Raw genomic sequence first — 144179 nt, 5'->3', positions numbered from 1 at the left:
TCTGTGTCCCCCCCCCCTCTCTCTCTCTCTCTCTCTCTCTCTCCTCTTAACACTGGTTTGGCTCTGTGTCCCCCCCACCCTCTCTCTCTCTCTCTCTCCTCTTAACACTGGTTTGGCTCTGTGTCCCCCCCCCCCGCCCTCTCTCTCTCTCTCTCTCCTCTTAACATTGGTTTGACTCTGTGTTCCCCCCCCCCCCCGCCATCTCTCTCTCTCTCTCTCTCTCTCCTCTTAACACTGGTTGGCTCTGTGTCCCCCCCCCCCCCCCGCCCTCTCTCTCTCTCTCTCTCTCTCTCTCTCTCTCTCTCTCTCCTCTTAACACTGGTTTGGCTCTGTGTCCCCCCCCCCCCCGCCCTCTCTCTCTCTCTCTCTCTCTCTCTCTCTCTCTCTCTCTCTCTCTCTCTCCTCTTAACACTGGTTTGGCTCTGTGTCCCCCCCCCCGCCCTCTCACTCTCTCTCTCTCTCTCTCTCTCTCTCCTCTTAACACTGGTTTGGCTCTGTGTCCCCCCCCCCCCGCCCTCTCTCTCTCTCTCTCTCTCTCTCCTCTTAACACTGGTTTGGCTCTGTGTTCCCCCCCCCCCTCTCTCTCTCTCTCTCTCTCTCTCTCTCTCCTCTTAACACTGGTTTGGCTCTGTGTTCCCCCCCCCCCCCCCTCTCTCTCTCTCTCTCTCTCTCTCTCTCTCTCTCTCTCTCTCTCTCTCTCTCTCTCTCCTCTTAACACTGGTTTGGCTCTGTGTTCCCCCCCCCCCCCCTCTCTCTCTCTCTCTCTCTCTCTCTCTCCTCTAAACACTGGTTTGGCTCTGTTGTCTATTTTGCTGTGTTCCCACTTCTATCCTTCTATCCTTCCCCTTTCTGTTCCTCTTTCCCACCCTTCTCCCTCCCATCTCTCTCTCTCTCTCTCTCCTTCCTCCTCTCCCTCTATACCCCTACACTCCCCCTCTCTGTCTATAAAGAAGGTGTGTTAGTAAGATAAGTGCAGGCGATGGCTGGGGAGTTTTCCACTAGCGTTCCACTAACGTTCCCTCCACAGCCCACCAGTCGTCTGTTAATCGTCCGTTAATTAACCTTTGTTTGTTTGTTGTTGTTTTCAGATTTTTAATTGCCTCTCGGTTGATTAAATATGGAAATGGACAGATGCTGACAGACCGTTGCCACCCTCGATATGTGGCTGACTGAATATTTCATTAAAAAAAGACAACTAAAGTGGGAGAGAGAGAGAGAGGACTGATAAATGATTGCTACATTAGGCCTTTGTGTAGCTCTGTGGCTTTGATCCAAGGACCTGTCTGCAGTAAAATCCATTCTTCTGTAATTCTATTCAGCCATGAGGGACGTTAAAGTTTAAAATAGGGGGTTGATTTTGAACACATATCGCATGTACTTTACTTTGATATGATAGGCTTATCATACACTGGCACTCATCCTTGTCTATAACACACACACACACACACACACACACAAAACACACACACAGAAAGACACACACTCATGCACAGATCATGTCTGGTTAATAATAATTTTTAAAACTTGACACGTGCATTGTTTTGTCTTCTGTCCGTGCACATGTGTCTGTGTGTGTGTGTGTGTTTTAAAGGTGATTGCTGACACCAACATCAGTGCTATAGCCAGTCAGGTGGAGAGTATGTCGACTAGCAGCTGCTCCGAGACACAGCCAGGGGAACCAGAGTAAGTTGGACTGAGTATCTCTTAGATACTGATCTGAGGTCCGTTTTTTCTCTTCTCCCCTAAAGGTTAAAGGACCAATCCGGGAGTCGAAAAAACAAAACAGCAGTCACCCAGCCTCTTGTTTGGTAAACAGCTGAGGGCTAGGGGAAATGTAACCACTCCCAAATTCATAAACCGAGCAATGGATGCATGAGATCAAAATAATTGTTTCCCCCTCCCTGTTTTGAAGCTATACAGTGCTTGTTTTATAATGTGATGCTCTCTGCAGAGCCCCCAAACCCAAGAGTATCTGCCTGGAGAAGGGTTCTGACGGCCTGGGCTTCAGCATCGTAGGAGGCTTCGGTAGCCCTCATGGAGACCTGCCAATCTACATCAAGACTGTCTTCAGCAAGGTAAACATCTCTAACTCTGCACCATCACACACATGTCCTGATTTCCCCTCTGGGACATTAGATGGCAGCAAAATTCCCTTCCCCACACACACACACACACACACACAGAAACACACACACAAACAGATCAGTGATTACTTGAAAGAAGGCAGGAAGGATCATAAGGTTGCATTTAAAAAATACTGTAACAAGGCCAATTTTTGTATTTCCACCATTTTGTGTGTGTGTGTGCATGCATGCGTGTGTTCCCCTGTTGTCGCTGCAGGGGGCAGCAGCGGTGGACGGGCGTCTGAAGAGGGGTGACCAGATCTTGTCTGTGAACGGAGAGAGTCTGGAAGGGACCACACACGAGCTGGCTGTGGCCATACTGAAGAGACAGAAAGGGGCCGTCACCCTGGATGTGCTGTCCTAGCTCACACACACTCTACCCCTTGAACTGGTTTGAACTCCCCAACATGTTGGAAGGAGTTGACCAACAACTGATGCCCGTCTCCAGCCCATTAAACAGCCCGTTAACGTGAAGGGGACATTGGTTCTGGAAGGATTCAGTCAATAGTTAACACAAGTGGTTGAACCATGGGAAATAAGAGGACTGTATAAGGGGGGTTGCAGGAAGTAGGGACACCTCATTTCCTGTGTGCCATCTTATGAGCTTCACTGTGAGGGCGGTTCAACCTCTGTACTGACTGGATACACGACTCAAAATGGTGAATGTTTGGATGAAGCGAGGAAGCGAAGTGGGAAGCTTTATATGTGAACGATGTGAATATCGGATCTCTTTGTGTCATTTCAACTTTGTGTGATCACACATCATAGAACACTGATAGGGCAATATGAATGGTTCAGTTGGTTAAGGAGGTCTCTTCACCGTTAGCCTAGCGTTAGCTTAGCATCTCCCTTATGGGGAGATACTGGTTAGCCGTTAGCGATGTTAACTGCAGGTACTGCTAATGTGAAAACTGTGAGGAGGAATGGTCTCGGCAGGACGCACTAAACTGGAACAGATACTACACACACACACTTGCACAATAGGCTAGTTAGTCACTGTCAGGTTGACACATTCTCATTCATCACAGACACTTGTCCATTTGCCTCATATCATGTCATACTTGTTGCAAACAGACAATTTAAACTCCTGGCTCTTACACAACACTACTCAGTTCAACAGTGATTAGGCTAGACATGGCCAAAGGAAGAAGAAATGCATTCTATAGTAACTGGTAAACAGCCGTGCACTTCTAATACACTTCATAGCATGCTCGTAAGAATGACATAGCTCCCTCGGTAGACAGTTATAAAGGCCACCCGACCACCGGCTGGTGTCACTATACAGTACCTTGTGTATTCCTGCAGGAAGTTGCTGTAGGAAGCTTCTTTATTCATTTTTTAACTTATTTTTCTTCCCAATTTTGTGGTATCCAATTGGTAGTTACAGTCTTGTCTCATCGCTGCGACTCCCGTACGGACTCGGGAGAGGCGAAGGTCGAGAGCAGTGCGTCCTCCGAAACACATAACCCTACCAAGCCGCACTGCTTCTTGACACAATGCCCTCTTAACCCGGAAGCCAGCCGCACCAATGTGTCGGAGGAAACACCGTACACCTGGCGACCGTGTCAGCGTGCACTGTGCCCTGGCCCGCCACAGGAGTAGTCGCTAGGTCACGATGGGACAAGGACATCCCTGCCGGTCAAACCCTCCCCTAACCCGGACGACGCTAGGCCAATTGTGCACCGCCCCATGTGTCTCAGGGTCGCGGCCGGCAGCGACAGAGCCTGGACTCAAACCCAGAATCTCTAATGGCCCAGCTAGCACTGTGTGGCAGTGCCTTGGACCACTGTGCCACTCGGGAGGCCCTACAGGGAAGCTTTTATTTAAAGTTGTGCGACAGATTATACCAGGTGCTAATACTTGTAGTTTGACCTGCCTTTATATTATGTGGATGGTACTACCTGTATGTTACTGCAAGCTTATTCTTTAGCTTTTCACAGTAAAACAATTTATTATTTTTTACATCATTTTTGGGAAATATGAGAATCAACAATGATCCATTATTTTCTTGTTATGAGACATGTTAATCATCATATAGCAGGGCTCTATTCATTAGGCACCAAATGGAAGAAAATGGTCTGAAACAGGAAGGGACAAACTGAACTTGTCCAGTAAGATACGCTTGTTTTTCGTTTTTGCGAAGAAAAACATTTTGCTACGGTGTGCATTAATGAATACGACCCATGTGTGTCTGTGGCTTCACACTGTCCTGTCCAGTGGTGAGAAGCTTGCCACATCCAACAATGACAGGATATCCTGTTTCTCTCTGAGCCCTTCGTCTGTCTCCCGTAAACCCCTCCACACTCACAGGAAGTGACAACATGTTCCTCCAAAACACTTTGAGACTCCCCAGGGGTCATGTTCCTTAGGCACCAAACTAGGAAAAATGGTCTGAAACAAGGAGGGAGTACCTGAACTGAATGAAAAAACATTTTGCTACGCCGTGCCCTAATGAATACGACCCTGGTCGACACTGTATATTAACCCTGCATATTAACTCTCAAACCATGCCCGTCTCAGTTAAAGGGTGGCAGGTAGCCTAGTGGTTAGAGCGTTGGACTAGTAACTGAAAGGTTGCAAGATCAAATCCCTGAGCTGAGAAAGTACAAATCTGTCATTCTGCCCCTGAACAAGGCAGTTAACCCAATAAGACTTTGTTCTTAACTGACTTAGTTATAAAAAGGTTTTTAAAAAGTAGAAGTGCAATCTGGTGGCAATATCTAATTGTAGGCTGTGTCTTAAATGTGCGCCTTGAATACTCAGAAGTGGTCCTAGGATTTAGAGGAAGTGTACAATTAGTGCCATGTGGTGCCTCTTAAGGGAACTACTGCTGTGCCATAAGTCTCTGATGTGCTAGAGTAGACAGTGGCTATTTATCATAGTCTTAGTTCTGTGAGAGCCTAGCGCTGTCAAGTCTTAATGCTCAATCCCTTTAAATGCACATATCCGGCCACTCACTGCTCTCTCTCCCCCTCCCTCTCCTCCTGTGATCTCTCCATCTACTGTTGAATTTGAACTTTTGTCTGGCCTTGTCCTAAGCGTGTCAATCAGCCATAGGCTGTGTGTGTGTGTGTGTGTGTGTGTACACATACGTGTGTGTGTTCATCAGAAGTTGTACTGATGATGATCCTGTAACTCCCAATATTTCCGTCTTATGATGCCACTGATGAACTGACTGCTCGACCTTAGCGCCACAGAAAACATCTTAATTCACCTCATTGATCGTTGGGTCGCATTTTCAAATCCAAAGAAACGATCCACCTTTCATATGTCCACATGTGACAAGTTATGCTGTAAAACGTGCATAAAGAGTATATACAGTGCCTTCAGAAAGTATTCAGGCCCCTTGACCTTTTCCACATTTTCTTACGTTTACAGCCTTATTCTAAAATGTATTAAATATTTTTTTTCCCTCATCTATCAACACACACAAAAAAAACATTTTTGTATTTAATCCATTATAGAATAAGGCTGTAACGTAACAAGATGTGGATGAAGTCCAGGGGTCTGAATACATTCCGAATGCACGGAAGGTCTATAGAAGAACTTGTGTGGAAAATATATAGTCTATGGTCACAATTGCAAGTCGTATCTTTAAATGTGTGTACTGAGTGTGTTCCTACATTGATGCTCTTTATGAATTCTGATTCATTGTTTGATGATGAGGTTTTATTAAATACAAGGGGACCACAACCATTTCCACCATGTCCTCCCTCTGATCTTCAAGTGTGGCTGTTCAGCCCTTACAGTAAATGTATTTTAATAAGAGGTCATTCTACCATGTCTCATTGATACACTGTTAAGGAATATCTCAATAGCTTCCATTGTATTGAGGATTGTTCCTTTTATGTTTCATGTCTGTATATTATTAATACTGCAGTGGGCTAAATCAGGGTCATGCAGAGTGGTTATTGGGAGTCTTAAACACATCTACTTTGAAACAAAAGTATACACCTCACACACATGGTTAGGAGCTTATAAAAAAAGAAGACACCTGTATCATACCAGATCTAGAGTTGTAATGTATTACATTTTGAGTTTGCACCACAATATTACACTTTATATACATCACAGAACACTGAAATACAGTATAACAAAATTAATATAATGATGTATTATTATACAGTATAATTAAAATGATTATTTTTAAATGGTTTATGAAATTATGAAAAATATGAATAACATTCCACCCATGAGGCCACTAGATGGCGATTTGGTCATTTGACTGCAGGAATGGGTTTTAAGAGGTCTACCACACATTAGGCCCATATGTACTGTAGCTTTTTAAACAAATCAGAAAGTTGTTGGACAAGATTCTACACTCTAAGATTCACTTTAATGGATATCTACTGATCATTAAACTTTTTGCGACTTGCTTGGAGTGCTCTTGGTAAATTGCTTTTGCATGTCTCTGAAACTACGTGTGTGTGTGTATGTGTGTGTGTGTGTGTGTGTGTGTGTGTGTGTGTGTGTGCGCGTCCACGACAAACCACAGATTGGTGGCTTCTATTGGATCTCATTGGTCACATGACAGTGACTTTGTCTTCAATACCTTCGAGGTCCATGTTCTCATATGCACCCTCGTGATCTCTGCTCCTGTTGGTCTCACACACACACACACACACACACACACACACACACACACACACACACACACACACACACACACACACACACACACACACACACACTTATTAGAACACAGGCCCTACTGTAATTGCACACACACCAACAATATTTCTCTGTGGGTCACTAGTACGGGAGTTGTAGCGATGAGACAAGATAGTAGCTACTAAAACAATTGGATACCACGAAATTGGGGAGAAAAAGGGGTAAAATTCAAAACCAAAAAAAAGTAGACCACAAAACAAGAGCGATTAAGTGGCATCTTACCTGAACATGTCCAGGCTGGTATCATAGCGGTCTCCATTGGTGTTGGCATACCCAGGGGTCTTCCCACACTCACATTCTTTGGTGTCAGGCCTTCATGTAATCAATAACAGATGGTAAACAGACAGTAACGCTCCCTTACATTCAGATTCAGAAGCAATTATAACCTTTTGTCAATCTCATGCCGTTGGGTGCAGACAGCTACTACAGTAGCTGTGGGGACTGTGAAGATGGTCAGGTGACATGGTGTCTTGGCTCACCTCGAGTCCTGACACCAGGCCTTGTTGACCAGAAACGCCACGAAGATGAGGAAGAGAAACACGGCCACAGCTATGATGCCTGTCAGCCACTGTGGCAGTGCCCGCTCCACCTTATCTTAAAGAGTCAGGACATAGGGGGGAAGTCATCATGGATACCGGTGTGTAGGTGCAATATGCAGAAATCTCTCCGTCGTTTCCTGGTTGCTAAAATTCTAATAGTTTGTCTAATTTCAGTTTATGTGACAAAACAAGAGAATCATTGTACCATCTTAACTAAAATCTAATATTCTCAGCTGTTTGAGGCTAAAAGTAAAAGACGCAAAAACAAAACTTAAGAACGGGAAGCATAGAAATAGATACATGTGATCATATTACTCCAGTGCTAGCCTCTCTACACTGGCTTCCTGTCAAAGCAAGGGCTGATTTCAAGGTTTTACTGCTAACCTACAAAGCATTACATGGGCTTGCTCCTACCTATCTCTCTGATTTGGTCCTGCCGTACATACCTACACGTACGCTACGGTCACAAGACGCAGGCCTCCTAATTGTCCCTAGAATTTCTAAGCAAACAGCTGGAGGCAGGGCTTTCTCCTATAGAGCTCAATTTTTATGGAACGGTCTGCCTACCCATGTCAGAGACGCAAACTCGGTCTCAACCTTTAAGTCTTTACTGAAGACTCATCTCTTCAGTGGGTCAGATGATTGAGTGTAGTCTGGCCCAGGAGTGGGAAGGTGAACGGAAAGGCTCTGGAGCAACGAACCGCCCTTGCTGTCTCTGCCTGGCCGGTTCCCCTCTTTCCACTGGGATTCTCTGCCTCTAACCCTATTACAGGGGCTGAGTCACTGGCTTGCTGGGGCTCTCTCATGCCGTCCCTGGAGGGGGTGCGTCACCTGAGTGGGTTGATTCACTGTTGTGGTCATCCTGTCTGGGTTGGCGCCCCCCCCCTTGGGTTGTGCCGTGGCGGAGATCTTTGTGGGCTATACTCAGCCTTGTCTCAGGATGGTAAGTTGGTGGTTGAAGATATCCCTCTAGTGGTGTGGGGGCTGTGCTTTGGCAAAGTGGGTGGGGTTATATCCTTCCTGTTTGGCCCTGTCCGGGGGTGTCCTCGGATGGGGCCACAGTGTCTCCTGACCCCTCCTGTCTCAGCCTCCAGTATTTATGCTGCAGTAGTTTATGTGTCGGGGGGCTGGGGTCAGTTTGTTATATCTGGAGTACTTCTCCTGTCCTATTCGGTGTCCTGTGTGAATCTAAGTGTGCGTTCTCTAATTCTCTCCTTCTCTCTTTCTTTCTCTCTCTCGGAGGACCTGAGCCCTAGGACCATGCCCCAGGACTACCTGACATGATGACTCCTTGCTGTCCCCAGTCCACCTGGCCATGCTGCTGCTCCAGTTTCAACTTCCACCTGACTGTGCTGCTGCTCTAGTTTCAACTGTTCTGCCTTATTATTATTCGACCATGCTGGTCATTTATGAACATTTGAACATCTTGGCCATGTTCTGTTATAATCTCCACCCGGCACAGCCAGAAGAGGACTGGCCACCCCACATAGCCTGGTTCCTCTCTAGGTTTCTTCCTAGGTATTGGCCTTTCTAGGGAGTTTTTCCTAGCCACCGTGCTTCTACACCTGCATTGCTTGCTGTTTGGGGTTTTAGGCTGGGTTTCTGTACAGCACTTTGAGATATCAGCTGATGTACGAAGGGCTATATAAATAAATTTGATTTGATTTGATTTGACATAGAACAGATCTACAGCTTCTTATACTTGCTTTCAATGACAGTGACAGATCTATAACTACTATTTCTATGTGAATTTGGTCATGTTACCCAAAAATGTTAATTTTGCAGCTTTAACGGTGCTCAATTAAGCAATCATTTTGATTCCTCATGTTGTTACAGGTGCAATTGTTGCATAGAGCACTTGTTTAAAATATATTTTTCATGATATCCAATTGGTAGTTATAGTCTTGTCCCATCGCTGCAACTCCCCTACGGACTCGGGAGAAGCGGAGGTCGAAAGCCATGTGTCCTCTGAAACACAACCCTGCCAAGCCGCACTGCTTCTTGACACACTGCTCGCTTAACCCGGAAGCTAGCAGCACCAATGTGTCAGAGGAAACACCATCCAGCTGGTGACCGAAATCAGCTTGCAGGTGCCCGGCCCGCCACAAGGAGTCGCTAGTGTGCGATGTGACAAGGAAATCCTGGCCGGCAAAACCCCTCCCTTAAACCAGACGACGCTGGGCCAATTGTGCTTCACCTCATGGGTCTCCCGGTCATGTAAGTTACAGGTTGCACCTTTAAATGTTTAATTTAGAATGTATGTCTGTCACTTGTCATTCTAATGTTCTGTAATGTGATTTTTATTCTCTTGAGTTATCGTCCCAGTTGATGGGATTATTAACATGGCAGTCAAGATAAACTCTCGAGTGACAATATTAATTTCTCCTCTGGCTGAAGGGTCTTAACTGATGGGAATCAAGAAACCCCAGGCAATGTGTCATTCATTTCTCAAAACTAAACGCATAGCTGCAGGAAGTAGGTGTGCTAACGATGCTGCAGCACCCCCTGATAAATATAACTAAATAAAAAATACATTGTAGAATAGTAGTGAAGACATGAAAACTATTAAATAATGTAGTTAAAATCAACATTTATTTAATATTTGAGATTCTTCAAAGTAGCCACCCTTTGCCTTGATGACAGCTTTTCACACTCTTGGCATTCTCTCAACCAGCTTCACCTGGAATGCTTTTCCAACAGTCTTGAAAGAGTTCTCACATATGCTGAGCACTTGTTGGGTGATTTTCCTTCACTCTGCGGTCCAACTCATCCCAAACCATCTCAATTGAGTTGAGGTCGGGTGATTGTGGAGACCAGGTCATCTGATGCAGCACTCCATCACTCTCCTTCTTGGTCAAATAGCCCTTATACAGCCTGGAGGTGTGTTGGGTCATTGTCCTGTTGAAAACAAATGATAGTCCCATGCGCAAACCAGATGGGATGGCGTATTGCTGCAGAATGCTGTGGTAGCCATGTTGGTTAAGTGTGCCTTGAATTCTAAATAAATCACAGAGCGTGTCACCAGCAAAACACCCCCACACCATCACACCCCCTCCTTCATGCTTCACGGTGGGAACCACACATGCGGAGATCATCCATTCACCTACACTGCGTCTGACAAAGACGCGGCGGTTGGAACCAAAAATCTCAAATTTGGACTCATTAGACCAAAGGACAGATTTCCATCGGTCTAATGTCCATTACTCATGTTTCTTGGCCCAAGTAAATCTCTTATTATTATTGGTGTCCTTTAGTAGTGGTTTCTTTGCAGAAATTCAACCATGAGGCCTGATTCACCGCAGTCTTCTCTGAACAGTTGATGTTGAGATGGGTCTGTTACAGTGGTACTTAAGTAAAAAATACTTTTCAGTACTACTTAATTCGTTTTTGGGGGCATCTGTACTTTACTTAACTTAACTACTTTACTATATTTTTACAACTTTGACTTTTACTTCACTACATTCCTAAAGAAAAGATTGCACTTTTTACTCCTTACATTTTTCCTGACAACCAAAAGCACTTATACTTAAATATATTTAAAACCAAATACTTTTAGACTTTTACTCAAGTAGAATTTTACCGGATGACTTTCACTTTTACTTGAGTAACTTTCTAATAAGGTATCCATACTTCCACTCAAGTATGAAAATTGGGTACTTTTTCCACCACTGGTCTGTTGCTTGAACTCTGTGAAGCATTTATTTAGGCTGCAATTTCTGAGGATAGTAAACTCTAATGAACTTATCCTCTGCAGCAGAGGTAACTCTGGGTCTTCCTTTCCTGTGACGGTCCTCATGAGAGACAGTTTCATCATAGAGCTTGATGGTTTTTGCGACTGCACTTGAAGAAACTTTCAAAGTTCTTGAAATGTTCCAGATTGACTGACCTTCATGTCTTAAAATAATGATGGACTGTCATTTCTCTTTGCTTATTTTAGCTGTTCTTGCCATAATATGGACTTGGTCTTTTACCAGACAGAGATATCTTCTGTATACCACTCTACCTTGTCACAACACAAATTCACTTTTAACGAGGCACACCAATTAATTGAAATGCATTCCCGGTGACTACCTCATGTAAGCTGGTTGAGAGAATGTGTGCAAAGCTTTCATCAAGGCAAAGGGTGGCTACTTTGAAGAATCTCAAAGAAAAAATATATTTTTGATTTGTTTAACACTTTGGTTACTACATGATTCCATATGTGTTATTTCATAGTTTTGATATCTTCACTATTATCCTACAATGTAGAAAATAGTAAAAGTAAAGAAAAACTCTTGAATGAGTAGGTGTTCTAAAGTTTTGGACCGGTAGTGTATATATATTATATTTTATGCTCCCCACTCTTATCAACAGTGAGTTGGAACAGCATACAGTCACATAAGGCAGCTATTTCTTTATGTAGGCTACTATAAACTTCAAATGTAACCATAAGTTTCAGTTCTTACCTATTTGAGCTGTGACTACTCCCAAAGTCAGCATCAGCCATATAACCACAGTAGGATCTCTCCCCATTGTTGACTCTGAAAATCCACAAAATGTTGTTTTTAGATCCCAAAATGACCTCGTGAGCAACTCTTCGGAATAGGTTTGTTCTATGTAGCTCAGTTGTGTTTTTTGGCATGTAAAGAACACACATCCTGGCACAGTATTCGGTTAATGATTAACCCATGCCTGCTTAGACAAACAACTGGTGATGATTCGGTAATAATCGCTATAACCTCGTGTTTTATTTGCTGATTTCGTTCAGAGATTGACATTTGTAGGCCATCCATCTATTAACAGAAAATATGCAAATATTTGTATTATTTCAGATGTGCAAATGAATCTCTCTGTCCTACAAATGTACACATAATTAGAGAACATTTTACTTATTAGGTCCACTTCAATACATAACACTTGGTACAGGGGATTTTCCACTATAGTGACCAGGAAGTAGACTATATAAACACACTCCAATAGCAGCTCAGTGGAAACACACAAAAACCTAAAGAATAAATATTAATCTCTGAAAAAGGACTTTGGCTTGGTTAGTGTCTCATGACCACACTTCTAATATGTCACTGGAGGTTCTAGTTTAAAAGAACCGTGGAACTCAGTTTTTGCCCACTAAGGAGTTACCACTTGACAAAATCCATTTTTTTATAGTAAACTATATTAGCCTGAGTTAAACAGCCCTCTCCTGCTTAATTTATAATTGTAACATGATTTAGAGTTGTATACTAGGATGATTTGTTATCAGAAAACTATAGTTTACTATATCTCATTGAAAAGGTGAACTTAACAATGTGCCAGAATGACTGACATAATGCAACAAGGGAGCTGACTTTGCAGTCAAAGTTGACGTTTAGCAGAGTCATACTTTTGTACTTTCAGTAGTTACTGTAGCCTGCATGGGTATAGTTGGTGCAGTGGGCTTCACATGGGTGCATGTTGTTATTTCAGGCATGATGGGGAAATGTAAAAGGCTGGATTAGTAGAGCAGAAAGGGGGATGTGCTGGAAGGTTAGGGGACACCCCCCCTCTGGACTCCAGGGACACATGATGAGCGTGTGTGTGTCTGTCCATCCGCCTGTCTGTCTGTCAGTTTATACAGTCCATCAGTACTAGGCTTTGTCCTAACCTTAGCACCAGCCAAATTAGCAGGTCCCTTTCAGCCAACCCCGCCCTCTCATTAACACCACCCCTCCCCCCCTCTCTCTTTCTCTCTCTCCCTCACACACACCTCAGGGGAGTAGGTTGGCAATGATGTCAGATAGCGACCCTGAGAGCCAGTAGTAGCGTCTCTCCCCACTGTCCCGTTACCTGCTGAGAACCAGCCCTCAGTTCTGTTCTCTGGAGAGAACACAACTCCCATATGGCCCATCCCATCCATCCCATCAACCACACACAGAGGCAGGGAGGGATGGGAGGGAGGGAGGGGGCCTTTAATTGATTTCTCCCCCTGTCTATCTAGTTATCTCCAGCCATAAAGAGGTTTTATTTTGTTATCTGTCTGTAACACTGGTTTTTGTTTGAAAAGCCCAAATGGTAACCTATTCAGTGCACTACTATTGACACAGGCCCATAGGGCTCTGGTCAAAAGTGGTGCACTATGTAGGGAATAGGGGGCCATTTGGGACGCATACCCAGATTGGCTCCTGGCTACTCTGACTGCTCTCTCACTGTCTTCTTATGGGAGAAGGGTTCTAAGAGTTAAAAAGAGGCAAGAATCCGCTGTGATTTTGCTGAGTTAAAGTGTCTCGATTTAATCCATTATTTCAATGGAGGGAACTCGCTCTCATACTCAATACGCTTGAGTGGACATAATGCCATGAATGTGAAATGAACATATTTAATCTATAGGTGGATATACACCAGAGTGGTTTTTATGGATGGGGCTGATATTTTGTTAAAATCTGGAAGGCCTTATTCTGAGTGTTACCCTGAAAGCAATACATAATTGGTAGATAAGTGTGGCACAGACCTGTAATTCATATTTTTGGATCGCTGTTGCAAGTATAAAGATATGACATTCGGTGTGTGTGCGTGTGTGTACGTACAGTGCCTATACCATTTCCATTGCACACCAGCCTAAATTCATTTCTATACATACAGTGCATTTGGAAAGTATTCAGACCCTTTGACTTTTTCCACATGTTGTTACATTTACAGCCTTATTCTAAAATGGATCAAATAAAATAAAAATGCTCATCAATCTATACACAATACCCCATAATGACAAAGCAAAAAGGATTTTTAAGAAATGTTAGCAAATTTATTACAAAGTAATACAGGCACTTTGCTATGAGACTAAGGTCCCACAGTTGACAGTGCACGTCAGAGCAAAAACTAAGCCGTGAGTTCGAAGGAATTGTCCGTAGAGCTCCGAGACAGGATTATTTCGAGGCACAGATCTGGGGAAGGGTACCAAAACATTTCTGCAGCATTGAAGGTCCCCAAGAACAGTGGCCTCCATCATTCTTAAATGGAAGAAGTTTGGAACCACCAAGACTCTTCCTAGAGCTGGCAGCCCAGCCAAACTGAGCAATCGTGAGAGAAGGGCCTTTGGTCAGGGAGGTGACCAAGAACCCGATGGTCACTCTGACAGACCTCCAGAGTTCCCCTGTGGAGATGGGAGAACCTTCCAGAAGGACAACCATCTCTGCAGCACTCCACCAATCAGGCCTTTATATTTATGGTAGAGTGGCCAGACGGAAGCCACTCCTCAGCAAAAGGCAAATGACAGCTCGCTTGGAGTTTGCCAAAAGGCACCTAAAGGGCTCATGGTGGTGGCATATGTGGGGATGTTTTTCAGCAACAGGGCCTGGGAGACTAGTCAGAATCGAGGGAAAGATGAACGGAGCAAAGTACAGAGAGGTCCTTGATGAAAACCTGCTCCAGAGAGCTCAGGACCTCAGACTGGCATGAAGGTTCACCTTCCAACAGGACAATGACAATGGCACACAGCCAAGACAACGCATGAGTGGCTTCGGGACAAGTCTCTGAATGTCCCAGCCAGAGCGCGGACTTGAACTCGATCAAACATCTCTGGAGAGACCTGAAAATAGCTGTGCAGTGACGCTCCCCATCCAACTGAAAGAGCTTGAGAGGATCTGCAGAGAAGAATAGGAGAAACTCCCTAAATACAGATGTGCCAAGCTTGTAGCGTCATATCCAAGAAGACTCGAAGCTGTAATCACTGCCAAAGGAGCTTCAACAAAGTACTGAGTAAAGGGTCTGAATTCTTATGTAAATTTAATATTTCATTTTTTTTATCCACTTGCAAACATTTCTAAAACCCTGTTTTTGCTTTGTCATTATGAAGTATTGTGTGTAGATTGATGAGGGAAAAAACATTTGAATCAATTTTAGAATAAGACTGTAATGTGGAAAAAGTCAAGGAGTTAGAATACTTTCTGAATGCACTGTAGCTACAGAACATAATCCACATCTTTTATGTGAAGGCCTCTGAAATATACACCTGTGTTTGTTTAATCGCTGTGTTTGCCTGTGTCATTATAGTGGGGGTGAGACAAGTGCACAGTTGCTGTGTAAATACTGGGGTGATGTAGCACCTCACTCATTGTGTATTTGTGTCATTACTTCCTTAAGGGCCAGTTCCCTGGACATACAAATTAAACCTAGTCCTGGACTAAAAATGAATCTCAATGGAAAATCTCTATTGAAAGTGCCTTTGAATTGTGGACTAGTCTTAATCTGGGTCCTTTATGTGCAGTATGAGATCAATGTAGTCCATCTTAACGAAGAATATATACCCACATATACACCCATAATATATACACACATATACACACATAATATATACCCACATATACACACATAATATATACCTACATATACACACAATATATACCCACATATACACACATAATATATACCTACATATACACACAATATATACCCACATATACACCCATAATATATACACACATATACACACAATATATACACACATAATATATACCCACATAATATATACCCACATATACACCCATAATATATACACACATATACACACAATATATACACACATAATATATACCCACATTATATATACCCACATATACACACATAATACTGTATATACATCCATAATATATACCCACATATACACACATAATATATACCCACATATACACACATAATATATACCCACATATATACACATAATATATACCCACATATACACACAATATATACCCACATATACACACATAATATATACCTACATATACACACATAATATACACCCACATATACACACATAATATATACCCACATATACATACATAATATATTCCTGCTTATGAACTGAATGGTTCGAGCCCTGAATGCTGATTGGCTGAAAGCCATGGTATATCAGACCGTATACCATGGGTTTGACAAAACACTTATTTTTACTGCTCTAATTTCATTGGTAACCAGGTTATAATAGCAATAACGCACCACGGGGGTTTGTGATATATGTCTATTAAACCACGGCTAAGGGCTGTCTCCTAGCACTCCTCGTTGCGTCGTACATAACAACAGCCATTGGCCATATACCACACTCCCTCTGGCCTTATTGCTTAAATATACACATATAATATTTACCCACATATACACATATCATATTTACCCACATGCTCATATTTTGTGTGATATACTAGTTTACTTACAATCAGAGCCATTTATAAAGAGACGGTATATCTCTGCTTCTAACCATTAGGCTCTTTTCCCATGTTCTCCTGAAATTAAAATTATGCCTGTAGACCGCGATGGGAACTGGTGATGCGTCAGTATTTCACACACACCCCTTCATTCCCTACGGGACCAGTACCCTAACCTCTCCGTCTCTGATGGCTTTTTCATTGGCTGTGATTCTTATCAGTCATCTGCACCATCGCTCCACTCATCATAGAGCTGTAATCAGGACATACTGCTACCCAGTGCCCCCTTAAATACCTTCTAGCTCCACTCTATCACAATCCTATTAGTGGATAATAACAATAGTGGTCAATTCATATGGTGGGAACACGAAGGTTACATTTGACCCATTGCATCTCATCTGAAGAGGCATCTATCCTGATTGTGGGGTCTGTCTGTGGATTGATTATTCAATGATGATAGGCCATGGTCATATTTAGGGATTGGAATTTCAAATGATGGGAACTGCCCTAAAAATGGGTTGAAATTCAATTGGCATTTTTAATGGATAGTTTTGGGGGTTGGGGTCAACATAAAAAATTATTATAATAAATAAATAAAATTCCTTCCTCATACCAATTCCTTCCATGTACTGTATCTCTATTTGAAAACCAATTTGGAGTAGGCATAAATTATACTACTGCCATTGATTGAATTCCAGTATATTTCAAACTCATGCACCGAACAATGTTTACACCATGTCTTTGTTTGCAAACTACTGCCCATGCAGATTGCAGACAGGCCTCTAATTCACAAAATGGGAAGCATCTTCCTGTGAGGGGTCTACCCACATATCCTATAATTCACTATGGTTCTATACGTAGTTCTATGGGTCCACCTGGTTGATTTTAATACTTGTGTTTCTGAAATGTTTCAAGTAAAATAGACTTATCTAATAGATGATGGACAAATATAACATGAATTGGAAACGATTAGCACAACAGCACATGATTGTCAAGTTATTTTTCTCCATTTTTTTTATTTTGTGGTTTCATACAACATAACACTGCATGTATTTATAGATGGAAAGGTTTTATCCTACAAAATAACAACTTTATATTTAATACATCATAGAATTAAAAGGTACCAATTCTGGTTACTCAATAGTATGCTGAAATAGCATGTACATTGTGTTAAATACAGTGGTAAAACACTTCCTTTATGAATGTTATCAATAAAAGATAAATGAAAGAAGGTGTAAAAACAGGATAAACTCAATGTACCGTGGTTACAGGGAAAGAAGCAGTTGAAAAATGTTTCCATTGTCCGTTTTATGTACACTTAGAGTGGAATGCTTGTACCTGTCTTTAAATATCTTTAGATACAGAGATATTATAATGTTGTTTTATTGTTCTGTTATTGGACAGGAATAATTTTCTCCTTTGTTTTGGCTCTCAGTTAACATGAATGGTGTGTGTGTGAACTTCGAATGGTATGTGTGAACTTCAAATGGTGTGTGTGTGTGTGTGTGTGTGTGTGTGTGTGTGTGTGTGTGTGTGTGCGTGTGTGTGTGTGTGTGTGTGTGTGTGTGTGTGTGTGTGTGTGTGTGTGTGTGTGTGTGTGTGTGTGTGTGTGTGTGTGCACCTATAATCTCAATTACATTTTGTATGGTAAATATTGCAACCATGTGGTTTATGTGAATATCACATTAACAAGTAGACTTTTAAACATTTTGTTCTTCTCCCGTCATTGACAGCCACACCGAGATCTCACACTTTTTTTTGTCTTGACCGATTATCGGTTATTATCAGTTATCTCACTGAATAACTATTTGTGCTGGGGATTAACTGTGCCATCCAACAACTAATGAGGTGATCTTCAAGAAAACCATTTCTGGATTTCAGGTCTGGACATTATTATTTGATAAACCCCAAATGTTAGGTTCTAAAGGAACTCAAATGAACTTTAGCGGACCCTAAAATGAAGACAAGTCACTTACATTTAGTAGTCTGTAGTACTTAAGAACACAGTTCTCATTTTTGTTTAGAGTCAAGCAGTGTACCTAAACAAACTTTCACCTTAGACAAGAAAAGGTATCATTTTGCAATTTCATGCCTTTTTCCAGAAACACCTTCACTGTTTTTAAATATTTTCTTCATTTTCAACTTAGTTTGTACTTTCATGACTTCCAAATCCATCACCTGCTTACAACAGCAGCTGGGACATGTTCCACCAGAGAACACACCCTCCTCTGGATTGGCCAATAACAGACAGAGCCATTGAGCGAAACAGGAAGAAGAGAAAGAGCAAATCTGTACACAACACAAATGCATCAACATTCAACACACCCTATTGACCCCTCTCTACCCAGGTGGAAAAATGCTCCAAATCGCCAAGCTCCTGCTTCTCACATTGTCTCTTTTCTTCTCCACATAGGGAAAATGCTGAGTCATCTGTGGTTGTGTTCGTCCATATGGAGTCCAGAGTGAGGATGGAGAACCCTGGAGGTTTGCGTTCGAGACTCGACAGACGAGTCTTGGTCCTCGGTGTAGCTGTCGGGACTCCCATCCCCTCCCAGAAGACTCCCGCAGCTGGAGTTGCTGGATGACAGCATGCCCTGGAGGAGCTCCTCCCGGACCAGGCTCTCCTCATGGCCCTCGGGAGCCCAGGCCCCCTCAGCACCACTGCCGCCCCCCACCACACCTTCCTGGTCGTCCAGTAGCTTGGCCAGGAAGTTGATGTACTTCATGGCCAGTCGGAGGATCTCGTTTTTGGAGAGCTTCTTATCGGGCGGGTGGGTAGGGATGAGCTGGCGGAGGTCAGCGAACGCGCCGTTCACGTTCTGCTGGCGCCAACGCTCACGGCTGTTGGTGAAGATCCGCCGCACAATTTTAGGCTGTGAGCCTGAGAGGGGGAGGAGGAGAGGGTGTTAAATACTGTAGGTATTCTGATATGTTTGATAATACACTGTCTGCATACACCAGCAGTATGTACAGTATAGTTGAATCAGATGTGTTAGAGCTGGGCTGGAACAAAAGCTTGCACTGTGGCCTTCCAGAACCTGAGTTTGTCATCCCCATTCCCTACATGCCCTTTCCTTCTGTCTAAAGACCACCAACCCAGATGTCAGCTCTCTGTGTTAAACCACACTTTAATGGTATGACAGATAGACTTGATGCAGCACTTTACAAGTTGTCAGTCTCTCTGTATTCCTGTTGCAGCTTTTCTCTTTAAAATGACTATTGTCCAGAAACTCCCTTCGCCCCTTTGCACCCTGACAGTTTGATGCAATATCCAGAGCAAAGTGTGGATAGACATAATTCTTCAAATCTAAAATACTCTTACCATTATCATCGTTGATTTCAATCTCATAAGGCGCGGGTCGTCGTTTGATCCGATGGCTGGGGTACATGCCATACTGTTCTGTCTCGCCACCATAGCCACTAGAGAAAGTCATTAGAATTAGAAGTGGAATTAGACCACACATTAATATATCTATAGACTTTTATACTGGTGATTTTGTTGGACATAACTATGACAGTTAATATAGGCCTACGCATTTCCATTTGCAAAGTAAGAAATGAAAAACGCAAAGCATTTATAATAACACAAATCATTATTATTATTACTATTATTTAATAGCCAATAATAATAATGAACACAATTTAAACCGGAATGCACATTTCAGGCCTAAACTTGGGATAGACCTAGGCTACATAAATCCAATACATATCCAACAATAATTGCGCTGACCCACAGCATAAACATCTCAAGACCACGCACATAATTTGGACATAAAAACATTTCCAAACGGTTAGTATGCCTTACCTGTTCATGGTGGCGAGTGGTTGAGCAAAGTTACTGTACAGCATCGCTCGTGCAGGGAGAGGGAAGGCGAGCGGGCTCAACTGCACCATTCGAGTTTCGCTCAACAACGGGTCCCGGGAATCCAGTGGCAGGGGTATCTGCGGTCTGCACAGCTCCGTGGTCTGTACCTTGTGGTTAATGTCTGCCGTCTGCTCCCTAGCTTTTATATCCACCGGTCCTCCTCCCCTGGCCAATTCGATAACCGGTACTAACTTTTTTAGCTCGCTGTGGTACGCCGTTTCCTTGGAAACGCCATTAATGAAGATAGTCCCGTTGCAGTGCTCCCTGGGGACGCGCTTCCTCTCAGCTGAGTCCCCCGACGCCGCAGTCGTGTTTTCCTGTGTCTCGCTAACAGCTTCGCCCCCCTCCCCACTGACACGACCTGTTATGGAAGTAGTCAGGCTGTCGTGCTGTGGGGACTTGCACCCATTGACAATAGGACTGAGATGCCTAAATTCTGGTTTCCGTTTTTCCATCATTTCAACGGCTATTCGATAGATTCGACCGTGCGTAAAAATGCATGAAATAGCCTAGTAAAAACGCAAAGGCTTAATGGTAGGCTTATCCGAGATTGACTGAGTTTGAGCATCGAAAAGACCCCACTCATCTGGCGATATTAATCCTTGATGTCACCTGCAAAAACAAGATAGCTTTTATGCTTATGCTTTATTGTTATGAATATACTCATATAGACTCATTTTTCTAATTAGTATACAAAAATGCAGACTCCTGCGGTCGCGACACTGTGGGTCCAGTACTGTCAATCCAGCGCACCCCACCTCATCAACCAATTCAGCAGGCAGATAGCTGCATCCATTCATTTGCTCTTGGTCTAGAGGTGGGTGCATAGGCCTATACTATCAACGTGTTTAACTGTTTGAGCACACTGTTGCATTACTGCTGCTCTTGTCAATTACAGTTTTGTAACCAATTAACAATTTTGAATGCACTATTGTAGTCCATCAGATCGGAATTATCATATCACATGACATGGCTTCTACTTTAGAGAATAGTATTGTTTTTAAAACAATTGTTGTTCTATTTGGCCTGTACATAAAAGATAAATAAAGAATGTAACATAGCTGGCTTTGTTCAACTGGTACTCCACGTTCACGTGACCCTGACCTTATAAGCTGCTATTAACTGGCAGGGTGGATAACAATTCTGATAACGCACAGGTTTTAACAGGGAGGGGTCCTAATCATTCTTCCACATTGTTGCATTTGCCCAACAATCGTCGCGCCGTTAAACGGAAGCGATATCTCTGCGTGGACATTTAAAAAAATATATAATCATTTATTTGGGATTTTTAAACAATTGTCTAAATAAAAAAATTAAAATGTATTTTTTAAAATGTTCACGCAGAGATAACGCTTCCTTTTAATGTCTATTACAGACAATAAACTTAGACAAAATACAATAGACAACATTTCACATACATGGATCCCCTAAATTTAAAATCTATATAATTAGCCTTTGTCTTTCGCTGGATCATTATCGTTATAATATAGCAGCCTATACCACACTCATATTCATTAAGTTGCAATGATAACCGCTGTCACTCTTGAGCACATCTTTTTCAATTGAGCTCATAATTCTTCGTTCATTGTCTTTTTCTTTTGAATGTATTTTATTTGATATATTCTTACTTTGTTGCTTGAGCATAACTTAGTTTCAAATTAAATGTATTTCTTCTATGTTGCAAAATGTTATTTCTTCCCATGCTGCTAAATGTTATTTCTTCCCATGCTGCAAAATGTTATTTCTTCCCATGCTGCTAAATGTTATTTCTTCCCATGCTGCTAAATGTTATTTCTTCCCATGCTGCTAAATGTTATTTCTTCCCATGCTGCTAAATGTTATTTCTTCCCATGCTGCTAAATGTTATCTCTTCCCATGCTGCTAAATGTTATTTCTTCCCATGCTGCTAAATGTTATTTCTTCCCATGCTGCAAAATGTTATCTCTTCCCATGCTGCTAAATGTTATTTCTTCCCATGCTGCTAAATGTTATTTCTTCCCATGCTGCTAAATGTTATTTCTTCCCATGCTGCTAAATGTTATTTCTTCCCATGCTGCTAAATGTTATTTCTTCCCATGCTGCTAAATGTTATTTCTTCCCATGCTGCTAAATGTTATCTCTTCCCATGCTGCTAAATGTTATTTCTTCCCATGCTGCTAAATGTTATTTCTTCCCATGCTGCTAAATGTTATTTCTTCCCATGCTGCTAAATGTTATTTCTTCCCATGCTGCTAAAGGAATAAGTGTAGTGTTTTTCACAACCAATATTGTTTTGGTTATGGCTCGTGCGCTTAAAAGGTAATGACAATAACAGGGTATAGAGTACGTTTTTGCCTCGTTTATTTTAGGCTATCATTCATTATTAACTTATGGTTTTTAACGTTTGAACCGAATTAAAATCAGGTTTTAGAGTGCACAAAATGAGAGGCGAAAACCTTTTCATTCCATAGACAAACTGTGTAGATAGACCTTGGCTTCACACATTTTTACAGAAACAGAGTGGTCATTTTCTGTTTCACAATAGCCTATAAAGATGTAGAGATTAATAACGTATTTAGACTGGGCCTACATAACGAATATATTAGGCTATTGCTCCGTAACCTATATCAGAATGAAATGATCATCCACAAATTATTCTTAGCCTATAGCCTTGCCAAAGTATGTGGATAGTGGAAATTGACTGAGGATATGTTGCTAAACGAATAAAAAAGGAAAATATCGAAGCCTATTATATTGGTAGATAAAGTGAACGCCAAATCGATAGGCAAACTGCTGTATTTCCCTTGACCGAGAAACAAATTGGCCTGCATTTTCAATCAGAAATAGGAACGAACAATGATAAACAATTTTCTATATTTCCATTACAGATAACATATCCACAAATCTACATAATAATAATAATGCCTATTTGGGTGTGCTGTCCTTACCATAGCCGGAGTGTTGTTGATAGAGTGTTGTTGATAGAGTATGTGTGGAGCCATTTTGTCGAGGTTCGTCCATGTCTGAGGTTTTAGATTCACTGACGTACTGTGTGGAAACTGGAAGTGATGTTTTATATAATTCCACATCATGTCCAGTGTGGCGCTTAGTGTGGGGAACGAGCTGAACACCGGTGCAATGTGGTGACGAGAGATAAGGGCGCGCAGTTGCGCCCCCTTAACCATTATTTATACAATTATTCATTATTATTTGACGTTTTATCGAGGACATTTTTGTTGTTGTCTTATAGGCCTATTGAGAATGGATATGCACTGAAATATAGGCTAAGCGGGAAATTTGAAAGGAAAACATCCCATGTGCCTTGTAAAATGCTCCAAGGCTTAGTCCAAAATTACTTATAGAGCAATGGGGCGTATTTAAAATCATATCCGTGAAGATGTTGACTTGAGAAAAATACTATTAGGCCGTGTTTGTTTTGACTAATATCTTAACCTTTTATGACGGAGAATAACTAAACAGTGCGTTCTAAAATCATTAATGAATTTGAATAAATTAATGCGACATGTACAATTAATAGCATTGGTCTTCTGAATGTATTTCTGATAATATTATATTGTGCAACAATGATAATTAATGAATTCTCTGTCATTTGGATCAAACTCTTAAGTTAATGCATTTGACAACACCCAGAACACTGTCAATCAATTATCTCTAACAAGTGTCTCTTGGGCCAGATATTCAATATTCACACGAGAGGTTTGCATGAAAAACCTCAATTGAAACAGCATAGCTTACACCTGGTAACCTACCTTGCCAATTATGGTTATCATTATTATTTAGCTGGCTCTACAATGATGTAGTCTATTCTTATAGCTAAATAGTCTATATGAAATAAACATATAGATCTACAGAAGGAAAATAGTAGGCTAAATCAGCTAAATTATCAGAAGCCTTTATCTTGCTTTGTTCATTTTGCAGGGGTTGCAGTCATTACCGAGGTAAACAGATTCAGGTTGGATATGCATTCGCCTGTAGTTTTTCTTGCGCCCACCAACAGCAGCTAGGGACCGTCAACATAGTGACAATTCAAATGTTCAAATTTCAATAGCTCTTTAACCATTACTCTTACAACATTCAAAACTGGTTCTAGCTAACCCGATGGCATAGACACACACATACCTTTTTGGTTGTGACCTACTGACTTCAAACAAGGTTCAGAATGTACACTCAGCGGGCCTACACATTGCACCCCCTTTAGTTTGTCCATTTTCATCTCATGCAATTTTACATGAATTTTCTATGTTTTTTAATGTATCTAATTTCAATAGCTACTTGGTCATGTGACCTACGGACCCCTGCTTGGACTCGGAGTTTCCCCCCCGCCTTGATGGAGGTGTCCATGGACAAACTAAAGGGTGTGCAATATAGAAGGGTGGTCAGTGGACATTATGAACCTTGTTTGAAGTCAGTAGGTCACATGACCAAGGAGCTATTGAAATTCAAATGTCAAAAAAAGTTTGTACTTTGTTTACGCTCTCTAACTAATTCAACTAGGAATACAAAATGTCTTTACCTCAGTGCAGTCTTTACAGGATCCCGGATGCCTTTGGAAACTTGGCAGAATTAGGTGTAAAACTCACAGGACCACCTCGCCGACGGAGATTTGGTGGTATCAGTGCGCCAGCAACCTGCAGGGTCATCCATCAAAGCAGGAGGCGAGACACTCGATGTGGGTATGGTGCGGTACAGTATACTGTATGCTCAGAGATGCAAGCTTAGGTCCAACATTAGGTGTATTTTAGGCCTACATGTCTCCTTTGTCCTTAGGCCTACCATTTTCGATCCCATATTTCAAAGTAGTGTTTGGGGGGTAAATCTCAAAGACATATACCGACATTAAATGAATGTTCAATAATCAGTAGGCCTAGTGAACAGAACAAGTATCTAAATATATATGCGTGAGTCTATTTGAAATATATATATTTTCTAGCAGATTGGCTAATTAGCCTATGTCAGCCATTCAAAAGATGTCTGACATTTAGGCCTGGAAAAAAAGAAAAAATGCTGAAATATTTCCTTCTGTTCTTTGTCAACGCAGCTCCCTCTGTCACGACCATAGACAAACAGTGCGGTCACGGCTCATGACCACCAACATCCATCCTGTCAGTATCCAAGTCCAAGCGTCACACAATGTAAACGACCGTAGCAGGCGAAAAAACACAGAGGTGCAACATCGTGAGACTTCCGGGAACGCTTGTGAAACAGACCATACAGGCCAGGTTTGGGGTTTGAGAAGTCAATGAGAGAAGTGAAAAATTAATAATTAGTTTATTGTGCCTTTATATTCTCGAAATATAAAGGCACAACCTAGATAAGAGCCAATGTCTTAAGTAGTTTACTTACTCCAACCTCGTGAAAGTGATAAACTTACATTTTTATTTTCGTCAAAAACAACTTTATATTAACTTGTTTCAGCGCATGAGTTTAGTTAGCTAACGTCGCCATGACATCGCCTACACGTGTGATCGTGGATTTCTATTGGATATGCACTTTCTACCTATCGTCATACTGTATTGCCTTTGGTAAAAAATATATATATAAAAAAGAGACGCCTGAGCGGAGTAACCACATCAGTTTTTCATGGAGTATTTCAGAAGCCTATGAATGTGAATTCCTATGTTATGCTTTAACGTCCTCTGCTGGTCATTGGCTGGCATCACAAGAAAATGTATCTTGGAGCCCTAACTGTCAATACCCGCTCTCGCTGTCTCTCTCACACACGCTTGTAGAGTGGAAAAGCACCCCAAAAAGTTCATACGTTGCCACAGTTTTTAGTAGGCTACATCTCTCTCACATTCTTTCCTACTTCTTGTTTTTCTCTCTCCCCTCTCAAAATTCGGTTCAACAGAATGCACACATAAATGTCCAGAGGAGATAACCCCCTATCTGATATATTTACTGCAGTGTCATCCTACACATACAACACCCTTTCTGCCAGTCACATTCTGTAAAAGGTCCCCAAGGCACACACACATCCCTGGGTCCGCTAGTCTTTTCAGTTCGCTGCAGCTAGCGACTGGAACGAGCTGCAACAAACACTCAAACTGGACAGTTTTATCTGAATCGCTTAATTCAAAGACTCGATCATGGACACTCTTACTGACCGTTGTGGCTGCTTTGTTGTCTATACCTTCTTGCCCTTTGTGCTGCTGTCTTTGCCCAATAATGTTTGTACCCTGCAGGTAGCCTATTTTTTATATATTCTTTTTTATTTAACTGGGCAAGAACACATTCTTATTTACAATGACAGCCTAGGAACAGTGGGTTAACTGCCTTGTTCAGGGGCAGAACAACAGATTTTTACCTTGTCAGCTCAGGGATTTGATCTACCAACCTTTTGGTTACTGACCCAATGCTCTAATCACACCTGCCGCCCCAAGTGGTTAGAGCGTTGGGCCAGTAACCAAAAGGGTACTGGATCGAATCGCCGAGCTGACAAGGTAAAAATCTGTCATTCTGCCCCTGAACAAGGCAGTTAACACACTGTTCCCCGGTAAGACTTCATTGTTAATAAGAATTTGCTCTTAACTGACTTGTCTAGTTAAATAAAGGTTAAATAAAACATTTTTTCTCCCTTATTATGCTTATGTCCATATCACCCTTCAACACACGCAGGGGCATCATTTCAGCTAAACCTGCCAGGGCAGCGTTTCCCAAACGTTTTGGTTTTTTTCTTCACACATCGCACCGACAGAAACAAACATCTCTCTGGTAAGAAGAAGGACGGGGGTGTATGCCTTATGATTAACGAGACGTGGTGTGATCATAACAACATACAGGAACTCAAGTCCTTTTGTTCACCTGACCTGGAATTCCTCACAATCAAATGCCGACCGCATTATCTACCAAGAGAATTCTCTTCGATGATAATCACAGTCGTGTATATTCCGTCCCAATCAGACACATCGACGGCCCTGAAAGAACTTCATTGGACTCTATGTAAACTGGAAACCACATATCCTGAGGCTGCATTTATTGTAGCCGGGGATTTTAACAAGGCTAATCTGAAAACAAGGCTCCCCAAATTCTATCAGCTTATCGATTGTGCTACCAGGGCTGGAAAAACCCTAGACCACTGTTATTCTAACTTCCGTAACACATGGGGCAGCAGGGTAGCCTAGTGGTTAGAGCGTTGGACTAGTAACTGGAAGGTTGCAAGTTCAAACCCCCGAGCTGCCAAGGTACAAATCTGTTGTTCTACCCCTGAACAGGCTGTTAACCCACTGTTCTTAGGCCATCATTGAAAATAAGAATTTGTTCTTAACTGACTTGCCTAGTTAAATAAAGGAAAAGCTGACCATGACTCTATTTTGTTGCTCACTGCCTATAGACAGAAACTAAAACAGGTAGCGCCCTTGCTCAGGTCTGTTCAACGCTGGTCCGACCAATCGGATTCCACACTTCAAGATTGCTTCGATCACGTGGACTGGGATATGTTCTGCATTGCGGCGAACAACAACATTGACGAATACGCTGATTCGGTGTGCGAGTTTATTAACAAGTGCATTGGTGATGTTGTACCCACAGCATCTATTAAAACATTCCCCAACCAGAAACCGTGGATTGATGGCAGCATTCGCACCGAACCACTGCTTTTAATCAGGGCAAGGTGACCGGAAACATGACTGGAAACATGACCGAATACACACAGTGTAGCTATTCCCTCGCATAGCAATCAAACAAGCTAAGCGTCAGTACAGAGACAACGTGGAGTCGCAATTCAACGGCTCAGACATGAGAGGTATGTGGCAGGGTCTATCAATCACGGACTACAAAAGAAAAACCATCCCTGTCGCGGATCACGATACCTTGCTCCCAGAAAGACTAAACTTTTTTGCTTGCTTTGAGGACAATACAGTGCCACTGACACGGCCCGCTACCAAAACCTGCGGGTTCTCCTTCACTGTAGCCAACATGAGTAAAACATTTAAATGTGTTAACCCTCGCAAGGCTGCAGGCCCAGACGGCATCCCCGGCCGCGTCCTCAGAGCATGCGCAGACCAGCTGGCTGGTGTGTTTACAGACATATTCAATCAATCCCTATCCCAGTCTGCTGTCCCCGCATTCTTCAAGAGGGCCACCCTTGTCACTTTTCCCAAGAAAGCTAAGGTAACTGAGCTAAACGACTACCGCCCTGTAGCACTCACTTCCGTCATCATGAAGTGCTTTGAGAGACTAGTCAAGGACCAAATCACCTCCACCCTACCTGACGCTCTAGACCCACTCCAATTTGCTTACCGCCCCAATAGGTCCACAGACGACGCAATCGCTATCACACTGCACACTGCCCTAACCCATCTGGACAAGAGGAATACCTATGTAAGAATGCTGTTCATCGATTACAGCTCAGCCTTTAACACCATAGTACCCTCCAAACTCGTCATTAAGCTCGAGACCCTGGGTCCCGACCCCGCCCTGTGCAACTGGGTCCTGGACTTCCTGGCGGGCCGCCCCCAGGTGTTGAGGGTAGGTAACAACATCTCCACCCCGCTGATCCTCAACACTGGGTCCCCACAAAGGTGCGTTCTCAGCCCTCTCCTGTATTCCCTGTTCACCCATGACTGCGTGGCCATGAACGCCTCCAACTCAATCATCAAGTTTGCAGATGACACTACAGTGGTTGGCTTGATTACCAACAACGACGAGACGGCCTCAGGGAGGAGGTGAGGGCCCTGGAGTGTGGTGTCAGGAAAATAACCTCACACTCAATGTCAACAAAACAAAGGAGATAATCGTGGACTTCAGGAAATAGCAGAGGGAGCAGCCCCCTATCTACATTGATGGGACAGTAGTGGAGAGGATGGAGAGTATTAAGTTCCTCGGCGTACACATCACGGACAAACTGAATTGGTCCACCCTTACAGACAGCGTGGTGAAGAAGGAGCAGCAGCACCTCTTCAACCTCACCAAAAACACTCAAACTTTTACAGATGCACAATCGAGAGCATCATGTCGGGCTGTATGGTACGGCAGCTGCTCCGCCCACAACCGTAAGGCTCTCCAGAGGGTAGTGAGGTCTGCACTAAGCATCACCGGGGGCAAACTACCTGCCCTCCAGGACACCTACACCACCCGATGTCACAGGAAGGCCAAAAAGATCATCAAGGACAACAACCACCCGAGCCACTCCCTGTTCACCCCGCTATCATCCAGAAGGCGAGGTCAGTACAGGTGCATCAAAGCGGGGACCGAGAGACTGAAAAACAGCTTCTATCTCAAGGCCATCAGACTGTTAAACAGCCAACAGTGGCTGCTGCCAACATACAGACTCAACTCCAGCCACTTTAATAATGGAATAATTTATGTAATCAATTTATCACTTGCCACTTTATATTAAATCATGTTTACATACCCTACATTTCTCATCTCATATGTATTTACTGTACTCTATACCATCTACTGCATCTTGCCATCTTGATGTAATGTATCACTGTTACAGGAATTATATTCCTATATGTTTTAATACCCAATTAAAATTAAACACTCTGTCAATCCCTAAGAATTTGTAAGACTCTTATTTGCATAAAATGGACAGAGACCAGTCTCAAAAATCAACCAGCAGCGTTTATTCTCGAGAGTACTGAACATGATACAGTTTACCAGGTTATAAACTGAAAATGACGTCATTAGTTTTCGAACTGTCCCGTCTCTTCTTCACCCTGGTACAAAGGCTGTATAGTTCTCAAGCCTTCCCACATCGTCTCACCTAATTTAGATAATTTATGACCCGAGCCAAGGTCTGCCTGTGTAGATAAGCATTCTAGCCAGTCTGGCGATAAGTTCATTCATTTCTACCAAGGAACAGACAGTCATTGTTCTACTTCTTGATTATAATTACACACATTATATTCAGTACTAGGATAAAAAGAAAATTCATACATATACCGTAACATAATAGTATTCTGATTAGTCAGTCCTGATTGAAATGTATACATAATTAGTCATTATTGATAAAAAATCCCTTAACAATCACTAGCCACTTTAAACAATGCCACTTTATATAATGTTCTCATACCCTACATTACTCATCTCATATGTATATACTGTACTCTATACCATCTACTGCATCTTGCCATCTTGATGTAATGTATCACTAGCCACTTAAATGATATATTGTTTACATACCCTACATTACTCATCTCATATGTATATACTGTACGCTATACCATCTACTGCATCTTGCCATCTTGATGTAATGTATCACTAGCTACTTTAAACAATGCCGCTTTATATGTTTTCATACCCTACATTACTCATCTCATATGTATAAACTGTACACTTTACCATCTACTGCATCTTGTCTATGCCGTTCGGGCATCACTCATTCATATATTTTTATGTACATATTCGTATTCATTCCTTTACACTTGTGTATAAGGCAGTTGTTGTGAAATTGTTAGGTTATATTACTTGTTAGATATTACTGCATGTTCGGAACTAGAAGCACAAGCATTTTGCTACACTTGCATTAACACCTGCTAACCATGTGTATGTGACAAATAAAATTTGATTAGATTTTTTAACATATTCTAGTCTGTGCTAGCAAAACAGTCCTGTAGCATACATATGCGCCATTTGACCACTTCCGTATTGAGCGAGTCGCTGGTGCTTCCTGATTTAGTTTTTGCCTGTAAGCAGGAATCAGGAGGATAGAATTATGATCAGATTTGCCAAATGGAGGGTGAGGGAGAGCTTTGTACACGTCTCTGTGTGTGGAGTAAAGGTGGTCTAGTTTTTTCGCCCTCTAGTTGCATGTGACAGGCTGGTAGAGATTAGGTCAATTGGATTTAAGTTTTCCTGCAATAATGTCATCGGCTACTGTGCAAATCAGTTTAATTCATACACTGGCTCCTCTGGCTGGCATATTTTTGTTTTGAGCTTCCCTCCCCGTGTCTTGTCTTGTACGCTATTAGTCCTATTATGATTATGTTCCACTTCTTCCACCACATGCCATAGCTCAGTAACACAGCAGTATACTTGTGGTTGAATACGATGCAGTACACAGATAGTTGAATAATGTTGAACTCACAAATACCAAAGGGATTTACAACAATTAATTAATTAAATGAACACCCAGTGGGAAAAAAACAACTTGGCAATATTTAAGATTGAAATATGAAAAAGTCATTTTTGTGTGGAACAGCTGGGTCATGTTGTTGAACTTGTTGATTTGAGTTAATATACCCACATGACAGTTATAGATTGAAATACATGAGTATAGGCTAACATCAACACATCAACAATACAATAGTAAGAAGTAAGAATGACAATGAAAGTCTGTGCCTGTTTTGCTACGCTTTTACCACGTCGGAGGGTACATCCGTGGTCAGTGGGCGGTTCTGAAAATAAATGAGTTGTTTGCATCACCGAGCGGTGGTCAGGAAATAATTCAATCCAATTGTTAGATGCTACCACCCCCTTCAAATCAAAACCGATGTCAATGTTCACGAGCACACGCTCCATTCTACTTCCTGTCTGCGGCAACATGTAAATAAGTCACATGGTTGGCTAGTGTTATACTGCTAGACTGAGATCTTGGTCTAGAAGCTTGGCTAAGTAATATTCAGCTGTCAGAGCAGCTCACAGCTGTCAGAGCAGATCACTGCACCTGTACATAGCCCATCTGTAAATAGCCCATCCAACTACCTCATCCCCATACTATATTTATTTATTTATCTTGCTCCTTTGCACCCCAGTATCTCTACTTGCACATTCATCTTCTGCACATCTACCATTCCAGTGTTTAATTGCAATATTGTAATTATTTCGGCACCATGGTGTCACGCCCTGACCTTAGAGAGCCTTTTTATTTCTCTATTTGGTTAGGTCGGGGTGTGATTTGGGTGGGCATTCTAGTTTTTCTATTTCTTTGTTGGCCAGGTATGGTTCCCAATCAGAGGCAGCTGTCTATCGTTGTCTCTGATTGGGGATCATACTTAGGCAGACTTTTTTCCACCTTTAGTTTGTGGGATCTTGTTTGTGTGTAGTTGCTTTCTGCACTGCATGTAGCGTTATGTTCGGTTTGTATTTTTTTTGGTGTCATTTAAAGATAGACATTGTTTTCATGCACATTCTTTCACTTGAGAAATACTACACCAAAGATCTTAGATGTAAAATTGTGCGACTAAGATCTCCTCTGAAAAAATGTCAAAATTAATGACCGATTTCTTGAGTTATTTTAGATTAATTCAGACTATTTTGAGGAAGAGTATATTGGGTACATCGTCTCAAAATGGCCAAATAGTACAATTGCCAAGCGAAGGGAGCATTTTAAGGGAGTATGCTAGCCGAGTTAGGCTAGATGCCAGCCAAACTGAAGCATGCTGACACCTTAACCCACCGTGTGTGTGTGTGGGTGTGTGTGTAAGCAGGGTCAGGCTTGGGTTCTACTTGGATGACAGACCGCCTGGGAAAACCAGGGTAAATAATCATGAAGCGTCTCAGAGTCGGATCTAGTTTTTCCATTTGCATCATAATTAATAAGATTAAGATGGACAGAGGGGACCTGATCCTACTCTGATAAGCATTAAAAGGGGTCTGGTTATGTAAACCTTTCCTCTTTTTTTCTCTCTTTCCCCAGCAGAGGGCAGTGGAACCCTAGTTGAAGTTTCTTAAAATTATATATTTTTAAAGCATCACACAGTCCAAAAATGTGGACAGAGAATTCTTTGGAGGAACAGCAGGCGGACAGAGCTTGTCAAACTACAGGAGTGTGTGAAGCTGTCTCCAGAACTCACGCTCATCCTTGACTTCTATCCTTGCTTTTAACAGGGATGGTCAGGGATGAGCACACTGACATCACCCGGTTCTAACCTATACCCTAAAACCACTTGGTCTATATCCCGATATTTAAATCTCTCATTAGTGATTTTTTAAATGTCTGTCCTCTTCTGTATCTGCCCTAGAATCCATTGCATTGTAGTAGCCTTTGTACAGTAAGTGTTTCAGATCTGTTTAGATACCAAAACTAACTTAATTTGAAATGTGATTTTTATACATTGCAGTTGTTATTAAAATACAACCGATTGAAAAGAACAAGATACAATTTAAGAACACTATTTACAATAATAAAAAGTGGATGCTACCATGGTTACGGATAATCCTGAATGAATCGTGAATAATGATGAGTGAGAAAGTTACAGACACACAAATATCATACCCCCAAGACATGCTAACTTCTCACCATTTGTGTGTCTAACTTTCTCACTCATCATTATTCACAATTCATTCAGGATTATCCATAATCATGGTAGCATCCACATTCATGTAAAAGTGTTAAAAAACATATTCCGGGCCTAAAATTAGCTTTTTGTTCCACCAGCCACTGTGACAGGTAGATTTAAATATTTACCAGTCACTCAGATTTTTTACCAGCCAAAACTATTTTTCCCAGCTATAATTACACCAACAAAACACAAAAAAAAATATGATCATGATTTGTAATCTTTCTAAAACAATAAATGTATTACTAGTAAGAAGTAATGTGGTATATTGTTTAATTTCATATTTGTGACCTGAGTTTTTTAACCAGAATATCATGGATGAGACAAACATTTTCACCTGCCCCTTTAAGGGCAGGAGGTTACCGTGGTTACGCAACTCCAGTCATGTTTGTGCTGGGGTCGAGTGTGGGAAAATACTGCATTTTTTACAATGTATCGAAATAATGTATTGTAATAGCATTGTGCAATTTCCCGCAAGACATAGTTTCACACACTACAAAGGGTAAAGAGTGCGAGACAGGCAGGGAGACAGGCAGGGAGACAGGCAGGGAGACAGGCAGGGAGACAGGCAGGGAGACAGGCAGGGAGACAGGCAGGGAGACAGACAGGGAGACAGACAGGTTCTTGGTGCTGTGTAGAAACAGTAGGCCCAGGGAGGAGGAACACAAGAATGAAGACAGGAGTGAAGGCACACAGCAAACCTTTTTGTTTCATTTTTACTTGTTTTCACCTACACACACACTTTTCCACAGTGGACCCGAACACCACACATGTAACATGTGTACAGTGTGCACTCAAGGAAAATGTGTTATTTTACATGTTCTTCACAGAAAATGAGCCAAGGCCAATGAGTTAAAATTATTAATTGTATAATTTTTATTTGAATAAACATTGAAAATGGGTCCCACAGACCCGAACACCACACAAGGGTTAAAGTAAATTAGACCAACTTTTATGCCTGTGCGCAGCGTTTCTAAAAATGAATCTTTCACTCAGATCTTCATATGCCCACAGCCCCCAGCCAAGCAGTGTTGCAGCGCGAGGTGGCATAGGCTATATTGGATAGGTAGTTCTTTGACTTTGTGCGATTTAATTTACCAGGTATAAAACAAACTGGCAGAACTACGTTGAAACAGCTACTGCTGTTTTTGTTATCATACTTGACTATTTTTATTCACAAATGCGAGTGAAATGGTCACACTGTGGAGCCCTGCCCACCCGCCAATGTGGCTAGTGAAATAGACATCTTATCCGCCAATGCCAGAAATCTACCTGCATTTGGCAGGTATTTATTTTAGGCCCTGAACAAATTCTATTCTTATTTACAATAAAAGTGACCTCAAAATGACCCCAAAAGGGTCATATTAGATTGTGTAGACAGTGGAAGCTCCTCAGTGGAGGAAGGGGAGGACCATCCTTCTCAGTGAATTTCATAAAAATAAAAATGTTCAGACATTGAAAAAGTTATTCTTTTTAGATAAAATTATACTAAATATAATCACGTCACCAAATAATTGATTAAAACACACTGTTTTGCAATGAAGGTCTATAGTAGCCTCAACAGCACTCTGTAAGGTAGCAACATGGTGTAGCCGGAGGACAGCTAGCTTCGGTCCTCCTCTTGGTACATTGACTTCAATACAAAACCTAGGAGGCTCTTAGTTCTCACCCCATTCCATAGATTTACATAGTAATTATGACAAATCCTGGAGGACTTCCTCCAACCTATCAGAGCTCTTGCAGCATGAACTGATATGTTGTCCACCCAATCAAAGGATCATGGAATTAATCTAGTACTGAAAGCATAAGCTACAGCTAGCTAGCGCTGCATGCATAAAATATGGTAACTGGTTGACTCTAAGAGAGAGAGAGACAATAGATGAACAGTTTTCAACAAATTAATTTCTTCAAATATAAAGGAGAAGTAAGGTTACATTTTTTTGTTCAGTTTCAGTTTCACTTACTTAGCTAGCAAATGCAGCTGGCTAGTTTAGTTACTCAAACACCCTGCTCAAACAGAGGGATGCTATGTTAGCTAGCTGGCTATAACAGAGGGATGCTATGTTAGCTAGCTGGCTATGAGTATCCAACACAACACTGGAACTCTTCCACCACCATGGGACAAGGATATCCCTTCCGACCAAACACACCCCTCCCCTAACCCTGACGCTGGGCCAATTGTGCGCCACCCCATGGGTCTCCCGGTCTCAGCCGGCTGCGACAGAGCCTGGACTCTAACCCAGAATCTCTAGTGGCACAGCTAGCAATGCGATGCAGTGCCTTAGGGGGCCACCCGAGTGGCGCAGTGGTCTAACTGCTTTCTGACTATATACACTGTAACATTACTGCATGATTGTAGCAGGTTTACTAACACATTAGTTCTATTAGCTATGTTGACTAGGACGTTACTTTAACTAATATGGGGACAACGATGTAGGCTGTGTGTAATGGTTATGACATGGTTTGACTTGGAAAGGTTTTTTCGCCTGGTCACATACAGCTGATGTGTTGTTCATTGAAGTCCACAAACAAAGGGAAAAGGTGACAGGAGGAGAGTGCATAGAGGATAGAATGCATACAACGTGGCTGCTATGAAACTTAAGTGAACTGTGTTAATGCTTGATCAGGGGTGTATTCATTCTGCCGATTCTGTTGAAAAATGTTTCTTAAACAGAAGCAAACAAAATGGGGATGAAAATACCTGAACTTGTCCAATAGAAACTCTCGTTTGCAATTGTTGGACTAATGATTACACACTAGATAAGATAGATGCAGGCAAGAGTTGTGCAAGGCGGTAATGAATGTGTCACTGTCTGTCCATGTGTCACTGTCATCTCAAATTTTTCTCTCGACCTGTGTGCACCTACATTGTAAAAGTTCATTCATAGGCTATGTTGTAGCAACCTCATGATGGGTATAGGGAAAATTATGTTGTAGTCTAAACCTATCGATGTTACAATGAACTGGGTGAATAGAATTTGAATGCGAGTCATCCAACACGCTGTAATAGAAATAAGACCATGGTCATGAAAAAAAAAATCCTCCCTCATCACTTACCGCCACTGGTGTAGAAATGCACTAAATTAGTTTCAGATGCCCCAAAAATTCTCACCAGGTTATGTCCCCCCCAGTGGCGGTCAGTGTCTTTTGTGATGAGGGAGGACACTTTTGTTTTTCATGAGCATGGCCTTATTTCTGTTATAGCATGTAGCAACATGGTGTAGCCGGAGGACAGCTAGCTTCCGTCCTCCTCTTGGTATATTGACTTCTGTTGAGGCTACTGTAGACCTTCATTGCAAAACAGTGTACTTTAATCAATTATTTGGTGAAATGTGAATATTTATGTAGTATAGTTTTATCTAAAAAGGATAACTTTTTCAATGCTTTCCATTTTTATTTTTATGAAATTCACTAAGAGGATGGTCCTCCCCTTCCTCCTCTGAGGAGCCTCCACTGGTCCCCCCCATTTATAAACCCAAAGCTGCGCCCTTACAAAACCTGATGATATGAGTGGGCAGTCACAAACTTTTACAGATGCACAATTGAGAGCATCCTGTCGGGCTGTATCACAGCCTGGTACGGCAACTGCACCGCCCACAACCGCAAAGCTCTCCAGAGGGTGGTGCGGTCTGCCCAACGCATTACCGGGGGCAAACTTCCCGCCCTCCTAAACAACTAAAGCACACGATGCCCTAACAATGCCAAAAAGATCATCAAGGACATCAACAACCCGAGCCACTGCCTGTTCTTCCTGCAATCATCCAGAAGGCGAGGTCAGTATAGGTGCATCAAAGCTTGGACCGAGAGGCTGAAAAACAGCTTCTATCTCAAGGCCATCAGACTGTTAAACAGCCCCCACAAGCACATCAGCACTTCCTATAGACATAGATTAGGAATCACTGGCCACTTTTAGAAATGGATCACTAGCCACTTGAATACTTGGGGCGGCAGGGTAGCCTAGTGGTTGGAGCGTTGGACTAGTAACCGGAAGGTTGCAAGTTCAAATCCCCGAGCTGACAAGGTACAAATCTGTCATTCTGCCCTTGAACAGGCAGTTAACCCACTGTTCCTAGGCCATCATTGAAAATAAGAATTTGTTCTTAACTGACTTGCCTAGTTAAATAAAGATTTAAAAAAATAAAATAATAATGTTTCCGTATCTAGCATTACTCATCTCATATGTATAAACTGCACTCCACACTATTCTATGGTATCTTAGTCACTTTTAAATTGGATTTACATATTGTGTCACACATTTCATATGTATATACTGTATATATACTACACCACTAACTGTTAAACAGCCATCTCCAGCACATCAGAGGCTGCTGCCTATAGACATAGATTAAGAATCGCTGGCCACTTTAAGGAAATGAAACACTATGCACTTTAATAATATCTCTGTATCTTACATTACTCATATGTATAAGTCCCTTAGTCACTTTAATTGTGTGTAAATATTGTATTACCCATCTCATATGTATATACTGTCCTCTATACTATTCTACGATATCTTAGTCACTTTAATTGTGTGTAAATATTGCATTACTCATCTCATATGTATAAACTGTACTCTATACTATTCTACGATATCTTAGTCCAATGCCACTCTGGCATATATTTATATTCTTAATCCATTCCTTACTTAGATTTATGTGTATTTTGGGTATATGTTGTGAAACTGATAGATATTACTTGTTAGATATTAGTGCACTGTCGGAGCTAGAAGCACAAGCATTTCACTACACCCGCAATAACATCTTCTAAACACGTGTATGTGACCAATAAATTAGATTTTGATTTGTGACTTCTTTTAATTTTTTTTGCTAACATATGATGGGGTCCCTGGGTCGCCGGTTTGCCTGGCGTGGGTCCCTGGGCAAGAAAAGATTGAAGACCCCTGTGCTAGTACATTGATCCCATCGAGTAAATGTTAGGTAATCTAATTTGTTGTGTATCCATGGTGCTTTGGCGATGGCAAAGCTTCGGCAAGATCACCTTCAAGTGATTTCTGAACTTAATCCCAACAAATGCGTAGAAGACAGGGTTGAGACAGCAGTGGGAGAAAGCAATCAATCGACACACATAGAACCCATAGTCAAGCCATGTGCTGACCTCACAAGCATTGAAAGGTGCTACGGAGTAGTCAGTCAACAACCTCAGAAATATCACCACGTTGTAAGGCGCCCAGCCAATGAAAAATACTGCCACGATACTGAAGATCAGCTTCACGGTTCGATTCCTCATGTGTGACCTTGACTTGAAGATTGTCCTCAATATCCTCACGTAGCAGAACCCGATCACTGCAAAAGCAGCCAAGAAGAAGATGTTCTGTTGGTAGCTGCCCACTCTCTTCCACAGTGGATCCCAGTATTCACAGTAAAAATGGTTGTCTTCTTCATGGGGGTTCTTTTGGACAGAGCTGAAAATCAAAGCAGGGACGGCCGCCACAAAACTAACAACCCAGATGACGAGAGAGACTGTGACCCCGTAGCAGCCCCTTTGGGAACCATGGTCGGACAGAGGATGCACCACGGCAAGGTAGCGGTGGATAGTCATGATGGTCAGGAACAAAACGCTGCTGTAGAAGCCAGCGTAGAAGACAAAGGTAACGGTCTTGCAGAGGATCAGGCCAAAGGTCCAGCCCCAGATGTGGTAGGCTGCCCAGAAGGGCAGACCAAAGGTAAAAACCAGGTCAGATAGTGCCAAGTTGAGGATGAAGATGTTGGTGAGAGACTTGAGGTTCTCGTACTTGGCCAGGATGGCCAGGACCAGGATGTTGCCCGCTAGACTCAGGATAGTCACCACAGAGAAGAAGGCAGGGGTGGCGATGGAGCCAAACTTGACAACGCCGTTCTTGTTACAGACCTCGTCTGTATAATTCTCATTATATTCGTAATCGGCGCCGTTGGTTTCAATATCCCCCATGGCATGGCTGAAATCTTGAAAAGTGAATAGTTCAGATTAAATCAATTACATCACATCTTCGTTCACAATACACTGTTTTTAAAGCAGCAATTCAAATAATTCAGATGATTTAGTAACACACCTACGACTACAATTACAGAAATATAAAAAGGCATAAAAAAGAGAACACCTGAAACTGCAACAATTAAAATGTAAAAAATGTATATTGTTTTTGCTCTTTTTTTCGGGTTTAACTCTAGAATGAAGTTTGAAAAATGTGGCTTACTATATCATTAACCAAATCAAACATACCTGTCGTACCCGTCATAATGGTTTAGCGTGATGGCCTCACTGTCCCTGCTAGGCTACACAATGATATGAGGACAGGGGAGTTGTGATGAAGGTAAGGTACTGCATCTCTGTTATAAACACCCCACATAACGTGGGAAAAAAAAGTGTTATTTTTGGGCCAATATATGCGGCACTTTGGTTGTAATGAACTGTCCGTTCTCCGTTTATAATGCACTGTCGGCTTTCTCAAATTGATGCGCAAGAGACCAAACCACCACAGATCAAGCGCTCAGATCATGTTCGAGTCTTGGATTGGACAGTGAAACGCACACCCTCGCACCTGCAGCCGACGTGCAGATGTTTAATTTCTCCCTCATGCAGTCATCGCTGAACCCAGCGCAAATTCCTACTGTTGTTGTGTCCAGATTAAACCTGGGACGTCCCTCATTATAAACAAACAGTCGGTTAAATTAACGGTTATTGGTTAATGCATATTTTTTATTTTATTAGAAGCGATTATTGGATGAAACAACAATGTCATTGAACCAATGGACTGGCCAGAGATCAGGGCATTAATCAGCAAAGACGCAGAGCTAGCTGATTAGTATTTTGGACAACAAAATTGAAGTCAAAATGATTGATGAAATCTAAGTGTGTCAGCTGCAGTGGCGATTTTAGCCTGTAAATCTTGGCGGGGCAAAAAAAAAATGGTGTGATGCATGCCAGCAAAGCCACAACACAACATTAAACAATACATTAATTGCGCTATAACGGTGACAAACGGTGCCCACAAACTGTTAGGGCCTAAATAAAGCTTTCCCAACAGCAGAGTCCCAACAGAAGACCAATGGACCTTATCAATGCTACACCTGGCTATCAGCAGAGCCTTGTCTTGCAGCAAAACAGGTCATTCAGCCTCATTTACTGCCATTAAAAAAACATAGCTAATATGGGTGACTTGCTTAAGCAAATGTGGTTTCTACTGACAATTGAGATGTACAAACTATGGCATAATGGGATGACAAGAGGATAAGAGGCAATCCGTAATTTCGATTAAGACATTCAGGAGTGAGCTAGGACGGATGTAGTCAATAACTATTTGTTCAGCACTTTTGAAATGTACAGAGACAGAATTCAGAACATTGGCCATTCTTACAGTGTTCTCCCTGTACACCAAGTAAGAATCGTAGGATAAATAAAGGGTGCATGCATATAAGCAGTCAATGAAAGCTCTTACAATATTTGATGATTACATTTCTCAAAAACAGGTAATAGGCTACATGTGCACACCAAGTCAGAAGAGTAGGCAAAATTAAGAGGTGAATATAGATCAAATGATTAGGGTGAAGCACATGGGCTACTAACAGCTTACTACACAACATACACTTATTATTATTTTATTAGCTATAGCATGCATATCTCCCTGGCATATTACATCATTTATGCAGTAGCATACAAGACAGTTTTGGACACCTTGTTGTGCTGTGTTTACTTGGACAGGAAGGTGATGTGGCGATCCTTCGTGGGCAAATTTTCTAATCAAACTTTGTCATCAAAGTCCGACATTCTCTGGATTTATGGGGCTTTCAAGACAACTGGGAACTCGAGAAAAAAAAGGTTAAGTCATGATGACGTCAGTGATCTTCAGGTCGTAGCTCTAGAAAGAGGCCCGAGTTCCGAATGTACAATTCCGAGTTGGATGAATGTTCAAAACGTATTTTCCCAGTTCCCATATGCTGCGAAAGTGAACAGCTACTTCCTGAGAGAAATGTATCAGTTTCTAACTGATGACAAAGAGGTCAGCAACCAATGATGAACAGGGCCTACTTGATGAGATAGTATCCGTATTCCTCCTTGATGGTGATGACCCAGACCTGATCATGGATTTAAGTTTAGGTTTAGTTTAGGTCAAAGATCAGACATGGGGAGTACTTGTACTTACCTCTTGCTATATCAGTTGAGGACTTGCGTGACACAGTGGAAAAGCGGCTTCCACCAGAAACTAAAATCCCATCAATACAGTGGCTAAGGAATCACTGGCCACTTTAAGGAAATGAAACACGAGCCACTTTAATAATGTCTCTGTATCTTGTATTACCCATCTCATATGTATAAACTGTCCTCTATACTATTCTACAATATCTTAGTCCCTTTAATTGTGTGCAAATATTGCGTCACCCTTCTCATATGTATATACTGTCCTCTATACTATTCTACGATATCTTAGTCACTTTAATTGTTTGTAAATATTGTATTACCCATCTCATATGTGTATATACTGTCCTCTATACTATTCTACGATATCTTAGTTGCTTTAATTGTGTGTAAATATTGTATTACTAATCTCATATGTATAAACTGTCCTCTATACTATTCTACGATATCTTAGTCACTTTAATTGTGTGTAAATATTGCATCCCCCATCTGATATGTATAAACTGTACTCTATACTATTCTACGATATCTTAGTCCAATGCCACTCTGACATATGTATTTATATTCTTAATCCATTCCTTACTTAGATTTATGTGTATTTTGGGTATATGTTGTGAAACTGTTAGATATTACTTGTTAGATATTAGTGCACTGTCGGAGCTAGAAGCACAAGCATTTCACTACACCCGCAATAACATCTGCTAAATACGTATACAGTATGTGACCAATAACATTTGATTTCATTTTTAGATGGCAGTTTACACCCAACAATCATGGTCCATGTCTGCTCTCTAGTACACAGGAAGGTTTGACCTCAAGGTCATGGTCCAGTCTCGGATGATAAAAAAGGGACGTCAAGACTCATAGTTTGTTGCAGTACAGTGGAACTACATTAAACAGTTTTCCTGCATGTGGCAGAAGGACTGTGAAATGTTGTGTGTGGATGATAAGGCAATCATCCCTGTTGGAGAACCTGGCCAGCCTATAGGGACCTGTAACAGAGGCAGACATCCAAGCATTGCTCCTGTGAGTGGGCCAGTTCTAGCAGCTGCCGACCATGATTCAAATCAAATCAAAGTTTATTTGTCACGTGCGTCGAATACAACAGGTGTAGACCTTACAGTGAAATGCTTACTTACAGGCTTTAACCAATAGTGCAAAAAGGTATTAGGTGAACAATAGGTAGGTAAAGAAATAAAACAACAGTAAAAAAACTGACTATATACAGTAGCGAGGCTATAAAAGTAATGAGGCTACATACAGACACCGGTTAGTCAGGCTGATTGAGGTAGTATGTACATGTAGATATGGTTAAAGTGACTATGCATATATGATAAATATTGAGTAGCAGTAGCGTAAAAAGAGGGGTTGGCGGGTGGTGGGTGGGACACAAGGCAGATAGCCCGGATTGCCACTGTGTGGGAGCACTGGTTGCTCGGCCCAATTGAGGTAGTATGTACATGAATGTATAGTTAAAGTGACTATGCATATAAGATATACAGAGAGTAGCAGCAGCGTAAAAAGAGGGTTTGGGGGGGAACACAATGCAAATAGTTTGGGTAGCCATTTGATTACCTGTTCAGGAGTCTTATGGCTTGGGGGTAAAAACTGTTGAGAAGCCTTTTTGTCCTAGACTTGACACTCCGGTACTGCTTGCCATGCGGTAGTAGAGAGAACAGTCTATGACTGGGGTGGCTGGGGACTCTGGCAATTTTTAGGGCCTTCCTCTGACACTGTCTGGTGTAGAGGTCCTGGATGGTCCTGGATGATTACAACAACAGTGGACTTGTACCGTTTGTCATGTTGATCTCAGACATCTCAGACATCCCAGCATCTCCATCTAGTTCATTATATGATGAGAAAGTTCATGTCACTGTGAAGGACAAGGTTTTCCAGCCATCCAGCTAGCTCCCTTCGACACACAGTTGAAAATCTCAGCATCCTTAGAGGAGAGAACTACGGTGAAGAAGATGTCTCTCTCAACAAGTCAATCTGGGCCAGACCACAGAACCATGTATGCCTCTGTTGAAGCATGCCACACACTCCTGTTTGTTCAACTGGATCTTGACATGCTTATCGCCTGTAGAACAGCACCAGCTGACAGCTGGGCCAACCCTGCCGAGAGAGTTAATTCCCTTCTAAACTTGGGGCTTCAGGGAACAGCCCTGGCTACCCTGACCCTAGGGAGAAGATGGAAGAATCAAATGAGAAGCGTGTGAAGAAGTGAGGCACAATGACACGCCCACGTGAAACAGCCACCAAACAACCAGAGGCTTTTGAAAAGAGTGTGCATCCTGTTGCAGCTCTTGTGATTGGCCGGTTTGAGCGCCTGGCAAGGAACACATGTAGGAGTACATCAGCCCGCAACACAGGAAGAAATTGCCAATATTACATAACAATTAAACATCATTGATACAGAAGTTGACATGATACATGACCTCAGCATAAAAGACCTTGACAAGGAACAGTACAAGCAATTCCAGGACACACATTTCAAGATGTCACAATACATGGTACAGATCAAGAAATGTGAGGGAGAAAATCCATGCTGGTTCTTCTTGCCAGAAGAACAATTTAAGAAATGAAGCTTTGTGCCTGATCCAATATTGACAGCAGACAGACGTGAGCATCAGACATTTGATGACCTGTACAGCCTGGACACCACTGACAAGGATAATCCTTCTCTGACACCAAATATAGAACATGTAAAGAGGTGTGCTGCCATGGTCAGTGGAAAGGGGAGGGCGACCATCAACTGTGTTGAATGTGAGAAATCAAGGTGAATGTATGCCAAAAGCTGCCTATAGAAGAACAGAAGATAGTCCAACGCATTCGGGATGAGAACAATTTTAACATGTGGTTCAGGCCTTTTCCAAGAAGACAATCCATATCACAAGCAGATAGATGGTTTCAAGGGGCTAACCTGTGGAATGCAAATGGTGACGCAGTATTACTCAGCAATCACAGTGTCATTCCCAGATGTGTATTTCCATTGTGGATGTCCAGATGTTCTTGAGGGGGAAGAGGTAGTGAGGCTCAAACAGCAATATTAACATGTCCGGCCAATGTGCCCAGTGTGTAAGCAAGAAGGAAAGCAGTTCATTACGAGAACTCCAAGAAATCTTAAAAAGAAATGGAACACACTATAGAGATGGAACACCATATAGAGATGGAACACCCTATAGAGATGGAACACCCTATAGAGATGGAACACCCTATAGAGATGGAACACCCTATAGAGATGGAACACCCTATAGAGATGGAACACCCTATAGAGATGGAACACCCTATAGAGATGGAACACCCTATAGAGATGGAACACCCTATAGAGATGGAACACCATATAGAGATGGAACACCATATAGAGATGGAACACCCTATAGAGATGGAACACCCTATAGAGATGGAACACCCTATAGAGATGGAACACCCTATAGAGATGGAACACCCTATAGAGACCAGAATAATCAACAAATAAAGGACAAAACAGACCGTGCTGTTGAACAGTAAAAAGCAGCAGGTGATTGTGCTATTGCCTCTGACCACAGAACATTGGCCGCCGTTTTCATTTCCAGATGATTCTACGAGTTGAATCGCCATTGTTTGTATTGTATTGTTTGTTTTCAACCTGTAGGCAATCTACTGCATCCGGCCAACCTTTGTTATGTTTTGGTGTCTTGTGAAGCTGTTCTTGATTTTTTCTTTTTCTGTGTTTAATTTCTCATGGTTATAACGACATTGAAACATCTGCATTCTTTTCAAGAAAAATGTTGTAGGTTTTCACATGGAATGTGAATTAGGCCTAGAGCCTGCGGAAAAAATAGTGACATAAATTAACCAGAACCACACAAACCATATGTACAGCCATATATAATATATATATAAGAATTCATGATTCAGTAATTATATGCAGAGCCACTACCCCATGGTAGGCTACCGCGGTAAATCCCCCCCCCCTCCATGGTAGGCAACCGTGGTAACCCCCCTCCCCCATTCACTGACCTTCATGTCTTAAAGTAATGATGGACTGTCGTTTCTCTTTGCTTATTTGAACTGTTCTTGTTTTGAGCACGCTCCCTCCAAACTTGAGACATCTGTTGCATTGTGTTGTGTGACAAAACGACTCATTTTAGAATTAGATTTTTTTGGAACTATTGGATGTAAATAAGAGCAATGTCAACTCCCCAACATTACGACCAGGAATACGACTTTCCCGAAGCGGATCCTCTGTTTGGTCCACCACCCAGGACAATGGATCGGATCCCAGCCGACGACCCAAAACAACGGCGCTGCAGAAGGGGCAGACGGATTTGTCTTCTGGTCAGGCTCTGTAGAAGGGCACATCGTCCACCGCTCCCGAGTATACTACTAGCCAATGTCCAGTCTCTTGACAACAAGGTAGATGAAATCCGAGTAAGGGTTGCCTTCCAGAGAGACATCAGAGATTGTAACGTTCTTTGTTTCACGGAAACATGGCTCACTCGGGATATGACATCAGAGTCGGTACAGCCACCCGGCTTCTTCACGCATCGCGCCGACAGAAACAAAGATCTCTCTGGTAAGAAGAAGGGCGGGGGTGTATGCCTTATGATTAACGAGACGTGGTGTGTGTAACGGCGTTCTTCGTTTGTTGAAAGAGAGTCGGACCGAAATGCAGCGTGGTGGTTACTCATGTTTTTAATGAAAAAAAGTGACGGTACATGAAATAACGATAAATACAAAAAAAACAACAAACGGAACGTGAAACCTAATTACAGCCTATCTGGTGAACACTACACAGAGACAGGAACAATCACCCACCAAATACAAAGTGAAACTCAGGCTACCTAAATACGGTTCCCAATCAGAGGCAACGAGAATCACCTGACTGCTGATTGAGAACCGCCTCAGGCAGCCAAGCCTATACAACACCCCTAATCAGCCGCGATCCCAAATACTACAAACCCCAATACGAATTACAACAACATAAACCCCTGTCACACCCTGGCCTGACCAAATATATAACGAAAACACAAAACACTAAGACCAAGGCGTGACAGTGTGATCATAAGATCATACAGGAACTCAAGTCCCTTTGTTCACCTGATCTAGAATTCCTTACAATCAAATGCCGACCGCATTATCTACCAAGAGAATTCTCTTCGATCATAATCACAGTCGTGTATATTCTGTCCCAATCAGACACATCAACGGCCCTGAAAGAACTTCATTTGACTCTATGAAAACTGGAAACCACATATCCTGAGGCTGCATTTATTGTAGCTGGGGATTTTAACAAGGCTAATCTTAAAACAAGGCTCCCTAAATGTTATCAGCATATCGAATGCGCAACCCGGGCTGGCAAAACCCTGGATCATTGTTATTTTAACTTCCGCGACGCATATAAAGCCTTCCCCCACCCTCCTTTCGGAAAATCTGACCACAACTCCATTTTGTTGCTCCCTGCCTATAGAAAGAAACTAAAACAGGTAGCACCCTTGCTCAGGTCTGTTCAACGCTAGTCTGAACAATCGGATTCCACGCTTCTAGATTGCTTCGATCACGTGGACTGGGATATGTTCCGCATAGCGTCGGACAATAACATGGATGAATATGCTGATTCGGGGAGCGAGTTTATTAGCAAGTGCATCAGTGATGTTGTACCCACAGTGTCTATCAAAACATTTCCCAACCAGAAACCGAGAATTGATGGCAGCATTCGCGCAAAACCGAACATGCGAACCAGTGCTTTTACAGTGCCTTGTGAAAGTATTCGGCCCCCTTGAACTTTGCGACCTTTTGCCACATTTCAGGCTTCAAACATAAAGATATAAAACTGTATTTTTTTGTGAAGAATCAACAACAAGTGGGACACAATCATGAAGTGGAACGACATTTATTGGATATTTCAAACTTTTTTAACAAATCAAAAACTGAAAAATTGGGCGTGCAAAATTATTCAGCCCCTTTACTTTCAGTGCAGCAAACTCTCTCCAGAAGTTCAGTGAGGATCTCTGAATGATCCAATGTTGACCTAAATGACTAATGATGATAAATACAATCCACCTGTGTGTAATCAAGTCTCCATATAAATGCACCTGCACTGTGATAGTCTCAGAGGTCCGTTAAAAGCGCAGAGCATCATGAAGAACAAGGAACACACCAGGCAGGTCCGAGATACTGTTGTGAAGAAGTTTAAAGCCGGATTTGGATACAAAAATATTTCCCAAGCTTTAAACATCCCAAGGAGCACTGTGCAAGCGATAATATTGAAATGGAAGGAGTATCAGACCACTGCAAATCTACCAAGACCTGGCCGTCCCTCTAAACTTTCAGCTCATACAAGGAGAAGACTGATCAGAGATGCAGTCAAGAGGCCCATGATCACTCTGGATGAACTGCAGAGATCTACAGCTACAAACAAGCTAAGCGTTAGTATAGAGACAAAGTGGAGTCGCAATTCAACGGCTCAGACACGAGAGGTATGTGGCAGGGTCTACAGTCAATCACGGACTACAAAAGGAAAACCGGCCCCTTCGTGGACCATGATGTCTTGCTCCCAGACAAACTAAACAACTTCTTTGCTCGCTTTGAAGACAACACAGTGCCACTGACACGGCCCGCTACCAAAACCTGCGGGCTCTCCTTCACTGCAGCCAACGTGAGTAAAACATTTAAACGTGTTAACCCTCGCAAGGCTGCCGGCCCAGACGGCATCCCCAGCCGCGTCCTCAGAGCATGTGCAGACCAGCTGGCTGGTGTGTTTACGGACATATTCAATCAATCCTTATCCCAGTCTGCTGTTCCCACATGCTTCAAGAGGGCCACCCTTGTCACTTTTCCCAAGAAAGCTAAGGTAACTGAGCTAAACGACTATCGCCCCATAGCACTCACTTCTGTCATCATGAAGTGCTTTGAGAGACTTGTCAAGGACCATATCACCTCCACCCTAACCTGACACCCTAGACCCACTCCAATTTGCTTACCGCCCCAATAGGTCCACAGACGACGCTATGGCAATCACACTGCACACTGCCCTAACCCATCTGGGCAAGAGGAATACCTATGTAAGAATGCTGTTCATCGACTACAGCTCAGCATTTAACACCATAGTACCCTCCAAACTCGTCATTAAGCTCAAGACCCTGGGTCTCAACCCCACCTTGTGCAACTGGGTCCTGGACTTCCTGACGGGCCGCCCCCAGGTGGTGAGGGTAGGTATCAACATCTCAACCCCGCTGATCCTCAACACTGGAGCCCCACAAGGGTGCGTTCTCAGCCCTCTCCTGTACTCCCTGTTCACCCATGACTACATGGCCATGCACGCCTCTAACACAATCATCAAGTTTGCAGACAACACTACAGTGGTAGGCTTGATTACCGACAACGACGAGACGACCTACAGGGAAGGAGGTGAGGGTCCTTGGAGTGTGGTGTCAGGAAAATAACCACATCAAAGGGACAGTAGTGGATAAGGTGGAAAGTTTTAAGTTCCTCGGCGTACACATCACGGACAAACTGAAATGGTCCATCCACACAGACAGCGTGGTGAAGATGGAGCAGCAGCGCCTCTTCAACCTCAGGAGGCTGAAGAAATTTGGCTTGTCACCAAAAACACACATCCTGCCGGGCTGCATCACCGCCTGGTACGGAAACTGCTCCGCCCACAACCGCAAGGCTCTCCAGAGGGTAGTGAGGTCTGCACAACGCATCACCGGGGGCAAACTACCTGCCCTCCAGGACACCTACCTACAGGACATCAACCACCCGAGCCACTGCCTGTTCATCCCTCTATCATCCAGAAGGTGAGGTCAGTACAGGTGCATCAAAGCGGGGACCGAGAGACTGAAAAACAGCTTCTATCTCAAGGCCATCAGACTGTTAAACAGCCATCACTAACATTGAGTGGCTGCTGCGAACATACTGACTCATCTCTAGCCACTTTAATAATGAAACATTTATGTAATAAATGTATCACTAACCACTTTAAACAATGCCACTTTATATAATGTTTAATACCCTACATTACTCATCTCATATGTATAAACTGTACTCTATACCATCTACTGCATCTTGACAATGCAGGTAGTTGTTGTGAAATTGTTAGGTTAGATTACTTGTTAGGTATTACTACATGGTCGGAACTAGAAGCACAAGCATTTCGCTACACTCGCATTCACATCTGCTAACCATGTGTATGTGACAAATAAAATTTGATTTGACAGTAAACAAATTTGTGCACAACATTGTGAGAGAAATAAGCTTTTTGTGCATATTTCCTTCTGGGATCTTTTATTTTCAGCTCATGAAACATGGGACCAACACTTTACATGTTGCGTTTATATTTTTGTTCAGTATAAATGGAGTGTCTCGGATTTACCTATAGAATACGAAATGCTCTGAGACCAGGTTTCAACCCACTTCGTGGTCATATTTTCACGGGCAGATATTGGGTAGAAGTAAACCCATTCTCTTCGCCTGTGCAGCTCTGGCTAAAAGCCTATTTTCTTACAGATCATGCCTGAGTTGGGTGTGGTAGTCCTGAGAAATAAACCAGTCCTACATTAATCATCCCACATGATTTTACTATTTACCTTGTAATACTCTACAACCAAACTACACATACCGAGTCCTCTGCCCTTGGGTTGTCACTAATTACCCCAGCCACAAAGTCTTACACACCGCCTATTTCTACAATTTATCTTCTTAAAATCTGATTTTAAACCTATCCCTAACGGCAAACCTTAACCTAATCACACTGCTAAGTTTATGCCTAACCGTAACTTTAAATAAATACCAAAAAGCTTTAAAAAATAACGATAGGCCAATAGCCAATTTGACTTTGTGGCTGTAGTAACTAGTGGAAACCCCTGCCCTTGTCCTCATTCTCGCATTGTAAGTGGTTGACGTACTTGTCAATCCAGTTATTGTTGCCGGCCCATACATAGCAAGATTGTGTGTGGACGTAAACTATCTGGATTTTCATGGATCACGCAGTTTAACGTACGTTTAAGTAGTTTTTTTCCTTAAATGATCAGTGTCTATTTGTTTATATTCATATAAATGTGTTTTATGTACATTCACTTAGAATGAAATAACTGATTTAGGGCTATATACATGCCAAGGACAGACTGTCACTGGATATAGTCAGATAATAACAACATTATTAGCTATGTGGACATACCAGCCCATTTTATTTAGGGTTTTAGTCAAATGTGTTGTTTAACATAATGTAGTCTAGAGTCAAATTATTTGGCAATTAGTGTTTTAATTTGAATAGCTATTAAGAATGAAGTACAGTCTATATTGTTACGTTTGGACAGCTTGTTCTTTTTTAAATACAAACCATAATAAATCCGCTCCCAGTTTTCGGTTCCCTTTATCCAACAATTAGCAAAATTATACAACAATGTAGGAATAGTTTCACTTAGTTTACAGTTCCTCCCCACTTCCTCTTTTGGCAACATCTCGGTCTGAGTGAACCTTTTTAGTCTCGCGTATTACAATCGATTGATGGATTTTCTCATGAATAAAACCTTGTTGTTGTGCGAACATAATCAATTTTAAACGTCAAGTAAAATGTTTAAAGGACTAGTGCCCAATGTTTTCGCATTCCGGGGATTGATAGTTAAACATTACCCTGTTCTTACGCTAAACATTACCCTGTTCTTACGCAACAGTTTTCAATTATCTGATTCTTGTTGCAGCCACAATACAGTCTGTTCCACTCAGAGGATACAACTATGCAATTCAAACACACACGCAATATACAGTTGAAGTTGGAAGTTTACATACACCTTAGCTAAATACATTTCAACTCAGTTTTTCACAATTCCTGACATTTAATCCTAGTAAAAATCGCTGTTTTAGGTCAGTTAGGATCACCACTTTATTTTAAGAATGTGAAATGTCAGAATAATAGAATAATATAATTATTTATTTCAGCTTTTATTTCTTTCATCACATTCCCAGTGGGTCAAAAGTTTACATACACTCAATTACTATTTGGTAGCATTCCCTTTACATTGTTTAACTTGAGTCTAATGATTCGGACAGCCTTCCCACAATAATTTGGGTGAATTTTGGCCAATTCCTCCAGACAGAGCTGGTGTAAACTTTTCAGTTCTGCCCACAAATGTTCTACTGGATTGAGGTCAGGGCTTTGTGATGGCCACTCCAATACCTTGACTTTGTTGTCTTTAAGCCACTTTGGAAGTATGTTTAGGGTCATTGTCCATTTGGAAGACTAATTTGCTACCAAGCTTTAACTTACTGACTGATGTCTTGAGATGTTGCTTCAATATATTCACATAATTTTTCTGCCTCATGATGCCATCTATTTTGTGAAGTGCACCAGTCCCTTCTCAGCAAAGCACCCCCACAACATGATGCTGCCACCCCCGTGCTTCACGGTTGGCATGGTGTTCTTCGACTTGCAAGCCTCCCCCTTTTTCCTCCAAACATAACCATGGTCATTATGACCAAACAGTTCTATTTTTGTTTCATCAGACCAGAGGACATTTCTCCAAAAAGTATGATCTTTGTCCCCATGTGCAGTTGCAAACCGTAGTCTGGCTTTTTTATGGCGGTTTTGGAGCAGTGGCTTCTTCCTTGCTGAGCTGCCTTTTAGGTTATGTCGATATAGGACTAGTTTTACTGTGGATATAGACACTTTTGTACCTGTTTCCTCCAGCATCTTCACAAGGTCCTTGTGAAGGTCCTTGTGAAGGTCCTCCATGACACCATTTTCTGGAATTTTCCAAGCTGTTTAAAGGCACAGACAACTTAGTGTAATTATTAAACTTCCGACCCACTGGAATTGTGATACAGTGAACAATAAGTGAAATAATCTGTCTTTAAACAATTGTTAGAAAATTACTTTAGATGTCCTAAACAACTTACCAAAACTATAGTTTGTTAACAAGACATTTTTGGAGTGGCTGAAAAACTAGTTTTAATGACGCCAACCTAAGTGTATGTAAACTTCCGACTTCAACTGTATATAATACAGTGCACATTTGCAGCCATCACATTAAACTGCGTTACTAGGCTAAGATAGATAGAGAGAGAAAGAACATTGATAAAAAAAGAAAGGAAGAACCAAAATAAAAGACAGTTGAATTAAGAAGTCTGATACGTTATTTTAGAATTGGCCTGAAGGTTGGCCTGCATATTTTATAGACATTTTGCCTTTGTAGCCTGAGTGCCAACCTAATAATATCCACTTCACCTATCGTAGATAAGACTAAGCAAAACTCTCAGTACAGTAAATGATAGGTGTGGAGGTGAGGCAATGGATGCTGTGGTAAATGGAAGAATCTCTATGTAACCTAACATGCTGACCACACCACCTGTGTTGCCTGCAAGAACGTTGCAAAATAAATGTACACATACATGTTATTCAATAATTTAATCCAAAACGCTTGTGCGCATCAACGGGTGTCTGAGTAGCCAGGCGCTAAAATAGAATTTGGCAAGTCCAGTTGGTGGTGGTAATGCACCTTAAAGTTGGTTGCCAACCGCCATATAAAGTCCACAGAAGAAGAAGACTGAAGGAGGAGAGATTACTAGAAACTAACTAGGTTTCACCTTTTAACTCAAAATGAGTCAAAATCCTACAAAGTTCCAGAAAAAAAGGACCTTGTGCATTTCAGGTAAAATAACAACCCAATGTTTATATCCCAGGACATATTCGCTAGCAACAGCAAGCTAGCTGGCTAAATGTCCATGAATGTTTCATGGGTTTCGACCTGTCCCAAATTAATATAGTTGGTTCTGAGTTTGTTTTGATATTTCAATCTGCGTGTCTAGATGGACAAAATCAACATGTGTGTTATGGTGCACGTGGACGCATGCACGTGCCCAGTTTAGTCAGCATGTGACGTAGCAGGCATAACAGAAACACCTGAGCAGGATTTCATTTTTTATGGCCCTGTCGGGGAAGGTTATCTTCTGCTCTGGAGAACCAATCCAGTAAATGTGGAGGAGGAGTTACATGCTGACTACACTGGGCGTCCGCGTGCGCCATCTTGCACATGTTGATTTTGTCCATCCACACAGGATGAGATCAGGACATGCAGTTTGAAATATCAAAAATAACTCTGAACCAACTATATTAATGGGGACAGGAAGAAACACATGAGACATTCATGGACATTTAGATAGCTAGCTTGCTGTTGCCAGCTAATTTGTCCCGAGATATAAACATTGGATTGTTATTTTCCCTGCCCCAAAGCATAGTACCAACTGTAAAGTTTGGTGGATGAGGAATAATGGCCTGGGGCTGTTTTTCATGGTTCAGGCGCCTTAGTTCCAGTGAAGGGAAATCTTAATGCTACAACATACAATGACATTCTAGACTATTCTATGCCTCCAACTTTGTGGCAACAGTTTGGGGAAGGCCCTTTCCTCTTTCAACATAAGGTAATTGTTTTTTATTTATTTAAACATTATTTAACTAGGCAAGTTAGTTAAGAACAAATTCTTATTTGCAATGAAGGCCTACCGGGGAACAGTGGGTTAACTGCCTTGTTCAGGGGTAGAACAGCAGATTTTTACCTTGTCAGCTCAGGGATTTGATCCAGCAACCTTTCGTTTACTGGCCCACGCTCTAACCACTAGGCTACCTGCCACCCCAATGGCCCCTTGCAATGCCCCCTTGCAATGCCCCCTTGCAATGCCCCCTTGCAATGCCCCCTTGCAATGCCCCCTGTGCAATGCCCCCGTGCACAAAGTGAGGTCTATACAGAAATGGTTTGTCGAAATCGGTGTGGAAGAATTTGACTGACCTGCACAGAGCCCTGACCTCAATCCCATCGAACACCTTTGGGATGAATTGGAACACCGACTGCTAGCCAGGCCTAATTGCCCAACATCAGTGCCCTACCTCACTAATGCTCTTGTGGCTGAATGGAAGCAAGTCCCCGCAGCAATGTTCCAACATCTAGTGGAAAGCCTTCCATATTTACACCTCCATATTAACGCCCATGATTTTGGAATGAGATGTTCGACGAGGAGGTGACATACTTTTGGCTTGTAATGTATGTGTACATTTATTTTGCCACACTCGCACACGCAACGTGCTGGTGTGGCCAGTATGTAAAGGTGGCGTGTTGCCTGGTGTCGCCTTGTTAATACAACGTTTCTAAAAACCATAGGTGGAACTTGCGAAACAGACTAAGCAGACCAGGCCGGGGTTTGGAGTTTGAGAAGTCAATGAGAGAAGTGAAAAATGATTCCTTTGTTAATTTTCTTGAAATCTAAAGGCACGACCTAGATTTGAGCAAATGTCTTAACTAGTTGAACATTTTATTACTCCAACCTCGTGAAAGTGACAAACTGACACTTTTTCATTTTTGTCCAAAACAACTTATATCGAAGAAGTGTTTTTGATTTGACGGCCTGCACATGCGCAGTTCAGTGCGAGATGACCATTAAACCCGCTGACGTGTTTCTACGCATGAGCTTAGCTAGCCAACGTCGTCATGACGTTCACCTACAAGTGTGATCAGGGATTTCACCTGGAGAAGCAGTTTCTGCCTATCTTCATACTGTACAATCTTTGTTGTTAACGTCCAAATGTGGTAGTTGCGTCACAGGATCTCTTTCCATTTCCCATGAAAACCAGATGCATCTGTTTGTTCTGGCCTCTTAGAGGGTGATCTCTTTGCAACCAGGCAGCCAAGAACACCATATTCAGAATCCAAGAACACCATATTCAGAATCCAAGAACACCATATTCAGAATCCAAGAACACCATATTCAGAATCCAAGAACACCATATTCAGAATCCAAGAACACCATATTCAGAATCCAAGAACACCATATTCAGAATCCAAGAACACCATATTCAGAATCCAAGAACACCATATTCAGAATCCAAGAACACCATATTCAGAATCCAAGAACACCATATTCAGAATCCAAGAATACCATATTCAGAATCCAAAAACATCATATTCAGAATCCAAGAATACCATATTCAGAATCCAAAAACACCATATTCAGAATCCAAGAATACCATATTCTAAAAGTGAGTTCCCTGTGGAACTCATAGAAAGCTCATCTATTTCTTTCTCAGACTTGTCTTGAGGTAACACTGAGCTCACAGGCTTATGTACCAGAATCAAATATTTCAATTTTTCTAGCCACGACCAAAGTAGGTGGAGTTCAAACCACAAGTTGGGAAACACAGCATGGTCTCCAGCTTAGAAGTGTGTGTGTGTTTGACTGTATGTGTGTGTTTGCATGCATGTGTGTGTGTGATATAGTGAGTGAATGACAGATAGAATGAGAAAGGTATGTAGTACTGAGATGTTGGGCTGGTCCATTTTTAGCCCAGTCGGATTGTCTAAATTGTCTAAATGATCATTATGTAGCTAATAATGGGGGTAGATTTTTGGTCCCAGTCCGCCCGCCCGCGTGTGTGTGTGTGTCAGTACATGCTTGTCTTTTGTTCCTGACTGTCCATCTGATTCTCTGATTCAGCAGACTGTGTATCACCCCGTGACCTGGTTGCCATAGAGCCAGTCGGACCATGGCCGGCGGTGTGGGGGAGAGCCAGCTTCAGAGGATTATCAGAGATCTGCATGGTACACTGCCATTGTGTGTTTTTGTGTGCGTGTGCGTGACTGCGTGTGACTTCTCGCGTGTCGGTCCCTTTGTAACAACCAGTGCGTGCGGGCCTGTGTGATAGTTACAGGGGTAGACCACCACTGTCGGCTGACATCGAGAGTCAGAGAGGGAGAGAAAGATAGAAAGAGAGTAGGATCACACGGGTAGAGAAAGTGACAGAAGGGTTGCAGTGGCCTCGATGTAACTGGCTTGGCCTCGGCTTCAAGCCCGACAGCATTTCTTTCCACACATTGGTTGTCCGGTCTCCTCATTGGGACGACATCATGGAGCCGACCCTCTCCCCCAGTCCCCGGGGTGTACCCCCCAGGGTGTGGCTGGGGCGACAGAGAGGCCCTGTCGGCATGCAGCGAGGGAGAGAGGGGGTGCTTAGCCTCAGGCTGCACCCGTCACGGGTGTCTTTCCTGTTTTTACGCTGGATGAGAGGCAAGTGGGTAATTGTACTGAGCTGGGATGTGTGAGGAAGGGGTCATCTGTGTGGAGTTAGAGGTTGTGGGTAGGGGTTGGGGAGACATGCCTGGGTGGATATACTGGGCTTTTGACTCCATCTGATTTGACCTGTATATGACCTGGAAACCATTGAAATGTATCCAGGGCACTGTGAGGATATTACATCTGACTGTGTGTACTGTATTTTTGGTACATTGTAATGGTTTCTGTGCCCACTTAAAACGTTCCACAGATACTGTGCCTATTGGCCTAGATCGATTTACGTTTTTTTTTGTTTAGTTCAGGAGCAAGAGGCTACCAGGTCAGGGACGATCACAGTAATGTGTTTCTCTCAACAGGTAAAGCTCGTGTAGTAGAAACTCAGTTCCTGTCAGCTGTGTATGAGTGAGGGGAATACTTGTGTAACGTCGATGTACAGTACCAGTCAAGAGTTTGGACACACCTACTCGTTCCAGGGTTTTTCTTTATTTTTTACTATTTTCTACATTCTACAATAATAGTGGAGACATCAAAACTATGAAATACCACATATGGAATCATGTAGTAACCAATAAAGTGTTAAACAAATCAAAATATATTTTATATTTGAGATTCTTCAAAGTAGCCACCCTTTACCTTGCTGACAGCTTTGCACACTCTTGGCATTCTCTCAACCAGCTTCATGAGGTAGTCACCTGGAATCCATTTCAATTAACAGGTGTGCCTTGTTAAAAGTGAAATTGTGGAATTTCTTTCCTTAATGCATTGGAGCCAATCAGTTGTGTTGTGACAAGATAGCGGTGATATACAGAAGACAGCCCTATTTGGTAAAATATCAAGTCCACGTTATGGCAAGAACAGCTGTGCTGCATCAGATGACCTGGCCTCCGCAATCACCCGACCTCAACCCAATTGAGATGGTTTGGGATGAGTTGGACCGCAGAGTGAAGGAAAAGCAGCCAACAAGTGCTCATCATATGTGGGAACTCCTTCAGGACTGTTGGAAGCTGGTTGAGAGAATGCCAAGAGTGTGCAAAGCTGTCATTAAGGCGAAGGGTAGCTACTTTGAAGAATCTCAAATATAAAATATATTTAGATTTGTTTAACACTTTTTTGGTTGCTACATGATTCCATACGTGCTATTTCATAGCTTTATGTCTTCACTATTATTATTCAATGTAGAACATCGTATAAATAGAGAAAAAACTCCCTTTCTCTCTCTCTCTCTCTCTCTCTCTCTCTCTCTCTCTCTCTCTCTCTCTCTCTCTCTCTCTCTCTCTCTCTCTCTCTCTCTCTCTCTCTCTCTCTCTCTCTCTCTCTCGTCCTCTCTCTGAACCACAGATGCTGTTGCTGAGCTCACAAAAGAGTACAGGGAGAATGGGGAGCCAATCACAGATGATAGTCCCAATCTGCAGAAATTCTCCTACAAACTGGAGTACCTTCTACAGGTGAGTCACTCACTGTTCATAGACAGTGGTATAGTACGAACAGTGTTTTCCCTTTCTTTAGGCGGGACCAAGGCCTCAAAGCAACATCCAGGATTGGTTAATTAATCAAAACATCTATAGAACAATCTGTTTTTTTTCCTACCAGACACAGATTAAGCAACATGCTTTTCAGTCCAGGATTAGGTTTAATCTGTGCCCAGGAAACCGCCGCACAGAGTCCGAGTCAAATCAAGGCCAACCTGCTATGCTCACCAATATGGCATTGTTCAGATCTCTGCACAGTAGGTCACATACAATTTGTCGCTAACACGTCATCTACGCTTTTCAGTTTGACCAGAAGGAAAAGACAACATTTCTTGGCACCAGAAAAGACTACTGGGATTATTTCAGCGACTGTCTGGCCAAGATCAAAGGAGCCAACGATGGTATCCGCTTTGTCAAATCCATCCCTGAGGTATTGAGATCAGCACTTTTAAAGGACAATTATAAGGATTGTCAACTGTTATTACACAATGTATCGTAGTAATTCATACATAATGACGTTCTATCTTTAGAGTTCTTTACCACTTTCTTATGGGTCACAGCAAACACCACTGTCACCATTTCTTTGTACCCTCTGTCTGAAGTTATGTATACCATTACAGTTTCACCAAATGTGAAATAATGAAGGAACAAATGAACTGTATCTACAAATGATCTACCAAATCTACTTTGACGCATCTTTCCCTTGTGTGATTAAACGGATAATACTCCTGACAGTGCAGCTGTCACGGATTGCATAATTAACATAGATGCATTCAATTGTCAGTCTCACTGATAAGTAGTTATAAGGGCATGGGGGAATTTAGCATTCTGCCGGGTAGTGGATACTAGCCATGAAGAAACAAATCATATTTGTTAACAGGATCTACACAACAGATTTAGTTGAATATGGATGATTGATTATAGACCACTTTTGAGGAATGAAAATGTCTGACGAACTTTGATTTGAACTATCCCTTTAATGGACACATTCAGGAAACATACGCTAGTTTAAGGCCTCATTGGCAGAGGAACAGCTATCACATATATTTGCTGTACAGCACTGTGAATATTTCCTGTACTTTTCCCTTCCAGCTGAAGACTTCTCTGGGCAAAGGCAGGGCTTTCATTCGTTACTCCCTGGTGCACCAGCGACTGGCCGACACGCTGCAGCAGTGCCTGATGAACCAAAGGGTGACCAGGTAAAACTCAACCCAGCACAGGATTCACAGAAGGTCATTGGTTGAAATCCCTGCGGCAAAGAGGGGGTCAAGTCTCAAATAAATATCATACTTGGAAACTGCAAAGTGAGCAGACACTTTTTTTTTCTTCAAATCTCAAACCTGACCCCACTCCAGCAACAGTTTTAGCCGTTAAACATGGGTGCATAGGTCATAGGTTCACGTCTGGGATAGGCTCACGTCTGGCTAAATGAAGGGACTTGTTTATGTTACAGACTACTATTCTGAAATCGATTGTTTCAAGTAAACAACGTCTCCTTCCTGATTCTTGTTAGCGACTTTCATTTCTCTTTTCCTTTGTGGTGTTTTACTTCTGTAAACATTTCCCTGTTCCTCAGGTGAGTAAACACAGTGTGCTTGTTCTTATGTTGCCAAAGGTTACTGGAAGCAGTGTTCAGTGGGAGGGGAGTAGACGTTGTCTGACTCAGTATAGATACAGCATGTTACTTCTCCCGTTGTACAGAACCACGTCTATATGCTCTATGTACTTGTGAAATGTACCTGTGTGTTTGTAAAAGGCATGTACATTAGTCCAAAAAAGTACTTTTTGTATGTGTCCAAGTGATTTAATATAAGGAACATCTCCAAGTGTGTTAGTGAAGGTATTTCTATGTGAATGTATGCACGTGTGTGTTGTTATGCCTATCTCTCAACTCATTTCCCTGTATATGCTTCTCTCCTTCTCCTTGCAGTGACTGGTACTATGCTCGCAGCCCCTTGCTGAAATCCCACCTCAGTGTTGACATCGTAAGTCACCTGTATGAACTCAACGAGATCCAGTTTGACGTGGCTTCCAGGGGTCATGACCTTGACTCGTCCTGGCCCACCTTTGCAAGGTAACCAATTGCAAAGTCATTATGTTTATAAATGCACCCCACACTCAAGATGCTGCGCATTGGATTGAGGAATTGATCAAATGTAGACACTTGGTGATGTCTCCTCATCACATGTGTGTTTTCTTATCTCCAGGAGGACACTGGGCATGCCCAACTCACCTGGCCACATGTGGAAACCACCCAGTCGCAGCTCCAGCATTAACAGCCTGGCCAGCACATACTCACAGGTACTGATACCGCTCCTCAGAGTTTTTACTCTACTGGGACTAATATGGTTCTATAAGGAGTTAGTCATATCTTGTGAGATCATACAGTATTTCTAGTGATGTTTTAACAATGTGTCAAGTCTGCAGTACTCACTCTAGTACCCTGTTTCTCTAATAAACCCCCCCCCAGCACGCTCATGAGTTCCCCGGCAGTCCTGAGTACGGCCCGGGCATGCTGAGCGAGCTGAACGAGTCGCTGCCTTCCGGCGTGGAGGTGAGCATGTTGGACGAGCTCCGCCTGGAGCTGGACCAGTCAGAGCTGAAGCAGCGGGAGCTCCAGGACAGGGTGCGCCTGATGGGGGAGGAGGGTGCTGAGCTCAAAGGCGTGGTGGTGGAGCTCCAGAGGCAGCTGGATGTGTCGCTGACCGCACAGGAGGAACAGCAGGGTATGCAAGGGACCCTGAAAGCCCTGGAGAGGCGTGAGGAGGCCTTGTCCCGCGAGCTGGAGACCCTGAGGGCTGGGGAGAGGGCCAGGGAAGCAGAACAGCGCCACCTCCAGGAGAAGCTGGTGGCCGCAGAGGGGAAGAACGTAGAACTAATGGCCAAGCTGGACGGTGTGTTGGATGAGAAGGGCCAGCAGGTGACCAGCTATTTTGATTCAGCACAGAAGATCCACGAGTTGCTGGACAGACTGAATGAGGCAGAGGGGGGGAAGATAGAGGCTCTGGCAGAGGGAGAGGATAGGAGGCAGCAGGCCGAGAAGCTGGCAAATGAGCTAAGGGTCAAGGAGGTGGCAGCAAAGGAGGATGAGGCCAAGCTGGAGGCGCTGTCAAAGTCTGCTGCAGAGGAGAAGTCTAAGTTCGCAGAGTGTGCAGAGGAGCAGTGTAACGCCATTGACAAGCTACAGGGGGCATTGACTTTGAGGGAGAAGGAGGCCAGCAACCTGCAGAGGCAGCTGCATGACCTCCAGAGTGCTCTGGAAGAAAGGGAGATACAGGCCGAGGAGGCCAGGGACAGGGCGCAGGAAGAGAAAGAGGAGATCCAGGGAAGCATGGGCAATCTGAAAGAAGCCTTGGAGGTGGAACTCCTCTACCTGAAGAACCAGTTGAAGACCAGAGAGGCGGAGCTGCTCTCCAGCACCCAGAAGCTCCAGCACCTGGAGGTCCAGAGCCATAGCCTGACCACAGAGCGCAATGGCCTGAGCGCCAACCTCTCAGAACTGGAGTCCAGCGTCAGGGAGCAAGCCAATAGGATTGAGGAGTACAAGACCCAGTGCACCAACCTGATGGAGCTGAACGGGAAGTTGCTGGGCACAGTGAAGAGGAATGAGGAGCTGAAGAAGGAGCTGGCAGAAAGCCGGGTAGCCCTTGAGGGTGAGGTGGCTGCTCTGAGGGCCTCTGACAAGCAGTTGAGGAGCCAGCTGGACGACGCCAAAGTGACTGTGGACGAGAAGGACAGGAGGCTGCGTGAGGAGAACCGGGCCTTGGACGAGAGTCTGCAGAGGGCAGCCATGGCTGCCGAGGTGTCAGACGCCGCCGGCAAACGGCTGGAGCAGGAGAACCTAGGCCTGAGGGAGGAGCAGGCCACAGTGAGGGCGGCCCTGAGCTCCATGCAGGATGAGCTGAAGGCCATCCATGGGCAGATCGGAGAGCTGGAGAAGAGCTTGGGTCGGTCCCGCAGGAGTGAGGCCAGCCTGCAGGAGCAGCTCAAAGACCGGCAGGCCCAGCTCGAGAACAAGGAGAAAGGCTGTGTAGAGCTCCAGGCCAGGGTGGAGGCCCTAGAGGCCAGGGGTAGGGCACTGGAGAAGGCTAAGACAGATGCAGAAAAGGCCTGCGCCAAAAAGACAAAGCTGATAGAGAGGGTCACCACCGAGAAGCAAACGGTGGAGAGAACCCAGCTAGTGAGGAGCTCTGCCCAGGCCAAGGAGAGCCAGGAGATAGCCGCCAAAATGACCATGGTAGAGGGCCAGCTGGAGGTGAACATGAAGGAAGTGACCAGGCTCCAGGCAGAAGTGTTGGATCTGAGGGTGCAGCTGAACACCTCTGCGGAGGACAGGATGAGGAGCCAGGCCCAGCTGGAGGTGACGGAGGCCCAGAGAGACGAACTCAGGACCCTAACGGAGCAGCTTAAAGCCCAGACCGAGGCACTCAACCAGAGGCACGTAGCCGAGCTCCTGCAGTGCAATGAGAGGGAAGAGGCACTGAGCAGGGAGCGTGACCGGGTGGAGGCAGCCACCCGGGCAGAATTGGCCACCGCTGAGGCCTCCGCCAGAGAAGAGCTGGCCACACGCAAGACCCAGAACGAGAGGCTGGCCATGGAGAATGCTGAGACACGCGAGAGCCTCCACCGGGCCAATACAGAAATGGCAGAGCTTGGGATGACCATATGTAGACTGACAGGAGAAAGGGAGGAGGCCAAGGAAGGCTGGGCGGGGGAGGCAGGCAGGATAGGGGAGCTAGAAGAGCGGACGTCCAGGGAGGTGGAGCGGCAGGAGGCTTGCATGGCCGCCCTTCGCCAGGAGAACGCCAGCCTGAGAGAGGAGCTGAGGATGATGGAGAACCTTCCGGCAGCCATGCTGGAACTCCAGGAGAAGCTGGAGAAGGCGGAGGGCCAGGTGAGGAGCCTCAAAGACTCAAGTCGGGAGGAGATGGAGGCGGTCAAGTTCCAGATGAGCTCCGAGAGCATGAATCATCAGAACCAGATCAAGGTGAGTTTGACTGGAGTTCTGTGAAAAGCGTGTGCCTTGGGGGAATCCTGGACAGGAGCAAAATCATATCATTAAGGCAGCACATGAAAGGGCAGTTTATGGTGTATTTCCACCCAGTGTTTACCCAAAAGTCTCAGACTTCTCTCTTTCCATCTGCGCGGGTCAGCACCCGTGTCTCACTGGGCCATGACTCAGGCGGACCTGCTCTAACTTGGGGCCAAAGCCAGGCCACTGGTACTTTTCAGCTGACATTTATATAACAATGTCTGACTGTGGACTTCAACACCCAGTGGGGGATGTTGATTCTGCTCTTCACAAATCCTCACTGACAGCCCTAACTACGGAGACACAATTTCCCTAGTATATCATAAGGGTGTATACACTAGTGTAACACTGGTGTTAGTCGAAAAGCAGCATTAAGAGCAATGTGATTAATAAAACAGTTAATGATTACTTGGCACCATTTGAATACCTGTGTGTTTTACTCTCCATTTGAATACCTGTGTGTTTTACTCTCCATTAGAACACATGTGTGTTTTACTCTCCATTAGAACACATGTGTGTTTTACTCTCCATTTGAATACCTGTGTGTTTTACTCTCCATTAGAACACATGTGTGTTTTACTCTCCATTAGAACACGTGTGTTTTACTCTCCATTAGAACACATGTGTGTTTTACTCTCCATTAGAACACCTGTGTGTTTTACTCTCCATTAGAACGCCTGTGTGTTTTACTCTCCATTAGAACACATGTGTGTTTTACTCTCCATTAGAACACGTGTGTTTTACTCTCCATTAGAACACCTGTGTGTTTTACTCTCCATTAGAACACCTGTGTGTTTTACTCTCCATTAGAACACCTGTGTGTTTTACTCTCCATTAGAACGCCTGTGTGTTTTACTCTCCATTAGAACGCCTGTGTGTTTTACTCTCCATTAGAACGCCTGTGTGTTTTACTCTCCATTAGAACGCCTGTGTGTTTTACTCTCCATTAGAACGCCTGTGTGTTTTACTCTCCATTAGAACGCCTGTGTGTTTTACTCTCCATTAGAACGCCTGTGTGTTTTACTCTCCATTAGAATGCCTGTGTGTTTTACTCTTCATTTGAACACCTGTGTGCTTTACTCTCTATCTATCCAGAGTGTGAATGATGAGCTGGGGAAACTGAGAGTCCAGCTGCCAAAAGAGCTGGAAAAGGTGTCCGGTCTGGAGGCCAAAGTCTCAGAGTTAGAGGTCTGTATCTTCACCTCTTCACATTATTCACATACAGTGCATTCGGAAAGTATTCAGACCCCTTGACTTTTTCAATTTTCTTTTACAATATAGCCTTATTCTAAAATGTTTTTTTATCTTCATCAATCTACACACAATACCTCATAATGACAAAGAAAAAACAGGTTTCAATACATTGTTGCAAATTTACAATAAAAAAACGACTGAAATTATCACATTTACAAAAGTATTACTCAGTACTTTGTTGAAGCACCTTTGGCAGCGATTACAGTCTTCAGTCTTCTTGGGTATGACGCTACGAGCTTGGCACACCTGTATTTGGGGAGTTTCTCCCATTCTTCTCCGCAGATCATGTCAAACTCTGTCAGGTTGAATGGGGAGCATCACTGCACAGCTATTTTCAGGTCTTTCCAGTTATGTTCGACCTGGTTCATGTCCAGGCTCTGGCTGGGCTACTCAAGGACATTCAGAGACTTGTCCCGAAGCCACTCCTTGGTTGTCTTGGTTGTGTGCTTAGGGTTGTTGTTCTGTTGGAAGGTGAACCTTCGCCCCAGTCTGAGGTCATGAGCGCTCTGGAGCAGGTTTTCATCAAGGATCTCTCTATACTTTTCTCCGTTTATCTTTTACTTGATCCTTACTAGTCTCCAAGTCCTTGCCACTGAAAAACATCCCCATAGCATGATGCTGCCACCACCATGCTTCACTGTAGGGGCGGTGCCATGTTTCCTCCAGACGTGACGCTTGGCATTCAGGCCAAAGAGTTAAATCTTGGTTTCATCAGACCAGAGAATCTTGTTTCTCGTGGTCTGAGAGTCTTTAGGTGCCTTTTGGCAATCTCCAAGTGGGCTGTCACGTGCCTTTTACTGAGGAGTGGCTTCCGGCTGGCCACTCTACAATAAAGGCCTGATTGGTGAAGTGCTGCTTCCTTCTGGAAGGTTCTCCCATCTCCACAGAGGAACTCTGGAGCTAACCATGGCCCTTGTCCCCCAATTGCTCAGTTTGGCCGGGCGGCCAGCTCTAGGAAGAGTCTTTGTGGTTCCAAACTTCTTCCATTTAAGAATGATGGAGGCCACTGTGTTCTTGAGGATCTTCAATGCTGCAGACGTTTTTTGTTACTCTTCCCCAGATCTGTGACTCGACACAATCCTGTCTTGGAGCTCTACGGACAATTCCTTCGACCTCATGGCTTGGTTTTTGCTCTGACATGCACTGTCAACTGTGGGACCTTATATAGACAGGTGTGTGTCTTTCCAAATCATGTCCAATCAATTGAATTTAGCACAGGTGGACTCCAATCAAGTTGTAGAAACATCTCAAGGATAATCAATGGAAACAGGATGCACCTGAGCTCAATTTCGAATCTAGTAACAAAGGGTCTGAATACTTATGTATAGAAGGAAGGTATTTCTGTTTTTTATTTGTAATCCATTTGCAAAAATTTCTTGACCTGCTTTCGCTTTGTCAATATTGGGTATCGTGATGATTTTTTTCTTATTTCATCAATTTTAGAATAAGGCTGCAACATAACACAATGTGGGAAAAGTCCAAGGGTCTGAATACTTTCCGAATGCACAGTATGACAAGAGTGCAATATAACAGACAGTCTTCAATCCCTTGTCTTGTAATGTATTTTCTCTGTAATGTCTTTTGTCTGTAATGTATATTTCGTTATATGCCGGAACCCAGTAAGACTAGCTGTCGCCATTGGCGTCACCATGGGGATCCTAATAAATCACAATCAAGATACATACAGTAAAACACTTTGGGAAACACTGGCAGAGAACAAAAATGATTGGCTACATGGCATGTCTGTTCAGCACTGTCTTTAGACCCAATTGAAATAGCTGACATTGAAATAGCTGAAAGCAAAGAATCAGTGATAAGAATTCATAAGATGATCATATAATTGGGTGGATGACAACATCAGATGTGCACACGTCCAGCCTGTCTGCTCTGGCGTATGTTTTTACGTTTTCATTAGAGATGCCTAGGAATACATATGAGGGAGGGCAAAGAAATTAATATGTAAGAAGAGCAGGCCTGTACACACTTGACCGGGTTAATTAATACGAAACAGATTAGAGTTTGGTGTTCATCAGCCGAGTATGATAAAACAGAGAGCAGAGTGGTCTTAATCTCCTTCCTGTCCTTGCCTAGACAGGATGTGACATGTTGTAATTAATCTGCCTGTACTGTGCTATGATAATCTGAGTGAAGGAGAGAGATAGGCTGTTCATTTACAAAGCATCGCTCCTCTGTAGACTTCGTAATCCTTGGTCTGTATTAATTTATCAACCGATCAAACACCTGTTTCTGAAAGTTTGTTGGTTCTATTTTTATAACTACTGCATGTTATGATTATGTTTGATGAAGGGGGTGAATGAGGAGTACTCACGGCTGATTGGAGAGAAGGATGCTCACATCACAAAGTCCGAAGCAGCCATTTGTCAGAGTGAGGGAGAGATTCAGCACCTAAGAGACTCTGTCACCAGGTAAGGCTATAACCCTGAAACTATCTGAAACTATCTGCCACCATTGTCGCAACCCCTATTACCAGCCTGTTCAACCTCTCTTTCATATCGTCTGAGATCCCCAAGGATTGGAAAGCTGCCGCAGTCATCCCCCTCTTCAAAGGGGGAGACACCCTGGACCCAAACTGTTACAGACCTATATCCATCCTGCCCTACCTATCTAAGGTCTTCGAAAGCCAAGTCAACAAACAGGTCACTGACCATCTCGAATCCCACCGCACCTTCTCCGCTGTGCAATCTGGTTTCCGAGCCGGTCATGGGTGCACCTCAGCCACACTCAAGGTACTAAACGACATCATAACCGCCATCGATAAAAGACAGTACTGTGCAGCCGTCTTCATCGACCTTGCCAAGGCTTTCGACTCTGTCAATCACCATATTCTTATCGGCAGACTCAGTAGCCTCGGTTTTTCGGATGACTGCCTTGCCTGGTTCACCAATTACTTTGCAGACAGAGTTCAGTGTGTCAAATCGGAGGGCATGCTGTCCGGTCCTCTGGCAGTCTCTATGGGGGTGCCACAGGGTTCAATTCTCGGGCCGACTCTTTTCTCTGTGTATATCAATGATGTTGCTCTTGCTGCGGGCGATTCCCTGATCCACCTCTACGCAGACGACACCATTCTATATACTTTCGGCCCGTCTTTGGACACTGTGCTATCTAACCTCCAAACAAGCTTCAATGCCATACAACACTCCTTCCGTGGCCTCCAACTGCTCTTAAACGCTAGTAAAACCAAATGCATGCTTTTCAACCGGTCGCTGCCTGCACCTGCATGCCCGACTAGCATCACCACCCTGGATGGTTCCGACCTAGAATATGTGGACGTCTATAAGTACCTAGGTGTCTGGCTAGACTGCAAACTCTCCTTCCAGACTCATATCAAACATCTCCAATCGAAAATCAAATCAAGAGTCGGCTTTCTATTCCGCAACAAAGCCTCCTTCACTCAAGCCGCCAAGCTTACCCTAGTAAAACTGACTATCCTACCGATCCTCGACTTCGGCGATGTCATCTACAAAATGGCTTCCAACACTCTACTCAGCAAACTGGATGCAGTCTATCACAGTGCCATCCGTTTTGTCACTAAAGCACCTTATACTACCCACCACTGCGACTTGTATGCTCTAGTCGGCTGGCCCTCGCTACATATTCGTCGCCAGACCCACTGGCTCCAGGTCATCTACAAGTCTATGCTAGGTAAAGCTCCGCCTTATCTCAGCTCACTGATCACGATGGCAACACCCATCCGTAGCACGCGCTCCAGCAGGTGTATCTCACTGATCATCCCTAAAGCCAACACCTCATTTGGCCGCCTTTCGTTCCAGTACTCTGCTGCCTGTGACTGGAACGAATTGCAAAAATCGCTGAAGTTGGAGACTTTTATCTCCCTCACCAACTTCAAACATCAGCTATCTGAGCAGCTAACCGATCGCTGCAGCTGTACATAGTCTATTGGTAAATAGCCCACCCTTTTCACCTACCTCATCCCCATACTGTTTTTATTTATTTACTTTTCTGCTCTTCTGCACACCAATATCTCTACCTGTACATGACCATCTGATCTTTTATCACTCCAGTGTTAATCTGCAAAATTGTAATTATTTGCCTACCTCCTCATGCCTTTTGCACACATTGTATATAGACCCCCCCTTCGTTTTCTACTGTGTTATTGACTTGTTAATTGTTTACTCCATGTGTAACTCTTTGTTGTATGCTCACACTGCTATGCTTTATCTTGGCCAGGTCGCAGTTGCAAATGAGAACTTGTTCTCAACTAGCCTACCTGGTTAAATAAAGGTGTTCTCAACTAGCCTACCTGGTTAAATAAAGGTGTTCTCAACTAGCCTACCTGGTTAAATAAAGGTGAAATAAAAAAATAAAAAAATAAAACCCCGGCATTTACCTATTATACCCCACACAGAAAACAACCTTTCCATTTAGATGAGCTAAGTAGCTCGTCTTAAGATATTTTTAAACGCATCGTACAGAATCGACAAGACAATTCTGTCTGCTATTCTCTTATGTAAGTGCATGAGTCAAAGATTATGTCCCTGATTGAGTCTGTAATACCAACATGTTTCAAGCAGACCACCATAGTCCCTGTGCCCAAAAACACAAAGGCAACCTGCCTAAATGACTACAGACCCGTAGCACTCACATCAGTAGCCAAGTGCTTTGAAAGGCTGGTAATGGCTCACATCAACACCATTATCCCAGAGACCATAGACCCACTCCAATTTGCATACCGCCCAAACAGATCCACAGATGATGCAATCTCTATTGCACTCCACACTGCCCTTTCCCACCTGGACAAAAGGAACACTAATGCGAGAATGCTATTCATTGACTACAGCTCAGCATTCAACACCATAGTACCCTCAAAGCTCATCACTAAGCTAAGGATCCTGCGACTAAACACCTCCCTCTGCAACTGGATCCTGGACTTCCTGATGGGCCGCCCCCAGGTGGTGAGGGTAGGTAGCAACACATCTGCCACGCTGATCCTCGACACCGGAGCCCCCCAGGGGTGCGTGCTCAGTCCCCTCCTGTACTCCCTGTTCACCCACGACTGCATGGCCAGGCACGACTCCAACACCATCATTAAGTTTGCAGACGACATAACAGTGGTAGGCCTGAGCACCGACAAGACAGCCTATAGGGAGAAGGTCAGAGACCTGGCCGGGTGGTGCCAGAATAAAAACCTACCCCTCAACGTAACCAAGACTAAGGAGATGAATGTGGACTACAGGAAAAGGAGGACTGAGTACGCCCGGGGCTGTAGTCGTACACACTCCCTCTTCCATTCTCTTAAAGTAACTGTCCAGTATTTCCAGATTTCTATGAAATATGGCCTATAATTAATTTCAAGTTGTTATTATTAAGTATGTTAAAAAGCAGCTTTCATGTGTTGGAAATATGTGGGAGTACCACAACAACAAAATGGGGTGGGCGTACACCAGTCATTAAAATATTAATGGGAGTAGACCGCTGATTGGCCAGCTCAGCCAACAAGCCAACATGACATCATGCTCTATGAGGAAATAGCAAGCATTTTTTAAACAATCTTTTTGAGATACAAGTTTGAGGTGGGGTTTTTAAAGTGTTTTTTCTCCAGTTTATGTTTTGGCCACATATACTAGTGTAGGTCAAGTCAACAACATTATTTGGGATGAGTTAACAGGATATTAACTTGTACAAATATTCAGTGGACAGTTAAAGCCAATTTATGCTTAATCCAGAAATTCGATCCGGAGGCTCTGTACAGAGAGTGTGATGCAATTGCGGAGCCTCCAGAGGCTTGCGAAATCGAGCTAGCTCCGCACTGCGAAGGGCTCCGTATAGCTCCGCATTGACATGATTGGTTGATGGTAGGTGGAGGCAGGAAGTCCTGTATAAATACAATCTAACTTCCTTGACAACTTCCTTCACAACTGCTCGGATCTGCTCCGCAAAGCGCAAGAGGTATGAATGCTCTGACTTCTGTGGAGTCCGCATCGCAGTAAATGCTGTACGGCCACTGCAGATGTCGGATTGACCATGCAGAGCCTTGTACTTTAATATTTTTCTCTCCCTTATCTCTCTGTCATTTAGTGCTGAGGAGGCTCTCTCAACGGTCCAGGCGGTGTGTAAGGAGCTAAAGCAGAAACTGGAGCAGGCCGAGGTGGACAAACGTAGTTATTACCTTAGGACAACCGCAGAGATCGACGACCTATACCGAACCAAGAGCACCCTGGAGGAGCGCCTCATCGAACTTATCAAGTACGACCTAGTCCCTCCTCTGCACTATCCTGAGCGCGGGAAGAAAAAGACAAAGCGACAGCTGAACCTTTGATCTGTAGATCTAAGACAGTCTTTTGTTTAGAAACTGGAAAGGGTGTTGTTGTTTTCTGCCTTCGTTTGGGTGATCAAATAGCAAGGTCTGGTTCTACCCTCTTGGCTGAGTCCTGTGGGGAGTGTGTCCTCTGAGGATGCTCTCCCATAGCGAGCACAGTGTGGGTCTTTGTAATGCCATCTCACCACTGACAGTCTCATCTGATGAAAAGGAGGGAGGGAGGGATCTGATGAAAAGGAGGGAGCGAGGGATCTGATGAAAAGGAGGGAGAGAGGGACCTGACATAAAGGAGGGAGGGATCTGACATAAAGGAGGGAGGGATCTGACATAAAGGAGGGAGAGAGGGATCTGACGGAGGAAGAAATTGAGAGGGGATATCAAGGAAGAAGACAGCGAGAGGGGATATCACGGAGGAAGACAGCGAGGTTGGATATCAAGGAGGAAGACAGTGAGAGGGGATATCAAGGAGGAAGACAGCGAGAGGGGGATATCAAGGAGGAAGACAGCGAGAGGGGGATATCAAGGAGGAAGACAGTGAGAGGGGATATCAAGGAGGAAGACAGTGAGGGGGGATATCTAGGAGGAAGACAGTGAGGGGGGATATCAAGGAAGAAGACAGTGAGAGGGGATATCAAGGAGGAAGACAGTGAGAGGGGATATCAAGGAGGAAGACAGCGAGAGGGGGATATCAAGGAGGAAGACAGCGAGAGGGGGATATCAAGGAGGAAGACAGTGAGAGGGGATATCAAGGAGGAAGACAGTGAGGGGGGATATCAAGGAGGAAGACAGTGAGAGGGGATATCAAGGAGGAAGACAGTGAGAGGGGATATCAAGGAGGAAGACAGTGAGAGGGGGATATCAAGGAGGAAGAGGGATATCAAGGAGGAAGACAGTGAGAGGGGGATATCAAGGAGGAAGACAGTGAGAGGGGATATCAAGGAGGAAGACAGCGAGAGGGGGATATCAAGGAGGAAGACAGCGAGAGGGGGATATCAAGGAGGAAGACAGCGAGAGGGGGATATTAAGAGGGAACAGAAAGCGACAGCTCTCGTCTGCTTATGAATTTTCAGTTTTTTTGGCAGGCATTGCTCTCTCGCTCTTTCTCTCTTTTTCTGTGTCTGGGTGTGTCTCTCTTTCTCTCTCTCTCTCTCTCTCTCTCTCTCTCTCTGTGTGTGTGTGTGTGTATATGTGTGTGTGTGTCTCTCCTATTTGCATAGCTCTCATCCCCTGTAGGGCATAAAACACAATGTCAGCTCCCCTGGGGTGTCCTTATTTAACCACAATCTTTTTTGTTTGTCTTAATTTACTCCTACATTTTTTTATATTCCAACTGCTCATTGGCAGAGAGACGTACAGTACATCAGAACAGGGGGTCGTTGGAAGTGCATGTAAAATTAGATTAGGACAATATAACCAGAATAGCATGAATAATGATTTTGTTGACTTTATTGAGTTCATTTTTACAGGGACAGTACACATTAATCGACGTTTCAGTAAAAGTGACGGTTTTAGCTCGTTTTCAACCGCAGTCCTTGGGGATGTTAGAGAGTCCATGAGCAGGTGGACACTAAGTTTAGTCCTCAAATACCCACAAATCACACAAATGTATGATTCACTGATTACAAAGAAACCATGCCTAAAGAAACCTAACTGAGCAGACAATATCCTGATGATCAAGAGGGGAACAACCAGACTGATGTAACCCTGTTCTTTTTAACAGCAGGTCCTGCGCTCTGAAGGTATCCACATGCTTCCCAGCCGGAAGAGTTTGTGCAAATATTATGACAACATTTTGTGACGTTTTTGTTAGTTTTGGATTTACTTACGTTTTTTTCCGGTTGTTCGGCACCAATTTTTTTCTTGAGGCAAGCCGAAGTTGGTAGCCAAAGTCTACGCCCCTACATCAGTGATTGGTCAACAGTAGGGATTCTTCAGTAAAGTCTTTGTTGTCATTCAACGAGAGACGACTCGTTTTCATGCACATTTAGTCATTGAGAAATACTGTTCCAAACATCTTAGTTAGATGTAAAATCACGTGACTAAGATCTTCTCGTCCAAAACGTCAAAGTTAATGACAGATTTCTTAAATGGGGCGGCAGTGTAGCCTAGTGGTTAGAGCGTTGGACTAGTAACCGGAAGGTTGCGAGTTCAAACCCCGAGCTGACAAGGTACAAATCTGTCGTTCTGCCCCTGAACAGGCAGTTAACCCACTGTTCCCAGGCCGTCATTGAAAATAAGAATGTGTTCTTAACTGACTTGCCTGGTTAAATAAAGGTAAAATAAAAAAGTAATCTTAGATTAATTCTGGATATTGTGAGGAAGTGAATGCTGGCTACGGCGTCTCAAAATAGACAAACAGTACTATTGACGCTTTTCCCGTGTTTTTCAAGTGAATGTATTTTATTTGAGCACACCTGTTCGGTTCAACGAGCCGACTTCGGCTAGCCGCCAGCGGAACTGAAGCATGCTGACGCCTTAACCGCCCACCTGTGTGTGTCTGTCTTTGGGTGTCTGTCTGTGTGTGTGTGTTTGTGATCTTTTGGGTCCTTTGTACTTCGATGCTGGATCCAAACATAAAAAATGTATTGTGCGTGCGTGCGTGTGTGTGCTCCTGCAGGGATAAGGATGTTCTGTGGCAGAAATCGGACGCTCTGGAGTTTGAGCAGAAGCTGTGGGCAGAGGAGCGGTTGTTGCAGGACAAGGAGACCACCCACTGCCTGGGCTGCCAGGCCCATTTCACCTGGTGGTTACGCCGACATAACTGCAGGTGGGCACAGAGAGGGCGCTGACTCACTAGATGGCCCTGTTATGTCTTGTTACGGGAACAATAGACAACATGTGAAGCGCTACTAGCAACACAACCAGATAGCAGAGGAAGAGTAGGCATTGATTTGACTGAGATTTCAACTTGTGTTTTCACACACAATACACTGCCAGTCTTGGCCGAGATTTGGATTAGTGATCAGCGCATGTGTAGTGGGAAAAGGAAGTAAAATCAAACCAATGTTATTTGTCACATGCGCTGAATACAGTGAAATGCTTATTTACAAGCCCCGACAATTCAGTTATAAGAAAATTCCTAAAAAAGGGAAGAGATAAGAATAACAAATAATAAAAGAGCAGCAGTAAATAACAATAGCGGGGCTATATACATGGGGGTACCGGTACAGAGTCAATGTGGAGGCTATATACATGGGGGTACCGGTACAGAGTCAATGTGGAGGCTATATACATGGGGGTACCGGTACAGAGTCAATGTGAAGGCTATATACAGGGGGTACCGGTACAGAGTCAATGTGGAGGCTATATACATGGGGGTACCGGTACAGAGTCATTGTGGAGGATATATACATGGGGGAACCGGTACAGAGTCAATGTGAAGGCTATATACAGGGGGTACCGGTACAGAGTCAATGTGAAGGCTATATACAGGGGGTACCGGTACAGAGTCAATGTGGAGGCTATATACATGGGGGTACCGGTACAGAGTCAATGTGAAGGCTATATACAGGGGGTACCGGTACAGAGTCATTGTGGAGGCTATATACAGGGTGTTACGGTACAGAGTCAATGTGGAGGCTATATACATGGGGGTACCGGTACAGAGTCAATGTGAAGGCTATATACAGGGGGTACCGGTACAGAGTCATTGTGGAGGCTATATACAGGGTGTTACGGTACAGAGTCAATGTGGAGGCTATATACATGGGGGTACCGGTACAGAGTCAATGTGAAGGCTATATACAGGGGGTACCGGTACAGAGTCAATGTGGAGGCTATATACAGGGTGTTACAGTACAGAGTCAATGTGGAGGCTATATACAGGGTGTTACGGTACAGAGTCAATGTGGAGGCTATATACATGGGGGTACCGGTACAGAGTCAATGTGGAGGCTATATACATGGGGGTACCGGTACAGAGTCAATGTGGAGGCTATATACAGGGTGTTACAGTACAGAGTCAATGTGGAGGCTATATACAGGGTGTTACGGTACAGAGTCAATGTGGAGGCTATATACATGGGGGTACCGGTACAGAGTCAATGTGGAGGCTATATACATGGGGGTACCGGTACAGAGTCAATGTGGAGGCTATATACATGGGGGTACCGGTACAGAGTCAATGTGGAGGCTATATACATGGGGCTACCGGTACAGAGTCAATGTGAAGGCTATATACAGGGGGTACCGGTACAGAGTCAATGTGGAGGCTATATACATGGGGGTACCGGTACAGAGTCATTGTGGAGGATATATACATGGGGGAACCGGTACAGAGTCAATGTGAAGGCTATATACAGGGGGTACCGGTACAGAGTCAATGTGGAGGCTATATACATGGGGGTACCGGTACAGAGTCAATGTGGAGGCTATATACATGGGTGTACCGGTACAGAGTCAATGTGAAGGCTATATACAGGGGGTACCGGTACAGAGTCATTGTGGAGGCTATATACAGGGTGTTACGGTACAGAGTCAATGTGGAGGCTATATACATGGGGGTACCGGTACAGAGTCAATGTGAAGGCTATATACAGGGGGTACCGGTACAGAGTCAATGTGGAGGCTATATACAGGGTGTTACAGTACAGAGTCAATGTGGAGGCTATATACAGGGTGTTACGGTACAGAGTCAATGTGGAGGCTATATACATGGGGGTACCGGTACAGAGTCAATGTGGAGGCTATATACATGGGGGTACCGGTACAGAGTCAATGTGGAGGCTATATACAGGGTGTTACAGTACAGAGTCAATGTGGAGGCTATATACAGGGTGTTACGGTACAGAGTCAATGTGGAGGCTATATACATGGGGGTACCGGTACAGAGTCAATGTGAAGGCTATATACAGGGGGTACCGGTACAGAGTCAATGTGGAGGCTATATACAGGGTGTTACAGTACAGAGTCAATGTGGAGGCTATATACAGGGTGTTACGGTACAGAGTCAATGTGGAGGCTATATACATGGGGGTACCGGTACAGAGTCAATGTGGAGGCTATATACATGGGGGTACCGGTACAGAGTCAATGTGGAGGCTATATACATGGGGGTACCGGTACAGAGTCAATGTGGAGGCTATATACATGGGGGTACCGGTACAGAGTCAATGTGGAGGCTATATACATGGGGCTACCGGTACAGAGTCAATGTGAAGGCTATATACAGGGGGTACCGGTACAGAGTCAATGTGGAGGCTATATACAGGGGGTACCGGTACAGAGTCAATGTGGAGGCTATATACATGGGGGTACCAGTACAGAGTCAATGTGGAGGCTATATACATGGGTGTACCGGTACAGAGTCAATGTGAAGGCTATATACAGGGGGTACCGGTACAGAGTCAATGTGGAGGCTATATACATGGGGGTACCGGTACAGAGTCAATGTGAAGGCTATATACAGGGGGTACCGGTACAGAGTCATTGTGGAGGCTATATACAGGGTGTTACGGTACAGAGTCAATGTGGAGGCTATATACATGGGGGTACCGGTACAGAGTCAATGTGAAGGCTATATACAGGGGGTACCGGTACAGAGTCATTGTGGAGGCTATATACAGGGTGTTACGGTACAGAGTCAATGTGGAGGCTATATACATGGGGGTACCGGTACAGAGTCAATGTGAAGGCTATATACATGGGGGTACCGGTACAGAGTCAATGTGGAGGCTATATACATGGGGGTACCGGTACAGAGTCAATGTGAAGGCTATATACAGGGGGTACCGGTACAGAGTCAATGTGGAGGCTATATACATGGGGGTACCGGTACAGAGTCATTGTGGAGGATATATACATGGGGGAACCGGTACAGAGTCAATGTGAAGGCTATATACAGGGGGTACCGGTACAGAGTCAATGTGGAGGCTATATACATGGGGGTACCGGTACAGAGTCAATGTGGAGGCTATATACATGGGTGTACCGGTACAGAGTCAATGTGAAGGCTATATACAGGGGGTACCGGTACAGAGTCATTGTGGAGGCTATATACAGGGTGTTACGGTACAGAGTCAATGTGGAGGCTATATACATGGGGGTACCGGTACAGAGTCAATGTGGAGGCTATATACATGGGGGTACCGGTACAGAGTCAATGTGAAGGCTATATACATGGGGGTACCGGTACAGAGTCAATGTGGAGGCTATATACATGGGGGTACCCGTACAGAGTCAATGTGGAGGCTATATACATGGGGGTACCGGTACAGAGTCAATGTAGAGGCTATATACATGGGGGTACCGGTACAGAGTCAATGTGGAGGCTATATACATGGGGGTACCGGTACAGAGTCAATGTGGAGGCTATATACATGGGGGTATCGGTACAGAGTCAATGTGGAGGCTATATACATGGGGGTTCCGGTACAGAGTCAATGTGGAGGCTATATACAGGGTGTTACGGTACAGAGTCAATGTGGAGGCTATATACAGGGTGTTACGGTACAGAGTCATTGTGGAGGCTATATACAGGGTGTTACGGTACAGAGTCAATGTGAAGGCTATATACATGGGGGTACCGGTACAGAGTCAATGTGGAGGCTATATACATGGGGGTACCGGTACAGAGTCAATGTGGAGGCTATATACAGGGTGTTACGGTACAGAGTCAATGTGAAGGCTATATACATGGGGGTACCGGTACAGAGTCAATGTGGAGGCTATATACATGGGGGTACCGGTACAGAGTCAATGTGGAGGCTATATACAGGGTGTTACGGTACAGAATCAATGTGGAGGCTATATACAGGGTGTTACGGTACAGAGTCAATGTGAAGGCTATATACACGGGGGTTCCGGTACAGAGTCAATGTGGAGGCTATATACATGGGGGTACCGGTACAGAGTCAATGTGGAGGCTATATACAGGGTGTTACGGTACAGAGTCAATGTGAAGGCTATATACATGGGGGTACCGGTACAGAGTCAATGTGGAGGCTATATACATGGGGGTACCCGTACAGAGTCAATGTGGAGGCTATATACATGGGGGTACCGGTACAGAGTCAATGTAGAGGCTATATACATGGGGGTACCGGTACAGAGTCAATGTGGAGGCTATATACATGGGGGTACCGGTACAGAGTCAATGTGGAGGCTATATACATGGGGGTATCGGTACAGAGTCAATGTGGAGGCTATATACATGGGGGTACCGGTACAGAGTCAATGTGGAGGCTATATACAGGGTGTTACGGTACAGAGTCAATGTGGAGGCTATATACAGGGTGTTACGGTACAGAGTCAATGTGGAGGCTATATACAGGGTGTTACGGTACAGAGTCAATGTGGAGGCTATATACATGGGGGTACTGGTACAGAGTCAATGTGGAGGCTATATACATGGGGGTACCGGTACAAATCAAATCAAATCAAATTTATTTATATAGCCCTTCGTACATCAGCTGATATCTCAAAGTGCTGTACAGAAACCCAGCCTAAAACCCCAAACAGCAAGCAATGCAGGTGTAGAAGCACGGTGGCTAGGAAAAACTCCCTAGAAAGGCCAATACCTAGGAAGAAACCTAGAGAGGAACCAGGCTATGTGGGGTGGCCAGTCCTCTTCTGGCTGTGCCGGGTGGAGATTATAACAGAACATGGCCAAGATGTTCAAATGTTCATAAATGACCAGCATGGTCGAATAATAATAAGGCAGAACAGTTGAAACTGGAGCAGCAGCACAGTCAGGTGGAAGTTGAAACTGGAGCAGCAGCATGGCCAGGTGGACTGGGGACAGCAAGGAGTCATCATGTCAGGTAGTCCTGGGGCATGGTCCTAGGGCTCAGGTCAGTTGAAACTGGAACAGCAGCATGGCCAGGTGGACTGGGGTCAGCAAGGAGTCATCATGTCAGGTAGTCCTGGGGCATGGTCCAAGGGCTCAGGTCCTCCGAGAGAGAGAAAGAAAGAGAGAAGGAGAGAATTAGAGAACGCACACTTAGATTCACACAGGACACCGAATAGGACAGGAGAAGTACTCCAGATATAACAAACTGACCCTAGCCCCCCGACACACAAACTACTGCAGCATAAATACTGGAGGCTGAGACAGGAGGGGTCAGGAGACACTGTGGCCCCATCCGAGGACACCCCCGGACAGGGCCAAACAGGAAGGATACCGGTACAGAGTCAATGTGGAGGCTATATACAGGGTGTTACGGTACAGAGTCATTGTGGAGGCTATATACAGGGGGTACCGGTACAGAGTCAATGTGGAGGCTATATACATGGGGGTACCGGTACAGAGTCAATGTGGAGGCTATATACAGGGTGTTACGGTACAGAGTCATTGTGGAGGCTATATACAGGGTGTTACGGTACAGAGTCAATGTGGAGGCTATATACATGGGGGTACCGGTACAGAGTCAATGTGGAGGCTATATACATGGGGGTACCGGTACAGAGTCAATGTGGAGGCTATATACAGGGTGTTACGGTACAGAGTCATTGTGGAGGCTATATACATGGGTGTACCGGTACAGAGTCAATGTGGAGGCTATATACAGGGGGTACCGGTACAGAGTCAATGTGGAGGCTATATACATGGGGGTACCGGTACAGAGTCAATGTGGAGGCTATATACATGGGGGAACCGGTACAGAGTCAATGTGGAGGCTATATACATGGGGTACCGGTACAGAGTCAATGTGGAGGCTATATACAGGGTGTTACGGTACAGAGTCAATGTGGAGGCTATATACAGGGTGTTACCGGTACAGAGTCAATGTGGAGGCTATATGCAGGGGGTACCGGTACAGAGTCAATGTGGAGGCTATATACAGGGTGTTACGGTACAGAGTCAATGTGAAGGCTATATACAGGGGGTGCCGGTACAGAGTCAATGTGGAGGCTATATACAGGGGGTACCGGTACAGAGTCAATGTGAAGGCTATATACAGGGGGTACCGGTACAGAGTCATTGTGGAGGCTATATACAGGGTGTTACGGTACAGAGTCATTGTGGAGGCTATATACAGGGTGTTATGGTACAGAGTCAATGCGGAGGCTATATACAGGGGGTACCGGTACAGAGTCAATGCGGAGGCTATATACATGGGGGTACCAGTAGAAAGTCAATGTGGAGGCTATATACAGGGGGTACCGGTACAGAGTCATTGTGGAGGCTATATACATGGGTGTACCGGTACAGAGTCAATGTGGAGGCTATATACAGGGGGTACCGGTACAGAGTCAATGTGGAGGCTATATACATGGGGGTACCGGTACAGAGTCAATGTGGAGGCTATATACATGGGGGTACCGGTACAGAGTCAATGTGGAGGCTATATACAGGGTGTTACGGTACAGAGTCAATGTGGAGGCTATATACAGGGTGTTACGGTACATAGTCAATGTGGAGGCTATATACAGGGGGTACCGGTACAGAGTCAATGCGGAGGCTATATACAGGGGGTACCGGTACAGAGTCAATGTGGAGGCTATATACAGGGTGTTACGGTACAGAGTCAATGTGAAGGCTATATACAGGGGGTGCCGGTACAGAGTCAATGTGGAGGCTATATACATGGGGGTACCGGTACAGAGTCAATGTGAAGGCTATATACAGGGGGTACCGGTACAGAGACAATGTGAAGGCTATATACAGGGGGTACCGGTACAGAGTCAATGTGAAGGCTATATACAGGGGGTACCGGTACAGAGTCAATTTGGAGTCAATGTGCGGGTGCACCGGTGTCGAGGTAATTGAGGTACTGGCAGAGGAAGCTGTAATGGTCGTGCTTCTATTGCTTTTAGAGCTGACTGGACACGTCAGAGAGAGTCGGTGACTTTGTTTTGTTTGTATCGTGGCTTCCACAGACTTCGGTCTGACTGGTAATTTGAATGTAACTCTTGAATTGATGTTGAGAGAAAAGGTGCTCCGCTCTATTGAACTGTGATACAGGTTTTGGGTGAATGTTCCACAGTGTTATAATACTACAGTACACTCTTCTTGTTTCAGGCTGTGTGGACGTGTCTTCTGCTACTACTGTAGTAACAACTTTGTGATGACCAAGCACAGTGGGAAAAAGGAGCGTTGCTGCAGGGAGTGTTACTCCCAGCACAGCGCCGTGGTGGAGAGGTTCACTGAGGGTGAGCTGAGCCCATCCGATACCCAGCCACCTCCCCCCAGTTTTGGTCCTCACTCACCCCCCGAACCAGCCCCCTACAAACCCACTCCCAGGGTTAAAGGTGAGATGTACACACATATGCAAACGCTCAAATATCATACCCCCAAGACATGCTAATCTCTCACCATTACCATAACAGGGGAGGTTAGCATTTTTGGGGGGGTATGATATTTATGCCTCTGTAACTCATCATTATTCATGATTCATTCAGGACTATCCATAATCATGGTAGCATCCGCATTGATGTAGAAGTGTTCAGAAACATATTATATTCTTATTTACAATGAAAGTGACTCCAAAATGACAATACATTATTTACCATTCATTGCTATTGGGCACAAAATAATATGAAACACAACCAAAACAAACAAACAGCAAATGTATCCAACAAGTTCGTAGAGTCACAAGCTTGATGAGGTCCTTGTGTGCTAGGAATATGGGACTAAAGACTAAACTTTTGACAACTTTAATACCCATATAAGTGAATTCGTCCCAATACTCTTGGTCCCCCCCATGGGGGGACTTTACAAAAAGTGGTGTGGGGTGCCGGCCACCCCTCAGAGCCTGGTTCCTCTCTAGGTTTCTTCCTAGGTTCTGTCCTTTCTAGGGAGTTTTTCCTATCCACTGTGTTTATACATCTGCATTGCTTGCTGTTTGGGGTTTTAGGCTGGGTTTCTGTACATCACTTTGTGACATCTGATATAAAAAGGACTTTATAAATGTGATTGATTCTAGGGGTTTACCTTGTTCTGAGCAAAAATGGAAACATTTTAAAATCGAATTTCTTACTCTCCATTCTGCTTTACTGCTTTCATTTGAAAATGACAAAACTCGCAGCGGAGATTGCATTGCCAATCATTGGCATTGTTTTGTCACAACATGGTACTGGGATGTCACAAATGTATGACTACTATAGAAATGACACTTCAAGAAATCTTTATAGTCCCTAAAGAGCAGTTCTTTTGTGGAAAGTTACAAAGCGTAACAACAAATCCCAATGACATACATCATCATCACAGTTCTGAAATCTGTCAGACAAGATAGGCAGAGGTGAAAGTTAGTCGGAACGGTCCGGGACCGACAAAATAAATAGTGGGAGAACACCGTACTGGTAAAACATGAGCCTATCACAATCATTGAAACATAGATTCCAATAAATTTGTATTTATTTATTTAACTAGGCAAGTCAGTTAAGAACAAATTCTTATTTTCAATGACGGCCTAGTGGGTTAACTGCCTGTTCAGGGGCAGAACGACAGATTGTCAGCTCGGGGGTTTGAACTTGCAACCTTCCGGTTACTAGTCCAACGCTCTTAACCACTAGGCTACCCTGCCACCACTATCTATCATTTACACATGTCAGTCCCATCAAAAATGAGTGAATAGACTTGACAATCACCGAATGTCATTCATAAAACTTTTATTTTAGAGGAATAAAGTGGAATAGAGTGGAATAGAGTGGAATAGAGTGGAATAAAGTGGAATAGAGTGGAATAGAGTGGAATAAAGTGGAATAGAGTGGAATAGAGTGGAATAGAGTGGAATAGCCTAATAGTTGGAATAGTAATTGAAGTCTGGACACTGACTGTAGGCCTCACATGTAGCCTATTATAATGTTAACTCCTGTAGAATTAAGTGTTCCTGGCAGTAAAATGATAGACCAAATGTTAATTTTGTCTCGGGAATAGGAGTAGAGAAATATATGTATTTTTCAGCATCTTGAGAGAATGCGAATGTGTGGTTAGGGACCTGGGCCTAGATTCACAAAACACTTTTTATAGAAAAATAAATAAGAAGAAATCAAGTTTAGAAGATAGTTCGTAAGTGCAAATTCTCAACAATATTTTAAGATTTCATGATTTTCTTACAAACTTTTCAAATATCTTTTTATGAACTTCTTAACTATCTTCTTAAGATCGTTGTCACTAGGCAACCGATTTAGCTATCTAGCTTGCAATGGTAATCATGTTAGCATATTTCCGACTGAGATTACAGTTCTAAAACCTAATCAATGTTAAAATAATCAATACTGAAACTTTTAGATAAAGTTTGTAAGTGAATTAAACATGTTCAATTGCTTTGATTAGCTTATTCTCTCACTGCCCTGAGTTTAAGAGAAGGGTTTAGATATCTTGGAAAGAACAAATCCAACTTTATTTTCAAGAATCGTATTTCTTCTTAACTATTTGCTTAAGGAGAAGCATTAGAAATAATGCAAAGACATTTCCAATAACCGTTTTGAGGAAGAGAACATTTGCTTATATAGTAAAGGAAAAACATGGCAGTTAAGAAATGTATTCTTAAGACAATTTTGTGAATCTGGGGACTGTTTGTAGGCTAAATATGCATTTTCGACATAAAAGCTGACAGTATCTCATTTTTATCCACATAAAATATGCGTTGAAATACTATCAGAAAGATTTTGGATCATTTTCACACCTTTTCATTTCCTTAAAACGTTTGAAATTCCCCTGGTCCCTAAATGGCCTCTTTCTGTGAGAGAAGCAGAAATGAAACATAAAACTTTACTGATGTCAACTAGATTGGTGATGATGCATTGATCATTCTAGAAATGTATGCCATTATTGTGGTGATCAAGGCTTTATTTAATATTCTGGACAAGCATCAAGTAATGACAGAAGACAAACTGCGTCTATCTAATTATAGACTAAGAAGTTGACTAAGAAATAGCCTACCAAATGTCAGAAATTATAAGCAGAAAAATATCTAAATGAGGCATAAAAGCTATTTTTTCCCCTGCACAGCCTATCGTTCCCCCATCCCTGAGTAACGTGTGCAGGTAGCCTACATGTTGCCTGGCTACCCAAACTCCTTGCTACGGCCAAACGCTATTCCACACCCACGGACGTTAGTTTCTTCTCCACAATGAGTCTGGATCCGTGTACCCCCCCAACGATTTCTAGAACGCAAACACATTCTAACTGTTCTGATTGGACCCAGAAACTGATGGGTTGGGCCAGAGCCAGAACTTTGATACTCTAGTTGATTAGAGATGATCCAATCTCTGATGACTTTGTTTTGTACAACACTCCTCATTTTGAAGTCGCCACAAAAAGTATGTAGCGAACTAAAGTATCTAGTGAACATAATGCAGCGGAATAATTCAGTTTGAGTCGTCAGGCAAGCGTTTTGGAGTAATTGTTTGACAATCGGATAAAAACATCATGACTTGTTGTGTTTATGCCACATTAAAAGGTAGGCTAATACATTTTCAAAGTTAAACAACATATCTTCACTATTAGGCCCATAAAGACCCTATTAAATGAATAGGGATTTCATATGTAATTCTATGATTATGCCCATATAAAAAGACAAGTGCTTGAACATATAGGATATACGTCTACCCAGTGATGCCAACTTAGCAATTTCGTTGCTAGATTTAGCTACTTTTCAGACTACCCTGGCAACTTTCTTTTCAAACAGCACCTAGCAACAAATTTAGCTACTTTAAAAAATGTATTTGGAACTTTTAGCAACTTCTGAAAAGTGACTCAAACGCTAAAATGCACGCATTTTCCCTCTAAATGACACAAAAGCGATTTTCTCTGTCACACACTCAGTCACAACACATGTGCCTGGCTGCAAAAATGCATTGTGAGTGATGTCAGCAGCAGGCGCTCAGCTCGTGCACAGGCAGCAGCAGGCCAGCAGCAATTTCAGCAAATTGCAAATCCGTGTTGGCTGACTGCAGCAGCAGTAGTACGGGTTCGATGAGCCAAACCCAATGATTATAGTTGGTCACTAATGTTTGATCTTGAACAGAACTCACAACATCAATCAACATATCTCAATCAAAATTGTACAGCCAGAAGTACAGAAAAGAGTGGGAGTCTGTACCTGAACAAATGTCAAATCCTATTTTTTGCCGAGCTGGCCAGTCAATTTGAGTAACGTTGTTGTGTATTCTACGTAATGACGTAGTTTTACGTCATTACAAATCAACCTGCCTCTAGCAACTTACCCTGAAAATGAGTTGGCAACACTGCGTCTACCTCTGAGGATAGTAGACAGGCTGGTAAGTACATCAAGAGAAAAGCCTTGGTGATCACAATCTGTTGTGCATAAACACACAATGTTATCATAACAGTGGCTTTTCTCTGTGTAAAACGTGTATGACTGTCTGGTATTAGAATAGGCATAGGTTTGACTTCCTGTCATGTCTTATGTAGCTCTTATGAAGGCTTTATGAATGTATACATAAGAGGCTACAGTAAAGTGTTACATGTACATGACTGGTTTGACGTCCTGTGTCCTGTGCAGTGTCGGACCCCAGTGCCAAGTCTGATGACGCGGCCTATGACATCATCACGCAGGAGGAAGTGAACGGGACCTACGACAGCGACTCACTGTCCCAAACAACAGGCGGTTCACTGGAGGGAGAACAGGATGCACGGCCACTGGGGGCGCTAGACATGTGAGTGCAACCAGATGTGGACAGAAGATACCTAGCCAAATAAAACACGCCCGCGCGCACACACACAAATGTGTATGTACACACACACACACACAAATGTGTACGTACACATACACACACAAACACAGCATTCACAGTCCAAGTGTCCAGTCATGACAAACTCTCTCTCAAACAGTTATGTCAAAGTCTTGACAAACTCTCTCTCAAATCTCTGAAAGACAAAAAGTTCAGTGTGACCTTCACACATTCTGCTGCCTTCCATTTATGAACACCTGCTGCTGAAATGATTGTAAATGGAAGGCATGAGCAGACCAAGGAGAACCCCAGGTGTAAACAATGGGAGAGAACATGACTGTGAGTTTATGCATCCAGAGGTGTGATTTAAGACATCCACATTTATAAGTGTGATTTCTTATATCATCGTCTCCCGTTTTGGAGAATATTCTCATCTCAGATATTGCTTCGGCTTGATTGGACCCTTGTCTGTGAGGGGTGTCTTAATCAGAAAACATACCATGAACAAAGTGAGCGATGTCACCCAAGATCATTCCAAAAAATAGATTTGTGACTCACCGTAGCCATCAATAAGTCACTCCCTTCACAGGTTTCTCAGTCATCTGAGAAACCTTCGAAATAAAGAGCTTTACTTGTCACACTTTCACTTTGTATCCTTCTGGTGATCTAGTCGATCCCCCTACGGACCCAAGCCCTAGCTGTACTGGGCCAGGTTACACTGGACCAAAGCCTAGCTGTACTGGGCCAGGTTACACTGGACCCAAGCCCTAGCTGTACTGGGCCAGGTTACACTGGACCCAAGCCCTAGCTGTACTGGGCCAGGTTACACTGGACCCAAGCCTAGCTGTACTGGGCCAGGTTACACTGGACCCAAGCCCTAGCTGTACTGGGCCAGGTTACACTGGATCCAAGCCCTAGCTGTACTGGGCCAGGTTACACTGGACCCAAGCCCTAGCTGTACTGGGCCAGGTTACACTGGACCCAAGCCTAGCTGTACTGGGTCAGGTTACACTGGAGCCAAGCCTAGCTGTACTGGGCCAGGTTACACTGGACCCAAGCCTAGCTGTACTGGGCCAGGTTACACTGGACCCAAGCCCTAGCTGTACTGGCCAGGTTACACTGGACCCAAGCCCTAGCTATACTGGGCCAGGTTACACTGGACCCAAGCCTAGCTGTACTGGGCCAGGTTACACTGGACCCAAGCCCTAGCTGTACTGGGCCAGGTTACACTGGATCCAAGCCCTAGCTGTACTGGGCCAGGTTACACTGGACCCAAGCCCTAGCTGTACTGGGCCAGGTTACACTGGACCCAAGCCTAGCTGTACTGGGCCAGGTTACACTGGAGCCAAGCCTAGCTGTACTGGGCCAGGTTACACTGGACCCAAGCCTAGCTGTACTGGGCCAGGTTACACTGGACCCAAGCCCTAGCTGTACTGGGCCAGGTTACACTGGACCCAAGCCCTAGCTGTACTGGCCAGGTTACACTGGACCCAAGCCTAGCTATACTGGGCCAGGTTACAATGGAGCCAAGCCTAGCTGTACTGGGCCATGTTACACTGGAGCCAAGCTGAGCCAAGCCTAGCTGTACTGGGCCAGGTTACACTGGAGCCAAGCCTTAGATGTACTGGGCCAGGTTACACTGGAGCAAAGCTGAGCCAAGCCTAGCTGTTCTGACCCAGGTTACACAGGAGCCAAGCCTAGCTGTACTGTTCCAGGTTACACAGGAGCCAAGCCTAGCTGTACTGTTCCAGGTTACACAGGAGCCAAGCCTAGCTGTACTGTTCCAGGTTACACAGGAGCCAAGCTTAGCCAAGTCTAGCTGTGCTGTTCCAGGTTACACAGGAGCCAAGTCTAGCTGTACTGGGCCAGGTTACACAGTAGCCAAGTCTAGCTGTACTGGGCCAGGTTACATATTCACCACAAATACTAGAACCGTGCTGGAAAGGACAATGTGAAAGCAAAATGTGGTCCAGCACAGCACGGTACGGTTCTGGTCAGTCCCATAGTGTTAATCAGCCAATAGGCACAGTAGGTACAGTGGGGCAAAAAAGTATTTAGTCAGCCACCAATGGTGCAAGTTCTCCCACTTAAAAAGATAAGAGAGGCCTGTAATTTTCATCATATGTACACTTCAACTATGACAGACAAAATTATTTTTAAAAAATCCAGAAAATCACATTGTAGGATTTTTAATGAATTTATTTGCAAATTATGGTGGAAAATAAGTATTTGGTCACCTACAAACAAGCAAGATTTCTGTCTCTCACAGACCTGTAACTTCTTCTTTAAGAGGCTCCTCTGTCCTCCACTCGTTACCTGTATTAATGGCACCTGTTTGAAGTTGTTATCAGTATAAAAGACACCTGTCCACAACCTCAAACAGTCACACTCCAAACTCCACTATGGCCAAGACCAAAGAGCTGTCAAAGGACACCAGAAACAAAACTGTAGACCTGCACCAGGCTGGGAAGACTGAATCTGCAATAATAAGCAGCTTGGTTTGAAGAAATCAACTGTGGGAGCAATTATTAGGAAATGGAAGATATACAAGACCATTGATAATCTCCCTCGATCTGGGGCTCCATGCAAGATCTCACCCCGTGGGGTAAAAATGATCACAAGAACAGTGGTAAAAACTCAACTCGTCGTGTTTGGAGGACAAAGAATGCTGAGTTGCATCCAAAGAACACCATACCTACTGTGAAGCATGGGGGTGGAAACATCATGCTTTGGGTCTGTTTTTCTGCAAAGGGACCAGGAAGACTGATCCGTGTAAAGGAAAGAATGAATGGGGCCATGTATCGTGAGATTTTGAGTGAAAACCTCCTTCCATCAGCAAGGGCATTGAAGATGAAACGTGGCTGGGTCTTTCAGCATGACAATGATCTCAAACACACCGCCCTGGCAATGAAGGAGTGGCTTCGTAAGAAGCATTTCAAGGTCCTGGAGTGGCCTAGCCAGTCTCCAGATCTCAACCCCATAGAAAATCTTTGGAGGGAGTTGAAAGTCCATGTTGCCCAGCAACAGCCCCAAAACATCACTGCTCTAGAGGAGATCTGCATGGAGGAATGGGCCAAAATACCAGCAACAGTGTGTGAAAACCTTTTGAAGACTTACAGAAAACGTTTGACCTCTGTCATTGCCAACAAAGGGTATATAACAAAGTATTGAGATAAACTTTTGCTATTGACCAAATACTTATTTTCCACCATAATTTGCTAATAAATTCATAAAAAATTCTACAATGTGATTTTCTGGATTTTTTTTCTCATTTTATCTGTCATAGTTGAAGTGTACCTATGATGAAAATTACAGGCCTCTCTCATCTTTTTAAGTGGAAGAACTTGCACAATTGGTGGCTGACTAAATACTTTTTTGCCCCACTGTATGTGATTATGAGGAGCTTTGTTGTAAATCAACACCGTCTTTTGTAATATGACCCACGACCTGCAGAGGCACAGGAGCAGTGTCCCCAGACGACCCGGAAGAGAATGTACCCACTGTGCAGGACACAGAGATCACCCTTCTCAAGTCTGGAGAAGTCACGTGAGTCTAGAACCTTGCGGGTACAGACACAATTGCACACACACAATCACACACACATGTATGTTGGAAATAAAAGCACTTCCTCTGCCAGTACTTCCTTTTTCCACAATACCTACCCTGATCACCAAACCAAATCCTGGCCAAGACTGCCAGTGTATTGTGTGTGAAAACTCAAGTTGTAATCTCAGTCAAATCAATGCCTACTCTTCCTCTGCTATCTGGTTGTGTTTGCAGGCTGGTTGTCCCTCTCAGCATCGAAGACATCTCTCAGTTTGGCGATGGCTCCCGAGAGCTCTTTGTCAAGTCCAGTTGCTACAGCGTGATCAACATCGCCGTGGTCGATTGTGGGCCTACCGTGAGTTGGGTGTTCTCCTCGGAGCCCAAGAGCATCTCTTTCAGCGTGGTGTACCGTGAGACCACCGACGTCCCGGTGGAACAGTCCAAGGTAGGACCGCTATGGACCAGCTCCGCTCATAGACCAGTGGTCAGTCACTAACCCTGGACCTAAAGAGCTATTGGAGGTACAAGCAGGATTTTGTGCAGTCATCAAGACTAAGATGAGTTGAATCAGGGGCTGTATATATCAAGTGTCTCATAGTAGGAGTGCTGATCTAGGATCACCCGCCCCTGTCCATGTAAGTTTGTTCATTATGATCTAAAGGGCAAAACTGATCCTAAATCAGCATTCCTACTGGGAGACGCTTGATACATATGATCCCAGTAGCAAATCATAACCCTTGTTGACTCTAAATAGTGTAGGATGATGTTGTAACTAGACGCTGATCTTTGGTCAGTTTTGCCTTTCCCAAACTAATGTTTAAATTCTGGATTGGGAACGGAAAGATTATTCTAAATCTGTACCTAGGGGAAGCTTCACCCGAGAGCAGTGTAAATGAGAGAGGAGCTCCCCCTGCTGAGAACAGAACTCTTTATTGACCTTTCACCTAAAGTAGAGCAAGCAGCCTGGTGCAGCTCAGGTAGTCCATTGCACTCCAGGGAATTAACTATGGACTAGAGGTCGACCGATTAATAGGCAGGGCTGATTTCAAGTTTTCATAACAACTGGCAATCAACATTTTTGGGTGCCGATTATGACCGATTACATTGCATTCCATGAGGAAACTGCATGGCAGGCTGACCACCTGTTACGCGAGTACAGCAAGGAGCCACGGTAAGTTGCTAGCTAGCATTAAACTTATCTTATAAAATACAATAAATCTTCACATAATCACTAGTTAACTACACATTGTTGATGATATTACTAGTTTATCTAGCTGGTCCTGTGTTGCATATAATCAATGCGGTGCCTGTTAATTTATCATCGAAACACAGCCTACTTCGCCAAACGGGGGATGATTTAATAAAAGCGCATTCGCGAAAAAAGCACAATCGTTGCACGAATGTACCTAACCATAAGCATCAATGCCTTTTTAAAAATCATTACAAAGAAGTCATTTTTTTAAAATCTGCATATTTAGTTAAAATAAATTCATGTTAGCAGGCAATATTAACTAGGGAAATTGGGTTACTTCTCTTGTGTTCATTGCACGCAGAGTCAGGGTATATGCAACAATTTGGACCGCCTGGCTCGTTGTGAACTAATTTGCCAGAATTTTACGTAATTATGGCATAATATTGAAGGTTGTGCAATGTAACAGAAGTATTTAGACTTAGAGTTGCCACCCGTTCGATAAAATACGGAACGGTTCTGTATTTCACTGAAAGAATAAAAGTTTTTCGAAATGATAGTTTCCAGATTTGACCATATTAATGACCAAAGGCTTGTATTTCTGTGTTTATTATATTATAATTAAGTCTATGATTTGATATTTGATAGAGCAGTCTGACTGAGCGGGGGTAGGCGGCAGCAGGCTCATAAGCATTCATTCAAACTTTACTGCGTTTGCCGACAGCTCTTAGCAATGCTTGATTCACACGCGGTTTATAACTTCAAGCCTATCAACTCCGGAGCTAATGCTGGCAATACTAAAGTGCCTATTAGAACATCCAAGGTATATGAAATACAAATGGTATAGAGAGAAATAGTCGACGCTTCGTAATTCCAATAACTACAACCTAAAACTTCTTAACTGGGAATATTGAACCTCCAGCTTTCATATGTTCTCATGTTCTGAGCAAGGAACTTAAAACGTTAGCTTTTTTACATGGCACATATTGCACTTTTACTTTCTTTTCCAACACTGTGTTTTTCCATTATGTAAACCAAATTGAGCATGTTTTATTATTTATTTGAGACTAAATAGATTTAATTTCTGTATTATACTGTATTAAGTTAAAATAAGTGTTCATTGTTCCTTCAGTATTGTTGTAATTGTCATTATTACAAATATATACAAAAAACGTCCGATTAATCGGTATCGTCTTTTATTGGTCCTCCAATAATCGGTATTGGTGTTGAAAAATCATAATCGGTCAACCTCTACTATTGACAGGCCTAAATGTAAATGCTTCTAATGGAAACAATTATGAAAAGCAAAATGCATAACCATGGTAACAGGTGAAAGGGAACCCTTTAAAGCATGGGTTCCTAAACCTTTTGGGACTACCACCCCATTTTGACATCTGAACATTTTCGAGACCCCACCCATTTGAAAAAAAGTATGTAATTAACAGTCAATGTAAAATATATATATATTTGGGGCTATGACAGAAAATTGAAAAACATTCTAACAGTATTTCTGATTGTCTTCTCAACTCATGATCCATACTTTTATTGTGGGGATATGACAGTCAATCGCAAATTAGTCTGATGTAATCTATTTTATCTCACCACCACTAATGAGATGGGTGTGCTTGATGCATGTCGCGTCAGAGCTTCTCAAAGTCAGGGGGCGTGGTCGATAGTGAGCACCTCATCTCTGCTGTCACATCCAACCTGGATCGGTATTTGGTTTTAATTCAGACGAGAGCACTGATAAGAGCTGGCGAAGGGTAGCCTACCATGAGTTTTATGGTGCTTTCAAGACAGCTGGGAACTCTGAAAAATAAGAGGTCAAAACATGACATCAGTGAACTTTATTATTATTATTTTTTTTTTTTTATACCCCCATCGCTGTGGTATCCAATTGGTAGTTACAGTCTTGTCCCATCGCTGCAACTCCCGTACGGACTAGGGAGAGGTGAAGGTCGAGAGCCATGTGTCCTTCGAAACACGACCCCGCCAAGCCACTCTGCTTCTTGACACAATTGGACACCTTCGCAATTCTTGTCGTAGGAAACACGTACACCTGGCAACCGTGTCAGTGTGCATGCACTCGTCCCACCACAGGAGTCGCTAGAGCACGATGGGACAAGGACATCCCGGCCTGCCAGACCCTCCCCTAACCCATATGACACTGGGTCAATTGTGAGCCGGTGGAGACAGCCTAGAATTGAACGTAATGCGCCAATGTAAACTCAGATTTTGATATAAATATGAACTTTATCAAACAAAACACATGTATTGTGTAACATGAAGTCCTATGAGTGTCATCTGATGAAGATCATCAAAGGTTAGTGATGAATTTTATCTCTGTTTGTGCTTTTTGTGACTCCTATCTTTGGCTGGAAAAATGGCTGTGTTTTTTGTGGCTTGGTAGTGACCTAACATAATCGTTTGTGGTGCTTTTGCTGTAAAGCACATTTGAAATCGGACACTGTGGTGGGATTAACAACAAGATTACCTTTAAAATGGTATAAGATACATGTATGTTTGAGGAATTTTAATTGTGAGATTTCTGTTGTTTTGAATTTGGCGCCCTGCACTTTCACTGGCTGTTGTCATATCATCCCGTTAACGGATTTCAGCCCTAAGAAGTTTTTAACTAACTTACGGTTAGTTAGTCTTTCAGTTTTTATTGTTATTCTTATGTTTGTTTTATCCTCTTATGTTTGTTGTATAATAAATAAATATTTTCTTATTGTCATTGTTTTTTATTTATGTTTTTTTGCTGTAACTCTCATTATGTTGCATTATGTTTGATTTGATAGAAGGGTTAAAACTCAAGCAGGGAGTTACATTCTGTTTTTCAGGAACTCAGGCTAGTGGCTGGTGGCTAGTGGCTACAATATGGCAGCAACTACAAAGATGATCCTACATCATCACAGAAAACACTGATTGTTTTTGCTCCAATGCAATGTGTTAGGGACTGCGTTCTGCTTGTGGAACTGCAGTATATGTTACAACTGACAATAAATATTTGTGGGAATGTTCGTTTAAATCGTCACAAGGTTTTTATTTCAGCTGTTTAGAAGTAGAGAGAGAGGCTACATCATCATGGTTGAGAAGAGGTTGAGTAAAGACTGAAACTTAAACAGACGGGGAGTGTGAGCAGTAGCTACATTGTGTGTGTAAAATAACACGAGCAGAACGTGGTCGGGATTATTAGCTTTGAGAAAGAGGTTTCCATAGGGACAGGAGAGAGCGGGGGCTAAAACTCTCAATAAAATAACTTTTGGTTTTGAATGGTCACCTAAAAGAAGGGCTCCCCCACTTCCCAATTCCCAATTCAATTAACCTATCAAATTACAACAAGACTGAAGATGTGGGCCTCTTTTTGAACATGAACTTTAATATCTCAAATATAAACAGCTCCACATCGACAATATTATCACTGAGTGTTATAAGCTAGGAATCCATTTACTTATTCTCGTGTTCTCGTCTCAGGTGCTGATTCCTCTGACTCGCTGTAACTCTCACAAAGAGACCATCCAAGGCCAGCTGAAAGTCAGGAACCCTGGTCTCTACACTCTCATCTTTGACAACTCCTTCTCAAGGTATGATACACCACACACCTTTATTATTAGAATGACCCTTGTAGTCAGTCGACACTCTTTACCTCTCCGTGTGCTTGTGTAGAGCAGAACGTTATCCCTTCTCAGCCAACGGTAGGCAAAACAGTCACGTTCTTAACTGTAACCACACTGAAACCCACATTCTCATGGCAGTGTGCTTCTGTAGAACATCTATCGCTAGCATCAAGTCAGTCTCCAGTTCCCATGTGCCCTTGTGGTGAAGGATGACAGCTCTCTGAAGCACTGCAGTACTATGAAGTTGCTTGTGAGGGTTTAATTTTTGTTGCAAAATGTTATATTGTTCTATTTCTTCACTACAACCCTGACAGGTTCATCTCAAAGAAAGTCCTCTACCACTTGACAATCGAGAAGACGATTATATACGATGGGAGTGATTTCTAAGCCTGGATAATGGATACTTACGCAGGGTGAAGGTTATAGTTTTTTTTCAAATGCGTATTTGTTTATGGATGCCCCACCAAGTACACTATTTTATGTTTGGTTTAGCTTTTTTATTTAAAAAAAAGCAGTTTTTGTTGGATCCCTATATTTTTAACACTAATGTTTTTATGTTTTGAGTGTGTTGGTCATGTTTTAGTTAGAGCACAAACACCCTACAGACATGGTGGTTGTTTTGACCTAATGGACTCTTCCCATAGAGTATGTGGTGAAACAAACGTACAGATGTAGGGTCTTAATTTGATTACCCTCTTGCAGGAGAACTTTCATGAAATGTAAAACCTGTTGTGTATTTGAGGCTTAAAGAGGCTTCTAAAGTTTATTTCCACTTTTACATTTCAGACTTGATTTTCCCTTACAAAAATCTATCAAACCCTAAAAAATGCCCATTAATTATAATCCACATAATAATTCACATTTTCTGTTGCTGCAGGATTATTTTCCTGCTGTAGCAAACTGGGTCCAAATTTAGATCCTACATCTGTAGGAAAACCAGGAATTCAAAACTTAACCACAGGTGAAGAGTTAAAAGGGTAGCCTTATGAGTTCCCTACATGGTCTTGTTAAACAGAGATAGAGAGGTTATTGCGTACACATTTATACCATGTTATTAGCTATGATTGTTTTCTATCATAGACTAACACAGTGTCCACAAGTAAGATGACACTTATTGAGCAACTGCTCGCATTGTAATCACACAATACAGAGGACAATACTGGACAAAATAGCATCTTTTTCATGCTACAAAAACATGAATAATGTTAATAAAACAAGTACAGCTAGACTACGTTGTGTTTAGGAGGAGTTAGTTACTTTGTGTCTTCCTCAAATGCTGCCAGGCTGAAGGGAAGATAATTGTGTGGGGGGAAAATGGCCACTAAGTAATACAAGAGATTGAAAGCTTTGCTACCAATTTCTTGTGTCTGTGGGAGCTTTTGAAGCCTTCTGTTTAAACGACTCAGACTCATGGGTTATACACTATAAAGGAACTCTCTTCGACCGTTAATAGGCTTTCCTCAAGTTTTTCCATAGTTCCAAGATTTGAAATGAAAGACTGCAATATTTATTCTAATGTAAAAAGCACGTGGGGAGCATTTATATCCCAAAAGGATAGTTTTTAAGAAATCAATTTTCAAATGGTTTTGATGCAAAAGAATGTTTAATGATTTCATTAAGATAACTGCAACATAATAATTTGGTTGTATTGCTTCAAGGTTATATTATACAGCACACTATCAACTAACATGATCTATTACTGTGACCTATAAGCTCAATGTCACTTACTGACAAAGCAAGTGCCAACTTTTGCCTATAGGAGATAAGTTCCCCTTCAACATAGTTTTGAATTATGTTTTAATTACAAAAGACACATGTAAAACTGCACTTTAAAGATAAAAAATTACGATTTTCCAAGTGTGGATTTACACGTGTTTTGCATAGCCAGTTCTTGCTATAGTCCGCATCTTTGAGAATACACTGCTGTGCCCAGGGCTTATGCTCTTTTGTGTTTAGGCTATCCTCCCTGAGCACCTCAAGGCATAGTGTAGTGTACCATGGCAAGCTTAGGTTTGTGTAAGGTCTCTTTGGATAAGATCTGGATTGAGCATAACAGCAGGCCTATAGATTATATACCATCATAGGAATATGATTTCGTTATGTTTCGTTATAAGGGATTTTAGAATTTTGTTATAGCCATACATTTTAGATACTGTGTATAAATAGGACCTCTGTTTTTTTTGTTCTTGTAAGGATCCTAAGTGTTGATATTTTCCTTTCTATGTATTCTAGTATCTGAAAGCAATAAGGAATGACATCTCAGTCATACCATCAGTCAAGGAGGCGACCAATGTTCTTCACTAATGAAGCCAGCTCTGGGGTGAATTTTCCTTTAGTACAGAGCTAGGATGAGCTTCCCCTCCACCAGTCATAACCTTAACCCTTAGTGAGGAAAATTTCAACACTGACCCAAGATCAGATTCTAGGGGCAACTTCACCCTACCTACACCAATGGGGCTCAGTAGCTACATCGAATGCTGCTTTTACAGAGAACTGTTTTCCATTTGTATTGGGAGCTTTTCTTTTGTATTTTATAAGTGGTCTACATGTGTGCAATTTGTATACAAAGCCTCATATTTTCTCTACAGTTTTGCACTTTTGGATGGAATTTAGCAATAGTAATGATTTACAATGTCACAAGGAATAGTATTTTGATAGTATTTTCTGGTGTTTGTAAAAGAGATTGTGCAGGGAAAGATATCCTATCTTTTTTAAATGAGCAAACTGAGGGCTTTCAAGTCTGCCACCAGCATCATGTGACTTCAGTGAAATCCACATGACCCTGTTCTTGATCTATGCATTCACTATGATGTAAAAACATGTACAGTTCAACTTAAAAATAAAGTTTGTTAATGATGTCACTCTCTTCCTCCTCCTAACTCCCCACACCTGTTCCAGGTTGGAAGTCTTTAGCCCTGTTTATATCTGGTGCTGGTATCTGGTGCTAACATGCACTGGGTATAACATGCATCTTGTCCACATTCTGATTGGGCTCACAGTTTTAGACAGAAGTATTCAATTAAGATATGCATTGTGATCAGATCTTCCTTACCACCTCCAGAGGATCCATTGTATCTTGTCCATTGACAGGTATCATTGACTTATGGCATCAATAATTGTCGTAAAAAAAAAAAAATGTTAAAAGAATATCTGTTAAATAATTTTCTTACAGGCTGGCACCAGGAACTCTGGTCACAATGCAGACACAGTGGACTTTAAGAGACTAATTTCAATACCATGTCTAGACACGACAAACGTAGAACAGATAGTGATGGATCATATCACCCTTGACTTCCGCTTTTGGACATTAACAAGGCAACACTCAATCCAGGCAAAGCGCTTTTTGGGGTTCCAGGCGGGGTATTTGATTAATTGTTCAGCAGTTTTATGGCTTGGGAGTAGAAGCTATTAAGGAGCCGTTTGGAACTAGACTTGGCGCTCCGGTACCCCTACCTACATGGAATCATAGACTATCGTATCCACGCAGCTTGGGGGCAGCCGTGACAACAAGATGAGGCGAAAATGTGCATTGATGTGTGCGCCGGAGCTACCAGGGAGCTACCAGGCCATTAGTGAATTAAGTGCGCATTGTGCTTTAATGTTAATGTATGTATTGACTTCTAAGATTAAAATAAAGAGGAAAATCAACTGTGTACATTCCAGTCTACAGGTGATCTGTCTAAAGTGGAAATGACCCTAATTACACCCCACACATGCTTACAGAAATGTCCAATGATGCACAAGAAAGGACTGGAATACAATCGGACACTGGGTTTAACGCACATAAAGCGCAGTAAACCCACAATAAAAGTTTACATGGGTAGTGTTAGTTGTGATAATCAAATTTCAAACAGATTCTAGCTTCAGTAATGTGACTTTGTAGTGTAGACGGCCGGTGGCACGCGCAGGCTCCAACGCAGCGGAGAGATGGTTTTAGATGCATCTCTCCCTGTGGTGGGGAGATAGGTTTTCTGCTACCTTCTTCAGCGCATGTGAGAGTGGACGGTTTGCTGAGTTGATCTGACGCATTCAAACAGCATCGAACACTCAAGATGCGTGTCCTTCTCTATTGGATTATTTTCGTGACGTCTTTGGCTCCATCTGTAAGTATTTGAAGTGCTTTCTTCCACAATATGATTTACTGTACACAGATGTTGAGGACCGTATTGTGCATGCATTGGACTCTAAAAGTGTAAACAACTGCTGAAGCATTGACAATTAGGGTACACACATGTATACAGAATAGGTTATCGCCTACATGTTTTGGATAACTTAAAATGTCACATGTATGATGAAGAAATACGCTGTGTACAAAACATTAAGAACACCTGCTTCTTCAATGATATAAACTGACCAGGTGAATCTAGGTGAAAGCTATGATCCCTGATTGATGTCCATTGTTAAACCCACTTCAATGAGTGTAGATGAAGGGGAGGAGACAGGTTTAAAGAAGGATTTTTTAAGCCTTGAGACAATTGAGACATGGATTGTGTATGTGTGCCATTCAGAGGGGGAATGGGCAAGACAATATTTAAGTGCCTTTGAACAGGTTATGGTAGTAGGTGCCATGTTCCCTAGTAGGTGCCATGCTCCCTAGTAGGTGCCATGCTCCCTAGTAGGTGCCATGCTCCCTAGTAGGTGCCATGCTCCCTAGTAGGTGCCATGCTCCCTAGTAGGTGCCATGTTCCCTAGTAGGTGCCATGTTCCCTAGTAGGTGCCATGCTCCCTAGTAGGTGCCATGCTCCCTAGTAGGTGCCATGTTCCCTTTCATGCTCAACTATTTCCAGTGTGTATCAAGGATGGTCCACCACACTCAGTGTACACATTCATGCATCCCTTTATTTTCTTTTTTGAAATATCAAACTTTGATGTAGCTGTGTATAAAAAATATATATATTATTTTTATATATATATATTTACCCGGCAGCGTAGCCTAGTGGTTAGAGCATTGGACTAGTAACCGGAAGGTTGCGAGTTCAAACCCCCGAGCTGACAAGGTACAAATCTGTCGTTCTGCCCCTGAACAGGCAGTTAACCCACTGTTCCCAGGCCGTCATTGAAAATAAGAATGTGTTCTTAACTGACTTGCCTGGTTAAATAAAGGTAAAATAAAAAAATAAAAAATACCCCCTTTTCCTACCCAATTTTGTGGTTACGATCTTGTCTCACCTCTCCAACGAGCTCGGGAGAGGTGAAGGTCGAGTCATGCAGCGTCTGAAACGTGATCCGCCAAACCGCACCTCTTAAAACCCACTCGCTTAACCCGGAAACCAGCTGCACCAATGTGTCGAAGGAAACACTGTTCAACTAATGACCGAAGTCAGCCTGAGGCAACTGGCCCACCACAAGGAGTCGCTAGAGCGTGAGGAGCCCATTATAATTCATTTGAAAGACTGCAAGGAGATAGCTATATCAAATTTTAAGTGTGTGTCTGTACATGTGTTTTGCGTGCGTTTGCGTGTTTGTGTGAGTGTGGAGGGGTCTTTCATTGGTATAATTAAATCCATGGCACGAAAGCCCCATAATGAATGAGTTTGTGCTGACACTGATTGTCTTCTAATAAGCCCTGCTCCTCCACTCCATAGGGAAATTATAATTAAAGTTATTCTTCAAGGTTAATGTTAATCACATGGGACTACGTGGTATCTGCAGAGTAATGATGTGATTTATTAATGAATGTTGTTTGTGCCACAAGGCAGTCACCCTATATCCACATTTTGAAGTGTAGCCAGGCTATTCAATTAACTGTATTTCAATCATGAAATTAAAAGTAGACTGTGTGTTCCCATATAAAAGTCAGATTTGTGTTAGCCTGGTGGTCCCAGATCTGTTTGTGCTGTCTGTTTGCAGACTCCTATGGCTGATGTGTGGCAATGACAATGACCATATAGCCTAGTAGTTGACAAGACAACACAATTAGATCTTGGACCACCAGGCTAGGTTTGTACTGAATTGTTGTTGGAATATACTGGTCATATATGACCGTGTTGGCTTTCCTCTTCCTCCACATGGGTGGGCCTATGGTAGCCCCGGGGCCAGTCTGTTTGTGCTATCATGCCATCTCCTTGTCATGCCAATGACAATGTCATGTTCAGCTTCTCAATGACAGCTATGTCGTTTGCAAGAGCACAAACAGATGGGACCAGGCTAGGCATTCAGTGCTCTGATTTAACTAGAGCCAAGGGTGATGTTGTCTCCGCCAAAATGAAATGTCATCAGTGAAAATGAAATGTGATCAGTGAAAATGAAATGGTGTTCTTGGCCCATACACTTTTGCAGAGACACCTAATAACCTATCTCTGGTCCACGACATTAGTGTGAATTTCTCCATGCTCATTAACAACCTTGATTAGGAGCTCACACTAACGACATGGACCAGAGCTAAAAATAGCCAAGCAAATACTCTATGTTCAGCTTGGAGGGTTATGACTGATTCCACTAGCCATTAGAGTCTGGTTACCAATGAACATACTTTATCTCCAAAGGTTTATGTATGTGACGTCTGCCAAATGAAAACCACTAGCTGTGTGTTTTACCAGCTGTTTTGTATTCCTGTCCCAAGCTAACAGTATGACAGTGTGTGTGTCCAGGATAATAATGGACAGAGTGATTACCTAACTAAGCTTGGTGGTGACAACAGAGTGATTACCAAACTAAGCTTGGTGGTGACAACAGTGTGATTACCAAACTAAACTTGGTGGTGACAACAACAGAGTGATTACCAAACTAAGCTTGGTGGTGACAACAGTGTGATTACCAAACTAAACTTGGTGGTGACAACAACAGAGTGATTACCAAACTAAGCTTGGTGGTGACAACAACAGAGTGATTACCAAACTAAGCTTGGTGGTGACAACAACAGAGTGATTACCAAACTAAGCTTGGTGGTGACAACAACAGAGTGATTACCAAACTAAGCTTGGTGGTGACAACAACAGAGTGATTAGCAAACTAAGCTTGGTGATAACAACAACAGAGTGATTATCAAACTAAGCTTGGTGGTGACAACAACAGAGTGATTACCAAACTAAGCTTGGTGGTGACAACAACAGAGTGATTACCAAACTAAGCTTGGTGGTGACAACAACAGAGTGATTACCAAACTAAGCTTGGTGGTGAGATGTGACTGCTCGTCTCTTACCTCATTCCATTCCGATGACCCAAGACCTCTAACTGCAGCAACACTGATAATAATAACAATAAGAACAACAACAATAATAATTATAATATGGGTCTCTCTGTTTATCTGTTCACCCTCTCCCATTCTCTCTCTCTCTCTCTCTCTCTCTCTCTCTATATATATATATATATATCTTTACTCCAATGTTTCCCACAGTTGTGTCAAGTTGGCTGGATGTTCTTTGGGTGGTGGACCATTCTTGATACACACAAGAAAACTGTTGAGTGTGGGGGGGGAAAGCAGCGTTGGTCTGGCCATACTTCCATACCCCGTTCAAAGACACTTAAATATTTAGTCTTGCCCATTCACCCTCTGAATGGCACACATACACAATCCATGTCACAATTGTCTCAATGCTTAAAAATCCTTCTTTAATCTGTCTCATTTAACAAGTGATATCAATAAGGGATCATAGCTTTCACCTGGATTCACCTGTTCAGTCTATGTCATAGAAAGAGCAGGTGTTCTTAATGTTTTGGATACTCAGTGTATATTTCCTCTGTGGAATTGTGAAAATAATGATAATGCTCTGTTAGTGTAAGACCCGTTGGAAAAGACCACCTGAAATGTTAGCCTGTTTTGGTGGGATCGAGTTTTGGCCTGCCTGGTGACATCACCAGTAAATTAGTTAATAGACCAATAAGAAAAAGAGTTCCAAACCTCTCTGCCAATAACAGCTAGTTTTCAGTTTTCCCCTTCCTGCTCAGGCCACTTCCAAACAGTCCTAGCAAAATTATTTCTTAAGAAATACATTTTTGCTAAGAAGCTATTTTTGTTTCTTTTTGACCATTTTAATTTAAAACATTTACAGTAAGATACTTAATTGTTACCCAGAAATGATTATCTATATTTAACTAGGCAAGTCCGTTAAGAACAAATTCTTATTTACAATGACGACCTACACCGGCCAAATTGTGTGCCGCCCTATGGGAATCCCAATCACATCCAGTTGTGATACAGCCTGAATTGAACTAGGGTGTCTATAGTATGGCCTCTAGCGCTGAGATGCAGTGTCTTAAACCACTGCACCACTCGGGAGACCCGTATTGACATACAAACTGCTACATTGAAACTTTAACCGCTCTTTATCCCTCATCCTCTGAAACATTTCTGTAGTCAGATTGAGACAGAAAGGCACTGCAAACAAAATAACCAGGTAACTGGGTCAAGTATTACAAAAATTACTAAAAAGTGTTTTTACTGACAAAGTTGGAAGTTGAGCATTGAACTCCACCATGATATCTGACTGATTTTATTCAATTGTAGCACTTTGCTCTTCACATCAGAACATTTGGTCACATTTGGCAATGCACCCAGAGCGTTGGGCCAGTAACCGAAAAGTTGCTGGTTCCAATCCCTGAGCTGACAAGGTAAAAATCTGTTGTTCTGCCCCTGAGCAAGGCAGTTAAGCTGCTGTTCCCCCTGGGTGCTGAAGATGTCGATTAAAGCAGTCCCCCGCACCTCTCTGATTCAAAGGGGTTGGGTTAAATGCGGAAGACAGATTTCAGTTGTACAACTGACTAGGTATCGCCCTTCCCTTACACCCTTAATATGGTATGACATCAGATTGTATTTGTCACGTGCTTTGTAAACAACAGGTGTAAACTAACAGTGAAATTCTTACTTAAGGGTCCTTTTCCAACAATGCAGAGTTAAAGATAAGATAAAAATATAAAATCAAATTAGAAATAGTGACACAAGGCATAAATACACAGTGAATAACTATAACGAGTAAAAAATAACATGGCTATATACAGGGAGTACCAGTACCGAGTCGATGTGCAGGGGTACGAGGTAATTGAGATAGCTATGTACATATTATAAGGATTTGTGAAGCATCTTTAAAGTGCTTATGAAGATGTTATGTATGCTACATAAAGCCTTTAAAAGTTTAAATCAAAATGTAACCTTTTTCAGTGACAAGACTGACATATGGGTGTGTGTATGAGAGAGACCCCGACCAACCTGTGAGTTATCTACACTTTTCTACTCCAGGGAGATTATGTCGTCGTTGTGCCTCGGCTTATCCAAAGAAATAAAGTCCTTTATCAGAATCAACGTGACCTGGTTTTTCAAAACGACAATGATCCATTTTATAGCAACTGCCAAACCAGGAGACAATAACATCTGGTGGGAAATATTCCCATATGGAGAATTTGACAAGCGTGTTACTGACACACACATGTTGTTATTGTTGATGATATTGTTGTAATGAAGCCAATAAGAGCAACCAGTGTAAATGCTCTACACAAACAAGTTCAAAGGTCATTACAGTAGTGATGTGTAAGGCTGTAATATAACAAAATGTGGAAAAAGTCAAGGGGTCTGGATACTTTCCAAATGCAGAGTATGTCCATCCACACAACCACTCAACATATCCTAAAACTAACAATTCCACAAACATACTCTCACAAACGGAAATGGAAGAAATATGCGTGTGTTGCTTCCTCCAGTCCTCCGTTCACGCAGGCACACGCGCACACGAACGCAGGCACACAAAATGTTTTCCCCGTACCTGCTTAGCCTTGTAAAGAGCACTGTATATATTATACTTCCCGCTTTTAACGGACCTCTGAGACTATCACAGTGCAGGTGCATTTATACGGAGACTTGATTACACACAGGTGGATTGTATTTATCATCATTAGTCATTTAGGTCAACATTGGATCCTTCAGAGATCCTCACTGAACTTCTGGAGAGAGTTTGCTGCACTGAAAGTAAAGGGGCTGAATAATTTTCCACGCCCAATTTTTCAGTTTTTGATTTGTTAAAAAAGTTTGAAATATCCAATGAATGTCGTTCCACTTCATGATTGTGTCCCACTTGTTGTTGATTCTTCACAAAAAAATACAGTTTTATATCTTTATGTTTGAAGCCTGAAATGTGGCAAAAGGTCGCAAAGTTCAAGGGGGCCGAATACTTTCGCAAGGCACTGTATATGACTGTACAGTAGGTATAGGCAGATAGATTGATGGAAAGATAAACTATAGTAGATAGATCCATAATCGGCATATAATGTCAAGGTACAGGTACTTAGTAATTCAGAGCAGTCTAGGCCTAAGTTAAAGGGCTCTAAGGGTTTGTCTATATACATATTGACTTCAGGCGACTTGGCATGACAATGACCTGCGACCCTAATTGAAACGAATGTGGCATTTAGAGAAAACTCAATTAATGAATGTCTCTCGCTCGCACTTCCTCTCGCCTGTCTCAGTAACCTACAACACAAGGCCAAATCTACACTGGAGTTGCTTACCAAGAAGACAGTGAATGTTCCTGAGTGGCCGAGTTTGACTTAAATCTACTTTAAAATATATGTCAAGACCTGAAAATGTTTGTCTAGCAATGATCAACAACCAATTTCACAGAGCTTGAAGAATAAAACAAAAACCAAAAAACAGGCAAATGTGCACAACCCAGGTTTGGAAATCTGTTAGATCCGTGACATACCTAGTGGATGTGCAATAGTACGAGGGAATTGTGGTAGACGTGTACAGTTGAGGTCAGAAGTTTACATACACTTAGGTTGGAGTCATTAAAACTCGTTTTTCAACCACTCCACAAATATCTTGTTAACAAACTATAGTTTTGGAAAGTCGGTTAGGACATCTACTTTGTGCATGACAAGTAATTTTTCCAACAATTGTTTACAGACATTATTTCACTTATCATTCACTGCATCACAATTCCAGTGGGTCAGAAGTTTACATACACTAAGTTGACTGTGCCTTTAAACAGCTTGGAAAATTCCGGAAGATTAATTAATGGATTTAGAAGCTTCTGATAGGCTAATTGACATAATTTGAGTCAATTGGAGGTGTAGCTGTGGATGTATTTCAAGGCCTACCTTCAAACTCAGTGCCCATTTGCTTGACATCATGGGAAAATCAACAGAAATCAGAAAAGACCTTGGAAAACAAATTGTAGACCTCCACAAGTCTGGTTTATCCTTGGGAGCAATTATCAAACTCCTGAAGGTACCACGTTCATCTGTACAAACAATAGTATAAACACCATGGGACCACGCAGCTGTCATACTGCTCAGGAAGGAGATGCGTTCTGTCTCCTAGAGATGAATGTACTTTTGTGCGAAAAGTACAAATCAATCCCAGAACAACAGCAAAGGACCATGTGAAGATGGTGGAGGAAACAGGTACAAAAGTGTCTATATCCACAGTAAAACGAGTCCTATATCTACATAACCTGAAAGGCCTCTCAGCAAGGAAGAAGCCACTGCTCCAAAACCGACTTAAAAAAGCCAGACTACGGTTTGCAACTGCACATGGGGACAAAGATCGTACTTTTTGGAGAAATGTCGTCTGGTCTGATGAAACAAAAATAGAACTGTTTGGTCATAATGACCATCGTTATGTTTGGAGGAAAAAGGGGGAGGCTTGCAAGCCGAAGAACACCATCCCAACCGTGAAGCACATCGTCATGTTGTGGGGGTGCTTCGCTGCAGGAGGAACTGGTACACAAAATAGATGGCATCATGAGGTACGAAAATTATGTTGATATATTGAAGCAACATCTCAAGACATCAGTTAAAGCTTTGTCGCAAATGGGTCTTCCAAATGATCAATGACCCCAAGCATACTTCCAAAGTTGTGGCAAAATGGCTTAAGGACAACAAAGTCAAGGTATTGGAGTGGCCATCACAAAGCCCTGATCTCAATCCTATAGAAATTTCGTGGGCAGAACTGAAAAAGCATGTGCGAGCAGGGAGGCCTACAAACCTGATTCAGTTACACCAGCAATCCTACCAAATACTAATTTAATGTATGTAAACTTCTGTCCCACTGGGAATGTGATGAAAGAAATAAAAGCTGAAATAAATCATTATCTCTACTATTATTCTGACATTTCACATTCTTTAAATAAAGTGGTGACCCTAACTGACCTAAGACAGGGAATTTTTACTGGGATTAAATGACAGAATTTGTGGAAAAACTTAGTCTAAATGTAGTTGGCTAAGGTGTATGTAAACTTCTGACTTGAACTGTACATATAGGTAGGGGTAAAGTGACTAGGCAATGGGATAGATAATAAACAGTAGCAGCAGCTTATGTGATGAGTCAAAAGGGTCATTGCAGATGGTCCGGGTAGCTATTGGTCAACTATTTAACTAACAATTTAGCAGTCTTATAGCTTGGGGATTGAAGCTGTTCAGGGTTCTGCTGGTCTTGTTGGTTAATTTTCCTTTCTCTGACATTCGGGATACACACTCTGTCAATGTCAAGTTGTTTTATGTTCTTTTTTTCCTTGGGAAAAACCACCTTCAAATGTCAAAAATGTCATTTCACCTGGGTGCACTTAAAATGAATAATAAAATGTGCAGACATCTCAGCTAGTAGATAACATTCATTCCTTTCTTCAATAGCCATTCAGGTGGGTTTCTGGAGGGAGACGTGAGTGTTCTTCCATACACTTAAGAGAAGAAGAATTGGTTTTGTTTCTATGGTTTCAACTTTTGGTTCAATATTTGCCTCACTTTCTGTTTCTCTTTCTCTCCCCGACCCATCTCTCTCACCAGGATCTGTCCAGTCTGCACCCAGACTGCGAGTATATATTACAGCTGGAGAGAGAGGAGCGGCATTGTCTTCAATACATGGCAGAGCATGACAACAACCACAGTACACTAGGTATCCGTGTCACTATCGTCTTAGAATGAGCCATTACATTTTCTCACTCTCCAGTTTACTGCTCATCTCATAATATGATATACAGTATGTTCACATGTAAACATGAGAGTCTGGCATTGAATAAATGGTTTATAGACAATAGTTTGTTGAAAGAGCAGATTCCAAAACGATTCTAGTGTAAAAGTAGTAAGTGTATTATAAAATATCAAAAGAGAGGAGCTACAGTGCATAGTTGAGGTGATCTATCCCTTTAAGGCCTATATGCTGGGCATAGTTGAGGTGATCTCTCCCTTTAAGGCCTATATGCTGGGCATAGTTGAGGTGAGCTATCCCTTTAAGGCCTATATGCTGGGCATAGTTGAGGTGAGCTATCCCTTTAAGGCCTATATGCTGGGCATAGTTGAGGTGAGCTATCCCTTTAAGGCCTATATGCTGGGCATAGTTGAGGTGATCTATTCCTTTAAGGCCTATATGCTGGGCATAGTTGAGGTGAGCTATCCCTTTAAGGTCTATATACTGGGCATAGTTGAGGTGATCTATCCCTTTAAGGCCTATATGCTGGGCATAGTTGAGGTGATCTATCCCTTTAAGGCCTATATACAGTGCATAGTTGAGGTGAGCTATCCCTTTAAGGCCTATATACAGTGCATAGTTGAGGTGATCTATCCCTTTAAGGCCTATATGCTGGGCATAGTTGAGGTGAGCTATCCCTTTAAGGCCTATATACAGTGCATAGTTGAGGTGAGCTATCCCTTTAAGGTCTATATACTGGGCATAGTTGAGGTGAGCTATCCCTTTAAGGCCTATATACAGTGCATAGTTGAGGTGAGCTATCCCTTTAAGGCCTATATACAGTGCATAGTTGAGGTGAGCTATCCCTTTAAGGCCTATATACAGTGCATAGTTGAGGTGATCTATCCCTTTAAGGCCTATATACTGGGCATAGTTGAGGTGAGCTATCCCTTTAAGGCCTATATACAGTGCATAGTTGAGGTGAGCTATCCCTTTAAGGCCTATATACAGTGCATAGTTGAGGTGAGCTATCCCTTTAAGGCCTATATACAGGGCATAGTTGAGGTGAGCTATCCCTTTAAGGTCTATATACAGTGCATAGTTGAGGTGAGCTAGCCCTTTAAGGTCTATATACTGGGCATAGTTGAGGTGAGCTATCCCTTTAAGGTCTATATACAGGGCATAGTTGAGGTGAGCTATCCCTTTAAGGTCTATATACAGTGCATAGTTGAGGTGAGCTATCCCTTTAAGGTCTATATACAGGGCATAGTTGAGGTGAGCTATCCCTTTAAGGTCTATATACAGGGCATAGTTGAGGTGAGCTATCCCTTTAAGGTCTATATACAGGGCATAGTTGAGGTGAGCTATCCCTTTAAGGTCTATATACAGGGCATAGTTGAGGTGAGCTATCCCTTTAAGGTCTATATACTGGGCATAGTTGAGGTGAGCTATCCCTTTAAGGTCTATATACTGGGCATAGTTGAGGTGAGCTATCCCTTTAAGGTCTATATACTGGGCATAGTTGAGGTGAGCTATCCCTTTAAGGTCTATATACACTGCATTCAGAAAGTATTCAGACCCCTTCCCTTTTTTCACATTTTGTTACATTGCAGCCTTATTATAAAATGGATTAAAATACTTGTTTTCCCATCATCAATCTACACACAATACCCCACAATGATAAATAGAAAAACAGGTGTTTAGACATTTTTGCAAATGTATAAAAAAAAAAAAAAAAAAAATACATTATTTACATAACAATTCAGACCCTTTGCTATGAGACTCGAAATTGAGCTCAGATGCATCATGTTTCCATTGATCATCCTTGAGATGTTTCTACAACTTGGAGTCCACCTGTGGTAAATTCAATTGATTGGACATGATTTGGAAAGGCCCACACCTGTCTATATAAGGTCCCACAATTGACGGTGCATGTCAGCGCAAAAACCAAGCCATGAGGTTGAAGTGACCAAGAACCCAATGGTCAATCTGACAGAGATTCAGAGTTCGTCTTTGGCGATGGGAGAACCTTCCAGAAGGACAATCATCTCTGCAGCACACCACCAATCAGGCCTTTATGGTAGAGTGGCCAGACAGAAGCCACTCCTCAGGAAAAGGCAGTAAAAGGCACATGACAGCCCACTTGGAGTTTGCCAAAAGTCACAAGCAACAAGATTCTCTGGTCTGATGGAATCAAGATTGAACTCTTTGGCCTGAATGCCAAGCATCATGTCTGGAGGAAACCTGGCACCATCCCTATGGTTAAGCATGGTGGTGGTAGCATGGGGGATGTGGGGATGTTTTTCAGCGGCAGGGACTGTGAGGCTAGTCAGGGAAAGATTGATTTGTCCTTGATGAAAACCTGCTCCAGAGTGCTCAGGACCTCAGACTGGGGTGAAGATTCACCTTCAATGAGGACAACGACACTAAGCACACAGCCAAGACAAGGCCGGAGTGGCTTCGGGACAGGTCTCTGAATGTCCTTGAGTGGCACAGCGCAGAATACTCAATGAGGTTAAGATGAATCCTAGACTAACAGAAATCTCTGGAATATGCTAACATCTCTGTTGACAAGTCTACGATACGTAAAACACTAAACAAAAATGGTGTTCATGGGAGGACACCACGGAAGAAGCAACTGCTGTCCAAAAAACATTGCTGCACTTCTGAAGTTTGTATAAGTGCACCTGAATGTTCCACAGCACTACTGGCAAAATATTCTCTGGACAGATGAAACTACAGTTGAGTTGTTTAGAAGGAAGGAACACACAACACTATGTGTGGAGAAAAAAAGGCACAGCACACCAACATCAAAACCTCATCCAACTGTAAAGTATGGTGGAGAGAGCATCAGGGTTTGGGGCTTGCTTTGCTGCCTCAGGGCCTGGACAGCTTGCCATTATCGACAGAGAAATGAATTCCCAAGTTTATCAAGACATTTTGTAGGAGAATGTTAGGCCATCCGTCCGCTAATTGAAGCTCAACAGAAGTTGAGTGATGCATCAGGACTACAACCTAAACACAGAAGTAAATCAACAACAGAATGGCTTCAACAGAATAAAATACGCCTTCTGGAGTGGCCCAGTCAGAGTCCTACCTCAACCCGATTGAGATGCTGTGGCATGACCTCAAGAGAGCGGTTCACACCAGACGTCTCAAGAATATTGCTGAACTGAAACAGTTTTGTAAAGAAGAATGGTCCAAAATTCCTCCTGACCGTTGTGTAGGTCTGATCCGCAACTACAGAAATGTTTGGTTGAGGTTATTACTGCCAAAGGAGGGTCATCCAAAAAATCTAACATTTGGTATCGTCTTCACCATCACTCCACCGCTATCTGATGGCCAGTGCAAGTATCAACCACATTGCATCCAACACCTCCAAGGGTTCACATACTTTTTCCACCCTGCACTGTGAATGTTTTCATGGTGTGTTCAATAAAGACATGAAAACGTCTAATTGTCTGTGTGTTATTAGTAGCTTTATGAATGAATGTACTGTAGACTAGACATCACCTCTCTCTCTCTTTTCTCTCTCTCTCTCTCTCTCTCTTTTCTCTCTCTTTTCTCTCTCTCTCTCTCTCTCTCTCTGGAAGGTTGTCTACCATTCTGGGACTCTGTGGTATGCTGGCCATATGCTGCAGTTGGGGAGATGATCAACACAACCTGTCCTGCTGTCTTCTCTTTTTGGGGGAATAACACAGGTGCAGGTGACATTTGTGTATGAGTTCACATAGTGGGTGGAGATGTACGGATGTGTATGTGACAGTACTGTATAAAGTATAAATACAATATACAGTACAATGATATACAGGTAATATGTTATGGTTTTCCTCTTATACAGTAATTATCTTCGTCCGTTTTCCACTGGCTTTCAATCCCTGTCAGTCACAGTGACTGACAGCCCATAGTCCCGCCCCTCATGGGGGTTCTGTTTCTCATCCCCGGTGACCCCTAACCTTTGGCCTCTACCTCAGCAGGGTCAGTCAGCAGAAACTGCACCAGCATCGGATGGTCGCGACCCTTCCCCCCGTACCACACAGCCTGTAGTGTGGGCGACGACGTTCCCATGCCAGAGGTGAAAGAGAGTTTAGAGATAAGGTTCAGGGGTAGGGTTGCAAAGGGAGGGTATATTACTGGAAATTTACCAGTAAACAACCAGAATTTTGGTAACTTTCAAGGAATATATGAATTTATCGATGACATCTAGTGGCCTTTTTGGGTATTTATTACAAAATTATTACAAGTGTCTGTAATTATCTCTGGCCCTCTGTGTGGCCCCATCACATGTAAAATATATATAACATCAAATAAGATTATTTTAAAATGTAAAATACCATGATAAAGCTGTAAACATTATCCTAAATATAAACCATCAATGTAGTGAACACCATTGGTTTTCAGGGTTTCATAGTGAAATAAATAGTATGGTGTTTAATATGTCAATGTTGTAAATGTTTTGGGGCCAAACTGGTGGCAGTTGTGAAAAAAAACTATAGTTGGAAATCTCATTCAAGTCATGGGACAGATATTATCATCATGAGCAAAAGCAATTGGTTTTCTACTCAAAGTTGCAAAGACAATTTTATAAAACACAAGAGACCAGAAAAATAGATAAAAGGATGTGGTGGCAGTAGCAGGAACAGCGACATCTAGTGGGCAACACTTGGTACTTTCACACTCATTTATGGTAAAGATTGCAAGTGACTTCAATGGCTAATTTCTCTGAACATGGGGGATGAAAATCACCATGTTCAAAGGGAGTGCATTACAAAGGTTGAATTATCAATACTCTAAGCAAAAGCTCCATAATACTTTCAATCAATCAAATGTATTTAAAAAGCCCTTCTTACATCAACAGATGTCACAAAGTGCTTATAGGTAAACCTAGCCTAAAACCACAAAGAGCAAGCAATGCAGATATACAGTAGACGCACGGTGGCTAGGGAAAAAAAACTAGAAAGCAGGAACCTCGCTGTGCTTGTGGAGATTAAAAGAGTACATGTAAATTAAGACTAGACTGTTCCTCAAGATGTTCAAACGTTCCTAGATGACCAGCAGTGTCAAATAATAATTACAGTGGTTATAGAGGGTGTAATAGGTCAGCACCTCAGGAGCAAATGTCAGTTGGCTTTTCATAGCCGAGCATTCAGAGGTCGAGACAGCAGATGTGGCAGAGAGAGATGGAGGGTTAAAACATCAGTTCCGGGATAAAGTAGCAGGTCCAGTGAACAGGTCTGGTGAACAGGTCCGGTGAACAGGTCCGGTTCCATAGCAGCAGGCAGAACAGCAGAAAGGTTGACTGGGGAAGGGGACAGACAGGAGTCATCAGGCCAGGTTGTCCTGAGGCATGGTCCGAGGGCCTAGGTCCTCTGCGAGCGAAGAGAGAGATGGAAGAATTAGAGGAAGCATGCTTAAGATCACACAAGAAACCAGATAAGGCAGGAAAATTTCACCAGATAAGACAGACTAACTCTTTGGGGGGGGGGGGGGGGTGTAACATCAGTGACTTGACTCCTGTCAAGACTTGATGCACCCCTCCTAGGGACGGCATGGGAGAGCACTAGCAAGCCAGTGACTCAGCCCCCCTGCTCTTAAATATAAGTAAAACTAAATGCATGCTTTTCTACCGATCACTGCCTGCACCTGCCCGCCTGTTCAGCATCACTACTCTGGATAGTGTTTCAGGAATTATTATCTTATCTGTTTCTAACTACAGAAACGATTTCAGAATAATCTGAGTGGGTGTCATGGCTTGCTGAAATGACATGGAATGACCCCAGAGCCTCAAAGCTGATCTAGGATCAGGTCCCCCTGTTCATATAATTGTACTTATTATGATCTAAAATAGAGAACTGATCCTAAATGAGCACCCGTACTCTGAGAGGCTTCATTAGTACAGGTCCTGGTGTCAAGTGGGAGTGCCGATATAAGATCTGTTTGTTTTTAGATCATAATGAACAAAAGTAATATGGACACGGTGAAGCTGATCTTAGATCAGTTCCACTACTCTGAGCCTGAATATGGGTTCTGATCTCTATGTGAAACCTATGCAGGATTCCTACTTTGCCACTGTCAAGCTGATCTACACCATCGGCTACGGCACCTCCCTGGTCTTCCTCTTCATCGCCGTGGTGATCCTATTGCTCTTCAGGTAGGAGGAGGTCAAAGGTCACAACAGGAGATTGTTTTGAGGTCGTTGTTGGGTGAAGAAAAAGGATGGCTAGAATTTTGGGGGGGTGGGGCATACTAAAGCCGAGTGGTATAATTTATGATCTCAGTAACAAACACCTGCTAACGCCAGCACGCACTCTCTCTCTCTATCTCTCTCTCTTTCTCTCTGTCAATTCAATTTCAATTTAAGGGCTTTATTGGCATGGGAAACATATGTTAACATTGCCAGAGCAAGTGAAGTAGATAAACAAAAGTGAAATAAACAATTAACAGTAAAAATTACACTTCCAAAAGAATAAAGACATTCAAATGTCATATTATGTGCAAATAGTTAAAGTACAAAAGAGAAAATAAATAAATACACATACAGAAGTTTCAAAACAATAAATACATTACAAATGTCATATTATATATATATACAGTGTTGTAACGATGTACAAATGGTTAAAGAACACAGGGGAAAATAAATAAGCATAAATATGGGTTGTATCTACAATGGTGTCTGTTCTTCACTGGTTGCCCTTTTCTTGTGGCAACAGGTCAGGTATTCTGCCACTGTGTACTCTCTGTTTAGGGCCAAATAGCATTCTAGTTTGCTCTGTTTTTTGTTATTTCTTTACAATGTGTCAAGTTATGATTTTTTAGTTTTCTCATGATTTGGTTGGGTCAAATTGTGTTGTTGTCCTGGGGCTCTGTGGGGTGTGTTTGTGAACAGAGCCCCAGGACCATCTTGCTTAGGGGACTCTTCTCAACACATTATTGTTTCCAAACCTGAGGCTCCCCTATTGTTGTACTATTCTCCTTGACCTAATTTTAATGTCTTTCAATTGTTGGTTGAGAAGTGTGGTCCTTCGTCCTGACAGTGTTTTGTGTGTGTGTGTGTGTGTGGTCCGTTGTCCTAACAATGTTTTGTGTGTGTGTCCTCTGTCCTGACGGTGTTGTGGGTGTGTGTTCTTTGTCCTGATGGTGTTGTGTGTGTAATCCGTTGTCCTGACAGGGTTGTGTGTGTGTGTGTGTATGTGTGTGTGTGTGTGTGGTCCTTTTGTATTTGTATTTATTATGGTTTAGCTGTTGCCCATTAGCAGTTGCCAAGGCAGCAGCAACTCTTCCTGGGGTCCAGCAAAATTAAGGCAGTTATACATTTTAAAAACATTACAATACATGCTCTGAGTGGCGCAGCGGTCTAAGGCACTGCATCTCAGTGCAAGAGGCATCACTACAGTCCCTGGTTCGGATCCAGGCTGTATCACATCCGGCTGTGATTGTGAATCCCATAGGGCGGCGCACAATTGGCCCAGCGTCGTCCGGGTTTGGCTGGGGTAGGCCATCATTGTAAATAATAATTTGATCTTAACAGTTAAATAAAGGTTAAATATAAAATCATAACAGATTTCACAACATAAATGTGTGCCCTCAGGCCTCCACTCTACTACCACATATCTACAACACAAAATCCATGTGTGTATAGTGTGTATGTTATCATGTGTTTGTATGCATGTTTCTATGTTTGTGTTGCTTCACAGTCCCCGCTGTTCCATAAGGTGTATATTTATCTGTTTTTTAAATCTAATTTTACTGCTGGCATGAGTTACTTGATTGGAATAGAGATCCATGTAGTCATGGCTCTGTAGTACTGTGGGCCTCCCATAGTCTTCTGGACTTGGGGACTGTGAAGAGGCCTCTTGTGGCATGTCTTGTGGGGTATGGATGGGTGTCCGAGCTGTGTGCCAGTAGTTCAAACAGACAACTCAGTGCATTCAACATGTCAATACCTCTCACAAATACAAGTAGTGATGAAGTCAATCTCTCCTCCACTTTGAGCCAGGAGAGATTGACATGCATATTATTAATGTTAGCTCTCTGTGTTCATCCAAGTGCCAGCTGTGCTGCCCTGTTCTGAGCCATTTGCAATGGCACCTCTTTGTGGCACCTGACCCCATGACTGAACAGTAGTCAAGGTGCGACAAAACTAGGGCCTGTAGGACCCGCCTTGTTGATAGTGCTGTTAAGAAGGTAGAGCAGCGCTTTATTATAGACAGACTTCTCCCCATCCTAGCTACTGTTGTATCAATATGCTTTGACCATGACAGTTTACAATCCAGGGTTACTCCAAGCTGTTTAGTCACCTCAACTTGCTCAATTTCCATATTATTTAGTGTGCCAAATACAAGGCTTTTAGTTCTTGAAATATTTAGGACTAACTTATTCCTTGCCATGCATTCTGAAACTAACTGCAGCTCTCTGTTAAGTGTTGCTGTCATTTCAGTCACTTGTGGTACAGTAGATGTATATAGCGTTGAGTCATCCGCATATATACACACACTGGCTTTACTCAAAGCCAGTGGCATGTCATTAGTAAAGTTTCAAAAAGACAGCTGCCCTGGGGAATCCCTGATTCTACCTGGATGAGAGGCTTCCATTAAAGAACACCCTCTGTGTTCTGTTTGACAGGTAACTCTTTATCCCCAATATAGCAGGGGGTGTAAAGCCATAATACATACGTTTCTCCAGGAACAGACTATGATCTATAATGTCAAATGCCGCACTGAAGTCTAACAAAACAGCCCCCACAATTTCTTTTATAATCAATTTCTCTCAGCCAATTCATTTTTTTTTCTTTTTTTTTCACCTTTATTTAACCAGGTAGGCTAGTTGAGAACACCTTTATTTAACCAGGTAGGCTAGTTGAGAACACCTTTATTTAACCAGGTAGGCTAGTTGAGAACAAGTTCTCATTTGCAACTGCGACCTGGCCAAGATAAAGCATATCAAATCAAATCAAATCAAATTTATTTATATAGCCCTTCGTACATCAGCTGATATCTCAAAGTGCTGTACAGAAACCCAGCCTAAAACCCCAAACAGCAAGCAATGCAGGTGTAGAAGCACGGTGGCTAGGAAAAACTCCCTAGAAAGGCCAATACCTAGGAAGAAACCTAGAGAGGAACCAGGCTATGTGGGGTGGCCAGTCCTCTTCTGGCTGTGCCGGGTGGAGATTATAACAGAACATGGCCAAGATGTTCAAATGTTCATAAATGACCAGCATGGTCGAATAATAATAAGGCAGAACAGTTGAAACTAGAGCAGCAGCACAGTCAGGTGGAAGTTGAAACTGGAGCAGCAGCATGGCCAGGTGGACTGGGGACAGCAAGGAGTCATCATGTCAGGTAGTCCTGGGGCATGGTCCTAGGGCTCAGGTCCTCCGAGAGAGAGAAAGAAAGAGAGAAGGAGAGAATTAGAGAACGCACATAGCAGTGTGAGCATACAACAAAGAGTTACACATGGAGTAAACAATTAACAAGTCAATAACACAGTAGAAAACAAAGGGGGGGTCTATATACAATGTGTGCAAAAGGCATGGGGAGGTAGGCAAATAATTACAATTTTGCAGATTAACACTGGAGTGATAAATGATCAGATGGTTATGTACAGGTAGAGATATTGGTGTGCAGAAGAGCAGAAAAGTAAATAAATAAAAACAGTATGGGGATGAGGTAGGTGGAAAGGGTGGGCTATTTACCAATAGACTATGTACAGCTGCAGCGATCGGTTAGCTGCTCAGATAGCTGATGTTTGAAGTTGGTGAGGGAGATAAAAGTCTCCAACTTCAGCGATTTTTGCAATTCGTTCCAGTCACAGGCAGCAGAGTACTGGAACGAAAGGCGGCCAAATGAGGTATTGGCTTTAAGGATGATCAGTGAGATACACCTGCTGGAGCGCGTGCTACGGATGGGTGTTGCCATCGTGACCAGTGAGCTGAGATAAGGCGGAGCTTTACCTAGCATAGACTTGTAGATGACCTGGAGCCAGTGGGTCTGGCGACGAATATGTAGCGAGGGCCAGCCGACTAGAGCATACAAGTCGCAGTGGTGGGTGGTATAAGGTGCTTTAGTGACAAAACGGATGGCACTGTGATAGACTGCATCCAGTTTGCTGAGTAGAGTGTTGGAAGCCATTTTGTAGATGACATCGCCGAAGTCGAGGATCGGTAGGATAGTCAGTTTTACTAGGGTAAGCTTGGCGGCGTGAGTGAAGGAGGCTTTGTTGCGGAATAGAAAGCCGACTCTTGATTTGATTTTCGATTGGAGATGTTTGATATGAGTCTGGAAGGAGAGTTTGCAGTCTAGCCAGACACCTAGGTACTTATAGACGTCCACATATTCTAGGTCGGAACCATCCAGGGTGGTGATGCTAGTCGGGCATGCAGGTGCAGGCAGCGACCGGTTGAAAAGCATGCATTTGGTTTTACTAGCGTTTAAGAGCAGTTGGAGGCCACGGAAGGAGTGTTGTATGGCATTGAAGCTTGTTTGGAGGTTAGATAGCACAGTGTCCAAAGACGGGCCGAAAGTATATAGAATGGTGTCGTCTGCGTAGAGGTGGATCAGGGAATCGCCCGCAGCAAGAGCAACATCATTGATATACACAGAGAAAAGAGTCGGCCCGAGAATTGAACCCTGTGGCACCCCCATAGAGACTGCCAGAGGACCGGACAGCATGCCCTCCGATTTGACACACTGAACTCTGTCTGCAAAGTAATTGGTGAACCAGGCAAGGCAGTCATCCGAAAAACCGAGGCTACTGAGTCTGCCGATAAGAATATGGTGATTGACAGAGTCGAAAGCCTTGGCAAGGTCGATGAAGACGGCTGCACAGTACTGTCTTTTATCGATGGCGGTTATGATATCGTTTAGTACCTTGAGTGTGGCTGAGGTGCACCCATGACCGGCTCGGAAACCAGATTGCACAGCGGAGAAGGAACGGTGGGATTCGAGATGGTCAGTGACCTGTTTGTTGACTTGGCTTTCGAAGACCTTAGATAGGCAGGGCAGGATGGATATAGGTCTGTAACAGTTTGGGTCCAGGGTGTCTCCCCCTTTGAAGAGGGGGATGACTGCGGCAGCTTTCCAATCCTTGGGGATCTCAGACGAGATGAAAGAGAGGTTGAACAGGCTGGTAATAGGGGTTGCGACAATGGTGGCAGATAGTTTCAGAAATAGAGGGTCCAGATTGTCAAGCCCAGCTGATTTGTACGGGTCCAGGTTTTGCAGCTCTTTCAGAACATCTGCTATCTGGATTTGGGTAAAGGAGAACCTGGAGAGGCTTGGGCGAGGAGCTGCGGGGGGGGCGGAGCTGTTGGCCGAGGTTGAAGTAGCCAGGCGGAAGGCATGGCCAGCCGTTGAGAAATGCTTATTGAAGTTTTCGATAATCATGGATTTATCAGTGGTGACCGTGTTACCTAGCCTCAGTGCAGTGGGCAGCTGGGAGGAGGTGCTCTTGTTCTCCATGGACTTCACAGTGTCCCAGAACTTTTTGGAGTTGGAGCTACAGGATGCAAACTTCTGCCTGAAGAAGCTGGCCTTAGCTTTCCTGACTGACTGCGTGTATTGGTTCCGGACTTCCCTGAACAGTTGCATATCACGGGGACTATTCGATGCTATTGCAGTCCGCCACAGGATGTTTTTGTGCTGGTCGAGGGCAGTCAGGTCTGGGGTGAACCAAGGGCTGTATCTGTTCTTAGTTCTGCATTTTTTGAACGGAGCATGCTTATCTAAAATGGTGAGGAAGTTACTTTTAAAGAATGACCAGGCATCCTCAACTGACGGGATGAGGTCAATGTCCTTCCAGGATACCCGGGCCAGGTCGATTAGAAAGGCCTGCTCACAGAAGTGTTTTAGGGAGCGTTTGACAGTGATGAGGGGTGGTCGTTTGACTGCGGCTCCGTAGCGGATACAGGCAATGAGGCAGTGATCGCTGAGATCCTGGTTGAAGACAGCGGAGGTGTATTTGGAGGGCCAGTTGGTCAGGATGACGTCTATGAGGGTGCCCTTGTTTACAGAGTTAGGGTTGTACCTGGTGGGTTCCTTGATGATTTGTGTGAGATTGAGGGCATCTAGCTTAGATTGTAGGACTGGCGGGGTGTTAAGCATATCCCAGTTTAGGTCACCTAACAGAACAAACTCTGAAGCTAGATGGGGGGCGATCAATTCACAAATGGTGTCCAGGGCACAGCTGGGAGCTGAGGGGGGTCGGTAGCAGGCGGCAACCGTGAGAGACTTATTTCTGGAGAGAGTAATTTTCAAAATTAGTAGTTCGAACTGTTTGGGTATGGACCTGGAAAGTATGACATTACTTTGCAGGCTATCTCTGCAGTAAACTGCAACTCCTCCCCCTTTGGCAGTTCTATCTTGACGGAAGATGTTATAGTTGGGTATGGAAATCTCTGAATTTTTGGTGGCCTTCCTGAGCCAGGATTCAGACACAGCAAGGACATCAGGGTTAGCAGAGTGTGCTAAAGCAGTGAGTAAGACAAACTTAGGGAGGAGGCTTCTGATGTTGACATGCTCATGCAACCAAGGCTTTTTCGATCACAGAAGTCAACAAATGAGGGTGCCTGGGGACATGCAGGGCCTGGGTTTACCTCCACATCACCCGCGGAACAGAGAAGGAGTAGTATGAGGGTGCGGCTAAAGGCTATCAAAACTGGTCGCCTAGAGCGTTGGGGACAGAGAATAAGAGGAGCAGGTTTCTGGGCTTATAGGGAAGGACATCCAACAAGAACAGAATATATTCTACCATGCTGTTCTTGTTGGATGTCCTTCCCTATAAGTGTGCTGAAAGTCTTGTAAATTTCTTTACTGTAAAATAGCATTTTATCTGGTCAAACACAATTTTTACTAAGGGTTGGCAACATGCTGATTGGTCGGCTATTTGAGCCAGTAAAGGGGGCTTTACTATTCTTAGGTAGGGGAATAACTTTTGCTTCCCTCCAGGCCTGAGGGCACACACTTTCTAGTAGGATTAAGTTGAAGATTGTCCTGATGGTGTTGTGTGTGGTCCTTTGCCCTGACTGTGTTTTGTGTGTGTGTGGTCCTTTGCCCTGACTGTGTTTTGTGTGTGTGTGGTCCTTTGCCCTGACTGTGTTTTGTGTGTGTGTGGTCCTTGGTCCTGATGGTGTTTTGTGTGTGCGGTCCTTGGTCCTGACCGTGCTTTGTGTTTGCCCTGTGGTCCTTGGTCCTGACCCTGCTTTGTGTTTGCCCTGTGGTCCTTGGTCCTGACCCTGCTTTGTGTTTGCCCTGTGGTCCTTGGTCCTGACCGTGCTTTGTGCTTACCCTGTTGTCCTTGGTCCTGACCGTGCTTTGCGTTTGCCCTGTGGTCCTTGGTCCTGACCGTGCTTTGTGTTTGCCCTGTGGTCCTTGGTCCTGACCGTGCTTTGCGTTTGCCCTGTGGTCCTTGGTCCTGACCCTGCTTTGTGTTTAACCTGCGGTCCTTGGTCCTGACTGTGTTCTGTGGTTCTTCCCAGGAGGCTTCACTGTGCCAGGAACTATATTCACATCCAGCTGTTTGTCACCTTCATGCTAAAGGCGGTGGCTGTGTTCATCAAGGACGCCACATTATTCGCCAGCGACGACACCAACCACTGCACCCTCTCCACCGTAAGTCAACCACTGTACCCTGTTAACCATAAATCAACCAATGCACCCTGTCCACCCTAAATCAACCACTGCACCCTGTAAACCATAAATCAACCACTGCACCCTGTCCACCCTAAATCAACCACTGCACCCTGTCCACCCTAAATCAACCACTGCACCCTGTCCACCCTAAATCAACCAATGCACCCTGTCCACCCTAAATCAACCAATGCACCCTGTCCACCCTAAATCAACCAATGCACCCTGTCCACCCTAAATCAACCACTGCACCCTGTCCACCCTAAATCAACCACTGCACCCTGTCCACCCTAAATCAACCACTGCACCCTGTAAACCATAAATCAACCAATGCACCCTGTCCACCCTAAATAAACCACTGCACCCTGTCCACCCTAAATCAACCACTGCACCCTGTCCAACCTAAATCAACCAATGCACCCTGTCCACCGTAAATCAACCACTGCACCCTCATCTTCCCACTACTGTTACCTCTCTTTCTCAATCTTCCTTCCCATGCCCCCTCTCTCTCTCTGATTGTCTTTCTCAATCTTCCTTCCCATGCCCCCTCTCTCTCTCTGATTGTCTTTCTCAATCTTCCTTCCCATGCCCTCTCTCTCTCTGATTGTCTTTCTCAATCTTCCTTCCCATGCCCTCTCTCTCTCTCTGATTGTCTTTCTCAATCTTCCTTCCCATGCCCTCTCTCTCTCTCTGATTGTCTTTCTCAATCTTCCTTCCCATGCCCTCTCTCTCTCTCTGATTGTCTTTCTCAATCTTCCTTCCCATGCCCTCTCTCTCTCTCTGATTGTCTTTCTCAATCTTCCTTCCCATGCCCTCTCTCTCTCTCTCTGATTGTCTTTCTCAATCTTCCTTCCCATGCCCTCTCTCTCCCTCTGATTGTCTTTCTCAATTACCTCTTCCCTGGTTTTCCCCTCTCTCCAGGCAGCCTGTAAGGCATCAGTGGCCTTCTGTCACTACTGTGTCATGACTAACTTCTTCTGGCTCCTGGTTGAGGCCCTCTACCTCAACTCACTGCTCCTCTCCTCCTTCCACCACTACCGTCGCTGCCTCTGGGGCTTTGGCCTGCTGGGCTGGGGTAAGCACTTTCCACCTTCCCTGTCTGTCTGTAGTAATTCCTTTAGTTCATTTAAGAGCCATTTGTTTATGTGGCTTGGGTTTGTGGTGTGTCACTATTCAAATCCTGTTTAATATTCATTCCACTATGCGCTTTTAGAATGAATTCAAATGAACTCAAACTGTGCAAAACAAAACATCACTTGCTTACTATTTTTAAATGGCACAAATAACTCTCTAGACAGGAGTAAACTTTCATTATGGAACAATCTAAGTTAAACTTAGTGGCCTGTGGCAATTCTCACTGGTATTTTGGATTGGATTAAGAGTTGAATAATATTTTCCCCCCCTATGTTGCATGCTTATTACAGTTATTAATCATCTGAGATACATATTTTTTCTTCGATGAGGTGCCTCCTTGATATGCACATGAATCAAGAGATTGATCATTAATAGTTCTGCCACCATTTCTCCTGCAATCGGATCATGATGCACATTCTGCTGAGATGTGAACAGCAGGTGTTTCCCACTCAGTTAATGAAATGCTTAAATATATTACTTTTACCATTTCAATGTTTGGTCCTTAGACATGCAGGTGTATTTAACTGAAGCAGAACGGGGAGTAGGTTACCGAGAAGTTCTAGTAAAACCTGTCCAGCTACTGCAAGTAGTACTTAGTTCTATGTTCTCCATAATTACTCAGTAAGTGCTACATCTCAGCATATAATTGTTACATCCCACCGACTAGTCCAAAATGTACATCTTATTTTCTATAATTACTATATGTCACTCATCTTCAGCCAAACAGCACATTCCTTCTTCCATCTTCACAAACTTTTACATTTGCCTCCACTCATTACATTAACATTATAATTTTACATGAACATGTTTCCTTTTCAAGTTGATTCTTGGCCTTAATTTTTTAGGTGTACCCATCATCTTCACAGTCATATGGATTGGGTCCAGGGTGTATTTTGAGGATACTGAGTGAGTATTACTCTGTCATTCTCTCACAGTACTGTATAGTGCATTTGGAAAGTATTCAGACCCCTTCACATTTTTACATTACAACCTTATTCTAAAATTGATAAAAAATATTTATTTTCCTCAAACTACACACAATAAATACCCCATAATGACAAAGCAAAAACAGGTTGTAACGGGTGTCGTCTTCTGAAGAGGAGGAATCCGACCAAAGCGCAGCGTGGTAAATGTTCATGACTTTTTATTAAACAGAACACTGAAACAAAAATGACAAAGTGAATAAACGAAACCGAAACAGTCCTGTCAGGTGCAAAACAGAAAACAACTACCCACAAAACCTTGATGGGAAAAAGCTACCTAAGTATGGTTCCCAAGCAGAGACAACGATAGTCAACTGTCCCTGATGGAGAACCATACCCGGCCAAAACAAAGAAATACAAAACATAGAAAAAAGAACATAGAATGCCCACCCAAATCACACCCTGACCAAAGCAAAATAGAGACATAATAAGCTCTCTAAGGTCAGGGTGTGACACAGGTTACAAAAAAATTACCAAAACAGCAAAAAAATGAACGTCCCTTTTTCAGGACCCTGTCTTTCAAAGATAATACGTAAAAATCCAAATAACTTCACAAATCTTCATTGTAAAGGGTTTAAACACCGTTTCCCATGCTTGTCCAATGAACCATAAACAATTAATGAACATGCACCTGTGGAACGGTCGTTAAGACACTAACAGCTTACAGACGGTAGGCAATTAAGATCACAGTTATGAAAACTTAGGACACTAAAGAGGCCTTTCTACTGACACTGAAAAACACCAAGGTCCCTGCTCATCTGCGTGAACATACGTAAGACATGCGGCAAGGAGACATGAGGACTGCAGATGTGGCCAAAGCAATAAAGTGCAATGTCCGTACTGTGGGATGCCTAAGACAGCGCTATATGGAAACAGGACGGACAGCTGATCATCCTAGCAGTGACAGACCACGTGTAAACTACACAGGATAGGTACATTCGAACATCACACCTGCGGGACAGGTAGAAGATGGCAACAACTGCCTGAGTTACACCAGGAACGCACAATCCCTGAATCAGTGCTCAGACTGTCTGCAATAGGCTGAGAGAGGCTGGACTGAGGGCTGTAGGCCTGTTGTAAGACAGGTCCTCACCAGACATCACTGGCAAAAACGTCACCTAAGCACACAAACCCACCGTCGCTGGACGAGACAGGACTGGCAAAAAGTGCTCTTCACTGACGAGTTGCGGTTTTGTCTCAACAGGGGTGATAGTCAGATTCGCGTTTATCGTTGAAGGAATATGCGTTACACCGAGGCCTGTACTCTGGAGTGGGATCGATTTGGAGGTGGAGGGTCCGTCATGGTCTGGGGCGGGGTGTCACAGCATCATCGGACTGAGCTTATTGTCATGGCAGGCAATCTCAATGCTGTGCTTTACAGCGAAGATATCCTCCTCTCTCATGTGGTACCCTTCCTGCAGGCTCATCCTGACATGACCCTCCAGCATGACAATGCCACCAGCCATACTGTTCGTTCAGCGAGTGATTTCCTGCAAGACAGGAATGTCAGTGTTCTGCTATGGCCAGCGAGGAGCCCGGATCTCAATCCCGTTGAGCACTGGGACCTGTTGAATCGGAGGGTGAGGGCAAGGGCCATTCCCCCCCAGAAATGTCAGAGAACTTGCAGGTGCCTTGGTGGAAGAGTGGGCTAACATCTCACAGCAAGAACGGGCAAATCTGGTCAGGCCATGAGGAGGAGATGCACTGCAGTACTTAATGCAGCTGGTGGCCACACCAGATACTGACTGTTACTTTTAATTTATTTTGACCCCCCCACCCTTTGTTCAGGGACACATTATTCCATTTCTGTTAGTCACATGTCTGTGGAACTTGTTCAGTTTATGTTTCAGTTGTGGAATCTTGTTGTGATTATACAAATATTTACACATGTTCAGTTTGCTGAAAATAAAGGCAGTTGACAGTGAGAGGACGTTTCTTTTTTTTGCTGAGGTTACATGCTGTAGGTATTCAGACCCTTTGCTATGAGAATTGAAATTGAGCTCAGGTGCATCCTGTTTCCATTAATCATCCTTGCAATGTTTTTACAACTTAATTGGACTCCACCTCCAATTAAGAGCTCAGAGACAGAATTGTGTTGGTACCGCTACCAGATCTGGGTAGGGGTACCAAAGTACAGTGCCTTGCGAAAGTATTCGGCCCCCTTGAACTTTGCGACCTTTTGCCACATTTCAGGCTTCAAACATAAAGATATAAAACTGTATTTTTTTGTGAAGAATCAACAACAAGTGGGACACAATCATGAAGTGGAACGACATTTATTGGATATTTCAAACTTTTTTAACAAATCAAAAACTGAAAAATTGGGCGTGCAAAATTATTCAGCCCCCTTAAGTTAATACTTTGTAGCGCCACCTTTTGCTGCGATTACAGCTGTAAGTCGCTTGGGGTATGTCTCTATCAGTTTTGCACATCGAGAGACTGAAATGTTGAAATAATATTCACTGAGAAAGACTAGTGACTCTTACTCCCACCAGAGAGTTCTGTCTGACCGATCGTTCGCATCTCCTCCTACAGATGCTGGGACATCAATGAGGACTCCCCCTATTGGTGGATCGTAAAAGGGCCAATTGTTGTTTCTATCGGGGTGAGTAGACCCTACAGGGGTGCAGTCATACACAATGTGTCATCTTTTAAAGGGAGATACTTACTGATTATAGGCCATTTATATCATGGCATTGTTCAATACTCGTTTCTGACTAGCTGGAAGGGCATTCTAGAGTACACATTATTTAAAGTGGAACTTAAAGCATTAACTACTTTGCAGATATTAAACAAACAAACAATCATAATATCAGTTAAAAATATATAATTCTCAGTTTATGCCTCAAACCCAACTTTAAGAGGTTATAAAAATAGGTTATATTTCACAAATTCCATGACGTACACACTAAGATATTGTTGGCAGAATAGATGGATGCAGTTCAAAGCATGATTAATATAATTCACCAATATATTTCTTTGTAGTCCCAAAAATATTGCTATCAGGTTGTAAATCACAGCTGGCCTGGTACATTGTTTGCTGCCTCCACCCATTCAGGATGCACTGTTTCAGCTTCAATGACTCGATATTCTGGACAGAAACGGACAACTGTAACTAAAGGCTTGGAATGTCAATACAATCCAACTAGCAAGGGCAATGATCACAAGTCAGTCGTAATGTAACTAAAGGCTGGGAATGTCAATACAATCCAACTAGCAAGGGCAATGATCACAAGTCAGTCATAGCGTGGCTAATAGGCTAGCGCCAACAGGACACACAAAGCCTGCGGGCCGAATAGGACACACAAGGCCTGCGGGCCGAATAGGACACACAAGGTCTGCGGGCCGAATAGGACACACGAGGCCTGCGGGCCGAATAGGACACACGAGGTCTGCGGGCCGAATAGGACACACGAGGTCTGCGGGCCGAATAGGACACACGAGGTCTGCGGGCCGAATAGGACACACGAGGCCTGCGGGCCGAATAGGACACACGAGGTCTGCGGGCCGAATAGGACACACGAGGACTGCGGGCCGAATAGGACACACGAGGCCTGGGGGCCGAATAGGACACACGAGGCCTGCGGGCCGAATAGGATACACGAGGCCTGCGGGCCGAATAGGATACACGAGGCCTGCGGGCCGAATAGGACACACGAGGCCTGCGGGCCGAATAGGACACACAAGGCCTGCGGACCGAGTAGGACAGTATAAATGAGTCAACAGTTGAGTCATCTAGTAATTACAGCCTGATGTGCTTGCATCAGTGTATTCAAATTCAATTGTGCTGCTTTCGTGTGTCCCATTTACAGCACACAGTGGAGGGAAAGTGTACAGACAAATGTCACAGTCCTAGCTAGGCTACTGAAATGTTGTAGTCTGGCTTTGGTCTTTTGTTAAAGCTTGAGAATGAATAACTAAAAAACTAAACATTTGAGCAGTAGCCTAGGCTAGCTATTCAACTACAATACATTGAGTGCACCATATAGCAATGTTGCATTCACCCGCACAAGTTCAGTGTTGCCAACAAATTTTCAGGGTAAGTTGCTAGAGGCAGGTTGATTTGTTGATATAAGTTGCTAAATTACGTTGTGATGTCATTGCGTGATAACGTAAACTGCGTCATTACGTAGAATACACAATAACGTTACTCAAATTGACTGGCCATCTCAGCAAAAAATAGGATTTGACATTTGTTCAGGTACAGACTCCCACTCTTTTCTGTACAATTTTGATTGAGATATGTTGATTGATGTTGTGAGTTCTGTTCAAGATCAAACATTAGTGACCAACTATAATCATTGGGTTTGGCTCATTGAACCCGTACTACTGCTGCTGCAGTCAGCCAACAATGATTTGCAATTTGCTGAAATTGCTGCTGGCCTGCTGCTGCCTGTGCACGAGCTGAGCGCCTGCTGCTGACATCACTCACAATGCACTTTTGCAGCCAGGCACATGTGTTGTGACTGAGTGTGTGACAGAGAAAATCGCTTTTGTGTCATTTAGAGGGAAAATGCGTGCATTTTAACATTTGAGGTACCTTTCAAAAGTTGCTAAAAGTTCCAAATACATTTTTAAAGTAGCTAAATTTGTTGCTAGGTGCTGTTTGAAAAAAAAAAGAGTTGCCAGCGTAGTCTGAAAAGTTGCTAAATCTAGTGATACTAGTGATACTAGTGATACTGTACATGCAGTGCAATTGAAAAAATATTACATGTTTAAAATGTTACAACAACCTATAGCTACGTTTTTGTTTTTTGGAGTTAAATAATTTTGGATTAGGGTCGCAGCATATTATGCACATCTGCAAGCATCAAATCAAATTTTATTTGTCACATGTGCCGGATACAACAGGTAGACCTTACAGTGAAATAGCAGCAAATGTTGGACAAATATTATATCTCTTTTGTTTTAATGTTAGAAACCCCGTGCTTCTACACCTGCATTGCTTGCTGTTTGGGGTTTTAGGCTGGGTTTCTGTACAGCACTTTGAGATATCAGCTGATGTACGAAGGGCTATATAAATAAATTTGATTTGACTTGATTTGATGTTACAATGCTATATACAGCATCCTATGTACATAAGTGGACATTATAAAGGGTGAATTTGTTGTGTTTTATCTATATGGCCCGTGAGCTGAATGAGTTTGACACCCCTGTGCTAGCATATCTATTTATTTAACAAGCTAAATACATTTGCTAACTAGCTAGTTATGCTAAACCTGAATGACTGTTATCCACAGTTAGCATGTCTCTTAGTTGTCAATCAAATATATTTGTCATTGACCAAATGGACGGGCAGGCAGGTAAGTTTCCATTCAGTTGTCAAAACGTGGGTTGGGGCAGGCTACTCTTCCACATCGTTTATCAGTGCAATTTTGACGGTTTATCTAATGTTACCTCGTTAGATTTGAGCTAATCTCGCTCTGGCTTGCGTTGGTTGATTTTGTTGTTGATGTGCATAAGCAACTGAGGGAGAAAGAGTTTACATTCTCATTGTTGTTTGATTAATAGAACTGTAAAGTTCCCAAATGTAAGAGGGATCCCTTCCTATTTACATATTTGCAGAAATCCATTCAGGTGTATTTTGTGGCTTTTGGCAAATGGGTTCTAATGATCTAAAGTCACACTGTTGCTACTGCCTGTAAACACACTTCAGTTCAAATTGAATGATGTCAGGCCCCTGTGGCAAATGGCTCATTTGCATATAGGCCTACTGTAGCTCTGATTGGTCTGTGTAGACATATGTTTTTTTAGGTTTCATTTACATTTACATTTTATTTTTTTGACCTTTATTTAACCAGTTAGGCCAGGTGAGAACAAGTTCTCATTTATAACTGCGACCAGGCCAAGATAAACACAAAGCAGTGCGACAGAAAACAACGACACAGAGTTACACATGGGATAAACAAACGTACAATCACACAATAGGAAAATCTGTATACAGTGTGTGCAAATGACGTAAGGAGGTAAGGCAATAAATAGGCCAATAGTGGTGAAGTAATTACAATTTAGCAATTTACACTGGAGTGATATATGTGCAGATGAGGATAGAAATACTGGTGTGCAAAAGAGCAGAAAAATAAAAACAAATATGGGGATGAGGTAGGTAATTGGCTGGATGGGCTAATTACAGATGGGCTGTGTACAGCTGCAGCGATCGGTAAGCTGCTCTGACAGCTGACGCTTAAAGTTAGTGAGGGAGATAAGTCTCCAACTTCAGTGATTTTTGCAATTCATTCCAGTCATTGGCAGCAGAGAACTGGAAGGAAAGGAATTAATTGTCCAAACTTGGCTGCTTTCCCACTCTATATTGCTATAGAATTTTCACAAAGGCCTTACTATACGTCATTCTCAAACATTCTATGGATTTATAAAAATGACAATTTTTAAGTGCTCGTTTGCCAGAAATTGTTTTTTAAAAAGTGTAATTAATCCTGGGGGTGTAAATAGACCAATTTGAATAAGATTTAATGTTGCTAAAACACTGTCAGTTCCACTTTAAACAATAAGGCACATGAGGCAGTGCTATATATTGAATACTGGAAGGTATTCTGTACTGTGATACAGAACTGGTCATCCATTCTAAACAAAATGGTGGCTACCCAGGCTGGATAATGTTCTTGTCACTTGCTAGCTAATTAGCAAACTTCAGCTAACTCATTCACGTCAAACATTGAACCAGTTTTTTTCCCTCATATAACTAGGCAAGTCAGTTAAGAACATTCTTATTTACAATGATGGCCTACCCCAGCCAAACCCTGTCCTAAACCGGATGATGCTGGGCCAATTGTGCGCTGCCCTATGGGACTCCCGATTACTTGCGGTTGTGATACAGCCTTGGGATCAAACCTGGGTCTGTAGTGACGCCCAGTGCCTTGGACCTCTGCGCCACTCGGGCCCCCCCAATGACACTACACAAGCTGCATTTTAGTTTGTTTGATCATTTTATCTATTGCCATTTTCTTGGACATGTCCCATAATAATGACGTTGATGCATAATTTCAACTGGTTCAGATAAAGTTAGAGTGAACAGTGCCCAGACCAGATTATGTCTGTTCTTCAGAGATCAAAATTCAACAGTGAAATGTTTCCAGACAGGCAGACCTCAAGGTTCATATTAACCTCTGCTTTACCAAACTAAATACTAGACTGGAAGCAAGGAGGGATAAATGTGAGTTGATATAAATATACAAGATGATTCAGACAGCTACATGAACATGATATTATGTAATAATTTGGGAATCATTTTCAGATGGAACTGTTAGCAGGCATAGGTGTGTGTGACGGCCAATACAGCAGGGCTTGGAACGCTGCTCATCCAATCAGTATTCCCTTTATAAACTGGGTGGTTCGAGCCCTGAATGCTGATTGCCGTTGTGCCCAAGAGCAACCCTTAGCCTTGGTATGTTGGCCATATACCACACCTCCTCGGGCCTTACTGCTTAAATAACTTATGGTACAGTATGTCAGCATGGTAGAATTCAATGGCTATAGTTCATTCTTACATGTTCTATGTTTGAGCTGCTTTTGAAAGCAAAACAGTACAGTACAAGACAGTACAGGCATTGTTGAATTAGATTGTCATAATAGCAAGCTAGGACTGATGGTTAAGTTAGCTAAACTGGCAAGTCTGTTTGGTTACCAAGGCAACTTCATCAGCGGTTGAAGACATTTCTTGCTGCAAATGTGTTAAATTATAGCCATGGTATAAAAAGGATAATCAACCTGTGTCTTTATGCTTTCTCTGAAAACTAATGCAACTCTTTGGAAGGTTAGTTCCACCAAAGATTTTTATAACTAAACCAATAGCCCACAGCCTGTCGTTTCCAATGGGAACACGAGTCATAGTGGGCAGAACAAGCAAGAAGATGGGCAGAACCCAAAGGGTAAAGTCTCTGTGCCACTCTGTTCATATGATTCTAGTTTGGGGAACAGAAAACTGTATTGAGATCAAATGTTTCATTGATGAGAAAATGTGCAGAATCCAAAATCCATCTCACGCCATCTTCTCCCACTGCCGGCCATTGATCTCTGTCAATTCTAGGCAGGGAAAATTGTCCTGAATCCATACCAAGTACAGATTGATTTTCCTGTTGCCATGGCAATGCAAGTTGCAACTCAGAAAAGGAGGAATATTGTTTAGTTTACTTCATTGAATCCCCTTGGGAAGATTGTCTCCAGGTTTTTCTATAGTTGTACTCATGTTGTGTTACTGTAAAGCACTCAGACACTGTGGATAAAAAAAGGGCTTTATAAAATGATTGATACAATTTTTATTAAATCAACAGGTCAATTTCATCCTCTTTCTGAACATCATCAAAATCCTGATACAGAAACTGAACCCTCGTCTGATCCAGTTCAATAACTCCGACCACTACAGGTGAGGTTTTTTTTTCTTCCATTGGATGATACAAGAATGGATCGAAATGGGGGAGATGATTTGATTGGGCAGTTCCAATGAGAAGTTACTGTCTGGAAAAGACAGGGGGAGACAATTATAGGATACAATCTAGATTATATCTACTGTTCCATCTATTATGATGTCTGTCTGCAACAGATAAATGGGAGATCTGAGTGAAGTCAACTTTCCAAGTCTCCATTTTGAGGAGAGAGACAGAGTCACCATAATCACTGACTGACTTAGTATTCTGAGTACCTTATGCAATGCAGAAGAAGGTAATGAAGGTTGTTGCTCAGGCACATTCTGGGGTCACTGAAGTTCAGTCCATTTAGCCTACAAAGGGAAGCACAGCCGCGAGCTGCCCAGTGACTCGAGCCTGCCAGGCGAGCTAATAATATGCTCGCTTCAAGGCGAATAACACTGAAACATGCATGAGAGCATCAGCAGTTCCTGACGACTGTGTGATCACGCTCTCTGTAGCCGATGTGAGTAAGACATTTAAACAGGTCAACATTCACGAGGCCACAGGGCCAGACGGATTACCAGGATGTGTACTCCGAGCATGCGCTGACCATTTGGCAAGTGTCTTCACTGACATTTTCAACCTCTCCCTGTCCGAGTCTGTAATACCAACATGTTTCAAGCAGACCACCATAGTGTGCTTGGGTACAGGGACAAAGGCAACCTGCCTAAATGACTACCGATCCATATGCACTCACCCCCAGGTGGTAAGGGTAGGTAATGACACATCCACCATGCTGATCCTCAACAGGGGTGCGTGCTCAGTCCCCTCCTGTACTCCCTGTTCACTCATGACTGCACGGCCAGGCATGGCTCCAACACTATCATCAAGTTTACCGATGACACATCAGTGGTAGGCCTGATCACCAACAACGATGAGACAGCCTATAGAGAGGAGGTCAGAGACCTGGTCGTGTGGTGCCAGAATAACAACCTATCCCTCAATGTGATCAAGACAAAGGAAATGATTGTGGACTACAGGAAAAGGAGGTCCGAGCACGCCCCCATTCTCATCGACGGGGCTGTAGTGGAGCAGGTTAAGAACTTCAAGTTCCATGGTGTCCACATCACCAACAAACTAACACGGTCCAAGCACACCAAGACAGTCGTGAAGAGGGCACGACAAAACCTATTCCCCCTCAGGAGACTGAAAAGATTTGGCATGGGTCCTCAGATCCTCAAAAGGTTCTACAGCTGCACCATCGAGAGCATGGTTGCATCACTGCTTGGTATGGCAACTGTTCAGCCAACGACCACAAGGCACTAAACAGGGTAGTGTGTACGGCCCAGTACATCACTGGGGCCAAGCTTCCCGCCATCCAGCACTTCTATACCAGGCGGTGTCAGAGGAAGGCCCTAAAAATTGTCAAAGACACCAGCCACCCTAGTCATAGACTGCTCTCTGTCACCACACGGCAAGCGGTACCAGAGCGCCAAGTCTAGGTCCAAAAGGCTTAACAGCTACTATACCAAAGTGTTACCCAGACCCCTCTTTTACACTGCTACTGCTGCTCTCTGTTTATCATCTATGCATGGTCACATTATCTCTACCTACATGTACATTACATCAACTAACCGGTGCCCCCGCACACTGACTCTGTACCGGTACCCCCTGTATATAGCCTCCACACTGACTCTGTACCGGTACCCCCTGTATAAAGCCTCGCTATTGTTATTTTACTGCTGCTGTTTAATTACTTGTTACTTTTATTTGATATGTTTTTTACTTAAGTAAAAAATTGATAACCAACAAGTTAAGAAAAATGTGTTAAGGGCTTGTAAGTAAGCATTTCACTGTAAGGTCTACGCCTGTTGTATTCAGCACGTGACAAATAATCTTTGATTTAGAGGATTACTTACTGAAGGGAACGGTCTACTCAGTGGCTTGGCTGCTGCATATTGGCTGCTGTACATTTCAGCAATTAGAGAGAGAACGTGTACGAATTGTAAAGCACTTTTCATGTACACTGTTGGGTGCTTTTAGAGAGTTCAGAAACAGGCCTCTTATGAAGAGTTCTGTTGCAGTTTTAATGAGCTAAGAGGCTTCCTATACAGGCAAAACTGCATTAAACTTTGAACTGGAGTCAATTTACTTAAATGAACTGAAATCAAATGATCAGTTCATTTAAGTAAATTTCCATTCAGCTCACTTCAGTTCCTCTAGTTCATTTCATGTGGATGTCTGTCTGCTACCTTCTGTAATCATAGCTGGATTTCACTTCTAAAACGCACATTGCACCACCTTTAACTTTCCCTCACAGATCTGAGAGCACTAACAGGTGAAAACAATGGTGGAAAATCGACCTATTACTTACCTATCCAGTCTCTTGATATCCAGGAAGGAGAGTAGTCAAGGGCTGAAGGAAACATGTTTTTGTAATGTAATGCTTCCAATGTGGGCAAGGTCTAATTCACCCACCTGGAACCTACACCACTTCACCACTCAAGAGGCTTAGTAGATGAATACCTTATTGGAGGGCAGTGCAGAGTAATTGACTAGAGCCTTGAAAGCCCTCATGCATATGTAGGCCCTATTATATTCTCAAAGGTCAGTGAAGTAGACTTTAAAAAAAGACATGAACACCTATAATATGATACCAGTATTTTCCCACTCGTAAATTACTTTGAAATGCATTCTTGTACACAATCACATTTACTCCAACATTTCGCTCCACCCGCTAAATTTGTGTATGCGACCAATACATTTGATAGACATGAACACCCCCAGAGCTTATTACTCAAACGTATTTTCTTTCCCTCTCTGCTAGACGGCTGACTAAGTCAACCCTGCTCCTCATCCCCCTCTTCGGGACCCCCTACATGGTGTTTAACTTCCTACCTGACTACTTCAATGTTAGCGTGCGCCTCTGGTTCGAGCTCTGCATGGGGTCCTTTCAGGTACTCTGATCCACACACACACACACACCAGGATTTCCGATGGAAAATGTGGGCTCCGGACACTTGACCGGAAGCCTTTACATTTACTGGTCATTTAAGAAATGTACCGGATCCATATTGGTTGGGCAACCTGAGGGGCATCCACTCACTGTACTCAAAATTCCACCGAATTCTGATGAGCAATTTGAAGACGTTAGAATAAATAGGTGGGGCATCTATAAAGATAGGGAAGCTAGAAGTTTCCTAAATAGCTTACTCCTCTATACATAAACAAATATAATCATTCAAAATAGACTACTACACCAGAAAGCATGATTTGGCCACAGAGGATCATTGGCTTATTTTTTTTAAAAGCTGCCGGTTGTTTTAGATCGCATAGCCTACAGTCTGAAGGGCATGCAATTTGGCCAGAGCGCTCTGCAAATACCAAATAGAAAAACAGTTTGGAAAGCGAAATGGCTATTGCTGTAAATATAAGAATGAAAAGACTCGGTCTTTTAATAAACAAAATTCGCAATTTAATTGAGTGAAAAGTAGACTCTTATTGGCACCAGCGGAGAACATCGGCTATGCCCCCCTCGGCGAGTGAAGCCTGTCTAGTTGCCTATGCGAGTTTCAATTTACCATTTGAAAAAAAAAGAGTATTTTTACACACCAATGCTTTTCGAATCTTATTGAAGCACGTTTCACTCTCGCTACAGCGACTGCTATTTCAATCAATGAATAGGCTAAAATGCATTATTTCGCAATGGATTTTTCCCCCCTCTTCTCCTGGACAATAGACCGGTGCCAATTTAATTCATCTGCTTTTATTTTTAATAGATTAAAAGCCAGCCATTACCGGCTAAAGAAAACACTGACACAGTCTTATGAAGTGGATATGTTGCCTCAAAATGTGTTGTGGCATGTACATCGTATGTAATGAATATTTATATAAATATAATTGACATAAATTATTCCTGGGATGGATAGCACTTTTACAGCCTGTAAAAAAAAGGCATCAGAATATAAAAACAGAGCAGTTACTTACATGAACAATTCTCAAGCTATGTAAAGCCTGATGATCATAGCATATTCGTTTTTCATTTGGCCTTTTACATAACTTATAGAAAATCTGATCAAATAAAATTGGATAACATCCCCAAAAATGTTTTCAAGCTATCACTTGCTCTGCCCAATCATGCCCTCTAGAATGCTCCTCTCCCTCTGTAAGATCAAGTGCTTGATAGAGGGAGACAGCCCGGGCTAGTGGACCAGACAGCTCCGTAGAAACACTTGATTGTCAATATTTTATCCAAGGTCACATATTTTATCCAAGGTCACACTTCCAAAACAATGGTCATGTGGTTTGGTAAAAAGAATGCCTTTTTTCCCCACCAGTGTGATTACTACTTCTGAGGGTTTAGAGCTTGAGGTAGTCACCTCATACAAGTACTTGTGAGTATGGCTAGACAGTACTCTTAGCACATAGCCAAGCCGCAGGCTAAGATTAAATCTAGACTTGGTGTCCTCTAACTTAATTGTTCCTTTTTCACCTCAGCTGCCAAACTAACCCTGATTCAGAACGGAGTGCTCGGTTTGGGGTGTAGGCTTTGAGCACAGCCTGAAGGTAGGGAGGAGAAGTTCCTCTTGTTGCTCCGTAGTCAAGCACCATGGTCTCGTACTAGATGTGAGCATCGATTGGAAGCCAGTGGAGTGTGCGGAGGAGCGGGTGCAATGGGAGAAAAGTAGTAGAGTGTCAACCGCATAGCAGTGATAGGAGAGACCATGTGAGGATGATAGGAGAGACCGTGTGAGGATGATAGGAGAGACCATGTGAGAATGATAGGAGAGACCATGTGAGGATGATAGGAGAGACCATGTGAGGATGATAGGAGAGACCATGTGAGAATGATAGGAGAGACCATGTGAGGATGATAGGAGAGACCATGTGAGGATGATAGGAGAGACCATGTGAGGATGATAGGAGAGACCATGTGAGGATGATAGGAGAGACCATGTGAGGATGATAGGAGAGACCATGTGAGGATGTGAGAAGAGGACTCCTGTGTGGCTCAGTGGGTAGAGCATGGCACTTGCAATGCCAGGGTTGTGGGTTCAATTCCCACAGGGGACCTGAGCCCTGGGGGACACCAGTAGTGAGAGTATATGGAGCAGACATATACTCTCAGGCCGGTCTCAGTTGAGTGACCTGTCTTGAAGTTACATTCAAGAAGATTGTGTTTTGGAAAGAAAATAGAGAAGGTCTGTAGGTTTTCACATCAGATGAGTTGATGGAGGGGAGCCTTGTGAGTTTCTCGAGGGGAGCGACTCAGGACATTTTGAAGTCTGAGGGGAAGCAGCCAGTGGTCAGAAATGAGCTGATGAGGGAAGTGAGGAATGGGAGGTTTCCAGACATGGTCTGGAGGAGGGTATGGGGTCGAGCGGGCAAGTTGTCGGATGGCCAGACCTCACTAGTCGCAGGATTTAATCTGGAGAGAGGGGAGAAAGAGGTCAAGGCATATGGTAGTTCTGTTTGAGTGGGACTATTGGACTCAATAGGCTGAGTGATTGAGGAGTGGATGTTGTCAACCTTCTTTCAAAGTGGTTGACAAAGTCGTCAGTAGAGAGAGGGGGGGTGGAGGATTAAGGAGGGAGGAGAAGGTGGAAAGAGGGTTGGAGGCAGAAGCCTGCAATTTAGATTGAGAAGGTAGCTTTACCAGCACATACAGAGGAAGAGAAGGTAGAGAGAGACTGAAAGGATGATAGGACCTCCGGAAGTTTAGTTTTCCTCCATTTTTCGGTCATCTGCCCAAAGCCCTGTTCAGTAAGCTTGCAATGAGTCACTCAGCCACGAAGCAGGAGGGAAGGTCCGATCCGGCTGGGAGGAAACCGTGCGAATCATAGGATGCGGAAAGGAAGGAGAGTAGGGTCGAAGAGGCAGAATCAGGAGACAGGAAGGAAAAGGATTTATCAGAAGGGAGAGATGATAGGATAGAAGAGGAGAGAGTAGTGGGAGAGAGAGCGAAGATTGCGATGGCTCATGACCATCTGGGTAGGGGCTGAGTGGGTTAGGGTTGGAGGAAAGGGAGACAAAGGAAACAAGGTAGGGATCAGAGGGGGGGGGGGGGGGGGGGGGGGGGGTTGCAGTGAGGTTAGTAGGTGAATAGCCTCTTGTAAAGATGAGGTCAAGTGTATTGCCTGCCTTGTGAGTTGGAGGTGATTGAGGGTGAGGTCAAGGGGCAAAGAGGGTTGGAAAGAAATTCATCAGTAAGGTTGAAGTTGCAAAGTAAGAAGTGTGGTGAGCCATTGTCAGGAAATTTGCTTAAAGGTGTCAAGCTCATTGAGGAACTCCCCAAGGGCACCTGGTTGGTGATAGATGACGACAATGGACAATGTTAAGCTTGAGTGGACAAATGACAGCGACGGCATGGAATTCACATGAGATGGAGGTGAGAGAGGGAGAAAACATAAAATCTCCAGTTAAGAGAAATGAATAGCCCTGTGCCATCACTGCGACGCCCAGGTGCTCTTGGACTATGAGAGAAAACGTGGTCAGAGAGCAGCAGTGTTCTCTGGGTCTCCATCAGGGCCAAACAAGTAAAGGGAGTGAAGGGCAGCATAGGGTGAGATGAACTATGTGTTCTTGACCGTAGATCGGCAGTTCCAAATGCTGCCAGAGAACTTGAATTCCACATGGGTTGTGTGCACAGGGTACACTAAGAGTTGTACCCCCCCCCCCCCCAAAAGCTACAAAAGAGCCAAATGAGAATCTGTAAATAACTTTGTAAGATATTCAAATGAGATAATGGTGGGTAGCCTCCCTCTCCTTCCTTCATTATAACTCTGCAGAACCATCTTTGTTTCGGCGACGGTCTTAGTTTTTCCGACGAGACTGACACGATTTACAGCTGCCGCTGAGAAACCAGGGGAGACTGAAGAACTAACACTAATTGCTAATTGCCAAGCACAGGTGGAGAGCACACCTCCCTGTACTAATTGCTGATTGCCTAGGAGAGTAGAAACCATTCCCCCCCAATAAAGTCACTGATTACCAAAACAAGTCACAAATTGCCCTGCCCATTGATTCTGGTGAATGTGTCAACAATCATCTGCAAGTTATGAGCAGTCAGCAGTTCACACCACAAGTACGCAACTGGGGAGACATACAGCACTTAAAGCAGATGGCCCTAGATAGCAAAAAGACTACTAGACAGCAGATAAAGACAACAATTATACTTATCAAATATAGAAAAGTAAACCGTTAGTTTATTCCTGTTTCTCATAGTTGCCTATCATAAATGAGCTCTAATACAGGCTTTGTTCATGGGAAGAGTGAGAAACAGCTGAGAACTGATTCGTGCCACGTCTTTAGGTTGTAAAGGTGACAGGAAAAGCAGGAGAGTTTAGACAGTGACTGCGTCCCAAATGGCGCCCTATTATAGTGCCCTACTTTTGACCAGATCCCTAGTGCACTATGTTGGGAATACAACCAGTCTCATCAACTAGTTCAACACTAGCATAGCTTACAGCGAGCTCATTAACAAGCACGATACATATTTGCGGTCGTTCAGCTGTTGACGCTATGGCTGAATCTGTGCAGCAATATATACTATACATTTTATGGCTTTATGTACAATTATACTTGCAACAATTATACTTCACAATTATACTTCTCTTAAATTTTGAGAACATCTGGGTACTTAAAATCTATAAATATTGAGTTATTGATTATATATCCTCTGTCTTGTAGGGGCTGATAGTAGCGATCCTCTACTGCTTTCTCAATCAAGAGGTGAGTAGCCTTCACTAACGTTCCAACAATAATAAACACCAACCATTCTGCTCTCTAAATGTTGCTTTGATATAAATCAGAAGCTAATAATGTAATATAAGCCATTGAGCAGATGCTTGTAGCCAAAGCAACTTACACAAGTGTTTTAGGTGTTAACATGGGTTACCATGGATCCCGGTGTTATTAACATGGGTTACCATGGATCCCGGGGTTATTAACATGGGTTACCATGGATTCCAGGGTTATTAACATGGGTTACCATGGATCCCGGGGTTATTAACATGGGTTACCATGGATCCCGGGGTTATTAACATGGGTTACCATGGATCCCGGTGTTATTAACATGGGTTACCATGGATCCCGGGGTTATTAACATGGGTTACCATGGATTCCGGGGTTATTAACATGGGTTACCATGGATCCCGGGGTTATTAACATGGGTTACCATGGATCCCGGGGTTATTAACATGGGTTACCATGGATCCCGGGGTTATTAACATGGGTTACCATGGATCCCGGGGTTATTAACATGGGTTACCATGGATCCCAGGGTTATTAACATGGGTTACCATGGATCCCGGGGTTATTAACATGGGTTACCATGGATCCCGGGGTTATTAACATGGGTTACCATGGATCCCGGGGTTGTCTCTGGAACACTCTTCACATTTCCTGAAAAATCGAATGACAAGACCTGCCAAATAAATACAACATCCCCAATGTCGCACCAATGCAATTCCCAAAAAAATGCAACATTGCTCCAGGGTCACAGTCAATCATGTTTGATCCCTGGCTGTGAACCCACTGTCCGAGGGTGTCCCAGGGGGAGTGGGATGTGGAACAAACACATAATGTTTGATCCCTGGCCGTGAACCCACTCTTCGAGGGTGTCTCAGGGGGAGTGGGATGTGGAACAAACACATAATGTTTGATCCCTGGCCGTGAACCCACTCTCCGAGGGTGTCTCAGGGGGAGTGGGATGTGGAACAAACACATAATGTTTGATCCCTGGCCGTGAACCCACTCTTCGAGGGTGTCTCAGGGGGAGTGGGATGTGGAACAAACACATAATGTTTGATCCCTGGCCGTGAACCCACTCTCCGAGGGTGTCTCAGGGGGAGTGGGATGTGGAACAAACACATAATGTTTGATCCCTGGCCGTGAACCCACTTTCCGAGGGTGTCTCAGGGGGAGTGGGATGTGGAACAAACACATAATGTTTGATCCCTGGCCGTGAACCCACTTTCCGAGGGTGTCTCAGGGGGAGTGGGATGTGGAACAAACACATAATGTTTGATCCCTGGCCATGAACCCACTCTCCGAGGGTGTCTCATAATACATGCACATGTGTGAAATAGGACAAATGTTAGCACCCACCCACCTGCTGCCCGTATGAGAGCTTCGGGAGAGAATGTGTGATCAACAAACAGTATGACAGTAGAGATGATCCCCGTTAAGATTGATATTTAAACAATTTCCACACTCTTCACCCCCCCCCCCCCCCCCCCGTTATTCATGAGCCAATCTGCCATCTGTATAATCATCAACTTGATTTTGCCAAATATAGGATATATTCTGTCATTCGTTAAAGGAGGTTATCTAGCAAGCTTAGCAACTTTGGTTTGACTGCCATTACAAATGTTGTATGATTGGAAAATGCTATACTCTGGGTGTGCTCTGTCGAAATGCGCTGAATTAATTGAGAAACATGATAACGCTATGAATTTATGAAAGGCCTGTTTTGCAATTCACAACAATGTCATTGGTGATCAAATATATTTAGCAATGCATGATAGTTGCTCTATCAGTTTAATTTGCTCTAAAATCTTTACATAGTGGCGCAGTCAAGCCAACAAGGTGGCGCAGCACCACTCTTATTTGGAACCCATAGTGACCACATCTTGGTTTTAAACGGTGTAGATGGGGCACATCTGATTTTTGCGCTATTTTCCGAGACTCTAGAGATACATTTGAATTATTCCCGGTATTGAAACTTGGTAGATTTTCGGGAAAATATTCATCCCTACTGAGTTTACACCGAGTGCTTAGAAATCAGTTCATTTGATCCCAGCTGTTTTTTTTGCAGATGTCACCACTTAAGGACTAGCTTGTGTAATTCAGCAATGAAACTCAGTGCTGCTGTATATAGAAACTCACAATAGTCAATAAGTGATTCATTTTTTCCAATTAATTTCTTTCATTCGTTTGTTAATTCGTTCATTTATTCATCCATCCAATCATTTTCAACAACTAAAAACTGGCTGTCGTGATCTGAAGTATCTCCTACAATGTCTGTGGTGATGTAATCTGAGGTCTTTGTGTGTGTGCATTTAGATCCTATTAAATTACTAGAGGGGATATGTCATAAAGTTCCATAATGGGGCGAAAATGGCAGCCATCTTAGTCAAGAAGAAATTCCAAAGCAGTCTAATTGGATTGAATGGCAGTAGAGGCATAGGTGATGCATTCCCTGCTTTTACTTATGCAGGAAAATACAAATAAGGCATTTAATATATCAGAAATTGTGTAATGGAATTATAATCAACCTGTCGTATAATTATAAATACAGTTTATATGGGTTTTATACACTTTCTGTATAAATATCCTCTAAAATATATGTAAACAGACCATAAATGTTTTAGATACTGTTTTCTTGGAAATCTGTGAGTGGTGTTATATGATACAATATCAGTACTTGTTGCATTTACAACTGGGCTGTCCTATCATCAACTGTTTTGAGCCAGTGTATAGCTGTGGATTGACTTTGAATGGAATGTTGGCAGTTAATTTGAAAAATGTATGGAATCATTCCTCTAAAACCGTCTGGCAATATATCTAACACAGATACAGTGCAGATAAATTATTCACATTCATTGTTTTGCACAATGATCTTATCACAGTACTGGCAAATCATATTTGACCAACTCCTGACCAAAATGGTTGCCCTTTATCCCATCATCGTCCATTCTAGTATTCTAATTCCTAATTCTATGGGTGTGTATCTGTTTGTATCAGGTCCAAAAGGAAATCCATATGAGGTGGCTGAGGTGGCAGGATAACAGCAACGGAGTGGTTCTGCCCGGTGCCAAGGGAAGTCAAATGGACACACATTTCTAGGGCCACATTCTTCATCCACCTCCTCCTCCTCCTCCTTTCTCCAACCTCTATATGTGTGTCTTTCGGCGGGGTTGGAATAAACCAGAAGTTTCCATTGGACAACGGTCATATTCTTCTTCTAATTCCTGTGGCCTCCACACATTGCTTATATATTTTTAGAAGGAGAGGGTGCTGTACATTGTGTCCCTAAAGCATACAATGTCCTCTCTTCCCATCATCACAATCTCATTGCTAAAAGGACCACCACTGGGTTCATCCATTGTGTCCAGCTCAAGATGAACTTTTGCAGCACTGTGAAATGCCCTTCCTCCTCCTCCTCCTCTTTCTCCTCTTCAGTATCATCTATGGTTAAGTTACGGAGAAGCCTGTCTCTGAGGTACTATACCATCAAGGATTGTATCCCAATTCGTATTGGGACAGCAAATAAAGTGTTGATGTTTGTTTTTTTAACAAAACAAAGTTCAAAAATCATTTAGACTGGAAAATAGAGGGTTTTATGTATCAAACGTGTCCCTGTTGTTCATGCTTTATGGGAATATTGTCTTGTAGCTTTCTCTCCGTGTTTCAGTGCCTCTGTGTGTGTTTAGCTCTCTCTCTTTCTCTGTGTTTTGCTCTCTCTCTTTCTCTGTGTGTGTTTAGCTCTCTCTCTTTCTCTGTGTGTGTTTAGCTCTCTCTCTTTCTCTGTGTGTGTTTAGCTCTCTCTCTTTCTCTGTGTGTGTTTAGCTCTCTCTCTTTCTCTGTGTGTGTTTAGCTCTCTCTCTTTCTCTGTGTGTGTTTAGCTCTCTCTCTTTCTCTGTGTGTGTTTAGCTCTCTCTCTTTCTCTGTGTGTGTTTAGCTCTCTCTCTTTCTCTGTGTGTGTTTAGCTCTCTCTCTTTCTCTGTGTGTGTTTAGCTCTCTCTCTTTCTCTGTGTGTTTTGCTCTCTCTCTTTGTGTGTGTTTTGCTCTCTCTCTTTCTCTGTGTTTTGCTCTTTCTCTGTGTGTGTTTTGCTCTCTCTCTTTCTGTGTGTTTTGCTCTCTCTCTTTCTATGTGTGTTTAGCTCTCTCTCTTTCTCTGTGTGTGTTTAGCTCTCTCTCTTTCTCTGTGTGTGTTTAGCTCTCTCTCTTTCTCTGTGTGTTTTGCTCTCTCTCTTTGTGTGTTTTGCTCTCTCTCTTTCTCTGTGTTTTGCTCTTTCTCTGTGTGTGTTTTGCTCTCTCTCTTTCTCTGTGTGTGTTTAGCTCTCTCTCTTTCTCTGTGTGTGTTTAGCTCTCTCTCTTTCTCTGTGTGTGTTTAGCTCTCTCTCTTTCTCTGTGTTTAGCTCTCTCTCTTTCTCTGTGTGTGTTTAGCTCTCTCTCTCTTTCTCTGTGTGTGTTTAGCTCTCTCTCTTTCTCTGTGTGTTTAGCTCTCTCTCTTTCTCTGTGTGTGTTTAGCTCTCTCTCTCTTTCTCTGTGTGTGTTTAGCTCTCTCTCTTTCTCTGTGTGTGTTTAGCTCTCTCTCTTTCTCTGTGTGTGTTTAGCTCTCTCTCTCTTTCTCTGTGTGTGTTTAGCTCTCTCTCTTTCTCTGTGTGTGTTTAGCTCTCTCTCTTTCTCTGTGTGTGTTTAGCTCTCTCTCTTTCTCTGTGTGTGTTTAGCTCTCTCTCTTTCTCTGTGTGTGTTTAGCTCTCTCTCTCTTTCTCTGTGTGTGTTTAGCTCTCTCTCTTTCTCTGTGTGTGTTTAGCTCTCTCTCTTTCTCTGTGTGTGTTTTGCTCTCTCTCTTTCTCTGTGTGTGTGCGTGTGTGCGCATGCATGCATGAATGCGTGTGTGTATGCATCCATGTCCTATTATCCAATGCTTTAGATTCTGAATACAGTATTAGGTCCCCTGGAGGCCCTTTCATTAGGCTTCTTGTGGCTATTGATGGGTAACGTGCAATGTTTACAGGAGTACTGTGTGTCGAAGACAATTCTCCCCTGGAGGATATTAAAGTTCATCCTATCCTTTCCTATTGGCCGTAAGCATGAGAAATACACACATGCATGGGCTACAGTACATCACCACAGGATAATTCCTTAGCCTCTAACAGTGCCAAGAATCTGTTTGAATTAAGCTGTGTGGTTTAATGTGGGCTGAATGTTCTGTTTGAATAAAGCTGTGTGCTTTAACGTGGGCTGAATGTGATGTATAATACGACAGAATTGAAAATACTCAGAAGTATATGGTGTCTCCTGAGATACAGCTACATTTATACTCGAACAGGTTACCACTGCAAAGAAATGGCGTCTGCTAAGAGAATCAATTACATGTGCCCAATACAACAATGCAGTTGTTTAAGAAAATATTTAAGAAAATACCCCCCCAAAAAGTAAGAGATAAGAATACCAAATAATTAAAGAGCAGCAGTAAATACAATAGCGGGGCTATATACATGGGGGTACCGGTACAGAGTCAATGTGCAGGGGCACCTGTGGTGAGGTAATATGTACATGTCGGTAGAGTTATTAAAGTGACTAGATAATAACAGAGAGTAGCAGCAGCGTAGAAGAGAGAGGGGGGGGGGGGGGGGGGCGCATGCAAATAGTCTGGGTAGCCATTTGATTAGCTGTTCAGGAGTCTTATGGCTTGGGGGTAGAGGCTGTTTAGAAGCTTCTTGGACCTAGACTTGGTGCTCCGGTACCGCTTGCCATGCTGTAGCAGAGAGAACGGTC

General features: G+C 43.2%; 6 protein-coding genes and 1 non-coding gene across 9 annotated transcripts in view; 4 read left to right on the top strand and 3 right to left on the bottom strand.

Moving 5' to 3' along the window:
• The window catches only part of LOC116352891 (multiple PDZ domain protein-like), a 24708-nt gene extending 18210 nt beyond the window's left edge, over positions 1-6498 (top strand). Inside the window, exons 8-10 of the mRNA XM_031822456.1 lie at positions 1592-1683; positions 1952-2075; positions 2341-6498. Of these exons, the coding sequence (XP_031678316.1) occupies positions 1592-1683; positions 1952-2075; positions 2341-2487 (363 nt within the window). The 3' untranslated portion in view covers positions 2488-6498. The remainder of the gene's footprint in view (positions 1-1591; positions 1684-1951; positions 2076-2340) is intronic.
• Positions 5772-11952, bottom strand: LOC109889064 (PDZK1-interacting protein 1-like). The gene is made up of 4 exons (XM_020480228.2): positions 11779-11952; positions 7274-7388; positions 7017-7106; positions 5772-6719 (listed from the first exon to the last, which is right to left on the bottom strand). The coding sequence occupies exons 1-4, from the start codon at positions 11843-11845 to the stop codon at positions 6647-6649; spliced, it is 345 nt and encodes a 114-aa protein (XP_020335817.2). The 5' UTR covers positions 11846-11952; the 3' UTR covers positions 5772-6646.
• A 5526-nt stretch (positions 11953-17478) lies between these two features.
• On the bottom strand, positions 17479-25518 carry LOC109889063 (T-cell acute lymphocytic leukemia protein 1 homolog). Of its 2 annotated transcripts, none has more exons than XM_020480227.2 (4): positions 24861-25518; positions 20288-20959; positions 19805-19902; positions 17479-19363 (listed from the first exon to the last, which is right to left on the bottom strand). In XM_020480227.2, exons 2-4 carry the CDS (start codon positions 20803-20805, stop codon positions 18909-18911), a joined length of 1071 nt encoding a protein of 356 aa, XP_020335816.1. In that variant the 5' UTR covers positions 20806-20959; positions 24861-25518; the 3' UTR covers positions 17479-18908. The 2 variants fall into 2 exon arrangements, with proteins under 2 accessions (XP_020335816.1, XP_020335814.1); XM_020480225.2 differs by lacking the exon at positions 24861-25518 and adding an exon at positions 23275-23456.
• A 12846-nt stretch (positions 25519-38364) lies between these two features.
• LOC109888586 (chemokine XC receptor 1-like) lies at positions 38365-40123 on the bottom strand. The gene is made up of 2 exons (XM_020479745.2): positions 39790-40123; positions 38365-39512 (listed from the first exon to the last, which is right to left on the bottom strand). Exons 1-2 carry the CDS (start codon positions 39803-39805, stop codon positions 38476-38478), a joined length of 1053 nt encoding a protein of 350 aa, XP_020335334.1. The 5' UTR covers positions 39806-40123; the 3' UTR covers positions 38365-38475.
• A 10449-nt stretch (positions 40124-50572) lies between these two features.
• On the top strand, positions 50573-96594 carry LOC109889062 (FYVE and coiled-coil domain-containing protein 1). Of its 2 annotated transcripts, none has more exons than XM_020480223.2 (18): positions 50573-50685; positions 56173-56273; positions 58084-58190; positions 58519-58644; positions 59307-59413; positions 60145-60288; positions 60422-60515; positions 60685-63201; positions 64342-64434; positions 66808-66926; positions 70558-70725; positions 73416-73565; positions 80760-80989; positions 85210-85363; positions 88832-88924; positions 89159-89369; positions 93591-93700; positions 94048-96594. In XM_020480223.2, exons 2-18 carry the CDS (start codon positions 56219-56221, stop codon positions 94118-94120), a joined length of 4551 nt encoding a protein of 1516 aa, XP_020335812.1. In that variant the 5' UTR covers positions 50573-50685; positions 56173-56218; the 3' UTR covers positions 94121-96594. The 2 variants fall into 2 exon arrangements, with proteins under 2 accessions (XP_020335812.1, XP_020335813.1); XM_020480224.2 differs by having other exon boundaries at positions 50624-50685; positions 56170-56273.
• A 2449-nt stretch (positions 96595-99043) lies between these two features.
• LOC116373921 (growth hormone-releasing hormone receptor-like) lies at positions 99044-142162 on the top strand. Its single transcript, XM_031822231.1, has 12 exons — positions 99044-99095; positions 110162-110275; positions 110552-110643; positions 112622-112719; positions 120040-120172; positions 121112-121265; positions 122170-122230; positions 124843-124912; positions 130596-130687; positions 133498-133627; positions 138360-138401; positions 141417-142162. The coding sequence occupies exons 1-12, from the start codon at positions 99044-99046 to the stop codon at positions 141516-141518; spliced, it is 1140 nt and encodes a 379-aa protein (XP_031678091.1). The 3' UTR covers positions 141519-142162.
• trnaa-ugc (transfer RNA alanine (anticodon UGC)) lies at positions 135671-135742 on the top strand. The gene has a single exon. It is a non-coding gene; the product is annotated as a tRNA-Ala (tRNA).
• Positions 142163-144179: the final 2017 nt, after the last annotated feature.

The sequence above is a fragment of the Oncorhynchus kisutch genome, linkage group LG4, assembly GCF_002021735.2.
Source record: "Oncorhynchus kisutch isolate 150728-3 linkage group LG4, Okis_V2, whole genome shotgun sequence".
Classification (NCBI taxonomy): domain Eukaryota; kingdom Metazoa; phylum Chordata; class Actinopteri; order Salmoniformes; family Salmonidae; genus Oncorhynchus; species Oncorhynchus kisutch.
The sequence above is the reverse complement of the archived record's forward strand: the minus strand, read 5'-3'. Positions and strand labels throughout refer to the sequence as shown.

What these genes read in the sequence shown, in the direction of transcription:
- LOC109889064 (XM_020480228.2), bottom strand. Translation starts at nt 11,845, where the DNA reads ATGGGGAGAGATCCTACTGTGGTTATATGGCTGATGCTGACTTTGGGA. An exon ending in AGTAGTCACAGCTCAAATAG is followed by an intron (nt 7,389 to 11,778) that starts GTAAGAACTGAA and finishes TGACTCTTTAAG; the next exon opens with ATAAGGTGGAGCGGGCACTG. An exon ending in GCCTGGTGTCAGGACTCGAG is followed by an intron (nt 7,107 to 7,273) that starts GTGAGCCAAGAC and finishes GATTACATGAAG; the next exon opens with GCCTGACACCAAAGAATGTG.
- LOC109889063 (XM_020480227.2), bottom strand. Translation starts at nt 20,805, where the DNA reads ATGATGGAAAAACGGAAACCAGAATTTAGGCATCTCAGTCCTATTGTC. An exon ending in CCACTCGCCACCATGAACAG is followed by an intron (nt 19,903 to 20,287) that starts GTAAGGCATACT and finishes GACTTTCTCTAG; the next exon opens with TGGCTATGGTGGCGAGACAG. An exon ending in TGAAATCAACGATGATAATG is followed by an intron (nt 19,364 to 19,804) that starts GTAAGAGTATTT and finishes TCCCCCTCTCAG; the next exon opens with GCTCACAGCCTAAAATTGTG.
- LOC109889062 (XM_020480223.2), top strand. Translation starts at nt 56,219, where the DNA reads ATGGCCGGCGGTGTGGGGGAGAGCCAGCTTCAGAGGATTATCAGAGAT. An exon ending in TCCTGGCCCACCTTTGCAAG is followed by an intron (nt 60,289 to 60,421) that starts GTAACCAATTGC and finishes TCTTATCTCCAG; the next exon opens with GAGGACACTGGGCATGCCCA. An exon ending in CTCAAGTCTGGAGAAGTCAC is followed by an intron (nt 88,925 to 89,158) that starts GTGAGTCTAGAA and finishes TTGTGTTTGCAG; the next exon opens with GCTGGTTGTCCCTCTCAGCA.
- LOC116373921 (XM_031822231.1), top strand. Translation starts at nt 99,044, where the DNA reads ATGACCGAAGTCAGCCTGAGGCAACTGGCCCACCACAAGGAGTCGCTA. An exon ending in ACCACTGCACCCTCTCCACC is followed by an intron (nt 120,173 to 121,111) that starts GTAAGTCAACCA and finishes CCCTCTCTCCAG; the next exon opens with GCAGCCTGTAAGGCATCAGT. An exon ending in TCTGCATGGGGTCCTTTCAG is followed by an intron (nt 133,628 to 138,359) that starts GTACTCTGATCC and finishes TCTGTCTTGTAG; the next exon opens with GGGCTGATAGTAGCGATCCT.